Below are 144179 nucleotides of genomic sequence, written 5' to 3'. Positions count from 1 at the left end.
GTAAATATTATTACAAGTATGAAAGTAGAATCACAGAACTCATTAAAAATCATATACAAAAGGTAAGCATCCAGATTTCACAACAGGGGAGAGAAATTGAGTTTATCTTTCAATATTGAAAGAACATCTTAAGAATGAGAGCTAATAGGAACAGAAAGAGCATAATGTCAGAACATAGAAAAATGACTGGCAGGCATCATATGCTTAGAAGTTCATTGATAAGATGACATAGGATTCTAGCTGAGAAGAGAATAAATTGATTAGATATCAAAAATGGAGAGATTCTAGCTCAACTGACATACCATAATTCTAATCAAAATTAGATTAGAGAAGCCAAAGACAAGGTCTAAGACGAGGACTATTTGAATGAGAACTCACAGAAAGGTGGCTAAAGTTGGATCAAGTAGGGAATTTTGTCACCACTAAGATCACACCTTGGAGAACTGAGGTAGGGTGTTAAACTTACGTTGAACTTTAAGGATACAGATAAGATTTAGGATGGTTACCAAGTTATGAACCCTCATCATCTTCCAGCTCTCTTCTATCTGCTATTTGGAAGGAAACAATTGAGAATATTAATAGGAGCCCTAGGAAACTATGAACAATATGTGAGCATGAAAGAAGCATGAAGAAAAGAAATGAATTTTATAATTACAAATACAATAGCTATATGTTAGCATAACTGAAAGGGAATAAGAATAAAGAAACAGATCAAAGAAACAAAATCACTGCAAAAAGAATTGTATAATTCAAGCTCCAGTTAAAAGTGGATATTGGCTGGGAATGTGTCTTAGTGGTAGAGAGCTTGCCTAGCATGCATGAAGCTCTGGGTTCGATTCCTCAGTACCATATAAACAAAAAAGCCAAAAGTTTCCCTGTGGCTCCAGTGGCAGAGGCTAGTCTTGGGCAAAAAGAAGCTCAGGGACAGACCTCAGACCCAGAGTTCAAGCACCAGGAGTGGCAAAAAAAAAAAAAAAGGGAAAAACAATGGATGACCCCAGACATAATGTAAGGGTGTAAATATGCACAATAGACATAAAGAGCACTCTAAGTATTTTAACTGAAATAATTTTAATATCTAATCTACAAAATAAAACATCATGGAAAGCATGCATTCGTTAACAATGTCTGTCTAAAACACTGGGATATTAGTTTTTCCTACTTAATGTCACATAGAGTTTATTTTGTCAAGTTGTAATACAAAACTTTTATCATATCAACACAACTTCTATAGGTCTTTCATCAAACGAATATTATCTTTAAGTAGTTGCACAATCGAGGTGCCACTTAACATAGCAGTTTATGAATATGATGTATTTTGATCAGTGTCACCACTTCAGCATTCTCACACTGCTTCATCTTACACCTTCCCCTACTGCAACACATTTTTGTCATCCTTTTAATTTTGCTATTACAGTTTCAGAGAGTCTAGTGATATGATAATACTACAGACACAAGGTTCAATTTCTAGTATTGCAAGAGGAAGGGAAAGAAGAAAGGAGAGAGGAAAGGAAGAGACAGAGGCCTAAGAAGGAAGACGAAAGAGGGAGAAGAGGAAAAGGAAAGAGAAGAAATGGAGACTAGTGAACAGATGTTGTTATCATCATGCTGTGGTTCTTACATGATAAACCTAGTGGCAATGGAACTAGAGACAAAACTCTATCCTCTGTGTCTCAATATGATTTCACAGTGTGATGTTAAAACTTACAGGAAGTAAATCAAATGTGGTGTTTGTTACATGCCTAACATCCCAAGTACTTGGGAGGAAGGAGTAGGAGGACTGAAAATTTGAAGCTAGTCATCACAAAGTTAGTGAGACTCTATCTTCAAATCAAAATATAGACAGAAGTGCTGGCAGTATGTCTCAAGCTGTAGAGTAATTGCCCAGGAAGCTCGGTGCTCTGCATTCAATCCCCAATTGTTAAAAGAAAAGAAAAGAAAATTGGAGGAAAGCTGATAGTGGGTTTTTTTTTTATATTGTTTGATGCCAAAAGAATGCTGCCCTGGAAGGTTCACCCTCACCATAGGCTGCTTTATGATGCTAAGTGAAATGAACCCCAAGTTATAGCAATAAGTGGTTTATTGTTGTTGTTATGTTCAACGTACCATGTGAAACTATGCCATTTTCTTTTGTCTTTTTTCCCAATGTTTTTACCCCTGATGTCACTGTAACTGATAATACTTCAGGTATCAAAAACAGATACAGTAGAATTGCATCCAAGATGCTGAACTCCTGGGAGACAGCACAAATCCTTTCCCAGAGGTTCCAACGATGACATGACCAGCTCTCACTCGACCCTACCTCTTTTTTTTCATACTTTTTAAAATTTATTTATTGTCAAAGTGATGTACAGAGGGGTTAAAGTTTCATACATAAGGCAGTAAGTATATTTCTTATCAAGCTTGTTACCTCCCCCCTCATTTTTCTTCCCCTTTCCCTCTCCTGAACTCCCACCCCCACCCCAACGAGTTGTATAGTTGGTTTACAGCATATAGTTTGGTAAGGATTGCTTTTTCATTGGTTCATCTTTTACCCTTTTTCTCTCCATTTTGATGTTTCCCTTCTCTTCCCTACTTCCGATAAACATATATACAATACCCAGGAGTTCAGCTCACCAGGAAACACTCTTGAGGGCATACACTAGTAAGACAGCCTAACACCAGCTCCCAGTCCCCCTTACCAATGTGCTGCTGGTGGGTCCCACACAGGTTTCCACCCTTTGGTTTTCTCCATCACTTTGTGAGTCAGTGTGGTGTCCTTGCAACATGTGGCCACCCAATCTTTGCCTTTCGGGCCCCACTAACTGAGATACAAAGCAAGCCTCTATTCCTTCGAAAGCACCTTTCTGAAGCTGTCCTTTTAACTGTATAAAACAAAATTTGGACATGGATTGTAAGAGTTGATAGAAAAGCTGGCGTTGGGTGCAATTCTCATGCGGTGGCTAAAAGAGCCAAAACTATGTTTGAAGAAAAGACAAGAGGTCCTTTTTATTTTAATTAAAATAAAGAGTAGCATAGAAGCTTCCAGATGAAGAATGGCATTTAAAATAAATAATAAATGTGAAAGGAAGTATCCACTGAATTCTATTTAAGCATGAAAATAAACCATACAAGCAATGCACTCCAGGGTAGAATAGCACGTACTAAGTACTAGCAAAATGCACATATGTTTAGATCATTCTGAGAATAAAACTAGCTTTTACTATAACAACAAAACAAAAACAACAATCAAAAAAAAAAAACAACCTTAGGCATGTCCCATTTTACTGGTGCCAAGGAGTATAAAAGGACTTGACATCTCAGGGGGTGAAAGCAAGAAGGAATGGAATCTAAAAACAAACAAAAATAATATACATATTAATAAAAATCAAAAAGTCATATTCATGAATGATTTGTGTAGCATGTCAGTTAGCAAATAGTATGGATTGGAAAATAGAAGGTAACCTTTTGGGATAGAATTAAGGCAAAAAAAATGGGACTCTGAATGACATCACACACTTGCCTAACTATTTGAAATCTTTGTGATCCACTTCAAAGCTGCTTAAGTATAAAAAATATTCCTCAAGTACCTGTAATGTCATTGGGGTAGTTTGACTGAATCATTGTTTTAAATAGATATTCCTGTGCCTAACCAAATTATTACGTTAAAAATGATTTTTTTTCTGTGTTATCTAATTGTTTTTCCTTGCTCTGGAGACTTGCAACTAGACTATCATGCTCTCCCAGGATCCATATCATGGGACTTTATTATAAATGAAGCCTTGGCACAAGGAGATCTTTCTGGTATTTCTAATAATAAATCACATTGGAGAGGGTCAAACACACATACACTTCATCCTGAATTCTGCATTCTCTACAGCTGTCTTTGAGGCCCCAGCCTTGCATCCTAAATAGGAAAGCAAACCCTTGAAATTTTTTTGTATTTAAATGGAAACCCGAAGCACTATTTTTAATATCACCATATAATGTTATGGATTTCGAGGAGCTATTATATAACTGCACACTACAGTCTCATGAGATCTGTGTACCAAATAGAATAGCTGCCAGCCAAGTTGAATTCAAAGCCAATTTCAAATTCATTACTTCACAGAGAGCTTTGAAACATGCTCATTTAAAAATGTGCTACATCACAGCAAACCCTGTACCACTCTTCAGTAATGTCAGTATAATGTTGCCAAGAGAGTGAAGCATGAATGTTGACACTTAATTATGGATATTAAATTCAGTCTCGCATTTCAGATATATGTCAGATGTCACCACCTTTAAGAATTCATAAATGAGCAATTCGTTTCCTCGAGTCTGTGTTATATGAATTAGAGGATGAGAAATATTATGTTAAACCACTCTTCATTGGTTACACACCTATGGATTTTTCTGTTTGCATCTTAGAAGCTCTAGATCACCAAAGTCTCCAAGTACTTTATCTAATGGTGTCATTGGGCTACCTCGGGGGTATGATTTCCAGAGTCAAAATGAAATGGAGCAGAACAGTTGCTTAGTTCTTACTAACTGAGGATTTCACTTGTTACACCTTATAATTTGGAGCACTTTTTAATATGAAAATTGTATAGCCTATTTTTATTAAACAGTCAAATCTAGATCATAGTGATATGTCTGCATATGTGAGGATTTACAAAATAGAAAAAGATAATAATAAAAAGTAATAAAAGATATGCTTTGAATTACTTTTAGGTTTTATCCATGTATTTATATACAGGGAAAAAACATTCTTAGTGAAAGTTATTGTTAGCATTCTATGGCCACTTAAGTGATGTGCTAAATGGGTTAAAGTCACATTAGAAGTTAAAGTTTTAACAGTAATTGTGCCTTAAACAGGTTCAGTTGCTATAAACATTTCATACCTCTCCAGAAGCTAAATCTTCATGACCATGCATGCTGGGAAATCATACATTTGAAGCATTTGTACAGCAGTTCATAAGATATACCTTCACACAGTGGTCCCAGATCCATAGCAATTTTCCTTATAGAACATAATCTTGAGAAACAAGATAATGGAACAGATTTGGTCCATTTTCAAGTGAGAGATAACATTATAGAGACTCTAAATCAAAGTTCATCTGCTTTTACCAGAGATGATCAAAGTTAATAGCCAGCAAGCTAGAAAACATTTTTTGAAAAAATAAGTATGCATCACACATTTATGACTTATATTGCCAATTCATAATTCCTAAGTCTTCACTGCTATTTTATCATTCCAGACTAATTGCATGTTCTGACAGTTTCTATAAAGTATGCGATATCAAGTAATAATTATTGACTATTCATCCAGCAACGTCAGCCAGCATAGCCAGTGGAAAGCATGTCCCACAAGATACATCACCAAATGCTATTTAGGCTTTTGTAATTTTGTGTTAATTTGGATTTTGGCAGTAATTAGGGAATCCGTGCCTTAAATTTTTCACTTTCATTGACATGTTCAAATGCATTTAATGGTCCATTAAGAAGTGTTTCTATTGATTCTTTTAACTGAATTAACACAAAGCAAACTTTCTAGCAACAAAGAGTTGGTTGGATTTTGTCTTATCATATGCTGATATTAGCAGTTCACTTAATTTCTAAAAAAATTAATTTCATACTCTACCTTGATATTGAGTGTGATGTATATACGTAGTAAGGTTTTCATAGAGACAAAGATGATGAACACTGAGCTTAAATCAGTTGTCATGCTGGCTTACCTGTTCATCTTCACTGATGGAACTCAACAGAGTTACAAGTCTGTCAGAAGCAGTTACTCCAGTGGTTGGTCTCAAAACCTGACACTGTCAGCTATTACCTATGACTGCTCAGTGAAATTGCAAATACAACTCAGTAAGTTTTTATATACATTCTAGCTTTTTCACTCAGTCATGCAAAGAACTCAAAGGCATTCAACCTGGTAAGTTGCCTTAAAATATGGAACTGTCTCTCTTTATAGTTTTTCTCTTGAAATACCTCAAATGTGACTTTGGTTTTATTGTAGAGTTTATTTGGGGGAAGTGAAGAAAAAATAACATGCTTCACAACTGTTCCAACTAATCTAGGAATACCTCCTCTGGCTCTAAGAATATAGTGGATACTTGGTAAATACTTCTTACAGGAGACTGCCTTTGCATAGTAAGTTCCAGTGGCAAAGAAATAGCCTCGCACCATCAAATTCTGTATCTGTATAAATACATATTTTCTTTCCTTTAGCACACTACAAAACTAAACAAAATGGAAAATTGATGGCTTCAAAAATCAGTTTGCCTAAAACTGGTTGATTAACTTAGCAAATATTTAATGAGAAGCTGTAATCTGGTTGTACTAGAAATACTGATTAAACTAACCTCTAATTTCAATGACCATCCAGGTTTATGAGAGAAATAACATAATAATATTTAAATATCTCCTGTAGGATAATTTCATTAATGTTAATTAATTTCATTAATGTGCTATAACATTTCAGCTGCTGCTGTTAGAAATTTAGAGATTATGAATTTAAGAAGGGTCTATTAAGCCCCTAATGCACCAGAATTTTATAGCTCATAAGTGGTCAATTCTAAATGAGATAAAAGGTAAGAAATGAGGCCCAAATATCCTGTATTTTATTACAGATATGGTGCAATACTCATGTAAATGTGCACTAGATGAAGGAGAAAAAAACACACACTACCTCATGCTTTAGCATAAATGGAAATGTAATGCATCCTTAGATGCACAGTGAAGGTGACATGTCTATTTGATTTCTTGGGCATGTGTCTGTATATTTATGAACTGCCAATGAAATGGTTATTTCATATCCAAAAAGATCTAAAGAAATAATTGTAAGGTAAAGAGTTAAAAAAAACCCAAGATCAAACAATAAAATCAGTCTCTAAGATTTATTGCTGTATCCATTATGAGCAAGTTCTAAGACTTATACATTGTCTACATAAAACACCTTATCAAAGGAACCCTAAGAATTTTATACTTTGTCTTATGGTTCTGCTTGTCTGCATATGTGGTAGAAAATCATGTCACTCATCATGAACCCATTGTCTTTTTAAACTTTAAGTAATGGAGAAATATTACTCTCTAAGCACATATTGTTCACAACATCACCTATAGAGAAGTCTCTTAAAGCCTTGTAACATGGAAGACTTCTTTAGTGCAGTAGTTCTGGATGCTGAAAAAACTGTACTTTGTTTTGAAAGGATCTTCCTATTACAGAATGATTTGTAATCAGGTTAGGGTAGTGGGTAGGGATTTATAATTTGGAAACCAGAAAATGCATCATAATAGTCAGACTTTCTCTCTTCTAATTACAAAGTAGTCAAAAATAATTGAGGCATTTTATAAAATGCATGTTAAATGCATATGAATTGCAACATATAATCTACATTCTATCTTCTACTCATCCTACCCTAATTAAGGTATTTCATTTAAAGTTATACCAATACAATTTATAACAGCAACGTAATTTTCTAGTCATGCACAAATTCCATCATGTTCAGAAAAATAAAAGGATGAATGTAAATAAATACTAGTCTTGGATGTTTGTTAACTTCAAGGATAATGAGCTGGAGATTGTGAAGTAAAATCCTTTAGTATATTAGATGACATAAAATATTTCTCTCTCTGTTTTCCTTCTCTCTCTTCCCCTCTTCCTTCTCTCTCTTTTATTCATCCTCTCCTCCTTGGTCCTTCCCTCCTTCCTACTCTTATTAAAGAATCTAATTTGTAATTGAAGAAAATATATACATCATTGGAAATAACAAAACTTTTATAGGAAAATGAAAATAGTGGTCCCAAACATAATTAATATAAAAATATTAACATTGAATCACTGTGGCATTATCAGGCATCCTTGTGTTTTTATTTATGAATAAAGAGTAAAGACTGAAGGAGAAATTGATACAAGTATGCCATCTATTACAATGTTGTAAATAGGCTTATAATAACAATGGTCATATTTGTTCCTTAAAATGGTTAATAATTGAGCCATTTACCTCCTCTAAAAATCTGAAATAGTTAGCAATGTATAAGTAACATTTTTGCTCTTACAACTTAATTTATGTTGACATTTTCAGAAATGAAAATTAAAATGGGTAGTATTTTAAGGAATAAATTTACATGACTTCAAACAAAAAATATCTTTGTTCTTTTAAGTACTGTTTCTCGGTTATGGTACAAAATTTTCTTTCTATAAAACTAAGAACTGTAAATTCTGCAAGACTGTATTTTTATCTAAGAGGACATAATTGGATTGACGAGAAGTTTATTAATGTGAATTTCTCAGTCAGACCTTTTATCACTTTACACTGGGCTCTAGACCTTGAAGCACATCCCAAATTTTCTTCCCTTAAACTCACTGGGTTCCTTTCAAGTGCAGTGGAAAGAAGCTAATGAGGGCAACACTTCTCTGAGAAGGTTCAGTAACAATTGATATTAGGTTAATTACCATTTTCAAACATTTTAAGATCACAAACCATTATTGGTAAGTATTAAGAGGTTACAAATTCATTACTCATTTGGGGATGAGATCAATAGAGGATGAAAATAGGGTGGGTTCTGTGGCATGGGTACCTTTCCCATATTCTAACTGTCCCCATCCTAATAGTTTTCATGACAAATAAGAGTGAAATAAAAGGTATTTTTAATCTCAAAGATTGTAACCACATAATCTCATTTTCTCTCACCTTTCCACACAGCTAAACCAGCATCTTCAGAAAGATATAAAGGTACATTTTTTATTTTACCAATATTTTAATCTCATTTTTCTTTCATTCAGATGAAAAATTGGTGCCTTGTAGACAGAATATGTTAATATACACAGATGCTCCAAATAAAATATCTTATGACTGTTCAACAGAAACATAAGGCCACTGAAATATAATGATTTGTCAGTACACATGTGAACTGGGTAAAAATTGGCAGAAGGGCAAATGCATGCTTACAAAGAAAATATCACACAATAAAACATAAACACAATTGAATAAGCCAAATTATAAGCCATCAATGGATGGTAGAGGGTTGCTTTTGATGATGCATGCAGTCAATATTCTGGATTAGTAGATAAAATACGCACAACATTTTTGGAAGGTTAACTGTGTATATTAGAAGCCCATTAATTCAACCAACATTTATTGAATACCTACCAATGTTCATGCACTATGATTAACACTGGTGTTACAAAGATGAAAAGACATGATCCATACATCCAAGCGCCTGATATATCTAGTCATCTCTTATGTACTTAGGTAGCCTTTGTTGTTTTACAAGTGGCCTCATGTTTCCTGAAAATCAACAAAATCCCAATGTGACCTGATTTGTCTCTACTCCTACCTTAGAAAAGCATGTAAAACTCATATTTACTCTGTGATATTTTAGCAATATGTCAATAGTTACAAACATATTTCTTTAAAGTCTCTCATTCATTTTTTGTCAATAGCTATTTATTTTTATTTTAAAGGTGGTATTTATTGAAGGACACAATAAATATTGAGGTCATATTTTTTGCCAGGTACTGAAACCAAACAAAGCAATATCAGTGTATTTCTTGGTTTCAGAATATTAATTTAATGGTTATTCCACTCCCAACATCAAGGCTCCTAGAACCTCCCAACTTTCCAAGTTATCCAAATTTGCTTTCTTGCCAACAAGGTTTACCCTTCTTCTCCTAAGACTATGTAAATTTTTCTCATATCCAATGAACTTACCTCCAAAGAAGTATGTGTCTACTTCTGTATGATAGATACACATTTGTGCAATGTCCAGATCGTGTTCAAACTAAAGCAATTCTACACAAAGGTAAGAAATTCCAAACTCTACAAGAGTTTGAAGAAATTTTTGATTTAGTTAACAATACCCAGGAACTCAAAAACTGAACTCTTCATGAAATTTTCACCCAATTTATAAAAAGGCAAATCAGATAAACAGATATTTCACAGAATACAAAATGCCTGTGATCCATATATACATGAAGAAAGGCTGAACCCCTCACAAAGGAACATAAAATCAAGACAACATTGAGATTCTATCTCACTCCAACAGAAAAGCTGCCATAAAAAAAAGTGACAAATGCTGGTAAAAATGTAGGAAAGAATAGGTCCCAATAACAATTGATAGGAGTGTACATTAGCACAACTAGTGTGGAAATCTGTGTGGGTGGCTCATAAAGCTTAACATAGAAGTACAGTATGATACAGTGATACCTGCCTTGAGTATTTATCCAAAAGACTGCATCTAAAGATAGAACAAAGGCATCTGTATACCCTCATTTGTTGCAGCACCATTCAGAGTAACCAATTATGCAAAGAGCCCAGATGCCATACAAAGGATAAGTGGATCAAAAATGTGATGTAGAATTCAATGTAATTTTATTCAGCCATCAAGAAAAATGAAACTATGTGACTTCCAGTCTCACTACAGAATATTGCAAGTAAAATGAAAAAAATAAAACCTTTCTTGTCAGCACAAGTATCATTTGAGAATATACTCGATCCCTTAATAGACAAGCCATTCCATGTATAACTTTTATAAATTCTGCTCAAAAGAGTCAACAAGGTAATTTCTGCATTAAAGCACAGATTATAGTTCCAAAATAAAGAGGAGTTTATGTCATTCCACATAAAAATGAAGTTACATGATTTTTAAGAGTAATGGCTACATATGGAGGGAAAATTTTATACTGAGTGAAGTAAACCAGACCTAGGTTTTCTCTCCTGTGTGGATCTTAGTTTCAAAACATAATTGTTCCAGTAACATACACAGTCATCTATGCATATCCACTATAAAGTTGACTAAAATATAGCTTGTGTAGAAATGAAGCTCTATGGTAGAAAATAAAAATCCTTTGAGCAAATGGCAAACAGTATAATAAAATGAGTACCACAGAAGCTGAAACATATTTTGAATAGGGTGGCTAGTGGATGACTGGAAAAGCAACTGGGAAAAATACCATCATAATACTCCATCACATACGTGAAAATGTGAGAACCTTGTTATTACTAGTGAAGGAAGAGAAAGGTGGAAACAGAAAGAATGGCGGAAGGGATGACTTTGACCAAGATGCATTGCCCATAAAAATAGACATGTTCAGTGGTCACTGGTAGCTCATGCCTATAATCCTAACTACTCACGGGGCTGAGATCTGAGGTTTGTGGTTCAAAGACAGCCCATGTAGGAAAGATAATGAGACCCTTATCTCAAATTTACCACCAGAAAATGAAAAGTGGAGATGTGGTTCGAAATGGTAGACTGCTAGCCTTGAGCAAAAAACTCAAGGACAGTGCTTTGACCTTGAATTCAAGTCCCAATAAAAAGTATGGTTAAATTGAAATGTTATTGCAAAAACAGTTAAAGAATAAAACCATTTTAAAGAAATTCATAAGAAATTGGGTACTTAACCTGTTTATTAGTTTAGGGATTTTATTCCTGTAGCCCCATGGTGAAAAATGTTATGAAAAAATACTTTGGTTTTTAACTTCGGTTCCCATCTCACAGTGTGGTGCACCTAACATCATGTTCATAACTTCTGTTTTAGACACCTTGGCATGGACTCTTGATTGATGAATTCAATCATTTCATAACAGCAATTTTGCTTCCCACTCATCATTTTGTTGTGTCCTGTTAATCATGCCTTAAACTAAGCAGAGGACATTCAACCTTCAGACTGCTTTAACACTGTGAAGTTCAAACACATTTTACAAATCTCATTTGCAGTCAGGCTAGGCTAGTAATTAAAAAAATCTCTATTATTTCTGACAAGTTTCAGTTTTCAGAATACAGTTTCTTCCAAGGCTACCTTCTTAGATTATTTTTTCATTTATGTGTTGTGCACTGTGATACTTCTTTATTTTTGCTATTTCAACCTGTTTCTGATTAGTCACACCATATATCTGTTTTACAGGTTAGAAAATTGTGCTTCAAGAAGTTAAATCATTCATTATAGTCACCGAGCCAATGAGTCCACAAACTATGATGGAAGCAAATAGAGTGATTTCAATGGTACCAAAAATTGACCTGACAAAAAATTATATTTATATCTGCCACCAACCATCACAATGACTGAGAGTTACCTTTAATAAATCACTCTGTTTGGTTGTAAAGATATTTCTTTTCATTTTAGAAATTTTATGTGTGCTTATTCCTAAGAGAAGTAATACTTGAAGTTTACACTTGTATTATTGAATACTTGCAGGATATCTCCAGGGTGACTTTTTCTTTGGCAATGCTTTACCTGCACTTAGATTCACAAAATCCAAGATCTCATTAGGTTCCAGGTTCACAAATATTTTATGTTTCATTGACAAAATGCCAATAACTATAAAAACAATAATCACCTTTTAGCAGTATATCTCACACAAATATTAATATTTGAAAACTGCTACATATAATTTGCTAAGTTACAAAATTCTTTGGAACAGAAATAAAATAACATGAAATGGAACTTAAAGTATCTTGAAAGAACAAGTTCAACTGCCTTATAATGAAGGTTGTTGAAATGGTTGGATATTTTTCCTTGTATTGGTTTGTGAGATTGATTTTTAAATAACATGTGCTATTGAAAATTTGGGATAAGCTCCATCATATTTAAGGGAATATAGTCACCCTGGTTGCTATAGTTCTTAGTATAATTAGGAAAATACTAATTTAATATCTACTATTTTTGCAATAACTCACCTTTCACAATGTAAAGACAAAGCAAGGGAGATACTCTTCTATACTCCGTAAAGTTTTAACTTAGGCCAAATATGAAAACTACCTCTGACACTAAGAGAACAAATGAGCCATAGTTGCATAATTGTATCGTTTCTCCCTTATAAAGTGTTCTAAGAATATTGTGTGTTCAGCTTAGGCACAACCATCATTGTTCCCAGTATAGTGCCTCATTTCTAAGTAACATGGAACCTCATCTAAGAGCTCTCTTTTATAATTGTGCCTGAATCATGTTCACATTCTAAACAAGACTTCAGCATTACAGTGTGTGTGTGTGTGTGTGTGTGTGTGTGTGTGTGTGTGTGTGTGTGTGTGGTGTGCCTGTCCTGGGGCTTGATCTCAGGTCCTAGGCCCAGTCCCTAAGCCTTTTTGCTCAAGGATATAACTCTACTACTTGGCCTCGAGCTCCAATTCTGGCTTTTTTTTTTGGGGGGGGGGGGTTAATGGAGGTTTTATCTTCTGCTTTTAAGTACTATCTACTATATTTCAAAGCTAGCTAAACATCAAACAGATGGTAGCAGAAATAGCATAAGCTTTGAAGTTGGAAGTTGGAGTTAAATTTGGATCAGTTCTGTGGAATTTGACTTTTTCAGATGTAAATTACAAAATCTAAATGAAATAATATAAGCATACAGTATTTAGTAGGGGAATTAACTTAATAAATGATAGTTTCTAGCATAAATACATTTTGCCAAATGGATATGATTTTGTCAGTGGAAAAGATGTAGGTTTATTTAAGGGGTCTATACATTATGATTGTTTCAAGTACTTCAATGAATTAGAAAGGAAAGAATTATGGCAGATGAGGTTGGAAAGGAAATAAATGCATTTAAGTTCTGTCCAATTAAATTTTTATTTCTCAAACAGTGTGCAAGATATTTGTATGTATATAGTCTCTCTCCAAATGTTCCTGAGTATCTGAGAATACAGATTTATACATTGTAACAAGTAATAATGCTCACTTTTTTCCTTCTATTCTCCTTCCTCTGCCACTTTTCTTTACATTTTCTTCCTAGATATGCTGCAAAGATTGTTTTGCTGAATAGTTGTGTCCTTTATGATTATTTTGTTTTCTTACTTCAAGTTTTGCATAAAAGTCAGATACACAATAAATAATGCCCAATGCAATGTTTAATTTTTATTCCTACGGTTAGGGAAAAAATATAAGAATGTCTTTCTTCTTAAATTATGATCCATGGAAGTTTGCCTCTTTATAGTTTACTATCTTTGATTCAATGATTTGAAAAATAGCAAGTTGGATAAGAAATGTACTCACTGCCTTACGTGTGACACTGTAACACCTCTGTACATCACTTTGACAATAAATTAATTAATTAATTAATTAATTAATTAATTAATTAAAAGGTATCTACCTTTAAAAAATTGTAGGCAAATTTTATTGTCAGAAATTGGTTCTGATGAGCAGCATTTAAAAAAAAAAATATTTACCAGTGCTTGAATTCAGTTTTTGAAAGTCTACCATTTTAGTCCTCAGCAACTCAGCAGTCAGACATTTTGGTCACGGTGGCCATAGAAGTAGAAAATGGAATATAGATCACATTTGTTCCTTTGTGTGCCATATTGGAAAAAAATATGTAAATGTATTTATTTATCAATGTAATTTGAACTTTTCTATGACTTCTTGCTTTATTTTCAGACTATTTATGTGTATTCACAAAGAAATCGCCAACTCTTCTTTCAGCTTACTTTAATGACTATTTTATGCAGATCATGTCTTTGTATTAAGAATATAGAAGGGGTGGCATTGATCAATATGTATTGCATTCATAACCTAGCTTACAAGACTGAAACTTCTGTATGCAACTGTCTAATAAAAAATTAAAAGAACAGAGGCTAGGTACCAGTGGCTTGTTTCTGTAATCCTACCTACTCAGGAGGCTGAGATGTGAGGATTGTGGTTCAAAGCCTGTCTGGGCAGAAAAGTCCATGAGATTCTTATCTCTGATAAATTACAAAAAAAAAAAAAAAAAAACAATCTAGAAGCAGAGCTGTAACTCAAGCGGGAGAGTGCTAGCCTTGAGCAAAATAGGCTCAGGTTCAGAGCCCAGGCTCTGAGTTCAAGCCCCAAACTGGGGGCAAAAATAAAGAACATAGAAATTAACATGATCCTTATTTATTTAAAAGTCAATTGTGGGAACTTTTATAAAAAAAAAAACTGTTTTGTCTCATTGCCAGTCTGTTAAAACATACAGCAGTTGATCTAATAGTTGGCTCCCAAAAGATTCAGCACCAAGATAAAAAAAATGTAATACCCCAAATATGTTTTTCTGATGTATAATATGATTCCTACATTTTGCACATTGATTTTTTATGAATAATTTTCACAGCACACCATATCTAGTTTTAGAAAATGTATTGAAAGTATTGCAGGTGTTAGTTTCTTTCAAGATACTAAAATTTTCTCATAATGGAGCTTTATTTACCTAACCTATAGTGTCTGCTCTGCTTTCTCCATATGTATATATACTCAATAGGAAGGTGCTAATAATATATGATAAACTATTGTCAGCTGGCAGATGAGCTAGTTGTGTATACCTAGAGTTATATTTAAGTACTTTGCAATTAATATCAAATTACTCTGATATGCTTTATTAAATATATTATTCAGTATAAACTCTCTGGGTCAATTCATTGTTATATAACAGACGTTTTTCAGAAATTTTTATTTTAAATAACCCTACAGAGAGAAGTCAATAATACTTTGCTTTAAATGCATATAGTTAGTAGCTTTTCATTTTTATTTTTTCTTTATGAATTGTAAGATTTACATTGTTAATATGTTTATAATTCCCAAATCAATGTATCAAAATCCAGTGATATTTTTACATAGGAAAAGCAATCCTGAAATTCATATCCAGCCTCAAAATATCCCAGAATAATCAGCACAAGCCTGAGAAAGATGAACAAGCTTGAAACATCACCCCACCTCTTTAAAACCTACTACAAACCTGTACTAATCAAACAGCATTGTAGTGGCCTATATAGATACACATGAAGACAGTACTGGAGTATAAAAAAGAATCTAAAAATAAGTCCATAAATTTATGATTAATTTGTTTGAACCAAAAGCCAATGACAAATTCTATGGAAAAGACAATCTCTCGGATAAGGGTGATGGAAAAACTGTTTTCCCACATAGATTACTTTTTAAATAAGTAATGAAGCATCTCATGTGGCGGGCTTTACAGTTGAAAAACTGAAATAAGTCCTTAACTTACCTTATCTAAATTACTACCTGAACTTACTCATTATACTAATTGACGGGGTGAGCTGGTTGGAAACAACTCCATTTCTATCTCTTTGTTCCTAAACACTGTATATAAAATACAGCAAAAGGGAAAGATGATCTCATAGTAAGCAATGGTGTACTCTGTACGTATGCTATGTAACAGCAAATAAAAAACTTTAGAAGTACTGAACATAGCTCAATCATCTATTTCATAAACGAAGAAGCTCATTTCTTCTTTGTGGCCATGGAATTGGCTTCTATACTGTCGAAGTATACTTCTATACTTTTATTTACTCAAGTAAATAAAAGCATTATTTAAAACTGATCTTTGGGCTGGGGATATGGCCTAGTGGCAAGAGAGCTTGCCTCGTATAAATGAGGCCCTGGGTTCGATTCCCCAGCACCACATATACAGAAAACGGCCAGAAGTGGTGCTGTGGCTCAAGTGGCAGAGTGCTAGCCTTGAGCAAAAGGAAGCCAGGGACCAGTGCTCAGGCCCTGAGTCCAAGCCCCAGGACTGGCCAAAAAAAAAAAAAAAAAACTGATCTTTTCACATTTGTAACTTAGTTATTTTTGCAAAAAAGTAACGTTTTCAACCTTATGCTCATTGGAACATTCATATCTTGAAAATTTTTGAGGATTTTTGACCCAATGTAAAATTAAAGTTAATGTTGTTTGTAAATTATGAAATGTGGCATTTTCACCAAAAAGTAAATGTATCTTGACATGAGAAGCATTTTACTAGGCATTGACAATCTGAACATGAATAAACATAGTTATTTAATTTGAGAGGTCTGCATTCTAGCCGTTGAGGGAAATAAGAGCTGAAATATATTAAACTGCTTGCTGTGTGAATCAGGTATTTGTATATAATGTCACTGAAAGCCCAAAAATATAAACTTTTTGCTGACCAAACTTAAAAGAACTTCAAGTCTTATTTCTGGCCCTTCTCTCATTATCCTGACCCTGCTTGCCTTTTAAATAAATATCATTGGAATCCTGGTATTTTCAAGTTGATGTTTCTGTACCGTCATTGTATGACATTTTATCAAACAACTTATTGAATCCATAATATATAGCAAATTGATCCCTAGTATTCTCTTATCTAATAAATCCATCATCACATTAGAGAAGAAAAAAACAGTTCTTATAACCTTTCTTTCATCACTTTTTTATTGATCAACTTTAAGACATTTTGCTGTCTACTTCTCACATACCAATAGTTTCTTGAGTCACAAACTTAAATCTACTTTAAATCATATGATTCAAATTTATGAACTACAGTTGTCCACTGTGAGAAAGTTTCAGTTTAAATTAAGCAAGACGTTGAAGCCCAAATAAATGTTGAAAAAGGATTTCAAAGTATTTTTATTAAAAGTGCAATAAAGTAACTCATAAACTCATAAACTATCGTGCTTAGACTTTTGTCTTAGTAGATCTCAATACATGCACGCATTGGCATACACAATGACAAAATAATTACAATAAAAGACAATGATATAAGCTAATGAAAAGCCAGTTAACACACTGAGTTACTGTAAAATTTTATTTGTATATAAATCATCCTGGAAATTAGACTTGCAAAGTAACACTAAATAACTAAATTAGCTTTCAAAAGCCTTATTTGAAATTTCATAGTAGTATATTTTCTAATCCAAAGCATAATGCTTTTATATTTTCAAGCACTACATATACTTAAACGTTTAACACACAATTACGGTTGTAAGAGTCATTCTATTGTAATATGTCAAATAAATTATAAATGACTAAAAGAAACATAGCAACAATCAACTTTCAGCTTTGTGATCAAGCAGTTCTTGCTTTCTTTGACTGTCCTACCTGAGGACAGCTTTTGTGGATTAACCAGTCTCTGATTGTGCAAAGTAATCTAATGATTCTCCTCTTGTAACTGTATTCTTAAGTTTAGTTCTTCTGGAAAACTCGGACCAGTTCCCATGAAAAATGATGACTTCCTTAGGACTAACAATCTTTTACTCTAGTCAGGCTTTGAACTGACTGAACATGAGCCATTTGCATGGGTAAGGAAATTTTGTTTTATTCATTCAGCTAATTTAAATGATTGTTTCATGCAGAAGTACCATTAGAAACACACCCAAAGTAATGTTTCACAAAATAATTGGATACTGTCTGATCAAGTCAGATTGATTTATAAATTTGACAATCACAACGATGGAAAGAAAAATTCAATTTCAAGATAAAAACTGGTAAATTTGTATAGGCCTAATGTTATAGCATCAAAATTGAGGAAGAAATATCTTACAGTATTAAAATAGTAACTGGACAATCCTAAATATACCAGAGTCTTAATACTAGTCTCTTAGTAACTAATAAAAAGAATATATATACAATAGAGAAAATGTTAAATTTTTAAAAATAATTCTCAAAAGACATGCTAAGCAGATAGAGAACATGAGCAATAGAAAAATCAGTATATGTTCTTTTGGACAACTCAGAAACAGCTTCTATAATAGGTCATAAACCATGTCTCTCTCTCTCTCTCTCTCTCTCTCTCTCTCTCTCTCTCTATATATATATATATATATATATATATATATATATATATATATATATATATTTCAAATGATGGAGTTTTTGGAGTATTTTTCCTACATTAGTAGCATTTGGTAGAAATCATTAGAATATATGCCAAAGTATATTAACTATAAACTAATTCTGTATTTTAGAAGCTCTCCTCTAAAGGCTCATGAATTCAGAGAATAATTCAGAATAGAAAGTAGTAATAATTTTGACCACAAAATTAGCACAAAAAAAAACACAACAGTTTTGAGTAAGCACCTAAAATAATGACTAACAAAAATTATAGCCAGTCACCGGGCTTCCACCTCTCATTCTTCCTACTCAGGAGTCTGAGACTGGAAAGATGGTGATTTGAAGCCAGCCTTGACAAAATAGCCTATGAAACTCCATCTCCAATTAATAGCAAAATGCTAAATGGATATGTGGTTCAAATAATGGAGTGTCAGCTGTGAGCAAAAATGAGTTCAAGTCATGGTAATGGTACACACATAAAAGGCATTACATACACTCATATATGACTATTGGAGAGGTGACTGAATATTTGCTATAAGTTTATACTAAGAATGGATTATCTATATGTGTGTATATATACATCTGTGCATGTGTGTTTTTTCTAATGAAATACTATTCACCTTTTAGAAAGAAATTCTGTCATTTGTGACAAAGATGAATCTAGAGAACATGCTGTCAGAAGTAAGCCAGTCACAAAAAAAGACAAACCTCATATATTCTCTTTTATTAAGAATCTAAACAGGGGGGCTGGGGATATAGCCTAGTGGCAAGAGTGCCTGCCTCGGATACACGAGGCCCTAGGTTCGGTTCCCCAGCACCACATATACAGAAAACGGCCAGAAGCGGCGCTGTGGCTCAAGTGGCAGAGTGCTAGCCTTGAGCGGGAAGAAGCCAGGGACAGTGCTCAGGCCCTGAGTCCAAGGCCCAGGACTGGCCAAAAAAAAAAAAAAAAAAAAAAGAATCTAAACAGGGGCTGGGGATATGGCCTAGTGGCAAGAGTGCTTGCCTCGTATACCTGAGGCCCTGGGTTCGATTCCCCAGCACCACATACACAGAAAATGGCCAGAAGTGGCGCTGTGGCTCAAGTGGCAGAGTGCTAGCCTTGAGCAAGAAAAAGCCAGGGACAGTGCTCAGGCCCTGAGTCCAAGCCCCAGGACTGGCCAAAAAATAAATAAAAAGAATCTAAACAAGTCAAATCTTAGAGCTGCAGGGTGGTTACCACAGGCCACTAAGGGTAGTATCTGAAATACTGGCTAAAGAATATACTGCTCCAGACCAATGAATAAGTTCTGGTGTTATATGTAATAGTGATTTAGGAATGTATTATGCATGACAAAATCAGTAAAACAATTGGATTTTTAATATTCTTATCCTAAACAACTGATAAATCAATGAATAAATTGGCATGTTAAATTGTCTGATCTGATTGTTCAACAATGATGCCTGCATACATGGGAACATCAACTATAGCATATTTTATGAATATATACAATTACTGTGTGTCAATTAAAACAAAATAAAATTTATAAGGAAAGCATTTAGTAAAGTGATAGAAAAAGCCTAATAAAAATGAAGGCAATATCAATAGACTAGGACTTGCCCTCTTTGCTGTTTTTTTAATTCAATAATAATGGGGGTTTTGTAGGAGTCAATTTTTTAAGAAACAATTTATTTGTCACATTACTCTTTTATTCTAAGAGCTGTCTGTAGCCACACAATTACTTACAATTCATTATAATGTGTAAATCTCTTGTCTCTGCAGGTGCTGTCGCTGGTCATGAAAAGATCAGACACTCACATTTGGAAACAGGATAAATGTGAAAAACACTGTGGATTAGCTGTTCTGTTTTCCTTCTAACAGGTTTTCCCTTGCCAAGCCAATTAAGTAAACAAGCTGTAGCACCAATTTGAAAAAAAAAAATCAAAAAACAGCAAAAACATACATTTACAGCTCTACAAATAGATTTTCCTTCTTTAATACATAAAAGGAAATGCTCCAAGGATTTAATTAAAACAAGACTTCAACATTTGATATGCTAGTTAATGTTTGGTACCTTTTTTACACTCAGAGACCAACAGCAGAACTGCGAGCAGCTGACAAGCTGGAAGTGTGTCCTGCGGATTCCATCTTAGTCGTTCTTAGCTGGCAGCTTCTGGACCCATCAGAAACATACACACACACGCACACACACACACACACACACACACACACACACACACACACACACACACACATACACACACACGGCCAGTGGGGGGGAGAGAATGCTGTCATTCCTTATAGAATTCTAAAGTGCCCTAGGAGAACTGAGAACATTAATATGAGTCTATGATAGTGATATCTTTTAAAGAAAAATAAGAATTCTCAGAAGTTATACTGTCAATGCCTAACAAAAACCCATGAAAAAGACGAACTATTTCTTCCAAGGGAACAATACTAAAGATTCTTCACACTGACTTTACTCCAGTATGCAAAAATTTAAGCTTCAAAATGTACCCGGAGTAGGTGCCAGCCCCCAAACCAACAGAGATTAAAAATCCTTTTGGAAAAGGGTGTATAATAGGAGTGGGATAGTCACAAGTCAAAGGCATTAGCCAACTTGGATGTTTCAAAGGGAAATGACTTCCAAATCCTGGAGTATGAGCCAAAGATGATATTTCACACGTTTACTCCATCTGTGGCTTCATAAGATGGAAACTGAACAAAACTCACACACCTGCAAGTGTCTAGCTTTTGCTTCTCCCTACCTCACCTCCAGCTATCCGCATAAACAGATACTTCAACTTAGAGCTCACTCTGATTTCAAGCTCAGCTCAGAAATTCCTTCCTCAAGGAGTATTTTCTTGAATGTTCCAAATAGTAGATGCATATAGAAAATTCTACACAAAATATCAGATTTGTGCAAGAATATATTACGGAATCATAGTGCTTAATGTGTTTAATATGTGTTTCCATAGTGTCCAATATTTCTCCTCTCATAGTACTTAGCATACACTATATTGAAATCATTTGTTTAATTTTTCTCCTTTACTAATCTTATAACTATGAAAGTAGAGTCTCTGGCTTTATTGTTCATTATTATATCCCCAGGGATGTAGAGAAAATCCTGGTACGTAGTGTGAACTCCAGCAATATGTGCAAGGAAATGATTGATATACTTAAATAGATCATATAGCAATAGAATTGCATAATAAAGTTCCAACGTGGGAAATATTAGTATTGGGTCAGTATTACACAAATAAGAATAAGCCAATGAAGATGCTAGAAATCTGGAAAGGCTGGTATATATATATATATATATATATATATATATATATATATATATATATATACACACACACACATATATATGTGTGTGTGTGTGTGTGTGTGTGTGTGTGTGTGTAACATAGCAGACACTATAGAATGAGGGTAATCACAACCAATATTACCATCAGACAAATAATATTTCCTAAAAAGCAAACCCACAAGCAAGATGAAAATTGTACCCGTTATTTTGGTATGAATTTTTAAAGCTGCTTGATGAACTCATCTATTTTGTGAAGAAAGTCCACAGAACACAAAACTTAAGAACAAACGTAGTAAGACAATAGAAAAGGTGTTCAAAATTAGAAAAGAAACAAGGGGAAACAATCAATTGCACAAATGACGACAGGATCTGAAGCACAAAAAGGGAAATAGAAACTGCACAAATACGGTAAGTGGCAAAGAGAATATAAAGGTATTGAACATAAAGAAATGGAAGTAGAGGCACTATTAGCATGAACTTCAGAACTGGAATAACTATGAAAGCAAGCCAATACATATATTATTGGACTCTTTAAAAGGAAAATAATGAATAACACAACAAATAAGCAAACAAAAACGTTGGAATCCTTAACATACAATTTTGGAAATATGACATAGTGTTCACCTACTGGAAGTCCACACCCTAAGTTATCCCCTCCTCCCAAATAAAGTGACTCAGAATAAGTAACTCTAAGGAAAACCCTTAGAGATACTAAAATAATCAAAAGTAAAATGAGTAAGCCTTCAAACTTTTTACCAGCTGATCATCACAGAGAAACATTGAGAAGTTTCTAAAAGAATGGAGAAAGGATAATCCCAGATTTTATGGTCTAGATAACCTGCCCTACAAGTGTAATATACAAAAAAAATGTGGAAGTATTACTTCTTTAGACTTTCCTAAGAATCAACTTATGGAAATGTTGGAGAAATGACAGCTCCCGGGCCCAGATATTAAGCTCCAGGCCTCTGAATCAGGCCTCTGAAAGCCAAGGGTTATATAACCACCTCACGGAGGACCCTCCAGCCCAGCCTTGAGCTGAAGAGCTCAGAGATAGTGCCCAGGCCCAGAGTTCAAGCCTCATAACCGACCAAAAACAAAAAATCATTTAATATCTCCTTTGATGCCTGTTGTTGATGACAAGGTTCAATCTCAGTTCACCCAAAGATCTATTACCTGACTGTCATTCTCAATCAAAGTTTGCACTCAATAAAGGATTGCTGCTTCACATTTTTTCTGTTGCCATTCTATTACCTTGAAGACTTATTTTATAGCAAAATGTCACCTGCCAGTGATCATCATAGTTTTCAAGTTTATCTAAGGTTTTCTTTCTTTTCATCAGGTGCTATAATTGTCCTACATTCTTCTAAATATTATGTTATGCCTCTATTCTCCCTTGGTATGCCTACTAAAATGTCTTAGATCTTACGTTTTTTATTCCATCGAGACTCATAATGAGTAATTTCCTCTAATATTTTATTTGTCCTTAGGTTAGCAGATCATTCCTTTTCCTAACTGTACCTAATATGCTGCAAAACCTTTGTTACTTAATTCTAAGTTTGGTTATTATATTGAAGTCCTGAAATTTCACTATTTAGCCTCTAGTTCTCTGCATGCTTCTAAGGTTGTGGTTTGTCTTTTAATACAATTAAGCTGTTTCAGAACTTTGTATCACTTTACTATCTAGAGCTCTTTCCTACTGGTTTTTCTTCTGGGCTTTGTTCAATCTTTTCTTTTTCTATACTTGGATCACTGGGGAAAAGTTTTACTATACCTTAGACATCGTGTTTGCGATATTGATTGTATAAACTATTTTATTAGAGGCCTCAGATAATGTCAACCCCCTCCAAAGGTAATTATTCATTTGATTCTGCCAGGAATCTACAAACACAAAATTTACCCTCACAACTTGAAATGCCCCAGAGCTGGCTGAAGTCCAAATGAGGGCCTTTCAACACCCAGCTCACCTTAGTTCTGATTATAAACTTTAGTGTTCTCTCTATATAAAGTCACAGGTTCCTACCATAGCCACTCTTCTTCCATGGGCCTTTGGACTCCAATGTATGCTCTCCTGCATTTGGAATAAAATTAGAGTTAAATTCTTTCCTCACACATGTCACAAGTAAGAATTATAAGTAACAACTAATTGTAAAAATAGAGAAACTAATAAAATTACGGGTGAAAATAATAAATAATTCATATAAGACATTAAGAGTAGAAAATGATACAACAGAGTCCTCACTGAAAAGTTAAAATTCTTTTATATTAAAAAAGAGACTTTATATGTCAGGACATAACATAAATAATCTCAAAAGTGAACCCTAGAGCAAGAATTATAATTCTATCACACTATTTTATAAACTCTGGAGGTTCATTCTTAGTAGAGTATGCAAACTGCTATAAATAAAAATGAAAAACAGGGGGCTGGGATATGGCCTAGTGGCAAGAGAGCTTGCCTCGTATACATGAGGCCCTGGGTTCAATTCCCCAGCACCACATATACAGAAAATGGCCAGAAGTGGCGCTGTGGCTCAAGTGGCAGAGTGCTAGCCTTGAGCAAAAGGAAGCCAGGGACAGTGCTCAGGCCCTGAGTCCAAGGCCCAGGACTGGCAAAACAAAACAAAACAAAAATGAAAAACAATGAGAAAAAGGTAAAGGTTAAAAGAAATTTCATGAAGCTTTTAAACATATTTTAAAATGTTCAAACTTAGCAACATAAGAAGAAAAATTAAACTTCTCTGAAATGCAATTTTATCTAATCATTTCTTTCAAACTAAAATTTCAGAAGGAATATTTCACTAGAGAATTAGAAAACATTTTCTCATGCACTGTTGATGGAGATACTTATTACTAAAATACTTTTGGCAAAACTGTGAATTGAACTTAGGTTCCCAAGCTTGATAAGCAAGAGCTGTCCTGGCTTGAGCCATGCCCCTACTTGAGCTGTGCTAGTTACTGCTGCAAAGTGACTCAACACAATGGGACCATTAATTATCTATGGCTTTGCTAAATTTTCTTTCAAGGAAAATACAAGTGAACAAGGATAAAATTTAGAACATAACTTATATACAAATGATATGCTATTCCTAGTCGCACAAGACTTCACCTGTTTTTTGTTTTTTGTTTTTTTGGCCAGTACTGGGCCTTGGACTCAGGGCCTGAGCACTGTCCCTGGCTTCTTCCCGCTCAAGGCTAGCACTCTGCCACTTGAGCCACAGCGCCACTTCTGGCCGTTTTCTGTATATGTGGTGCTGGGGAATCGAACCTAGGGCCTCGTGTATCCGAGGCAGGCACTCTTGCCACTAGGCTATATCCCCAGCCCGACTTCACCCTGTTTTTAACTCCAGTCCTGTTTGATATTTCCACTTCCCTTTCTGCTCAGAAAATACCTGTCTTCTACTCTACCCTACCAAATACTTTCCTTACCCTGCATTTTGTCAGCTCCCAGTGGATGGTGTTTTAAATGGTGTCTATTTTTTAAAAGATTCCTTGAGTAGCCTGTCATGCTACCAGCACTAGGAGCCATAGATATCACCTTCAATGTTACAATTGAGTAATCTCTTAGTAGTGCTTCAAATTAGATTTTGATGGTTTAGAAACTACAGAAAGCAGAATGTATACATTGTTTTCTAAAGTAAAAGAATTATTCTCTTGGTTTCTCTTCAATACTTTTACTAGAAAAAGAAAATTTTCTGTCACTAAATATAGCAATCCTACTGTGGCACCTGAAGCCTGTAAGTTACATGTTTGCTAGAGATGTGGCTGGCAGATGCCCCTTGTATGTGATGAGCCTTCAAGACCAGGACATAATTCAACCCTAGAACAAATAGAAAATAAATCCGTAATCAATTACTCTTGAAGAAATGAATAATGATACTGGTTTCAGCAAGGTTTGCAATAGTTTCTTTGCTTCCTACTAATCACTTATGTGTTTTTAATCTATTAAATCCTCATGAAATTAAAAAGTTGATAGCATGCCTATACTATAGACATTTCAGAATTCAAAAATGTAAAGTAACTTGTTAAAGTCATAGTTAATAAATGATAGAATTGTGATTTGACCCGGAGTAGGTATCCCCAATTCCATGAAGATCAACCATGGTATCAGTAACCATAGCATAAGAGGACTGAGGGTACATCCAAGATGGAGGAGGTGATAAAATCTGCAAACTTGCTCATAAACATACACTTATCAATAACTACAAATTTAATCTTGGGATTCTCCCAAAGCTAAAATGTGGTAGATAATACAGGTAAAGAGGTAGGCATGATGGCCTGGGCCTGTATTTCCAGTAAGTGGGTGTCAGAGCATGAAGGATCACAAGACCTAGGCCAAATGAAGTTACATAGTGAGACCCCAATCTCCAGTCTCAAAAAAAGTGACTAAATAAAAGTGAAAGAAACAGGGGCTGGGGATATAGCCTAGTGGCAAGAGTGCCTGCCTCGGATACACGAGGCCCTAGGTTCGATTCCCCAGCACCACATATACAGAAAACGGCCAGAAGCGGTGCTGTGGCTCAAGTGGCAGAGTGCTAGCCTTGAGCAGGAAGAAGCCAGGGACAGTGCTCAGGCCCTGAGTCCAAGGCCCAGGACTGGCCAAAAAAAAAAAAAAAAAAAAAAAAGTGAAAGAAACATCAATTCTCTATGCTCATCTCCTAGTTCTTATAGGAAGCACTGTTAAATAAAAGTAAATACTTCCTTTTTTAGTTTATTAAGGGGAATTATCATTGGCTTTGTCATTATATCCTTTTCACATTGTTTATGAGATAAAAATTTCCTCACTGTTTCATTGATTAAAAAAAAACTGATAGCACATTTGTTGAGGGGGAAGCTGGTTATTTGAGGATTTGCTTTAGAGGAATTTAATTTTTTGAGTTCTACATATATTTTAGATCTGAGGCCTTTGTCTGTTGTATGGTTGGTAATGATCTTCTCCCAATCTGTGGGCTTTCTGCTTATCTTGCCTTAACTTGCTTATCTATGTCCTTTGACCTGCAGAAGCTCTGTGGTTTGATGCAGTCCCATTTGTCCAATCTTTCTCTGATTTGTTGCATTTCTGGTCCTTCATTAAGGAAGTTTTGTCCTGTGCCAAGGAGCCCAAGTGTTTCTCTTATTCCTTCTTGTAGTGTTTTCAGGGTATCTGATTTACTTCAAGGTATTTGATCCATTTGGAATTGATTTTGGTGCAGGGTGGTAGATTAGCATTTAGATTTAGTTTGTTACAGGTGTTGATCCAGTTTTGCCAGCACCATTTGTTGAAGAGGCTGTCTTTCTTTGGCCAAGAGACACATGAAGAAGTGCTCTACATCACTGGCCATAAAATAAATGCAAATCAAAACAATGCTGAGATTCCACCTCACCCCAGTAAGAATGTCCATTATTAGGAAAACTAACAATAACAAATGCTGGAGGAGATGTGGCCAAAAGCAACCCTACTACATTGTTGGTGGGAATGTAAACTTGTTCAACCACTCTGTAAAGCGGTATGGAAGTCCCTCAGATGGCTAAACATAGAGCTCCTCTATGACCCAGCATCCCCAATTTTAGGCATATTCCCAAAAGATTACAAGCAAATCCATAATAAAGCCAACAGCAAACTATGTTCATCGTAGAACAATTTATCATTTCTAAAATATGGAACCAACCCAGATGCCCCTCAGTAGACAAGTGGATTGGGAAAATGTGGTACATATACACAATGGATTCTATGCCTCTATCAGAAAGAATTGACACTGTCCCATTCATAAGAAAATGGAAGGACTTGGAAAAAATCATAATAAGTCCAAGGAGGCCAGACCCAAAGAAACGTGGACTCTATGGTTTCCTTCATAGGGGAATAATTAGTTCATCTCTAGGACAGACATAGCAGAAGATCACAATAACCCAATAGCTATGCCCATATGAACACAAGATAATGCTAAATGAAATTATCTCCATGTTATAGAAATCAGTGATATATCATTGTTGTAGTTAATCTCAACATGCCATGTGAAACCGTACCTTTTTTTCTCTCTCTTATTCCCTTCCTGTGATTTTACTCCTGTTAGTACTCCTGATCTTAGTACCCTGGATAATGTATATACATTTATTGGAACTAGGGAAGGGAAAGAGAATACTAAAATCAAGAGACAAAGGATAAAAAAGACAAACCATTCCAAAAGCAATACTTACAAAATCATTTGCTGTAAACCAACTGTACAACTCAGGGGAGGGGGGGGAAGGGGGAGGGGGAAGGCAGGGAAAAGTGAGTGGGGCCGTAACAAGTTCGATAAGAAATGTACTCACTGCCTTACATATGAAACTGCAACCCCTCTGTACTTCACTTTGACAATAAAGAAAAAAATGCCAACAACAACAAAACTGATAGCATTAAAAGGTTGTCAACTCAGAAGAAACGTGCATGTTAATTGGTAAGTTAATTTTACTGGGTCCTAATTCAAGACTTGAAGAGGAATTAATTCAAGTGTTCTGCTCTTCACTATTGCCCCAATCTCCCTGCAAGAAAAGGAAAATCTTACCAATTTACCAGTTCTCTCAGGTTTTTATACAACTAGTAAAGCAAAAGTTAGCTATACAAAGGTTTGCTATAAGTGCATTGTTCCCAAATAGGAGCATTTTTAATTAAAATTGATGTTGTGGTTCAACTAGTAGTATACAGTATAGATCATCTGAATATGTTACATGCTGTGACTATCTGTTGAAGTGTTTTAAAACTAGTCATATGTATGTGTTTCTGTGTGTGCCTGTTGGGTATACTTTTCCTTTGTTTTCTTACATATTTTTCAATTTTCACTATTTAGAGCAAATGTTTTAAGTAGTTTGGCTGGGTGATTTCAGCAAGGAAAATTGTAAAGTATATATTCTAGATATTTCTTTCCTCCTGAATATTTTAAATAGTTTCTTTGCCAAGATTATGCAAGGTTGTAGGGCAATTGTGTTATTAGGAACTGCCTAAATTAATTTTAGGTAAAGTGTAACAAATCAGACTTAATCATTTGTAGAAACCAGAAAATTTCCCTATGATACAGTTTTGCCTTCTGGGTCAACTTATTTAAATCTATCTATGTGAAAGTCAAAGAAATAAAAATATATTTGTTCTCGCATCGTACTCTTCTAATAGCTCTAAACTCCTCCTCTAGTCTTTAAGACCAAAGAGGAGGTAGGAAGGGAGGTGGAGGGCCATTTAGTTCAGCTATCTTAAGTTCAGAAACCTGTTCCTATATTTTAGTCAAATAAAGCAGGGTGAAGTTTCATCTTAAATTCAGGCTGACTTGAAATCCATCAGCACCAGCTCCACCTGAAAGGGAGAAAAACAGAGTAGTGACAGGGATAAAGACTCCCGTGACTGTGACTGGAACTTAGATTTTTTTCTTTTATTTCAGTTACTAAAAATGACTATCAGGAAAAAAATATATCTTTTTTTCTTCAAATAATTTGATAAAATCCAATTTGTACTCCTAATTAAGAGTTTCAGGTGTGCCAGGAATCTCAGTTAAAAGAAGTTTATAAGAAGCCGACCTACAATCAGTCCATCTGGACACAAAGGCCTAAAAATTCACTTTGTAGAGCTGAAATGTACAAGATAAGCTGTCTAAATTAATCAGATAATACAGGAAATGGCCAAATATCTACTCAGTGCTGTGTAGAGACAGACATTGACAATCAAAGCAAGGGAGTTCTAATGAGAAGACTTAATCAAGACACACATCATCTCCAGAAATATGAGTACTTTATTCCTAGAAAATCACTGCCAAACTTAGCTCAGCTGTTCTAATTAGCAAAGACTGGGAATTCAGAAAAACAAGCTGTTGCAAAGCAAAAAAAAAAAAAAAAAAAAAGATGGTAAAAATGACTTTATGAGAGTACCCACCCAAGAGGGATTATGATTGTGACTATGATCCTAGAGAGATATTTTGGCAGGAACAAGATTTTAGATGATATCTGGTTAGATCTTCTGTGAAATGTAGTCTTTGTGGAAACATCCTGATACCTGGAAACAACACAAACATAAGAAACAAGCAATCTTAATATGCTCTGTGGCCATTCTACTAATTTTGAATAGTTTCGTTTAAATGGGAAGCATTATCTTGGCTTGAACCAACTCTGTCTCTTTGAAGTTTTCATTTATCTTGGAAATCTTGCTTTACTAGATTAGAATCCACTTGTTTGTACTTCTATTGGTTTTCTATTCCAATAATAAGATTCTCTGTTTCGCCTGTTGTCCTTAAATAATACTAATTCTAACCCTAGTTACTGCCCTGGTGTACCTCTGAATAGAAATCAGTTTCTATGCTTTAACATGGCCTATTCTGTGTTGAGGAGTAGATGCATTGCTCTCCTTTTGACTCTAAAACTTCATAATTTCTACCCACAATTTCATCAACATTTTGGCAGTTACAATATGCTCCTGGGGCTACTTTTGAAGTTCTAATAAATTAAAACACTTACTATGTTTTTACTAAGAGCTACTGAGGCAGGTCCTTTTTTACCATTCACCAGTTCAATTCGTTTTAAATCTGAATTAGTTTCACCCTAACTGAACAAATGATTAACGTTCAGTTAAAAAAATAAATAAGAAAAGAAAGCAAGATAAAGTAAGGAAGAATAAAAATTAAGTATAAGTGACTGCTGTACTTCAAAGGTAACCACTTTCTACTTATTGATAAGTACTTTATCTAGCCTCTGATCCATACATTTTGTATTCAACACACACACACACACACACACACACACACACACACACACACACACACACAGAAAGTTTGTAGATTCATGTCTACTCTTTTTAGGTTGATTTTGAAATTGTAGTTAAATGTTATAAAATATATTCATGCAACCATAAGTACCTTTACATCTGAAACAATTTCAAAATACTACATTTTTAGATATGCCATTGATCCTCTTACTATGGCTTATAACAAACCACTTCAAAAGTTAGTAGTTAATTATAGCATTTTTTAAATTAAAAAACTAAATTTGGGGAGAGTTTAGACAACTTAACTTCAGCCCTACTTCCTAGTAACTTTGTAAGGCCTGAAAGTCTGGAGCCTGGAACCAAGATCTGGCTTTACATTAACTAACAAGCCAAGTAAAATTTAGTGGGACTTCCTGACAGAACACATACATCTGACCCTGAATGTGGATTGAGCTTTCTCTAAATATGGCAGGTGATAGTTATATTACCTCCCATGATCTGAGTTTGAAAGACACTGGAAGTAGCATTCATTACATTCAATGCATTGAAGAAGTTGCAAAAAAACAGCTGAAGTCACAGGGAGAAAGGTTAAGTCCATAAAATAATCAAGACTTTTGAAATTCATTTGCAAACTGTCATTCAGAAATGCAATGAAAATTTCAACACAATCACCAGCATATGAGTGGAGAACTCACTTTCTACCTCATCAAATTGTTAGCTAATATCAAGATTGCTGTATTTAAAATTTCTTTGATTACTAGAATATTTGAATTTTTTTTTGTCAGTCCCAGGGTTTGAACTCAGGGCTTGGGTGCTGTCCCTGAGCTTTTTTGCTCAAGGCTAATGCTCCACCACTTGATTCACAGCACCACTTCTGGCTTTTTCTCAGGTTATTGGAGATGAGTCTCACAGACTTTTCTGCCTGGGAAAGCTTCAAACTACGAACCTCAGATCTCAGCCTTCAGAGCAGCTAGGATTACAGGCATGAGCCACCAGCACCCACAATTTGAATATTTTATGTCTATGTGTAACCTGCATTTCTCCTTAGAAAAAACTCTGATTGCTATATTTTAGCTGTAAATTAAGAATTTAACTCCTTTGCATTTTGTATAAGAATTTAACTCCTTTGCATTTTGTAATTTAGTCTATTTCTATGGATAATACTGTCTGTTATATTTGTTTGCTGATGGTACATAGGCAATGTACAGAATCATTGAAACAATTTTCCTAGCCTTACTTAATCCTTTCAAATCTTTTAAATAATTTGCAACTCTGTACAGGTAACCAAATCATCTATGGTTGATAAAATATTGACTTATTTTCCCAGTATTTAAGTAAAGTACATGTCATATTACAATGATTACAGTACTTTTCCTACTTAGAATAATTCAAACAATGGGAAATAATAATAGTGATGTGATTTTTATGCATCATTTGAAAGCATCAGTTGATGACAGTGTATTTAGAATACTACTTGACTGCATGTACAAGTTAAAAATACTTTGATAGGTTCAATTTCTCTTTCTACTTCTTAATTTTCTCTGTTCTCAACTTAATAACTATAAAGGCTTTTAAAATGTAATTTACGGATCATAAAATTTACCCTTTAAATTCATAAAACTGTGTAACTATGAATGATAAAATGTTATAGACTTTATAGATTGACCAAAACATCTTATCAGTCTAAAAAAGAAACCCTATTTATAATTGCTCCCTAAGCTCTGCCTCTCCAAGCCCTGGCAACTACTAACCTCCTTCATCTCAAATAATTTACTGTTCTTGACCTTTCATATAAATATTTTATTATTTAGAAGTTACTTATTTCTAATTTTAGAGTTTTTCTGAATTCTGACTCTCTTCTAGATCATATTAGCTAATTCATTTGCTCCTCTAGAGGAATGCTAGTCATTTTTACAGGTATATTTTTCAGTCTTCAGTTACTAATAAAAAAGACGCCAATTATTTGTTCAATTGCTATGTAGAAAATATTTGTCACACTTCCCTAGATAGCTAAAAGCATACTCATCCTCACAGTCATCTTGTTTGTATGTGTCTATGCGTCCTTCAAGTATGTCCTAAAAGAATAACTGATGAGCTACACGTATGATACACTTTCTCTGATTATATCAGTCAAAACTTGACCAATGCTAAAGTTGGGGTTTTGGGGAGATATACATTTTGAATTGTTATGTGCACATCTGAAATAATTAATGTGTACTTTTCTATACGTGAATGAAGTATCCCTTTCATAATGCAAACCTTCTTGCTGGTACTAGTCACAAAACCACTCACCCACAAATTTCAGTGCCCATGAAGTAGTCACAATCTTCTTTACTCAAAATTCTGCAAACTCTTGCTCCTCAAAATACCTAAAATCCGTAGACAATGCAGCAGTTTCTAAATCTCGTTTCATGAACACTGCAGACTGGATGGAGAAAAGGTATAAGGACTGACAGGGTAATTCATATCAATCTGTTCAGCTGTTTGTATATTTTCTGTTTACTTTAGATATTTTCTTTAAGAAGTGATACAAAGGGGTTTTGATTCAATAAACCACAGTGTATGGAGACTTCCATAATGAATTCTATTATATAAAAAAAACAATTAAATGTAACATTCATTCCTCAAATATTTTATCATCATAAATTGTCATGAAAAGTTATCATGGACAAATAATACTTCATGAGGTAAGGATTTTCACAAGTCTATTTAGGGATTCATAATTAAGATGGTCATAGAATCATTAACATTCCTGAAATCTTGTTCAGGACATGCATATGCAAATCTGAAAATATGTAAACAAGGACACCTTCACCTAAGATGAGACTAATGAATGTTTCATGGATTCTTGAGTGACATGAGTTTGCAGTGACAGTATCTACTTTGATTTTAATGGTTATATAGAAGACATCTTGGGAATTGCTCATTTAAAGTTGTGTCTTTATATCATTTAACCAGTAAGAAGCAAAGCCAAGCTTAATATGTTTATTTACTGAAGATGTCAAGATAGAGCCACTAAAAGGGTTTGTAATATCTCACTAAAAATTGATGATATATTGTTTTAGAAATTATGCATATTTACAGAAATATCTAAAGACAAATATAAATTTCATGATAACCCAAACATTTAAGTTGATATTTATGACTATCATGGGTAGGAAGTGCTACAAACAAAATTATATAGGTACTATTCATGACTTTTGTGCCATGTATTCTATAATGAAACAAACTATGTGGTGTGTGGCCTTATAAACAGTAGAGAAAACAGTAAACTGGGAAATGAAAAAGTACAATTCTCATTTTGACTCTGTAACTATATGTCCTTGTTGAGCTCACTCTTCCATTCACTTACTAACTTGCTAAAATTCTAAGATACACTTACCAGGCACTCTTTACTCCACCCACTAATTGAATATAATAGTTAACAAAGCAAAGTGTTTCTGTGAGTGCTATAAAATACTTGCACATTCTAGTCAAGTCATCGGTCTTCCAGCCAACACATAATTTCACTGTTGCAGGATCTTGAGTCCTAAAATTAAAATTTAATACATTGGTATTAATATAATACCTTATCAATTCTTCCCAGGCTGGTCTAAAATGAACATCCAATACCGGCCTTCTACATCATAGAGCAACATAGACTCACACCATCGCACCCAGCTGTAGGTTGAGTGGTGAGTCCTGTGACCTTTTCTGTTTGAAATAGTCTCAACTCACAATCTTGCCAGTTTCAGCTAGGATTACAGGCTGGAACCGCCAGTGCCTGGCTTAAATGGGATTTGATCTAATTTATTTACTTATATACTTAAGTGGGAAGAAACTAATATCTTATCAAAGTCTCTTTGAGTTTGCATCTATAAAACACATCAACTTATCAGTTGTTTATGTAAACCATGTCATGAACTTCTATGAGCCCACTGGTAGCCAATTGTTTAAATTAATTGGTTATCTGTATATATGGTATATCAAAGATCATCATAGTATTTACTGAGCCATGCAAGTTTCCATACCATAAATATGACCTCTTTAAATTCCATTCTATAATTCAGAGCAATCTCACCAGATTGCAAATCTGAGTGTAAACAGACACCAATTTTCTCAAACTTCCATGATCTGATCAAGGGTTTGAGGCTGGAACACCTAGATTATGGTCTACAAATGCAAGCTGACTTATCTATTGCCGTCCTTTCATTATAGTACATGCATACATCATTTTCTACACATGTCAGGATTTATAAATGAGATTAGGAAATATTGCTCTACATAAACAGCAGATATTACATTGTAGATGATGAAATAAGTAAAATAAACTACAGAGAGAAAGCAGGAAAAAAGTTAAGCTCAATTTCTAAAAAGTCTTTTAGATCATCAAAAATGTAGTATTATCCATTTAAAATTAGAACCAACAGATCTTAGACTCTGTTGGAGAATACAAAACAATATGAACATAGCATCAAGTCTAAAGTGTAATAGAGAACATTATTTATAGAAAGCTGGAGAGAAATATATAAATTCACCATTGCCACTATGAGAAAATATCTTTTTCCCCTTTGTTTAGCTTTATAAATTTAATTATCCAATGATGCCATACACAGCTTCTCTATATTTATAGCTTTAAATGATGTATTTTATATTATGTAGTACACACATATGTGTGTAAGCAATCTGAATTGTACTGATATATCTATGAAACCCTTAAAAACAATATTCTTAATTTCTTCCCACTTAAGTATATAAGTAAATAAATTAGATCAAACCCCATTTAAGCCAGGCACTGGCGGTTCCAGCCTGTAATCCTAGCTGAAACTGGCAAGATTGTGAGTTGAGACTATTTCAAACAGAAAAGGTCACAGGACTCACCACTCAACCTACAGCTGTGTGCGATGGTGTGAGTCTATGTTACTCCATGATGTAGAAGGCCAATATTGGATGTTCATTTTAGACCAGCCTGGGAAGAAAAGTCCACAAGATTTCATTTTAGTGGAGGAAGCTGGGTGTGGTGACATGTACTAGTGTTTCCAGAAATCATTGGAAACCTAAAATTAAAGGCTTGAACTCACTTCCTTGTGATACCTTATCTCAAAACTAACTAGTAAAAGGCAAGCATAGGCAAATGACTTAAATCGTAAGAGTTCCAGCCAGAAAGCATAAGGCCCTGAGATCAAATCTAGTACCAGTTCAAAAGAGGAAACAACCACAACAGAAACAACAACCAGCAAATGATTGTGAGAGTTCCTGTGGAAGACACAGTCCCTCAGCTAGCTCCAATGAGTTGCCTTCCCCATCCACAGTCACTGCCTTAAGTCTCCCTCTCATGTCCAGCATACAGTGCAGTTTCTCATATTTCCATAATGCTTCTCTATGCTCTGCAATGTATTTGAATGTAAAAGCTAGTATAATCTCAAATTGTTTTAGTAAAGGATTATGATTTTTGAATGGGATTTTTTTAAACTAAGAAACAAGGATCAGATTTTAAAAAAAGCCAAAATACCTTGACATGGTTTTAAAAAAGGTTCTTAATCTAGTTTTAACATACCTGCCATTTCCTACCATCCACATTTCAAACAAACAGTTCCCATCTGTTCACAGACCTCCCAAGTGTTGGGGGTGCATCAATACTAATGCATTTGAATGGGGTTTTTTTTGTATTGGGTTTTGTTTGTTCTTTGTTTTACTTAATAATATCCTGCTGATATCTTCAATTACATTTCTCTAATATTCAAGATAAACATAACCACTTCCTCCATGTTCTCTATCTTTTGCTGTTATAACAGAGTTAAAACTGTGTTTATAGCCATGTAACTCCCTACAACAGTAGAGGGTCTATGTATATTATCAGGTAGCTTCAGGTTTCTTATTAGAATATCTTTTGAAGTTCTCAAAAATCAAATTAGAGTTGAGGTTCCTTGTTATATTATAAAATGTCAACCTTGGAAAAAACACTTTTAACTCCTTATATTAGTGCCAAGTAAGGAAGGAAACATTTATAGTTATAGCATCTATATTCAAAAACCCTTGTTTCATCTGATCAATGATTTGATGAGCAGTGTACTAGGTAATAAGAATTGAAAGTTAGGAATAAAAAGCAATCATTAGAACTTTCCTATCAAAATTGTGGTCTGCCCCTGCTAGTGTAAATCTTTAATTGCAACAATTGGGAGACAAAAGAATGGCAAGTTCATAAAAATAAAACAAATGAAACTATGTAGTCATGATACCTACCCCAAATTCATCTAGATTCTCAAAAAAAGGACAAAATAATAATTTGCATTAATCAGTTATCAACAATAATAAAATCAACACGAGAATACAGTCATAAAAGTCAATGCACATACTACAAAACTAAGAAAATTGAGAGAAGAGATGAGATTGGGAAGAATGGGGAAGAAAAATAAAAGGAATGACATTGATCAAAATGTGTTGTATTCATTAACTTCTTTGTTGAATGGCGAATCCTTTCTACAACTACTTAAACATCATAATAATAGTAATAATAATAAATTAGTATCAGTATTAAGAGGAAAATGAATTTGCACTGATTATTTTTGAAGGTATAGCCATACGTTACCTCTGCTTTGCTAAATAGATTCAACCTATGACATGTGCTTCATGATTCTGAGAAAAATTATTTTATGCCTGAATCCTATATCTTCCTATACCGGGTGACCCATTCCCAAGGATTCCCTCAAAACACTAGCTAAATTCTTGTTTTTTAAAAGTGAAACTAATGTAAAGACAGTGTCTCATTCTCAGTATTCCCAGAGAAAAGTATCATTCGTATTTTCTCCCTTCTTAATGTTCATACTGGGCCATATGTCAATTACTGAATCAATCACTGTGGCCAAGACAATTAAATGAGTTAATTAGGCAGACAGGTTATGTCTTCATTTCTCAGAAGAGAGAAGAGCAAGAGGTCCTTCATACTTGTCACTCACATGGATTGAGAACAGACCCTTCCACATAGACATAAATTATTATGCCCAGATTTGGGGGCTCCAAAAACCACCAAGTAGCCAATTCCAATGCAAATGGATGAGAATCTTTATTGCAAGCTCAAGCTTGGACTCACAACTGTCACCGACGCAGAGGATCTGGATTGAGAGCCCTGACCCTTTAGTTAGCAGGGTTTATAAAGGTAAAGCGTAGCACATATGTAGGGGCTTGATGCAGGGGTAGAGTAAGCAACAAACGAGCAAGCCATTTACAGAAGCAGAATTTTGGAGTCAGGTTGTCCTAATAATCAAGATGGAGTCAACTCTAGTCTCCCCAACATTTCCTACCATGTTTCCCTAATCAAGATGGAGTCAGCTCTTCAACAAAATCACTGTGATAGGAGAGAGGTAAAGAGAGTAAAAATAAAAAGCAACACAACTTCACCATAGTACAGAAAAGGAAGAAAACCCCAAAAGTAGTATTCAATTATACTTCTTTCAGCATTATCTCTCCAAAAGAAAATATAAAGACTGCTATATTACCAGGCACCCCTTCTTGTCTCACAGAGACACCCAAGAATGGTCAGGTAGGGGCTGGGGATATGGCCTAGTGGCAAGAGTGCCTGCCTCATATACATGAGGCCCTGGGTTCGATTCCCCAGCACCACATACACAGAAAATGGCCAGAAGTGGCGCTGTGGCTCAAGTGGCAGAGTGCTAGCCATGAGCAAAAAGAAGCCAGGGACAGTGCTCAGGCCCTGAGTCCAAGCCCCAGGACTGGCCAAAAAAAAAAAAAAAAAAGAATGGTCAGGTAAGCCTCAAGGATCTATAGCTACAGTTAGAATTGTGGTGACAGTAATACTTTTGAATATAGATGTCAATAAAACTTATCCAGAGACTGTGAGAAAAATGGTTTTTTTCCAGCCTGAGAAGAAGCCTGAAATTCTTCAGTTCTAACAAACTCTCAGAAAGTACTTGGATGCAAGGTCAAAAACCACGCTGAGGAGCAAATCTTGAACAGGAAGCACAGAAATGACTAACTTCTATAAAAGTACTCAGTAGGGAAGAATTGTGGATTTAAAAAAATTCTCTTGGGCTGGGGATATAGCCTAGTGGCAAGAGTGCCTGCCTCGGATACACGAGGCCCTAGGTTCAATTCCCCAGCACCACATATACAGAAAACGGCCAGAAGCGGTCTCTCTCTCTCTCTCTCTCCCTCCCTCCTTTTCTCTCTCTCTCTCTCTCTCTCTCTCTCTCTCTCTTTCTCTCTCTCTCTCTCTCTCTCTCTCTCTCTCTCTCTCTCTCTCTCTCTCGCCAGTCCTGGGCCTTGGACTCAAGGCAGAGCACTGTCCCTGGCTTCTCTGTGCTCAACGACTCTTCAACAGCACGACTTCTGGCCGTTTTATATATATGTAGTGCTGGGGAATCGAACCCAGGGTTTCATGTATACAAAGCACTCTTCCCACTAGGCCATATTCCCAGCCCTCACTCTCTCTTTTAATCTCGCTCCACACACCACCTTCACTCTCCACTACTCATGGGTTTACTACCATTTGCCATATCTAAGAATGATTTTACACTTGATCACTAAATGTCTGCAAGAGGCATTTGTATTTTTTATTATTATTACTCACATCAACCTGGGATGACTTTTTACCTTCAGGAAAACAAAAATCTTCAGCTAGAAGTCTCTGCACTTATTTTGAACCCCTCACTGCAGTCATTTTTTTCAATGCTCAGGACTTTACCAATTCACTAAGGCAGGAAGAACTTTCTTTGATTAATCCGAATGCATGAAATAGAGAGGTCTAACATGGCCCAACAAATTCTGCCTCACTTGAGCTTAAAAATAAATGGAATACATGAAATAAATTTTAATTGGATCACAGATAGTTTATATAAAGGAAAGGAAATATCAATCTTATAATTTTAATAAGTGAATAAATTTTTTAAAGAGTTCTCAGCATAGAAGCAGTATGCCACACAAAAGCACTAACTCCATGCTGTTCTGAAAGTTAAACATGTTTATACATGTTTAAAGTATCCTACCAGTAGACTTTTTGTTAATAAACAAGAGAATCTAGCTCGAGGCAGTTTAAAGAGAAAGGCCTCACAGAAGGATTTGGTAGCTCCATATCGTCAAATGGTGTGTAGCTTAGCAAGCTTGGAAAATTAAAAGACTATGAGAGTTGAAGGAGCCATGTATTGGAGCAGTTGGTCTTCTCCTTTACTCCCTGTCGTAACTAAGTGAACACCCTCTTTGTTTTATATCCCCAAAGCTAAATGATTTAAGCTATACAATTCATTCAGAATCCAGAACAAGACTATATCCTCTACTTTAGATTCCGAAAATAAGTAAATCCCTACTCTCTACCTTCATTGGAATTCTCCCAAATCCCAAACTTACTAGAGTGTTAAATAATCAAACATGCAGCTTGTTCACTGAAACTCACTATTTGGGTTCCCTAATATACAAAACACACAGCATCTCACCAGTTCCTGTATCTAGTATCTGCATTTTTCTTGCCTCATAAATTGTTTATGTTTTTACTTTAAAGGGTCACAATTGTCTTTCCTTAGGTATTAGAGTCATTGGTTATACCAAGAGGCTCCCCAACCTATCAATTGACTATCATGCATAGTTCTTTGTGTCTTCACTATGAATCACTATCCTGTTTTAATAGTAGTCTATACTTAACCACACATGTTCACACTACCCCACTACTGAACAAACCATGCTATAAGTAAAATGATTTAACCCACACTAAACATTCGTTGGAAAAAATAGAGTTTATGCAGTACAGCTGCATAAAATATATAGCTGGTTGAACTACTAAAAAATGGTACTTGTTGAGTTCACATAGTATCCTGACTTTCCACACACAATGTGAACGTCATATAACTAGAACAAAAAGACTAGCATGATGAGTGCTTATACAATGACCTTCTAGGTCCCTTTAAAAAGTTAATTATCCCTTTAAATAATTCAATATACAGTATGATAAACACCCTCTTGATCATTCTCCTCTAACATCTACCTAATTGCCGAAATAACCAATACTCTCACAGACCACATACAGTCTTGTTCTCACTAGCTGAGTCGTCATATACTTGACACATTTTCACTGTTCTTCCTCTATGCTTACTTGTGCCTGTTGTGTTTCCAATTGTAAAAATGTAAAGTTACCTAAATATTGTAAAAGCTCATGAAAAATGAATGTGAAGATAATTATGTAAAAACTAAATTGAATGAAAAACAAATTTAATATACATTGCTTAAAGGTTGTGATCATTAGGTATATGATAATAAATGGGTGAATCAATATTTCTTAAAGACCTATGAACATGTACTTCCTTCACTTTCACTCAGATTCTACAAAGGCACCTTAATTATGACAAATACAATAAAGATTAAATGAAATATTAGCCAACACAATCCCATAAATAAAGTCTTTATCCAGCCTCAAAAGACTGAAGAATAGGACCTGGGAATATGGCCTAGTGGTAAAGCGCTTGCCTTGTACACATGAAGCCCTGGGTTCAATTCCCCAGCACCACATATATAGAAAACGGCCAGAAGTGGTGCTGTGGCTCAAGTGGCAGAGTGCTAGCCTTGAGCAAAAAGAAGCCAGGGACAGTGCTCAGGCCCTGAGCCCAAGGCCCAGGACTGGCAAAAAAAAAAAAAAAAAAAGACAAGAATAAATGGTTTTATGTTTCTTTACTCCATTTTTGCCTCACTTCATTATATAAAGCCATGTGCTATCATCAAATATCATGTGTTTCAACAAGTCTTGTACTCCTTTCTTAAAGTAGGGAATGCACGCAGGAGCACCTGCCCCTTGAAGACAGTATTTCAGTACATGCCTACTCCAGGCCCTCCCAGAAGTTCCACTGAACTTATAAGAATTTTTCTTCATGGCTATTTAAAAAAAAAATTTTTTGCCAGTCCTGGGCCTTGAACTCAGGGCCTGAGCACTGTCCTTGGCTTCTTCTTGCTCAAGGCTAGCACTCGACCACTTGAGCCACAGCGCTACTTCTGGCCGTTTTCTATATATGTGGTGCTAAGGACTCGAACCCAGGGCCTCATGTATACGAGGCAAGCACTCTTGCCCCTAGGCCATATTCCCAGCCCCCTTTATGGCTATTTTATCCTTTCAAAATACTTGTCCTACCTAGATGTCTACATTACAAACAATTTATTATCACCTTAATATCACCCATGTGCCAGTGTGATTGATGTCTTTGGGGATGCTGTGGTAATCAGTTACTATGGATTATATTTAATGATAAAAATAAAACCTTCTTGAATCATGGCAATGAATTTGTATTATTTTAATATGTATTATTTTCCATGATCCATTTAATCACATTTCTCCTGATTTTTCATCTTTGTGAGACCAGATTAAACACCATTTGCAAGGCTAAAATCTATTTACAATTACCATTGGTGGTAATAATTTCTTCAGTTTATAATAAGACAGGAACTTGACATCACACATTTTCCAAAATGCATCCATCTGCTCCTGCCAAACTGGGTCTTGCAGAAAGATATAAGAATCATAGAAGCCTCAAGAGCTGCTCCCCATTTAGGTAGATTGTTTTTTGCAAAGAATGGCTCTAAAATCATCCCTTTATCTAGCCTGTTCATTTCTCCTTACTACAGAAAACCACCGTGAAGTGATGCGACCTACCAAGTGGCATCATTCATGCCAAGAATTGCCCTTCCAGATTCACTTTCCACCTCTTCTTCCTAACTCTGTCCTTTGTGGCTGGCCTATATGAATTAATACAGAATTCTATGCCAATAACATCTGGTTTTAGCTAGTAATGTTATTTGCTAGGGAATTAAATTAGAATATGTCTTTTTCTGGTTCCCTTTCTGTGAGTCTAAGTCATTCAAGCTATGTCCTTTTATTTCTAGAACTTCACACATCCTTTCCTATTTTTGCTTTTGGTTTTTATTTTTTGAAGGGTCATACTTGGATCAAACTTCTGTATCTCTAAACTTTGTCGATAGCCTTTTGACTTCTAGCCTTTTAATTTGTGTACTTTTATTTCCAAGATACAGTTTCTGATAACTTTGCCATGGCTGATGTCAAACTCATAATCCTTCTGTCTCTGTTTCCCAAGTCTTTGGAACTGCAGGTCTCAGACATAAGATCTGGCATAAACTCATGTTGATTTTGTACCTTCTTTTTTTTCTTTTTGCCAGTCCTGAGGCTTGAACTCAGGGACTGAGCACTGTACCTGGCTTCATTTTTGCTCAAGGCTAGCACTCTACCACTTGAGCCACAGTGCCACTTCCAGCTTTTTCTGTTTATGTGGTGCCTAGGAATCAAACCCAGGGCTTCATGCATATGAGGCAAGCACTTTACCACTAGTACATATTCCCAGTCCCTGTACCTTGTTTCTTATTTTTCCATTGCTATACCCATGTTCCCTCTTTATCGCTTGTAGACTCCTACATTTGAGAAGTATCCTGTCTCTCTCCCTTTATGCCTTTTGCCTCTCTACCTCTCCCTCATTTCTTTATTATTTATACACATTATAACATCATTGAGAATTTAGTATACAATGTGCTATTTACTACTGGGACTCAAATATTCAGTATTTGTAAACTACTTCTCCCCAAGGGTAAAAACATAGAAATTGGCTTTCCCACACTGGAAGGCTTTCTGGTTTTTTAAAATGATCTCCATAATGTACCAGGTACAATCCTGCACTGTATTAACATTTTATTTAGTTCATTTTAAGTCTGTACAGTCAACAAAACAGAATGTAATGTTTTTGATTCTTATCATTTGCCCATTTTTGTGGTGTGTGTGTTCCTACTGGAGTCATTTTCTAGCTACCAACTGATGTAGAAATGTATTAATGATATTTCTATGACATATACAAAACAGGCATGAGAAGAAAACATGATATGCTTTAATACTTTCAAATAGTGAGTGTGATAAGTTTTAAGTACTACCTTTGTTCTTAACAGAATGTGTTTGTAGCTTTATTTAATTATTTTAAAGGAAATTATGTGTTTAATAATCCATAATGCTGAAACTTCAGTTCTTGAAAATGCATATTTCTAGCTCTATCACATTTTTGTGGTGTTTATATTGTTTATAGGCTATATTAAGAAAATACTCACATGGCTGCATATACTTGGTCAAACTGATTCAAGTATCCTGATGTATGCCGGGAAGGGATTTCATTGTGTAAACTCTTTGAACAATTAACAAAGTGTTAATTGAGGTGGGTGGGGGCAAACTGAAATTGAGAGAGGAAGTAGGTGGTCATAATAGGGCACATAGGTGAAAATGGGAATAGAAAACTTGAGATGGGGGTGGCATATGGCATAGATGGCAGGAGCAAGGAGAACAATGGAAGGATCCACACTGGTCAAGATGCATTGTACACATAAATGAACCCATTAAATTGAAACACCTTTGTATAACATTTCAATGATAATAAAATAATGTTTAATATTAAACCCAGTGTAAAGGAAGCCATATGTATTAGATAAATGAACTAGGAGAAGGAGGAATTACAAAAAATATAATTACTTAATAAGTGTTTGTTATCCCTTTAGTACTTCAACAAAACAGAAGAATTTATAGTCATGATTTGAAGACCATTTTCAAAAATTACATTGGAGCACTGGGAATGTGGCTTAGTGGTAGAGTGCTTGCCTCGCATGCACAAAGCCCTGGGTTCAATTCCTCAGCATCACATATATAGAAAAACCCAAAGTGGTGCTGTGGCTCAAGTGGTAGGTAGAGTGCAGTCTTGAGCAAAAAGAAGCCAGGGACAGTACTCAGACCCTGAGTCCAAGCCCCAGGACTGGAAAAAAAAAAATTACATTGGAGCAAGCCATAAGTGTTTGGAACCAAATGAGTTTTTAAAATCTCTTCTAGAATAGTGATTCTGATTTTTCATGACTTCACCAACTGTTGAAAATATGACAATACACAACCTTCACAGCTGATGCCCCACTAGAGAGATTTCTTGGAGACATGATGATTCCAATTTAGTACCTGTCAGTATGAAGTTTGTTAATCTCAACTCTGATGGGCTGTTTTACATAGACCATAATTTTCTGATAATTTGGTACAAGTAAAGAACCAGTAACTTGGAAAATGTAGTGGGACTCCTGGGTTTCATTGCTTGGCTAAAAATAAAAGAATGATGCATGGGATATAAGGAAATAAGAAAATCTGCTGTTACTGCTATACAGCTAGTAGAAAAGTTATTAATGTAAATATAGAAAATCATCATAATACTTAAGGTTTATGCAAAGCTCAAGAAAAAGGTTAGAGAGTAAGTCACTCCTCAACAAAAAGGTAAGCTAACCTAACATTGAATTTTGCTAAAGCTTTAAGAAAAGTAAAATTACAGAATTAAAAGATGTAATTTTGACTCTTGTGACACTAGCAAACTGGTTGTTTTCAGCATTGTTCTCAAAGTGGTTTGATGCGTGAGAGCCAAAGTGTCTTTTGGCTTGGGAGCATAAGTGATAAATTGCTCTGCCTGCAGGTTCTCACTCTTCAAACCCACACACAAAAAACATCCCATTACACTTTCAGTGACAGCTGGTTAACAAGTCCAGGTAATCAAACTTAAAACCACTCTTATTAAGAGTTTAGAGCTCTGTGGAAAGTGGTGAAAATAACTTGAGAGTCGTTCTTGCCATAGAATAAGATTGCAAATAAGTACAAACTGTAATTTTGGGTTTGAAAGATGTTCTTCTTTATTTTTCTTCTTCTTCTTTTCCCTAATTAAAGAAAAAGTCTCAAGAGAATTCATTGGAAATTTCTTTAAATATCTTTTAAATTGTGTAAGAAATGTGATTTTTTTACATTGGTAAGTAAATAGTAATTTTGAGTCTGTATAGTTAAATTGATCTATATAGCTTTCACAGTTAAGATTTTTCATAGTTAAGACCCTTGTTTATTGCATCAGATTTCATATTCTTAACTGATCCATTTATAGGACTCCATAATAAATTTTTTCTTTTAAAAATGCTATTATCGGGGCTGGGGATATAGCCTAGTGGCAAGAGCACTTGCCTCGTATACATGAAGCCCTGGGTTCGATTCCCCAGCACCACATATACAGAAAATGGCCAGAAGTGGTACTGTGACTCAAGTGGCAGAGTGCTAGCCTTGAGCAAAAAGAAGCCAGGGACAGTACTCAGGCCCTGAGTCCAAGCCCCAGGACTGGCAAAAAAATAAAAAATAAATAAATAAAATTAAAAAATGCTCTTATTGCTAAAGAAGCCAAACAATAAATATTCATTGTTAAACATTGACAAGCACAGTCAGCCAATGCATCATAATAACACCAAGGAACACAAGCCCTAACCAGAAACACAAAACTAAATGTAGAATTTGTAATAGATTTAATACCTATAAAATATTCCCAGAACATTTCTACTATTACAAAGAAAGAACTTATCAGTCCCTGTGACATATAGTGCAAAATATTATTTTGTTACATGGTTTTTACCGTATAATGCATCAAATTATATCACCTAAATATAGTTAACATATGATAAGTATATATGTATGCATATATATGTGTGTATGTACATATTTGTATATGTATGTATTCATACATGTAAACCATTTTTGACATAATGTGGATAATTCTTAAGTAGTATCTCTTTGGTAAAGTAGAATGAATTCCATTAAATGTCTTCAGAAGTAAGTTCTGTTCAAGAGGCTGACGTACATAGAGAATGATGGTGTTTGTGGGGTTTCAGTGAGCAAATGCAACTTAAATTAACAAATGGATTTTATGTAATAGTGGAACAGAAAGTAAATTATGGAGCAACTGGTTTTAGGTAGCAGTAATCACAATTTTATATGAAAGAAGCCCCATGTTTTAAGTATATGGATGAACCTTAAAAGAGGTTTCTCCTCAGAAGGCTAAACATAGACCTCCTCACCATTTGTCATAGCTAAAATATGGAACCAACCCAGATGCCTCAGTGGATCAAGAAAATGTGGTACATATACACAATGGAATTTTATGCCTCTATCAGAAACAATGACATTGCCCCATTCATAAGGAAATGGAAGGACTTGGAAAAAATTATACTAAGTGAAGTGAGCCAGACCCAAAGAAACATGGACTCTATGGTCTCCCTCATAGGGAATAATTAGCACAGGTTTAGGCTAGTCACAGCAGAGGATCACAAGAGCCTAATAGCTATGCCCTTATGAATGCATAAGATGATGCTAAGTGAAATGAACTCCATGTTATGGAAACGACTGTTATATCACTGTTGTAATTACTTTCAACATGCTATGTGAAACCGTAGCTTCTATTGTTGATGATCCTCTTGTATCCCCCTTCCTGTGGTTGTACCCGCACTATCACTGTATCTTATCTGAGTACATTGGAAACTGTATATACTGGTATTAGAACTAGGGAAGTGAAAAGGAATATCAAAATCGAGAGACAAAGGATAAAAAGACAAACAACTCCAAAAGCAATACTTGCAAAACCATTTGGTATAAACCAACTGAACAACTCATGGGGGAAGAGGGAAAGGGGGAGGGAAGGGGGGAATGAGGGAGGAGGTAACAAACAGTACAAGAAATACACCCAAGACCTAACATATGAAACTGTAACCTCTTTGCACATCACTTTGACAATAAATAAGAAAAAAAAAGATGTAGTAAAGCACATTGAAATTGATGACATTATCTTCTAAATCACTAAATGAGGCATAACAAATGGAAAACATCAAGGATTTTAATAGGCCAAAAGAGAAGAAAGTGTAAGAAACTGTATTCAGTTTGTAGTAAATATCCAAGAGGGGTCACTGATGAAAAAGAAAATGAGATCAATCTATCTTACCATACAGGAATAATTTTCATTCCCTTTGGCCCGATCATTTTCACTTTTCAAAAAGCTTTCTACTGAAGAGGCATTTAGATATGTCTTAAAGTTTATCTTATGGTTTCATAAAAAATTAATACAAATTAATATGTCAGTAATCTACAAGGGAATGGTAAAATTCATCTTATTTCATCCATGAGCTGAAACATGGGGCAGATTTTATAAATGATTCTGTAAATAATACTGGATTACAAGGAACCTTTTTCAAAAGATTTTATTAATTTGTAAAATTGGTATTTTAGAAGATTTGGCCATGTTTTACACACATACAAATTATGTAATCACAAAAATGTATACACACTTTTTATACAAGTATACATGCAAATGTACACATATATTTATACACATATGTATGATATGGATAGCTAGATGGTAGATAGATGATAGATAGATAGATAGATATAAAATAAAAAGAGGACATATGGACTTAAATAAACAATATATTATAAATTCTTATGATTTTCTTCTTATAGTTCCATTTTTCATCTTTTCAATATATTAAATACTATGTGACTATGCATTTTATGCTGCTAATTATAATTTCATGAGCTACAAAGTATCTGTAATTCTCAGAACTAGAAAACCACTTAATGGGGTCCATTGCTCCTTGGTTGAGTTTTGAAGGATTCTGGAAATCATAACTCAAGAGTTATAACAAAATCTCAAGTGAATCCTACATTCTGACTCTGGAAATCCCTAGGGTCAACATTACATATGTTTCAAGGCCACAAATTACCTGTGAATCACCCACACATGATTCCAGTTCTCTAAATAAGGCAGATGGGTTTTTTTAACTTGTCAAATTTTACGAGGTGACCTCATTGGACACTACTTCCTTATCATCCACAGTTGGAGAATGTGGAGCCCTCTCCATCTCCCAAACCAGTGAAAAAGCTCACACACAGGGTAAATGAAAGAAGTGTATGTTTGAATCCAAACAGCAGATGGTCCTGGCCATCGTTCCCAGGTGCTCATTTACATATTTGGGGTAGAACTTCCCCTCTTCCCACTGCATGCCAATTCCTTCTGGCTTAAATGCACAGACAGAGCAGATGCCTTTTGATCTACTGAAAAATCTAATACGTATCTACTCTTAGCTGGGGTTTAACATTCTGGATCTATATTAAGTAATACACAGCACTAAATGTAGCCCCTAAGCATCCTGATGCTCCTTCTCCTTGACTAGATCAGCTAGTTGTACTATTCACACACATACACACACACACACACACACACACACACACACTTATACTTAGTATGACTTGGATTTTACTCTAACTCATTACCAATTTAATGACCTAAATTTTGGTAAGGAATGGGATGATGTACCGGGCAAAGCTCCAAAAAAATGGAGAAAAGGAGACCCTGGTATTCTTCCTACCACCAGTCCCAAGATGACCTTCAGTATATGTAATTTAATCTACCTTCAATATACCCATATTCAAAATATGAGTGGGAGAAACTTGAAAGAGAAAGGAAGAAGTGCATTATAGAATCTTTAGTTTTATTTAATGATAAAATTTCAGATCATGTTTTGATGATGCTTGATCATGTGAAAAATCTGAAAAGTCTTGCCACACTCAAGTCTATAAAACTAATTATAGGAATAATTTTCATTCCCTTTGGCCCAACCTAATTTCCCTTTTTGAAAAGCTTTTACTGAAGAAAGATTTGGGTGTATTTGTGTCAAGATTTATATGCAATGATTTTCCTAAAGACTAATTCGAAAAAAATATGTCAGTAACCTAAAGGGCACTGTCAAATTAGTCATAGCTTGGAGGCCAGGAGTGTATCATGGCCCCCAGCTTTGTATTGGTTGAGATTGGGTATTATGAACTCTCTCTCCAGGCTTACTGCAAACTGTAATCCTTCTAAGTAGCTAGAGTGTAGGAGTGATCCACCATCCCTGGCCTGTTCTTGGTTTTTAAATTAATCCTGACAGGTAATCAGTTTGTACAAGTTCTTTCTCTAATGGAAAATCTTGCAAGAGTTTTAACTAATGCGATAGTATACTAAATGAATAAACTGTATATGGCACTGTGTAAATGAATGAAAGTTCATATTGATCAGTTTATTTTTATGTGTAAAGTCTATAGGAATGCATCACAAACTATTTTGATTCTCAAGGAAAAGTTGATATTCCTGACAAAATTAAATTAAATTATCATCTGACAGTAAGAATTGAGTTTTAAACTTACTGATGAATCTGCTACTTTTCATGAATTCCTTCTGAGATTTGAAGCTGGGGCATTACATCAATTTTCTTGGTCAAGGCTAGTACTCTATCTCTTGTGTCAATCTGGTTTTTCCTAGTTAATAGAGATTGTCCAACTTTACTGCCTAGGCTGTCTTGAAATGGTAATCCTCCTTTTTTCAGTGTCCTGAGGAGTTGATATTGCAAGCATGACTATTTGAACTTGGCAGCATTTCTTTTGGGTGAGACAAAGCCTCACTAAGTAATCCTAGCCTGCTTTATACTATGTATTGCAAAATAGTGTCAAACTCAGAATCTTCTTGTGTTTTCTCCTTATGTGTTCAGAAAGGTGATAGCCACAGCACATAGCTTCTTCATGCATTTTCTATGAGTCAAATTAATTTCCTAAATAAATTTACAAACAAGAAAATTAAGATTAGAAAAGTGAAAAACAAATATGATTCACAAATTGGATAAGAGTATTTCATAAAAGTAAATACTTATTTAAATAATTTTCAAAAGCAAGACAGAGACTGAGACAGGAAGAGAGATCATTAAAACAAATCCTTCCCTTAGAAATAGCTAAAATTTACATTTTTGTTGCACAAAAGTATAACATGAAAGATTTCACTTTGACATTGACATCTTATAAACAAAGGTAAAAAGGTGAAGAGCAGTTTATCAATAGTGAAGGGGAACTATTTCATTGGTCTCTGACAAAGAATCATGAAGCAGTAAGATACTAGAGAAGAGAACGCATAGGACGTTTCTAGCTTATGCCTTAACAAAATAATGCTTTCCTATATAGACTCCATCTTGAACATCATCTCTAGATTGCTAGAGGGCAAAATCTACCAGGAAAATTTAGTAACTGAACAAGAGAACACAGGTAAAAGGGAAGCAAAAATCTTCTCGAGTTATATAAACAATTCTGGGATAGGTACAAAGCAATAGATGCCTAAATTCTACATTCTCTTTTTGCTGCTCAATCCACTAAACCATGTTTCCTCTCATATGTGGAGTTCAGCAATCTTGTTCACACCATTATAGGCAACTAGGGAAACACTGATTCTATTTCAAGCCTGAATGACTATGAACTGATAGGTAGTTTGATGAAGGTAGTCATATGATGACTCTGTAAGAAAATGTTTGACAAGCTGTCACAACTCTTGGAAAAAGAAATGGTGGAAGCAGAGGCTCTAAGGAATACCTGTCAATTCAGTTATCTTATTGCTACATCACATTTTTTAAGCTTGTTGAATGATCTTGATAGATCTCATTCCAGAAATTAGGTTAAATCAGAATGATTCTAAAGCATTTAGTTAAAGCCTTTGGAATAGTGGTTTTCTTGATGCAGCTAGACTTATCACAAATTGTTGATCCCATACAAATACAAGATTATGGCTCAGTCAAATAATTTAGTGAAAGAAATGAACTTCATAATCCCTGTTTCAAATGTCAAAAGTTTAAACCTGTGAAGTTTTCAGGAAATAGAAAAAGAATAATCCTCTGAAAACAAACTAAAACTATGGTTAAAATATTGAGACTTGGGAATTTTTAGGAATATTTTGACAGAAAATGAGCATGTTTTTTTTAATATCTATTGTCTACTAAGGTTTCTGTTTGTTTTGATTTTCTACTATTTGGTATTTCTCACAGTTGTCATCCAACTACTCTATCTGATCCTCCCAGACATGGTCTTGAACTCATATGCCTTTCTTAGTCTTATCTCTAGATTCTTAATTGTTTTGAGGGTTCTCATCTAAACTGAGTTGCAATGTATGAATAGTTAGTAACCCTACCCTCAAGAAATAAAGAGGAACTGGATGTTTACAGTGTATCTTTCACAAGATACATCTTTACTTGCTAGACAGCTGATGTATCTCCCATAGAAGGTACTTCATATAGAATCCTCTTTTTATGGGTAGATGTTCTTTGGCTTTTTGTAACCATCTTGTTTCTGTCCCCATGTCCTTCATTCTGACACTGGAATAAAATCTAGATTCTCTCAGCATCCTAGAGGACAACCTGGCTAGGTATGAGAAAGTAAAAATTGCATTCAAAGTAGATGTGGAGGCAATATAAAATCCTAAGAACTCAGTTAACCTGTATTTTGCTCACCTACACCACTTACCTAATAACCAGATTTACCTGTGCAGGAGCCCTGGTCTTTGCTTAACTCCCTCCATGTCACTGACTACTGAAACCTTACTTAATACTACCACCACCATCCCACTCAAAAATGTGCAACTAAAATTTGTCTAATCTTATTGTTTTCAAGAAAATCTTATTACCTATGAGAATTATGCTCTGTTGTGGAGATAGAGAAGGGTTTTCATCCCTGATTTATCAAAAACTGTCAAGAATTATATGAATTAATTGCAGACATATATTTTTCATTCAATCTATCCTAGAGTAGAGATAATATATTATCTCTTGATGTCTCATTTATATTTAAAATTGTTATGGGATTAAATTAAGGGATTAGGAAGTCATAGATAATAGGATATGTAAATATATTTAAAAATAATTCAAAAGCTCTAAATTTACCATTGTCTATGAGTTGGAAAATTACCCCCTGATTGTTTTCCACCTACCTGTCTGCTTTGCCATTTCATCAGCATCCAAGAATTATTTGAAAGCAGCAAAAAAAATCTATGCAAAGTTCTACTTAGAGTCCTATTGTATATTTTATCTCCTGGTGCTTGACTAAGGCATTATGTATTCATTTCTAATAGCACTACACATTTTTTTCTCATTTGGGATTATAACAGTCTCTGGGCAAAACATCACAGTGAATGCACTCTGAAAGCTGCAAATTAAAGTTGGAGGCATGTCGATAATAACTATTATATATGTATGTTGTGTGTGAAGTTTCAGGTGTTATACCAAAATGAGAAATAGTTTTTCCAGTGCAATAACTGCAGGGTGTTCCACAATAACTTTGTGGATTTTCCTATGTAGTTAAAAGCAAAAGTATCTTTGTTTGTACTGTTTTAAAAGAAAAACATTATGTTGGAATTATGGTCTAACATTAGCAGATCTCACCAGAGGCTCTCAGCAGTTAACATCTTCTAACTAAGCCGTGTAATGTTAATATTTTATGAAGAGACTAGCTTTAGTGATCAATAGAAGAACTACTCCTGGCAGAAAATTGCATCTGCATCCTGCTGTAGCAATCTCATAGAAACAAGCTATTGGTTTTGAGTTTTTAGTACCTATAAGTGTCCAGGCAAGAGTTACTGAGGAGTGGGAGTCATCTATAAGAGGCTGAGATGTGCGGGAGCAAACAGCCTCAGCGCTAGGATTCCTTGTTCCTTTTATCCATCACCCTGACTTTGTGTTTTGTTCTCAGGTTACTTTGACTTTGGTCCTTCATTTCCCAAAGATCATTTGCTTTGATGTCTTCAGGTCACTAAGTTGCTATTTACAAAAAAAACCTTACACCTCCTGCTCTGCTTTGTTTCATTCAGCCATTTACCTAGCATTGGTAATCCTCTTGCCTGGACATACTGTTTTTCTATCTTCTACTCTTCTTACTAAGTTCTTCAGGGGGCTTTTCTGCCTAGAACCTGAAGATGAACTTGAAAATAATAGTTTGCCCGATCAACTTCCCTCAAGGACTATCCATCACTCTATTTTTTTTTTTTACGGAAAAATGACCTTAAATATTTTATGTAAGAAACAGAAAAGGGAAAAGAATGAATGAACTGTTCATATTAAAGCATGGTATAACAAATTATCACCAAATGGGTTATGAAAGACCAATTTTATCTCTCACAGTCCTAAAGGATAAAGGCCCCAAGACCTGTACTTGTATATTTATATTCAAGGAAGCCGAACTTTGTTTCATTTCTGTTAATGGGAAAATATCTAGGAGACTTTCCTTCCTTTGCTAACCTCCTAGCTCCTCCCCTACCTGCCCCACTACCCCTCCTCTTCTCCCCCTCCTTTCCCTTCCATTTTTTCCTCATGGGTCTATCTCCTTCTGCATCTCTTTTAAATTTTATTTATCTCTTCCTGCTCTTACGTAATGTTTTCCTAGAAACTATAGAAGCTTGACTTCCAGATGGATACTTGTCTCCCTTACCCTTTAACACTGCCCTATACCTCTAATTATTTCAGAGGAAAAATAGGAATCACAGTCAAAAAGACAAAAAAAATGTTACAGGCACATCGATGTAACATACTTGATTTGTAATTCTTAGTCTATTTTAACTACTTCTTTAATTAAAAACATAGATATTCAAATATAAGCCATTGCAAGGTTGTCAAACACTTCTGAAATATTCTGTCTAAAAGTGGTGATTGGCTCTACAATGCATTCATTTTTCCTCAATTTATCAGGTGCTTTGGTGTCTGGAACTATTTGTGAATTTTTCTAAATAATTAATTTAAAAATTCTAGACATATCAAAGACTTTCTCAACAAGTGATATAAACAAAGAAAAAGTCATTTCCACTCCTCTGAAAGTTTTCCCTTAGCAAGAAACAGTACACTTAATTAAGTATTATTGATGCAATTAAGTTACTGGAAAGTAACCTATTTTTTAACAATAGAAATACAGGAGTCTGGTTATAGAAAATTACTGCTTTCTCCATTATAGTTATTAATATTTACTTTCACCTGTGCATTTTCTTAGATTCAAGTTGATATGCTTTCCAGATTGTTCAAGAAAAATAATATTGACTATCTCATTGCCTTGATTTGTGTATCAGTGGGGGTTCCTGGGATTTCTGAACTTCAATTCTAGAAACAGGCAAACTAGAAAGTTGTTTATATGAGGCTGCCATGCCACTTCTTTTTTAACTTGAATCATATATTGTTGAAAAAGTTTCTAGGATTTTATAAGAATGCATCCCTAAGGTACAGTTAGAAAGGAAGGTAACTCATTTTTGTTTGAAAGGTTGACATATGTGTGTTTTATTTTCATTTCAACATGATGATGATTATTTATTTATAATAGTTGTAAGGTATATGGCATTTACAAAACATAAAAGACAAACTCCTGCGAGGGTTTCCTTCTAACTCAATATACAATATCCCATATAGCAGCAAAGGGGGAGCCAGATGAGAGTAGGAAAATCAATACTAGAAGGCTTAGTGGGAAAAAAAATGTGCTCTAAACTTTCAAGGAGAGGTGTCAAGGCACATAAAGAGCTTTGTTCAAGTGAGTCTAATCTGGTTTTAAACCTTTTGAGATTTATACATGCATAAGTAATAGGAAAATTAATTTCTTATACTTAGCATGCGTTCCTGGCAGTTTTATTTAAAGTGTCATTATACAATGACCCTATTTAACCTCAATAATGCTCACTGCCTAAAATGGTATTTTTGTTAATAAATTTATTTATTTATTTATTTACTGTCGAAGTAATGTACAGAGGGGTTACAGTTTCATACATAAGGCAGTGAGTACATTTCTTATCCAAGTTGTTATCTCTTCGTTCATTTTTCTCCCACCTTCCTCCCTTCCGTTTCCTCCCCACCCTCCCCTGAGATGTACAATTAGTTTAGAGCATATTGTCTTCGAAGTATTGCTGTTGCATTGGTTCACCTTTTACCCTTTGTCTCTCCATTTTGGTGTTCCCCTTCCCTAGTTCCAATAAACATACATACTAAATACCCAGTGTACCATAGTCAGTTACAGTGACATCAGGGGTAAAACCATGGGAAAGAAAGAAAAGAAAAAGGCATGATTTTATATGGCACATTGAAAATAACAACAAAGATAAACCATTTATTTCCAAATCTTGTAGTTCATTTCGCCTAGCATCACCTTATGTGATTACATGTACATTGCTACTGAGCTATTGTGATAGGACTCTCTCTGATAGGACTAACCTAGACAAGAAATGAGAATGGTCAAGAGGCACATAAAGAACATTACTGGCCATAAAAGAAATGAAAATCGAAACAACGTTGAGATAACATCTCACCCCAGTAAGAATGGGCATTACCAAGAAATCTAACAGTAAGAGATGCTGGCAGAGATGTGGCCAAAAGGGAACACTACTACACTGTTGGTGGGAGTAGAAACTTGTTCAACTACTCTGGCAGCACGGAGCTTCCTCAACAGACTAAACATAGAGCTGTCTATGACCCAGCAACTCTGCTTCTGGGCATTTACCCAAAGGATTACAAGCAATATCACACTAAAGCTATCAGCACACCTATGTTCATTGCAGCACAATTTACAATCACTAAAATATGGAACCAACCCAGATGTCCCTCAGTAGATGAATAGATCAAGAAACTGTGGTATATATACACAATGGAATTCTATGCTTCTGTTAGGAAAAAAACAAAACAGTGTGGGCCCATTCGTGAGGAAATGCAAAGACTTGGGGAAAAAAAATCACACTAAGTGAAGTGAGCCAGACCCAAAGAAACAAAGTATGATTTCACTCATCGGAAATAATGCATATTTGTTTTATTCCTAAAATGGTATTTCTGAGAGTTATAAATTAATTCCAACTTTTTTTAGGTTGTATTTATCACTCTTCTTGTTTCTACTTCCCAATTTACTGTTTTACCATGCTTTACTTGTGTGTGTTAAAGTATCATATTGCTACAAACTTGTCATCCAGTCAGAGTTTCTCTGTAATTGTTAATGGCCAATACTTGGTTTGTGCCTGTCAAACAATATTTCTCTTTGTACCCAGAGATCTTAGCATGTAAATGATAACTTGATTGACATTAGATCACTGGATTCATTATGTAATCCCTTTATCAAGAAAAGATTTGTATGGCTTCTCTGGTTCAAATTCTGTGTCCTAATTGTTCCTGAATCTCACCTTCTGTCTCAACATAGGACCTTCAGCCTTATAGCCTATTTTTGAATTTGTTCATGACAACTTAGGGAACCACTACCAACTTGTGTTCTTGTTGTTCTTGGTGGTGGTGGTGGTAGTGGTGATTGTGGGGCTTGAACTCCAGGCCTGGGTGCTATCCTTGAGCTCTTTCTTTGTTCAAGGCTAAAACTGTACCATCACATCCCCCTTCTGGTTTTTGAGTGGTTAACTGTAGATAAGAGTCTCATGGGGACTTTACAGCTCCAGCTGGCTTCAAACCGCTATCCTCAGCTGTCAGCCTTACGAGTAGTTATGATTACAGGTGTGAACCGCTGGCACTCTAAGTTGTGTTCTTACATGCTCTTTCTCTTCTGTGTCACTAAGACTTCAATGATCTACACCGAAAAGTCAAAAACAATTGAAAATTGCAAGTGCCAAATATATTTCTCTCGTAGAAATAAAGATGTAAAACCTCTAAATTGTAATCCTAAGAATAATTTGAATTCTTTATAGATAAGATATATAATACTACCATAACAGTTAAATGAGATACTTTAAGCAAAGATGTTAGTAATTGGAATAAGTGACTAGATTTTGTTTAATTTTGTTGCTACTCAGTTAGATAGAGGATTGCATATGTGTGTGATTAGTTTTGAAAATTACTCAATACTCATAATACTTCTCTGTATGTGTGAAAACATATATTATAAATTCTAAGTAAATTAGAAATGCATTTTCGGACAAAAATAAATAAGTGTTTGCCATTCTATACTGTATTCAAGGCTCTAATTATGTTGTGGTTGGGTATAAAAAGGCCCAAAGGATCATCTTGAAAGCTTTATGCCTTGCTGATGGTTCTATTAAGAGTTGATTGGAGGGCATGAGGGACAAGGCAACAAACAGTACAAGAAATGTATCCAATGCCCAACGTATGATACTGTAACCTCTCTGTACATCAGTTTGATAATAAAAATTTGAGAAAAAAAAAGAGTTGATTGGATGGTGAGGATGCCACCCACCTTCAGTGAGTTTATAGGAAAACGGATTATTAGGAAAGAGGGCTTGCTTGGAGAAAGTGTCTTTGAAGGACCTGTCTTGCTGTGGTCCTTTCATGTTTCATTTGGCATTCCAGCCACCATGAGGTGAGCATCTCTGTTCTGCTAGTCCTGGGGTTTGAACTGAGGGCCTGTTCCTGTGTTAAGTGTTCTACCACCTTAGTTATTTTTTAGAAATTTTCTTGTATTTGAACCAAATTGGCCTTGGACGCTATCATCCTGCCTCTTCATGTCACATACCTGAGATTACAGGTATGAGCCACTACATCTAGCTTGTTATTTCTTACTAACATTTTGCTAAATATGGCCTTGAACTGCAATCCTACAAAGTAGGTATGATTATATGCATGAGCCACTGTGCCTAGCTGAAACAGGAAATTTCTCCATGCTGTTTCTCCCTCATTTCAATGAAATATTCCTAGAGAAACATGATCTTAAGGCCTCAGAGAAAAAATTCAGGAAAAATATTCATTATTGTACTACCAAAAGCAATTACTATATAGGAGACTTGCTAATTTCAGTTAATTCCTAGAACTAAAACAACACACCAGAATAATCTTTCGAACATTTGTCTTTAATCCTTGAGATGAACCATCTAGTTTCTATTACTAACGATGAGGCAAAACAGTAAGTATATTCTTCTAGTATTTCTACTTTAAAACTATAATTCTATTCAAAGTATTATCATTATTATTTTAAAGGATCATCTGTGAAACATATTTCAGCAAAAAATTAACGTTGAAACTATTCTTGACGCAATGTGATTTTTTTTTTTTTTTGCCAGTCCTGGGTCTTGAACTCAGGGCCTGAGCACTGTCCCTGGTTTCCTTTTGCTCAAGGCTAGCACTCTGCCACTTGAGCCACAGCACCACTTCTGGCCATTTTCTATTTATGTGGTGTTGGGGAATCAAACACAGGGTTTCATTGATATGAGGCAGGCACTCTTGCCACAGGCCATATTCCCAGACCCACAATGTCATTTTTGAGCCACTTATTTTGTTAAGTACATTATAAAACACTACTAATCAGCTTAATAGTATCAAATATTTCCAAATAGGTATTTCAACAAAATATTTAATACAAACCAGAACATCTTTACAAAACAAAAGTGACCTCACATGGCTCCAAAATATCTTCTTGCTATAAAATCTTGATTGCCTTTATTTTATCTGGAGTTAGCAGGTGGCTGTTAATAATGACAGGCTCGGTGCTTTATTCAGGAAACAAGACATGTTAAAACCAAATTCTACATTTTTAACAGGCATGGATTTTATAGCCACAACTTACTCCATCATTTAGGTGATTGCTCAACGTATATACACACCATAACTATGGAGCCCAACATTGCATAGCTATAATTTTTGCATAGCTCAGGTTTTTGTTGGTATCCAGTGAAAACTAAGAAAAAAGTATGGAGTTCTCTAGGAGTGTATGCATGTGGCTGCACAATTTAAAGCTTTACTTTTACAAAATACGTTAAAATTATTTCATCTATTTTTGCACTGGTATATTGGTAAAAATTTGTGCAATTTAAAGATACTCCCAATTCTTTGAAGTAGATAATTGAGTTTGTGTAATGTTATAGGCTTGATAGCAATCACAGAATAAAGCCTTATGCTGGTTATTTCTCAACAAGATCAATGGCTGAATAGTTTACCTCAGCAGAGTCTTTTTTTTCTGTTAAAGAGTAAAGAAGCGACTGTTTACATTTTTCATATTAGAGAAGTCAAATTTAAAGCTAAAAGTTAAATTGCTTGCTAAGCCAATAATTTTTTGAAAGTGATTTTTTTTCAAATTTCCTGTGTCAAGAATTCAAGAGGCCAGAGGGGGCGCTGTGGCTTAAGTGGTAGAGTGCTAGCCTTGAGCAAAAAGAAGCCAGGGACAGTGCTCAGGCCCTGAGTCCAAGCCCCAGGACTGGCCAAAAAAAAAGAATTCAAGAGTCACATCAAAATAAATCTTTTTTTTTTCTTTTTTGGCAGTCCTGGGGCTTGAAATCAGGGCCTGGATACTGTATCTGAGCTTCTTTTGCTCAACTCTCGCACTCAACCACTTGAGCCACAGCACCACTTCTTGTTTTTTCTGCATATGTGGTACTGAGGAATTGAACCCAAGACTTCATGCATGATAGGCAAGAACTCTACCACAAAGCCACATTCCCAGTCCTCAAAATAACTCCTAAATTCTTTTAAATAAACAAGATCATTGAAAGAATGAAGTCATGTATAAGTTAAATTTATTGTTTGATACTTGCTTTGTTTTTCTGTAGAGATTCTGGTGTGTGTAATAGTTGGCCTCCAGATTTTCTGATATATATGTGTTTGCAAAGTGACTTTAAAGATCATTCTGAGATGATGCTTGAACAGGGAAAATGAGGATACATGTGACTCCATCTCTATTTAAACACATCTTTAGGTTTTTCAGATGATTTAATTTAGATTTTACCAAACTTATATTATTCTCACTGTAGATTGAACTGTGTGTTCCACAATCTGGGACTCCAGTTAATAAATAATAAAGTAGCCAGCCTCTTTGGGTGCAGAGATAACTTCCATGATACACATCAGTACATTAGCTTTTTATAAGCTGCTCTGAGGACAGCTAGGCTGGAACAATTTAATACTAAGAGAGGTGTGCATGTCCTCCATTTATCTTAATAAAGTTCGGGCTGCAAAACATTAAAGTGCTTACAGCTTTATTCCAAAATAAAACTGTTCAAATCTACTTATGGTGATTTAATCAAATCTCTTTGATTTCTCAACATATTTTATATGCTCTGCTACTCAACTTTTGCTATAAAAACAATAGATCATAGAGCTCTAAAGGAAATAATTGGATAGCTAAATTTCTGAAGGTAAGCATCAAAACCATTTAGCTACAGTGTTAAAGATTTGGTCAGTGTCAACAAAAACTTTGTACTTGTCTATCGGTATCAACAATAATATTGAGTTTATAATCAAAATATATTGTTGTGCTTTGTTATTTATTGGCATAGAATAGTGATCAAGGTTGATTGCAAGGCACTGTCTGGAGATTTTCTAGGATTTTATTTGACTCTAGAATTTAGCATGTCACTTGAATTTGCAGAACATTACACAATCATTTTTGTGCCTCGGTTTGATCACCTATGAATGAAAAGAGTGATGGCATTGCTGTGAGTACCACTACTAGGGCTGTGCTGAAGGTTAGCTAGGTTGATATCTCTACTTAGAAAGGTGTCTGACATATATGAAGAGTGCACAGGAATTTAAGGAGTTCTTGATTTCATAATCTGCTGTTACATATAGATCAGTCAACATGATGCACTTTGTTGTATCTGCTGTCTCCTTGGATCTTGATATTTTTGAAGGATAACTTTCGCAAGTCTATACCTCACCAGGAAGACAAATAAAAGGCAAATATGTTAGTTACCCAGAACTGAGAGCAAAATTAATACTTGGGTAACTTACTGGCATTTAAGTAGGTCTTCTAGAAACAATTAGCTGATGCTGGTCAGGTAAGTTGAATAAAGAAAAATAAAATTTTATATTAATATGCCTTAAATTACCATTCTAGAATACAAAAATGCAGTTTAACAGTTTCTATACTCAAGTAAATGGCAAGTTCAAAATGTAACTAACTATAATAATCCGAAATAACTTGTAGTTGTTCAACTGAACCAATAAACACGCAACATCAGTTTTAAAAACTTGCCTTGCAATCTGGAAATGCTATAGATGGTCTAAAGTATTAGAAAAGACATTTATGTGTAGAAGGTGTTGGGAAATTAGACAGTAAAAACCTCAGAAAATTTTGAATTGACATAAATGATGCTGTTTTCAAATCTTCAAGTCTTTAAAATTCTTTTTAAAAATGGTACCTCATTCCTATTACATTTGTGAACAACAATAGTTTCAAAATACTTAAATGCTCACTATTTTAACAAAAAATCCCCTATTACAGTTCTTCTAGTTGACAAGTGAACATATCCAGTAACACTTTTGTATTGTTCCTCTTTAGAAAGAAAACCAAAACTAAAAACTGTTTTAGTTTAAATCCTTGTCCTGCCTTTTCTCTATTCTGTACTTTCACTTTTCTTTCTTCTTTTACTGTCTCCTTATCAGGCTTTCATTCCTTCCTTCATTTCCTAGATGAATTCAAAAAGGTTTTATTTGTCTAATTTGTTTTATGTGTTCATGTATGTATGCACATATGTATAGGTTCACATATATATTTATACACACAAATATATGAATATATATACATATACATGCATACACTCTTTCAAATATAGCACTGCTTTTTCCATATCTGTAGCACACAATTAGACCTACACTTAAACCTTCTCTTATTTTCCACTCATCATCTGTCCATTCTTTGTGATTTATTATTGTTCACTTCTTTCAGCCTTGACTTTATGTATGCTAAACTAAACCCTGGTAAAATGCTACTTTAAAAATGTCATTGACAGACACCAATATCTCACAAAAGTATCATAGAGAAATATAACTGAAATAAAAAGTTCTTCCAACATAGTAATGTTTTTGATGAGTCACATGGTAGTTCTACGTTTGATTTTTGAAGACCATCTATCTTCTTTTCCATAATAGCTGTACCAATTAGCACTTCACCAACAATGCGAAAGAGTTCTCTGCTACATTTGTTTGAAATTTTGCTGTAACTGATCCTAAGATAAACATTCTATTTGTATTTCTCATTGTCTTTTACAAAGAGGGGAGTGTTTTTGTCTCTTCTCTAAATGTATGTTTCTATGTAGTATATATGTCTTATTTTGCCACTGCCAGGGCTTGAACTCAGGGCCTCATACTTGACTTTCTTGCTCAAGGCTAGTGCCTGATTTTTTTGTTTTCTTATTTTTTATTGATTATTTTGTAAATGGAGTCTCATGGGCGTTTCAGTCCTATCTGGCTTTGAACCACAATCCTTCAGTTCTCATCTTGTTGAAGAGCAAGAATGGCAGGTTTGGGGCTGGGGATATGGCCTAGTGGCAAGAGTGCTTGCCTCGTATACATGAGGCCCTGGGTTCAATTCCCCACCACCACATATACAGAAAATGGCCAGAAGTGGCGCTGTGGCTCAAGTGGCAGAGTGCTAGCCTTGAGCACAAAGAAGCCAGGGACAGTGCTCAGGCCCTGAGTCCAAGCCCCAGGACTGGCCAAAAAAAAAAAAAAAAAAGAATGGCAGGTGTGAACCACTCACTCTCAGTCCATGTTGTATTTTTAAGAGTAGATCTTTCACTCACTGCACCTCATTTTATGTATAATTTCTCATACCTCCTAATGGATTCATATTTTTATCACATTGGAACCAATGAGTAATGCATATATCCAGAAAAACTACCCATTTTATTTCCATATATATATTTTTTTTATTTTTTTTATTTTTTATTTTTTGGCCAGTCCTGGGCCTTGGACTCAGGGCCTGAGCACTGTCCCTGGCTTCTTTTTGCTCAAGGCTAGCACTCTGCCACTTGACCCACAGCACCACTTCTGGCCATTTTCTGTATATGTGGTGCTGGGGAATTGAACCCAGGGCCTCATGTATACGAGGCAAGCACTCTTGCCACTAGGCCATATCCCCAGCCCTCCCATTATATTTTGTGGTTATAAATTAAATAGAATATTACTTAATAGTTTTATATATTCTACATCTGAAATAGGCTCATTAATTTCTTTTGCAAGCTGTCCCTTATTGTTCGCCTTGAAGACTTCTATTGTGCTCTAAAACCTTGAAATTAGCTTCTTGTCAAATTGATGGCTTAGGTTAATAAAAATAATATTTTTCAATGTTTTGCTCATTTCTCATCATTTTGTTTCATGATTTCTGTTTGCCCTGGTGGTGATGTATGTTGTGACAGCAGAGTGGCCTATGGAGGAGGAGGAGGACATGGGAATAAAACACTTTAGTAAATTGTAAATGGGAATAAAACACTTAGTAAATTGTGCCAGAATTTTTTTTGGTATAATTATGTCTGGCTTCAGCCATCCAAACACTCACCATCACCACTTTGCTCTCAGGGCAAATGCAGCTGATGTCCAGGCAGAGAAAAGACTCTACCCTACTATTTCACGTGCATTCATCCAAATAATCCTGTCTCTGGGGGGCCTCCCCACCTGATTGTGTGTATTGTCTCTCACCTCAAAGCATTCTTTGGTATCATTCCACACCCACCCACCCCCCCCCCCCCCACCATCCACCTATGAATGTCTTTAGGGCTGTGATTTATGTGAATTTGTTTCTGGTTTTCTGTAATGCTTTTCCTCCAAAATTATATGTTTAGCTAATTTTAAAAGTCCATTTTTGCAGTTCCACTTTAGATTTAATATTTTGTAAAATATATAAGAGGATTGGAATGGTTATTTGATATAACGAGTGTTCATATGTTTCAGTCAGGAATCTTTATCCAATTTTCTTGCTCAAAATGTTCTATGACTTCTGGTTTAAGACCTATTTTTTTGTCTGACCTACATTAAATATTTCTAGGAAGGCAACATATGGTTTCTGTATATTTGATTCTACTAGGTGACCAAGACTATTTTCAGTGACTTTTTATTTTTTTATTGTAGTTATAAAGGTGATGTACAGAGGACTTACAGTTTAAAAAGTCAGGTCATGAGGACACTTCTTTTTGGAACAGTGTAACTTCCTTCTTTTTTTTCTCAGTTTTTTTTTCCTCAGGCCCCTCTCCCCCACAAGTTCTCCAGTTAATTCTCAGCATAGTGTCTAGTGAGTATCTGTTGCTGTATTTGTTCATCCTTTGTCCCACAATATCTGTGCTCCCTTTACCCTCCCCTAAACAGATAAACTTACATACAAGATAAAAGGTACAGAAGTCAAAAACAATGACCAAGTAGAAAAAAAAGCAAAATAACAAAAACTCTTTCCATTTCTTGGAGCTCACGTCAATAAACATTTTATATTATCATATGAACAAAGCTATAGGGCATTTGTGACACTCTCCTAAGAATATCCTAATTTGGTATCATTGTGTGAACATCCAGAGTCCTGTATAAGTTATCACTCTCAACTGTATTCTTTGTCTTTTACCATCCAGTGTGTTTACTTGTAGATTTATAATCACATTCTAGTTACAACAAATGACTGAAACTATGCAGCCTATGTTTCTTTGAGTCTATATTACTTCACTTAATACTATATTTTCCAAGTCTTTCTATTTAATTACTAATGGTATAATATTATTCTTTCTGGTGGAACATAGAATTCCATTGTGTATATGTACCACAATTTCTTGATCCATTCATCTGCCGAGGGACATCTGAGTTGATTCTCTATCTTGGCTATAGTAAACCATACTGCACTGAGCATGGTTGCATTAGGGCTCCCACCATGGGTGGAAACTTCCCAAGTAAAGAGCCAGAATCACAAGAAATCAAAGAAATACAGGATAAATGGGATTATATCAAATTGACAAGCTTTTGCATGGCAAAAGACATAGTTAGCAAGATAAATGGAAAGGACATTTTTACTATATGCATTAGACAAGGGCCTTATGTCTAAAGTATACTTAGAGCTCAGAAGATTAACTCCTCTCCCCAAATAAATCCCCAAAACAATAACCCAATTAATAAAAAGGCTAAAGACTTAAAGAGAGACTTCTCAGAAGAAGTAACAATGGTCAACGGACACATGAAGAAATGTTCAACATTTCTGGCCAAAAAAGAAATGCAAATAAAAGAAATATTGAGATTCTACCTCACCCCAGTTAGAATAGCCATAATCAAGGAAACTAACAATAACAGATGCTGGTGGGGACATGGCCAAAGGGAATGCTACTACACTGTGAGTGGGAATGTAAACTTGTTCAACCACTCTGGAAAGCAATATGGAGGATTCTCAAAAGATTAACACATAGCTTCGCTATGACACAACAATCCCATTCTTGCACATTTATCCAATAGACCACAAAGCCACACTAAACATGACATTTTATTTTTTTTCTTTCTTTCTTTCTTGTCAAAGAGAAGTACAGAGAGGTTACAGTTTCATGTGTAAGGCAGTGAGTACATTTCTTGTTCAACTTATTACTTCCTCACTCATTTTCCCCTGCCTCACTCCTCCCCCTTTCCCTCCACCCCCCCCCATGAGTTGTACAGTTGGTTTACACCAAATGGTTTTGCAAGTATTGCTTTTGGAATGGTTTGTCTTTTTATAACAATGGTATAACACTTGTTTCCATAAATAACATGGAAATCATTTTGCTTAGCTTCATCTTGTGCTGGAGCCAGCCAGCAACGAAAGGAAATCCTGATTGAGGGGGCAAGGATTAAAGAAAAAGAAAGATACAAGACAAGAGACAAAAGACAAAAGACAAAAGATGGGGTTCAGGAGGTCTGCAGCTCAAGATTGTAGCTCAAGACTGCAGCACCATTTATTCTTAACTTCCAGCTTATATACAGTTTAGTAACCAGGGAATGGCATAGGATTAACTAAGGTTTAAGAAAACAGGAAGACCCTGAAGTTGGTAAATGACAAGAGGCAGTAAAACAAGATAAGGTTGAATGGTTTACATAAAACAGACTCTTGTGGACATAATAAAACATCTCAGGATTAGTACTGTCCTTCAAGTAAACCATGTCCTTGCATGTCCTTGAGATAACAACATAGCCAGAGGTTAGGATGACCTTTGTTGCTGACTCCCTAAGCCATGACCTTGCACTCTCTTGAAATAACATAGCCAGAGGTTAGGATGAACTTGCTGTTGGCTCCCTACAATCTTTTATGTTCATAAGGGTGTATCTACTGGGCTATTGTGATCTTCTGCTATGACTAGCCTAAACCTGTACTAATTATTCCCGATATAGAGTCCACATTTCTTTGGGCCTGGCTCACTTCACTTAGTATGATTTTTTTCAAGTCTTTAGATTTCCTTGCAAATGGGGCAATGTCATTCTTTCTGACAGAGGCATAAAATTCCATTGAGTATATGTACTACATTTTCCTGATCCACTCATCTACTGAGGGGCATCTGGGTTGGTTCCAGATTCTAGCTATGACAAATTGTGCTGCGGTGAACATTGTTGTGCTGGTGGCTTTAGTGTGTTCTTGTTTGTGGTCTTTTGGGTAGATGCCCAAAAGTGGGGCTGCTGGGTCTTAGGAGATTTCTATGTTTAGCCTTCTGAGGGCCCTCCATACCACTTTGAAGAGTGGTTGAACAAGTTTACATTCCCACCAACAATGTAGTAGGGTTCCCTTTTGGCCACATCCCTCCAGCATTTGTTGTTGTTGGTTTTCCTGATAGTGGACATCCCTACTGGGGTGAGGTGGAATCTCAATGTTGTTTTGATTTGCATTTCTTTTATGGCCAGTGATGTAGAGGACTTCTTCATATGTCTCTTGGCCATTTTCATTTCCTCTTCAGAGAAGTCTCTTTTTAGGTCTTTAACCCATTTGATGAGGGGCTGGTTTCTTTGAGGATTTGTTTTGGAGGAATTCAATTACTTGAGTTCTATGTATATTTTAGATATGATGCCTTTGTCCATTGTACGGCTGCTAAAGCTCTTCTCCCAACCTGTGGGCTTTCTGTTTATCTTGCAAGCTATGTCCTTTTCCCTGCAGAAGCTCTGCAGTTTAATGTAGTCCCATTTGACATTTTATTTTTGAGACAATTTTCATTGAGACAAATTTCATATCCCATGTTTACTGAATAAAGCACATTTTCAAATCCATAATGGCAGAAGAGATGATTTTATTATAAATAACACTAAATTGCCACCTTGTAGGCTGAGCTGTGAGACCAGGAAAGGCTTAAGAGTTGGAATATGGCCTTGTAAGTACTGAGAAGGCTGAGAACTGGACTCTGAAAAGGTTAAATTGATAAGGCAAAGCAAATGTGTAAGTTACCATTAACTGGACTCCATGATGTTTGAGTTAGAGTTGTTTGGACCCTATAAAGCTTGAGACATTGGGACTAAGATGAATGTATGTGTTCTGGTTAAATGTTCACCACTTCCCTCTGCTCCCTAACAATAAAGGAGCAAATTATTATTATGTACACAAACTGTGTCTTATGTTACTGACTGTAACTACAAGATAGATTGATACCTTGTTTTCTGCATGTACCTGTATTAACCTCCCCTGTACTAAAACAAATTGGTACAGGAGCTTGGAGTCCAACAGCCTGTAATCCTTGACCCCCTGGTCCCCACTTGCCTTACTTTCTTTCTTTGCTGTTCTCATTTCTTCAGCTCCTGTATCTCATCATGCTGTTCCAGGTTGAAGGTAGCAACAAAATCTCCTTGGTAAGAAGACCTGGACTATGCTGTTATAGGTTCTGTTATCTAATAAACCTAAATGAAATGGTTTCTAACTTGAGGATTACTTGAGGATTATACCATTTAAAGAGTTTTAAAGATGTGTGTATACATATATATGTATATATATATCACAAATACTGATATACAGGTAGACAAGTAGATATATAAAATGTCATTATCACTACTCTAAGTTAAATACTTCTAAACCTCTAAGTTTTGTGCTTGTTTTTAATTAAAGAATCAGAGGGTAATATGTCAGTTAATGTAATATGTCACATAGTGCTTTTGGTAGGCGTTGACAGTGAGGAATCTTGGCAGATATGTGAAGGAGCACCACTCTGAGGAATGGCCTGATAGCTGCATCACTTCTGGCTTTGTTTTGAATTTGGTCCTCTTTTGGTCGGGGTATGCCTGCCAGGAGTAAAGTATACATTTTCTCATTTGCTACTGGGAACAGGGAAGTGTGACTTCCCCTGATATCACTATAGATATGTACAGAAAGGAAAATGTACCCCATCCTAGGATGGCCAGCAGACATTGTATCACCTCTGTATATGTGCTGGGTCATATGCTCATTCCTAAATCTGTAAGTGTGCAAACAACACTGGAATATTCTACTAGAAGATGGATGGCTTGATACAAATGATATCTGTCAGAATAAAAACATTTCTTTTTTGAATGTTTTTATTATCTTTAAGGACTTGTACAATGGAATGGCCACTCTCTGAGGCAGTTTATGCATCGAGTACGTCTTTTTATGCATTTTTGTTACTGTAAAGAGTACATTTATTTCTTTTTGAATTATACCCTGCTGAGCTCTTTCCCAGTTTTCCCCTTATGACCCCACCCATGAGTTTTGTTTTAATTTATTTATTTATTCTCAAAGTGATGCATAGAGGGGTTACAGTTTCATGTGTAAGGCAGCGAGTACATTTCGTAACAAACTTGTTACCTCTTCCCATATTTTTCTCCCTCCTTTCCCCCTCCTCAATCTCCATCCCCACCCATGAGTTTTACAGTTCATTGTCAACATAGTGTCAGGGATTATCACTGTTGTACATCCTTTCTCCCACCATCTCTCTGTCCCCTCTTACCCTCCAAAAGACAGATAAATGAACAAACAGGACAAAAGGAAAAGAAAACAAAACCAGCAAGCAAGCAAAAAACCTCTTGTTTCCATTTCCTGGAGTTCATTTCAATAAGTATTATTTTCTATGATCAGATGCACATAGGTATTGAGCCTTTGTGTTCCTCTCCTAATACCCTCCTTTGGCCTGACTGTGTGTGATGGTATAGAGAACCCGTATACTTTTTAATGTCCTAGTGTGTTGGGTTTTTTCAACCATCCAGTGTTTTACTTCTGCAAGTAAACATGCTAGCTACCACAAGTTAGGGAATCCATGTAACCTGTGTTTCTCTGGGTTTGGCTGAGGGCATTTATCCCACGAAGCACAAACAAGGCTACACTAAAGCTACCAGCACAGCCATGTTTTATGATAGCATTATAGCCAAGATATAGAATCAGCCCAGATGCCCCTCAATGGATGGATGGATCAAGAAATGTGGTATATATACACAAAGCAATTCTACTCCTTCAGAAAGAATGACATTGTACCATTCATAAGGAAATGAAAAGACATGGTAAAGGATACTGTTTGAAATTCAGTGCATCTTGATTAATGTAACCACTCTCAACACTCTCACCCATCCCTTCCAACCCATTCCTCCTCTTGTTTTAATTTCAGGTTATGTATTGAAGGTTTTTGCAATTTAACAAAACAGTTTATATCTTGACAAAAGCATTTCTAATGTAAGTAAAATTAAGGAGGACAACAATCAAGATTACTTTTATTATTTTCACATCAAATATGAATAACATTAGCATATTTGTTTGCATAATGAGATAGTTCTTGATGGATACATACAAACAATAACACAGAATCAATCTTTTTTTCCCTTTTTACCATTTTCTTTCATGCCATAGACTTAGTCTTTGTTAAGCAGGCATGCCTCTAAACTTTGGATCTGTTTACCCCTTCTTAATATTGAAATAAGTAGCAATAAAAAAGTGTTCTTATTCATCTGTTGTGTTTATTTTACTATGCCAGATGCTGATGCCAAACTATAAGTTGAATATATCCTTCCTAGTAATCCTGAGATTACTAAAGTGACTGTATGCCAATCATTCTATTCTTCTCTAACAATGAGAACGATTAAATAATTGAGGGAGAATATCAATGCCATTTAATTCCCTAATTATAATAGTATTCATAGCTATCATTCTATCAGTACACAGTCATTGATGAGAGAGTTTTAAGGAGGAACAATTTACATTTACCCTCATAAAGTCTCATTGTTATTGTACACATATATAAAATGAGTAAACCACCCTCAATTTTCATTAAAAGGACTACATATTTTCTTTTCCATTTTCTATCAAAATGTATGAACATAATGAATAAAGGTAGAAGCAATTTACACCAATAGGTAAAAGTTCTGACAAAGTTACAAGATGCAATTTTGTGCTAAAAATGCATTTGGAACCTAACACAAATAATTCCCAGTTACAAGTAATTGTAATCTTTAAAAACATGAAAACTCCTAATAGTATTTCCATTATCCAAAAGAATTCATTATAAAGATTCTAAATCGATCACTTACAGAAACAGGAGAAAGAAAGAGAAAATTTTAAGGGTAACTTTCAGAACTGGACCTTTTTTTTTTAATTAACAAACCATGCTTTTCAATTTTAAAGTTACAAAAAATAAAGGCTGTATAGGTTCATGATTTTCCAGGACATCTTTCAATGATGTAAAATACATGCTGTGTGGACGCTAAATTCAAGATATATCCTCTACTTCCCATAGCTTGAAGAAGTTGACTCTCTCTAAATAATATGCCTTAGATGTCTGTTAATTTGTGGCAGATCTTTTCCTTCTAATTTTTTCCCACTTTTCTTCTTTGTATATGTATTGTTTCAATTATGCATTCATTAAGTTGGACTTTAACCAAGCTTCTCATTGATTTTTTTTCTCAAGTACTCCATTTATTCTCAAGTGCTCCATAACCTCAATAGCTTTGCTAACAATCTCTTTTTTTTAGTGTGTGATTAGGGTATAGGATAGGGGGCAAAGTGTGGACTTATTGTGGCAATCATAAAAACTATTCTACTTTTTCTGGTTACATTTCAATTTTTCTTCTTTCCTTTTATCTCACATCTCTACAAAGAAATCTACATAACCAGTCATTCTTTTACGCGACATGTTTTTTCACAAACATGTATAGGTCCTTTGGCAATTTGTTTTCTGAGTGAACATACAGAAGAATTTTCATGAATGCAATTATTTTGACTCAATATGCATTTTGGCATAATTTAATTCATTATTATCTCTGTTGAGTCAGACTTAAAATTCTGTGCCTATTATTCAATGAGTTGTATATTTTGGTATTCGGAATATTTCTAAGACAGTAAAATGGCACACTCCTCCTATCCTTGAAACTTTTGGTGCTTCTTTCTTCACCAATGCTTTACTACACAAATTTATACCCACTGTTGTGATTACTTGATTTTCAGACTTTTATTTACTATTTTCAGTTATTTGTTTTTGCTTCAATACATAGTTTACTCATTAGCATCCCATTTATGCAAAGTTTTTCAACGAATTTTCCTATATCCACCCTAACTTTCTACCCCACTGGACGTAGTGATAAGAGAATCTAAAAGAAACTAAGAGAAGGATCCCACCTGATAAAAATGAATTCTCTGTAACTAGGATAGAAGAGGAAATCATCAACTCTAAAAAGTGTTGGATATAGAAATTTGTACGCATATATATGTACATATGTATATGTTATACTTATGTGTTCATATTTTAAGTAGAAATATCATTTTTTTTAGTTAGGTGAGCTTCCCTAAATTCATAGGTCCAGCTACTAAGGGTAGATTAGGAGAATGTTAAACTCAGAAATTTGAGTCCACACTGAGTTACATAGAATCTGGGAGAGGAGAGACAGCAAGTAAGACAGGCAAAAAGATACAGTGATAGAGACCTGTCAGTGGTCCATAATGTACATTTCCTTATATATGAGGATATATATTCCCTTCTTTCTTGGAAAAGGTAGACAATTTGTCTGTTTTCCATTGTTATACATAACTTTATACTGGTGCTCATTCAACAATCAGTATCTTTCTTTTTATGTAATCTCCTGATGCATTTCATGTGTCTGTGTATATATGTATGTGTGTATATATATGTGTGTATATATATACATATATATTAGATATAATGAAAGGTGTTGCCAACAGGATCTGTGGATCATGAGAAAGAAAATTATTATATTATTAGGCATGATATCTTACTGCTCATTTCTCATGTATTTATTGGCAATCAAGTGAGCAAAACAGCCTTAGTCACCTGCTCTGGTGAAAGAGTCAATTTCACAGGATGTTAACAGTTCATTAGTGCTCTGGGGAAAGGGGGGAATGTAGCAAAAATCTAGATTTGTGCATAAGTATAAACCAAATTGTAAAATTTGGCTTATTGGAGAAGGTTATCTTTGAAGGTGTGGAGGATATGATTAGCATTCTAGTACAGGAGTCTAAGCTTCACATGACCAGCAAGGAAGACAATTTATCTGGAGTGAGTGAACATGAAGTAGTTAAATAAGCATAGCAAAAAAGTTTGAGCCTATCTAGACTGTTAGACAAATCAAAGGACTTTGATTTTTTTTTTTTACTCATGTCATATTGCAGAGCCCCTGGTGTTTTGAGTAGCAGAATGGGTGATAATACCTGCTGTTTGGTTGGAAATGGAGCACTGGTTATCGATAAGAAGAAGGATGGAAAATGAAGTCTCAAGGGATTTTCTGTGATTGTATTTCAGAAATCCAGTCCAGAAAGTATGGTGCCTTGGATCACAGTCATGGTGATAGAGGTCATAATCACGGTGCTAATTCTGTGTATAGTTTAGTGGGTGGCCCATAGAAATTCCTCACTGTTGTTCAGCATGGTCTTATTGGTGGTAGCAAATGACACAAATTAGACAAATTAAAACTAATACATGCTAGTAGAATTCACAACACTTAGCAATGAACCCCAAATTAGGATGGTTGATTCCTTATTAAAAACTCAGCAATTACTCTGAAAATTTCTCTAGGTTTTAATGGCATTTGTTTTTTGTTTTTTGTATAGAATAATTCATGCTTCATCTATCCTTAGCCATTTTCTGTGGGATTTTTTGCTTCTGTGGATAATAATTACCTTCACTTACTTCACCTTCTATTTGAACTTGTAAATTAATTGTCAAAGCACATTTATGTATACATAAATGCCTATCCCAACTTCTTTTTTATTTGTTTTGGTCGGTCATGGGGCTTGAGTTCAGGGCCTGGGTCCAGTCCCTGAACTCTTCTGCTCAAAGCTAGTGCTCTAACACTTTAAGCCTTAGCTACACTTAAGTTTTTTGGTGGTTAAATTGGAGATAAGAGTCTCATGGACTTTTCTGCCCAAGTTGGATATGAACTGTGATTCTCAGATATCAGCCTCCTAAGTAGCTAGGATTACAGGAGTGAGCCACTAGCATCCCGCTCTCTATCCCAACTTTTTTAGGAAAGAATCTGACTTACTCAGTTCAAGTAATAGATTCATTGACTGACTATGCAGTGATGGTTAGAGTACTTTCGCTCTACTTAAATTGAGGAATACTTATAGTATTTGCAGTCCTGGATCCTTGAATGCCAAAGGTAATGGGACAACCTGACAGATTTGGAGGCTTATAGCTCCAGGTCCTAAGGACCATAGGGAAATAGCTCTAGAATCAAAGAGACAGACTTACAGATGCACTTGTTCAAGTTGGAGGCTTACTGCTCTAGTCTTTGACTGTCAATGGCCCAGCAGAGACCAGCTTGTGTAATCCTCAACCCTCAGCAGCAGCTAGTGTTACAGCTGCCAAGTGTAGGATTCCATGGCCCTTTACATTGGATTTTGCCAATGGTCTTAGGCGTACAATGTCAGACCCTTGCCTACGGCATGTTTCCCTTTCCAGAACTCTTCTAGTGACCAGTGTCCAAAATTTCTTGTCATTACTCTCCATAGGCTTCTAGGTTTTTTTTTTTTTTTTAATGTTTCTACTTACCTGTTTCCCCTGCTGTCTCTGTTCTGAGCTTTTCTGCTCCTGGTTACTTTGCACTTCTTGCCACTACTACTAGTTCCACTGCTGCCATTTGCTTCTGCTGCTGCTTTGGTTGTTATAGGTGCTGCCATCTTCCCTTTCTGTTAGACTTTAGCCTACTCTATCCACAATAAAGACCATAAACAGGAAAAAAAAAAAAAGAAAGAAAAACACCCAGCAGCCTTTTCTTGTGACTAATGCTGCAACATCAGAGAGACCAGGAGGTGGGTGTCACTTGTCTGGAAAAGTGAGCTGAAGAGCCTGATTATGTAAGAAAGGGTTAGAACATAGGTATGGCATGCATACTTAGCATTGGAATTTTACCAAAGCACAGCACATCTTACAGTTCCACTAATTTCAGGCCTTGCACAAGAAACAATCATAGGCCTCCAGTTGCATTCATCATAAGCTTTCTGCACTGGGTACCAATGCAAGCAGGCCTCTGGCCTGCAGGGAAATAGCTACAAGATAAAGAGAGGTTATAAGAGTTCATTGATGCTTGCCTTGGAATGATGTCTTCCAAGGCAATGGCAGGTTGCTTGGAGCAACTGGAACTTCTGCAAGGCCTCCTGAAGCAGGAGTCATATCTTCAGCAACAGCGCTGATTGTAGAAGTCCTCTTCAGTGACTGGCATGTTTTCAGTGTAACAATAAGTTATCCCAAACAGCCAGGCTGCTATGAGGGCAGTCTGGTCATTTGCCAATGGGTTGTTTGACTGCCAGCTCCCCACTTGGGAAAGGCAGGAAAGAAAAAGGATCTGAGAACAGCCATTCAAGTGGTTCAGAAGCTTATTCTCAACAGTTCAAATTATTCAAAGGAAAAAAAATCAAGAAATTAACATTATTCACACAGTTAACATAGTTTATTTGTTCCAGTGATGTATTTGAGCCATGATCCTCAGATTTCTGAGTAGCTAGGATTAGTAGAGTAGCTAGGCATGAACCAACAACATGTGGCTTACCTTCATGTATTTCTCTATAAATACAGTTCAAATAAAGTTATCTGGCTTCATAGATAAATTTAACTTTAAAATGAAGGAAACATAATGTTTTGGAAGGAATTTGATATTTTTTATTAAAACAATGACCTAAATTTTATTTTAATTAACCAGAAAGAAATTGAAGTAGAAATCAAGGGACACAATGTTAAGAAAAACAGTGTTTCCCCAAAAGACAAGGCATAAATTCTAATAAGAATGCTCTGAGCTGAGAATAGAGTATCTAGAAGAGGAAAAACAGCCTCCATTCTTGTTCCAGTACTGAGATAAGCCTTGGCCTTTCACTTGTTTTCTAGGAAGGAGCCAGCCAGCTGTAAGTCCTGAGGACACACACTGGTTTTGAAGTGGCAGGCCATTAAATTCACTGACAGACCTTGAAAGCTTTCTCTGTGATTTGAAAGAGGTAGATACATACCTAGAACAAAAATAGATAGGTTTACATGAAAAGATGTTTTTCAAAAGAGATATTCATTAAATATTTTGGTATTCCTTGAATATATTTTAATGAACATATAGTCTTGAATATTACAAACCTAGAAAATGAGGAAAATGACATAACAGAACACAGATCAAAATACGTTTTGAGAGGAAATTGTAACTGCAGAGCTCTTACTTGTCTCTACCAGCTTAGGCTCCATGTATGAACCAGAGGGACATGAACAAGGGAGACTGACTAAAAAGAAAGCTTTCTGATGAACACATAGGCACTTCACATATTACTTATTTACATATTTCTTCCTGATAATTATATACATAAAGGAGACTTTAGTACAAAGCAGACTTAAAAATATTTGTGTAGTTTCTTTTCACATGCATTTGCACCGAGGTGGCTTTAGCTACAGAAAATGATGGAAAATATATTAGAAATTAGCAGAGCATACACTGTCAACAAAGTCGTAAACTACAAAAATTATAATCTTATAAACAGATTGCAATGCTCCTTTATCTTGTTGGACAATAACATAACTCTGGTGGAATTCTGTCAATGCCATTAAAAGAATTTTAAATAACACTTATCTTTGTATAAACACTTCCTTAAAGTAACTGCACTCGGGTGCTTAATTCAGTGAAACCGGAATTCCCTTCCAATAATATGGAATGGAATATTAAACCCAGTCATGTTTTCTCTACTTGTACCGCAGCAGTCCGCGGCCCCAGCGGAGAAGGCGGGAAGAGGTAAGGGGCGGGGCCAAGAGGAACTGAGAGCCTGATAGGCCAGCCCTGGGCTACGCTCCCTTCACTGGCGCGTCTGAGGCGGATTCGAACCCCCAGTGACCCTTGCACGCATGCGCGAAAGCTAAACGCTGGGTGGGCGGGCGTTTGTGTGCGTGTGACGTCACGCTCGCGGAACCAAACGCGTTCCTAGCTGCGTGCGGGTGAGTGAAAATTGAAGTAGGTTTTGGAGTCCTTGGCCTGGGTAGAGGTTGGGGAGGGCCCTGGGTGGACATGGTGGGGAGGCGGATTCCGTTCCGGTACGCGTGTGGTGTCGTTCTCGCAGAGGAAACTTCCCTGTGGCTATGGCCGCTTTCTCTCTCTGTTGTCTCCCCGGGCTTTGGAGATCCTTGCTAAATCCAAGGCCCTGCCCTCCGGGCACCTTAGTGGTCTGGGTGTGTTTGGTTACTTTACTTTAAAATCAGATAGTTCTGGAAGCTTAAAAATTAAGATTATACTCGCAATGCACAAGTGAACTCCAGTTCAGTTGTCGGGTTTTTGTTTTTGTTTTTGTTTTCCTTTTCTTTAGAAATTGGAGGGCGGAGGCTACTCATAGGCCCTGGAAACACCTGCTTTGGGGACAGTGCTGCAATGCAATATTACAACTGCCAGAGGGATTGACAAGGCCCCCAAAGAGAACATTTCATCCCTCCTCCCCAGTTTCAGTTTTAATTCATAGTGGTAACATGTGTTTGTGAAGCTTTTACAGATCTTAAAACTAGCCAACCAAGGTACGTACACAAACAGCTTAGAAAAGAATTAAGTTTCAATTCCTTAGACGTGTGCTTCCTGTTGGTAAATAGTCCATTGGCCTTGGCACCTACCCCACCCCAACAGTAGAAGTAGTAGTAGGAGGAGAAGAAATGCAAAACTAAGTCAAAGAGGCTTAAAGCAGCATGATTGTTTACTTCATTTTTGGAACAAAAAGCTGTTTTTTATATCTTGTTTGAATTTACTTTGACCATCACTGAGAAGCAGAACTGATATGCCACTTGAATTATTAAAAGAAGTTAATGGAGTTACTGAAGTTCAGCCAGTAAGTAATTTACACAAAGTAGATTTCAGATGCCTACAGCCAGATTGTGATTATAACAAGAAATATATTCAGATAAGAAGTTTCTTAAGTCAGAATGCACATTTGTCCTCAAGGGAATAGTATTGTTTATAGTTGTTTCTTTATGAGAGCTGTTTTAAGAATAGTTTTATGTTTTTAAATTACAGTTGAGGTTTCAACTGTAATTCAATAAATCCCTCTTACTGTGATCATTTATTGGATTCTGTGATTTACTGGAATAAGTTTTCACAGGCACAAAGGAGAATGATTATGGTTACTATACTAAAAGGAGCACATTTTTGTGAAGTTTGACATGTTGCTACCCAATCTCTACATCTAATTGTGATAGCATTGTAATACCTGGACATGACTTTTTGTTTCTGATGTGTTGAGTCATGAAAGTTGAACTAGAACTTCCAGAATTGTACTTTATTTTTATCCTAGGTAGAAGCAGCTATGTGTATGTTGGATTTTGATGCTACCTTAAAGATATGGAGGCCTCTTAGCAGGTACCAATAAGAGAAATACACGATTCGCATTGAGTTCAAACTACTCTGCCTCCAATAAAAGAATATATTGTATATGGCAAGTTTAGAGGAGACATTCTTACTTTGGAAATAGTGAAATAATCTAGTTGAGCAATGATATTGAATCAGTGGCTAAAGAATGTTGGAAAGGATGTAGATAGAAAAAAATATTCTAATTTTAACTACTTTTCTCTCCATTTCAGGGAAAACTCTTACTTATCTTTTCTCTAAGTTTTTGTAAAACTGGAACAGCTATTTTGAAGATTGGACTTAGAGGTTGGTGTGTGGGTAAACTCTTGTTTCTGCTTAGCTTTTTACCTGTAATCTAAACACATAAATATACATTCGCATACATACACATATATCAAACAGTTTTTAATAGCTAATACATTCCAGTAATACAACAACCAATATGCAGTAAAAAATTAGATTTTTTTCTTACTAATATTGTTCTTTGGTAGCACTGGAGTTTGAACTGAAGGCCTTGTACTTGGTGGGCATGTGTTCTACCAGCTGACTCATTCCCTTATCCCTTTTTCCTTTAGTTATTTTTATCTGATACGAACCATGATCCTCTTACATATAACTCATACGTAGCTGTATTATAGGTACCTGCTTCTTTCTACACAAGCTTACTTGTTGAGAGGGGTCTTGCTAACTGCATAAGCTGGCCTTGAACTGTGGTCCTGTAACCTCAACTTCCCAAGTAGCGGTGATTACAGTCATGAGCCACTGGGCCAGGCAATAATTATCTTTTCAATCTCTTTCCCACCTTCTTTTCTTCAGTATTACCTTAAATTCATGTATTTTCACACCTAGTCTTATTTTATTACCTAACTGCTCTTCCTATTTCTAGTTTTACGGTATATCTTAAGTAAGTGTCCTTATATAGGGGAAATTCCTTTTTTTAGCCATCCTCCTGGTAAGATGGGAGTATTTGAAGATTATAAACTAGACCTCATTTAAAGTCTGTAATTAAGGCCAGGTGTAGCAGCCCATGCTGTGTGGGAGGTGGAGATCAGTAAGATTTTGCTTTGAGCACAACCTGGAAAAACACATTAGGGAGACCTCATTCTCAAACTAGGCATGATCATGCATGCCTGAGTTCCTTGATGTGTAAGAGCCGTTGGTAGGAGAATCATATTCTGAGTCTGTTCCTCCTAGTCTCCACAAGACTTTATCACCAAAATTACTAAAGCATAAAGATGTTGGAGCATGGCTCAAATAGTAGAGAACTTGCTGAACAAGTATGGTGCCCTGAATTCAAACTCCAGTATTATTAAAAATAAAAACAAATAATGTCTGTAATTGATTTGAAGACTAGTCTGTGGTGGAAAACGGATGGCTGCAACATTCGGCAACTGCTAAGAACCACCTGTGAAGCACACAGCTTTTGGGACTGAGGACACAGCAGTAACTCATCTTCCATCTGCCCATGGCTATGCTGAATGCTTCCTTGCTCTTCACACCTCTATAATACCAACATCCTAAATGGACATTTTCTTATGTGTTAGTTCTACAGATTGGTTCATTAGTGAAAAATAGAACTTTCACTAGATCCTGGGTTTATGTTTATGGACTGGGTTAGAGACAAAAGAAGTAATGAAGTGTTTTTTTGGGCACTTACAATTTTGAGATCTTCAACTGAAAGATAATGTACATTGCCATGAAGAATATTGTTGTATAATTTTAGCATTATTTGTGAACATACTTTTGGGGGTGCATTAAAGAATTGATTGTAACCTTGAAATTTCTTTGAAATCTCATTATTTCATTAAGGTTTTATCTCCACAGTAGGTGTCTTCTCTCCCAGCATGGAGGTATCACAGTTTATAAAGGAGCAGAGTGTGTGTATTGTTGAAGAGCCAGCTATTTGTAATTTTAATAGGATAATTAAAGAAATAATGAATGAACAGTATAGGAGACTCTGAACTGATGTCTAAATTAATTTGGCCATCACTAGAAATGAAACATTTTGAGAGGATCTGTTAGGTACTTTTAAATTTAATAACAGGAACTTATTCACTTTTTATTGGATATAAACATGAAATAACATAATAGATGATGATTATTTTATGATATTGCTGATTATAATAAAATTTCTATTTTCTGTTTATTTATTTTTGACTTGAAACTGGTTATAGTTTTTATTTTAATATATCTAATAGCAGTTAGCACTTTATTTTTACAGTATTTAAAGTATAAGTGCAAGCTGAAAGCTAATTGTAGTTAATTTCTCCAGATTACATTTTGAATTAACTTTTAAAATAAGTTATTTTGTTGTGTGTATAAAAGTGATGTGTGTTTTTCTATTTTCTTCACAGAGAAAATTCAAATTCAGAAGTCAATACTATATGCATTAGTTTTGGAAAAATTAGCAGAGGACTACAGCAAAGTTTTCTTTAATTTGGTAAGAATTTTATCCTTATTTCTTTGAAAGAATTTAGGGTTCTTAATCATGATGAATTTACCCTTTTTTTGAGATTTGTCTTATACTTTTAATTATGTTTTTTAAAAAAGATACCTAAGAAGTGACACTATTAAACTTAAAAAAGTCCTCTGATGGGTAAAACTGATTTTTAGCAAAGAGGAGCATTATCTTCTTTTGCTTTGTCCTAACTTATAATATGCATTTGAATGACAAATTAAATATATGTTGTATACATATACATAATATTCCTTATTTAATAAAAACAATTCTAATTGAAATTCATATAAACTATTGCTTTCGTTCATAATACTTCCTTACATTAAAAAAAAAGTTTATTCCTCTGAAATCCTAAACAAAGTAATGTGAAGGCCCAGGAAAGTAAAGATAGTTCAGTTTAAGAAAGATGATCATTGAAATACACATTAATGCAAGAAAGGGGAGAAAGTCATGTGATCATATCATTTGACACAAAAAATATTTCACCTGGGACTGGGGATATGGCCTAGTGGCGAGAGAGCTTGCCTCGTATACATGAGACCCTGGGTTCGATTCCCCAGCACCACATATACAGAAAACGGCCAGAAGTGGTGCTGTGGCTCAAGTGGCAGAGTGCTAGCCTTGAGCAAAAAGGAAGCCAGGGACAGTGCTCAGGCCCTGAGTCCAAGGCCCAGGACTGGCCAAAAAAAAAAAAAAAAAAAAAAAAAATTCACTTTACACCTTCCATGGGTAAAACACTCAAAGTAGGAATATGTAGAACTTCCTCACCATGATGAAGCGTATTTATAAACATCTTAAAGCTCTCAGTGATGAAATACTGAAAACTTTGTCTTTAGTACCAGGGACAAGATAAGGATGCTTTCTCTATCATTGATATTCAACATTCACATTCTTGATGTTGTACCTTTAGGAATGGAAACAGGCTATTGAATTGGCATGGCAGTAGCATGCCTCTGTGGCAAGCCTGCCCTGGAGGCCCTGAGTTGAAACCCCAGTGCTAATCCCCCCCGTCAAAAAAAAAAAAGCAAACAAATGTAAATAGCAAAATTTGGTTAGATTTTCTTAGCCTAAATAAAAGGAATGCATACACATGTAATACTTTGGAAATACATGATCAAAAATGAGAATGTGTGTCATAGTCCTTTATAGCAGCATCATCTGTTTGCACAGAATAAAGCACCTATCTCCACACTGCCACCAGAGTAAACACTACTGATGTGTGGCTTGAGATGTATGTAGTTGGTGTGGCTGAGGAAATAAGGTTTTAAATTTTATGCGACCCAGGGGTTGGGAATATGGCCTAGTGGCAAGAGCACTTGCCTCGTATACATGAAGCCCAGCACCACATACATAGAAAAGGTCAGACGAGGCACTGTGGCTCAAGTGGCAGACTGCTATCCTTGACTAGCTAGCTAATAGACATTTGGTTCGACAGATTAACCACTCTTTGGTGGATAATCTTAGAGATTATTTTTTCTACAAGTGTATTAAAATTAATTTTAAAAATTATATAAAATTTTAATCAATCAGCAGTTAGTGTTCAAATGAGTTGTTTAGCATTAGAACTTTTATGTAATATTGTATGAATATTGAAAATATGATTTCAAGCCATTTTGAATAAGGTTATTACAAGCATGTAAATGACATGAAGGAAAAATCTCTACTTTGCAAAAAAACTACCGTTTCAAATGATACTGTCTATTGTGTCTCTATTTTCACTTGCATGCATTTAGACTCAGTAAACATTTATTAAGGGTTGACATTTTGAAAGACACTGTGCTAGACTCTAGAGAAACTAAATTAATAAGATACAGTGTTTGACCTTATGGAAACCACTATCTCCAGTCTAATGGGAAATCATTGAATGATGCTGATTATAATAAGAGAGCTAGGGTAGCATCCTCACTAAACTGTGAATCTGCCTAGAGGGTTTCTGAAAGGATTCAGAATCCGTAAACTTCCTGTATTTTTATCAGTACATTTTATTTTTTAATGAAACATTTTATTAGTTAAACATTTTATTATGGAAAATTTCAAAACAAGTAGAAACAGAATTATATAGAGAATGTCCATATGTCTTTCATATAACTTCATCAGTTCATAGTTCATTTGTTGTATCTTCAACTCATTTTACTGTTTTCCACAATTTGAGGCAAAATGGAGAAACTATATAATTTCAACCACAAAATTTCATTATATAAAGTAGACTTCCAAACTATGCATAGATATACATTGTACATAAATTATATAAAGAATGATACTGCATGTCATAGTACCATTTGTCAAATTTTGTAATACTATAAAGTATTGATGAGCTTATATCTGTATATACATGCCTATGCATCTTTCTTTTTACTTAGGCATACAAACAGTTTTATTATATCTGAAAAAATTAAAATTATTTCTGTTAAATAATCAAATATGAAGTCAGTTCCCTTTTCTCTGATTATTTCACAATTATTGTTCATTTTCTTTTCTTCTCTTATAGTAGAATCTGAGGTGAGAGAAATCACTATGGAGGCTTTACAGTAATGGAAGATGAATCCACAGTGATTGAAATGAAAGCATGATAGAAATGGAATAGATATGATTGCTCTGCATGTGTTTGTAAGCTTTTGCTGGTCAGCTTGTTTTTCAGTTTTTCAAAACAACACAAATGTCTATAGGAATATCTGCTCCCTCCATTCTGAATTTGATTTTTTAATGCCGAATCATAATTCTTTTTTCTTGCATTAAGTAAATATTTGAGCTAAAACAGTTGTTCTTTACATGAGTACCTTATTAATTGTGGTAACTTACTGTGGCATATGTGTGCCTCATGTTCACTTAATATAATGAAATCTCTTACTAGAAAATTAAACTTTGGCAGCCTTTGAAGGAAATACTATTTAAATATTCTGAAATATTCTTTCATCCACTAAGATTTTTTTAAATTCTGTATCTTTATTTTTTTAGGAAAACATTGTGCAAATTGCTGACATATACACATAAATGGAAATAGAAAAATTGAGCGGATGGGTAGGGTTGGGAAAGATAGGGAGAATTTTGACAGGGGTGACATTGATCAAGATATGAAAATGCATTGTATTCACAAACTGACATGTTGAACGGAACTTCTAAGTGCAACTATATAAAAGATAATTTTAAAATGAAAAATGATTAAAAATTAAAACTAGATGTTTACATTTCATGAGGAAAAGGATTAAATTATACATTATAGCAAAAAGTAGAAACACTAAAATGATTAAAATTTTTTTAATCACAACATTTTTTGTTGCCCTTTAAATAAACACATGAATGTATGAATTGTGCATATATTCTTGTCAAACTTTGGGATCTTGTTTTCCCAAGCCAGAATATTTAATCCTCCTTTTAAGGCAAATTTAAATATTATCTTGTAGTTCCTTGAAATGTTTTCTTTATATATCAAGTGATCAGATTGTAGCGGTCAGTCTGTATTTACTTATTTTTAATGGGTGTGGCATTTGTCCAGGTGCATTACCTGAGTTCTTGTAACTAAGTTAAAAATGAGAATGTCAGCGATTAATATTTAGCCAATAGGCATATACATATGGCTGTAATTATTGAAATAACTGAAAGCTTTTATTACATGATAACTATTGTTTGGAGATTGCCAAGAGCTTCCCTTCATTCCATTCAGGAGCCTTGATGTGATTTTCCTTTTCCCTTCCCTGAACACGCCTGCCAGGTGGAAGAAACTGAAAGCCGAACTTGTGGTTTATGTCTAGTCAGCTGTGATGTGACTCTGCTAGCTTTATAGGAACTAGAGTAGACCTCAACAGTTCTTTACTTTCTATTTGAGATAGACAGATCATAAATAGCTTAGTAAACATACTTTTTAAAGTAAAAGGTTCTTGGAGAAAATAAGGCAGTTAAAGAGAGATAAGGTAGATAAGAAGTAGAAGGAAAGTAGGTATACTTTCATCTGGTATCAAAGATTAATAAAGTGACATTTGAGCAGAGTCTTAAAGGAGGTAAAGAAGTGACCCTTCAGATATTTGAAATAAATGTCTTAGAAAGTAACAAATAAAAGATTCTTGAGTACATGTTTTCAGATATAGCAGGGATAATTGTTCCTAAATCACTGAGACAAGACCTTAACATTCAGCACTTTGTTATTTGGTATTTTGATTGGGGATAATAAGCTTTTCTCCCCAGTTGTCAGGATGTTAGAACATAGTTGGCATATGTTCCAAGACAGCTTTTATTTTTGCCTTCTAATTAGACACAGCCCAAAGATAATGAGGGTGGGACAGAGTGCAACATCTGGAACTTGAGCCCAGCAGTCTGGCTCTTGGTCCTGCTTTGTCTCCAGTTAATTATTTTACACTCTGAGTACCTCCAGATTGAAATCTAATCAAAGTTCAAGTGGGTGTTAGATTAGCTCACAATTCTTGATAGTGCAGACATACTATATTCAGAGAAATTGTGATTTATAAATCATTCAGTTGGGTAATGTTGCTGTTTATGCACATCTTGTATTTACATTCAGAGATCTCTTTTGTTTCGAAAATGAAACTGTTAAGAGTATTTCATGCACAAGAATTTTTAATTTAATTTTATTGTAAAGATGACGTATATAGCAGTTACAGTTACATAAGTACGGTAATTGTTACCCCCCTCTCTCATTTTTCTCCCACTTTCCCTCCCCGGTGACTCCTCCCACCCAAGTTGTAAAGTTCATTTTCAACATAGTGTCTTGTGAATATCAGTGTTGCATTGGTTTAGGCTTTGTCCTTTGTCTCTTTTTTGTTATTCCCCTTCATTTCCCAAATCAGATAAATGTATATTCAAGACAGAGGCTACCAAAATAAAAAACAGTAATAACAGGAGATAAACCAAAGGGAATAAAATGAAAGAAAAAAGAAATAACTTCATACAGTACATTAAAACAACAACAACAAAAACCCCTCTTGTATCCATATCTTGGAATTTATTTTGATTATCATCATTTTATATATTCATATGTACATTGGCTATTGAGCTAATGTGATCCTCTATTGGGACTACCCTAGACATACACTAATTATTACAAATGAGGGAAACCATGGAGCCTGTGTTTCTTTGGGTTTGGCTCACTTAAAAGATTTTTTTTTCCAAGTCTTTTCATTTTTTTACGAATGGAGCAATGTTATTTCTGATGGAAGCATAGAATTCCATTTTGTATATGTGCTCCATTTTCTTGATACACTCATCTACTGAGGGGCATCTGGATTCTTTCCATATCTTAGCTATGGTACATATGCTGCAGTGAACATAGTTGTGCTGATAGCTTTACTGTGGCCTTGTGTGATCATTTGGGTAAATGTCCAGGAGTGGATTGGTGGATTGTCAGGGAGCTATATGTTTAATTTTTTTAAGGAACCTCCATACTGCTCTTTAGAGTGGTTGAACCAGTTTACATTCCCACCAACAGTGTAGTAGCATTCTCTTTTATCACATCCCTGCCAGCATCTGTTACTGTTAGTTTTCTTGATAATGACCATTCTACTGGGGGAAAGGTGGAATCTCAATGTAGTTGTTTGTTTGTTTTTTAATTTAATTTATTGTCAAGGTGATGTACAGAGGTGTTATAAGCTATATAAGGTAGTGAGTGCATACTTGTTATCCCATCCCTTCAACCTTCCCTCTCCTCCAATCACCCCTCCCCCAGTTGTACAGTTATTTCCAATATATTGTCTTGTAATATCGCTGTTCCACTGGTTCACCCTTTATCCTTTGTCTCGCCATTTTGATGTTCCCCTTCCTTTCCCTAATTCAGATAAACATATACACAGTACCCAGGGTACCAAAATCAAATACAGTGACAACAGGGGACAAACCGTAGGGGGGGGAAAATAATTTCACATAGTACATTAGAAGTAAAAACAACAATGAAAAACCTCTTGTTGCATAACTTGGAGTTCATTTTGCTTAGTATCATCTTTATGATCACATATACATAGCTATTGAGCTGCTATGATCCTCTGCTAGGACTATCCTAGACATATACTAATTATTACAAATGAGGGAAACCATGGAGCCTATGTTTCTTTGGGTCTGGCTCACTTCACTTGATATGATTTTTTCCAAGTTTTTCCATTTCCTTACGAATGGGGCAATGTCTGAACATAGAGCTCCCTTATGGCCCAGAAACCCCACTTCTGGGCATTTACCCAAAAGATCACAAACAAGGCCATACTAAAGCTACCAGCACAATCATGTTTATTGCGGTATTATTTACCATAGCTAAAATATGTAACTAAGCCATATGCCCTTCAGTAGATGAATGGGTCAAGAAAATGTGATATATATACATATATAGTCAATGTAGTTTGAATTTGCATTTCTTTTATGGCCTGAGATATTGAACATTTCTTCATGTGTCAGTCGGCTATTCTTATTTCTTCTCCAGAGAAGTCTCTTTTTAATTCTTTAGTCCACTTATTAATTTCTTTGAGGATTTGCTGTTGGGAGTTTTACTTTTTTGAGCTCTAGGTATGTTTTCGATATGAGGCCCTTGTCTGTTGTATTGCTAGTGAAGATCTCCCAATCTGTAAGCTTTCTATTCGCATTGCTAGCTATATCCTTTGCCTTGCAGAATCTCTGCATTTTAATGCACTTCCATTTATCCAGCCTTTCTTTGATTTGTTGTGTTTCTGGATCTTTATTTAGGAAGTTTTTACCTATGCACAAGAATTTTATAGATACAGTGCCAAAGTTAAATTTCACTTTGTTTTAGTCTTTACTTTGATGAAGAAATGGTATTATCAGTTATTTTTCCTAATGTTCATAAATAACAAAGGAAACAATAATCAGTATAGTACTATTTTTCTTTGTGCAAGTTCATTATTAAATCAATAGTACATTTCATAATGTCTTTAGTATGTGAGGAAGGTAAATGTTATAAACTTGCTATACAATTCATGTCCTAAATTTATATCCCTTCAGATAGGCAACTGTAATCCTAGCTACTTAGGAGTCTGAGATCTAAAGTAATTTAGTCAAAGCCAGCAAGGGCAGCCAAGTCCTTGTGTCCAGCTTTGAAGTCACTAGTAAAAAGCCACTAGAGTGATGGTATGAGTCAAGTATAGAGTGCTAGCCTAGCAAGTCTGAAGCCTCATATTTAACCCTGGTACTTCTAGAAAACAAACCAAAACCAAAACAAACACCCTCTTATCAGACCATTTATTTTAGAATGACAGTTATAATGATTTTAGATATAGTATTTAAAAATTTTATTGAGCTGTTGTTTTACTCTCCTTGCTGTTGGAAAGAGAAGTTTGAAAGACAGCTATATCAAAAAGATATGACAGTACTTCTAAAGGAAAGATTCCAGAAAATAAAATAGAAAATCTGAGCCTCCGGCTCCCTTGATGATATCTCTTTGACTTAGTTTTGCTCACTATCCCAACTCTTGCCTCCTGGCATGGAGGGCTAGGTTGGAGAAGCAGCGTGTGAATTACATGCCAAGATGGGGGCTGCTAAGCTGGAATCCCTGTGAGGGGGTCATGTGTGATGGGGTAGTGTGTGGTGGCAATAAGGGGCTATGGCTCCCAGGGTTGCCAGCTGCCCTGGAAGGTGGATGGCTATGTGTGTGCATTGGTATAGTCAGGGCACCTTCTGAGAAGGTCATGGTCATTGCCACAGGTGATGGCAGCAGGTATTTCTGGTATGAGATCACCATGGAGGTGGAGGGCAGAGGCCTTTGGGACCATCTGGGGGGGTTCTTGTTGGCCCTGCCATTGCTTTCTGGGCAGGAGCCTCACCACATCAGACAGTGCGGCCTCGATGTGGGTGCAGCCTCCCGGGCTACAGAGGAGTGGCCAGTGACCTGATGGCATTTTTCGAACTTAAATGTTCTGCTTTTCCTCCCGTATCATTAAGGGACAGTGGCTTATTTTTAACTTATAGTTTTCTGTTTCCCAATTTTCTGTTATGGATAGATTTTTATACAATGATAAAAAGTAAATTTAAGAAAAATATGGCATAGTACCTGTGGCTCATGCTTGTAATCCTAGCTGCTCCAGAAGCTGAGATCTGAGGATCACGGTTTGAAGCCAACCCAAGCATGACAGTCCCTGACACTCTTATCTCCAATTTACCACCAAAAGCCAGACATGGAGCAGTGGCTAAGTAGTAAAGCACCAATCTTGAGCAAATAAACTAAGGGATAGTACCCAGGCCTGAGTCAAATACTTGGGCATGAGGGAGAGGACTGGATGGGGGGGAGGGGGGGAAGGAGGGAGAGAGAAGGAAGAAAACAGATTTAAAAAAACCAAAATACTAAAATAGAAAATCTATTCGGTGGCCCAGACTAAGTCTGTACAGTAGCCCAGACTGTATGTACACTGGAACAAAAGCATATTTGTTAATAAATGTGATATAAAATATGAAATATAAGTTAGAATATGAATATGAAATAAAATATGAAACATATTTGAGAAATCAATAAAGAAAACCTATGAGCCATTAAAATAGTAGCTTTTATTCCAGTGACATTGCTTTCTCCATGTCTGAATTTTGAGTTTTTCTTTCATTAAAATTTCATTTGATTACTGAGAGATTATCTATGATCTAATTATGCTTTTTCTTGCAGCTTACTTATATGAACTCAGAAGTCCTGATAAACCGATATTAAGCAATTTAGTATTTTCATGGTCCATGTAGTGAGAATTCCATTCATCTGTGTCTATATCTTGGCTTATAGAGGAGTGGTCCTCTAAATTGTATATTCAGTAAACATTGAAGCAGTTTAGATTTTATACTGTGCTTGCGTTTTGTACAATATCTCCAATATATAAGTAATATTTATAAATAAGGCTTTATATGATACTTAAGATTATAGACACTCAAAGATTCAATAAAAATAATTTTTTGTATGTAGGATGCCATTGCAGTGACTGGATTTACTGTATTGTCAGCTTCATCATCAACAAATAAAAATGCTAAACATTTCATGTATTTAAAAGTATTTGAAGACCTCAGTTCAACTCTTTATGTAAGTGTATTTTTTTTCTCTTCTCATATTGTGGTTCTAATGAACTTTATAAAGGCATATGATAGAAGTAGCACTTCTGTAAATCGACAATTGATCATCTTTAGTTAACCAGCAAAATGCTAGACTGGAGATGTGGCTGTAGTCGTAGGTGCCATCTCTGAGTGAGAAGTACTCAAGGCCAATTGTTAAGCACCAGTACTATACTGGAAAAAGAAAAAAAAAAGACAATACCTTTCCTTTTGCTGCACACTAGATAATCTCAGTTCAAAATCTGAACTGGTATATTTTGCAGCATCATTTCTGAGTCTTAACAGTTAAATATTTTAAGTTTGAAAGTTTGGCCACCTCCCCTCCAACATCTTATTATTAATTTACTTGATAATGGACATTCTTACTGGGGTGAGGTGGAATCTCAATGTTCTTTTTATTTGCATTTCTTTTATGGCCATTGATGTAGAGTACTTCTTCATGTGTCTCTTGGCCATTCTCATTTTCTCTTCAGAGAAGTTGCTTTTTAGGTCTTTAGCCCATTTATGGAGTGGGCAGTTGTTTCTTTGAGGATTTGTTTTTGGGGGATTTTTTTTTTCTAAATATATTGTAGATACAAGGCCTTTGTCTGTTGTATAGCTTGTGAAGATCTCCCCATCTGTGGGCTTTCTATTTATCTTGGAAGCTATGTCTTTTGTTGTGCAGAAGCTCTGCAGTTTGATGCAGTTCCATTTTTTCAAGCTTTCTTTGATTTTTTTTTTATTTCTGGGCTTTTATTAAGAAAGTTTTGTCCTGTACCAAGGGGCCCAAATGTTTCTCCTATTCCTTCCTGCAATGTTTTCAGGGTACCTGCTTTTGCCTTGAGATCTTTGATCCATTGGGAATTTATTCTAGTACAGGGTGATATATAAGGGAAGGGAATATCAAAATAGAGAGACAAAGGATAAAAGACAAACCAATGCAACAGCAATACTTACAAAACTATATGCTGTAAACCAACTGTACAACTCACAGGGGGAACAGGGAGTGAGAGCAGGTTGGGGGGAAAAATGAGGGAGGAGGTAACAAGTTGGATAGGAAATGTACTCACTGCCTTACCTATGAAACTTGTAACCCCTCTGTACATTATTTCGACCATAAATATATTAGTAAGTTAACATAAAATTGAAAAATTGAGGAGCTTTACAAGGCATATGTTTTATTCTTCACAGTGGAGGTGGATTTCATCCAAATATGCTCCCTTACTTTGTTTTTCTTTTCTGTTTTTTTAGGTTTATGTTGTCTGTAAGAGATCGTCCCACAGAATTGATGTCTTTGGTAAGATATTTCACTTAATTTAGAATATATACACCTACCTAGGAACACGTACACATATATCCACTCTATATTTTGACCTGCATTATGGTTAGATTTTAAATTTTTCTGCTTCATACTTTGTATTTGAAATTCATTGGGAAAATAAGTCTCACTTGTTTTGTATGTCTGATAGTATTACATTTGAGTTATTTACTTACCTAATTATTCTCATCTGATTATTTCACTGTTTAGAGAACTCACTGATGATTTTCTTAAGCTATGAATACATAAAAATTAAAATAAAAATGTTTATACTATATAAAGCATTGAGATTTGTATTACTTTTAAACTCCAGTCAAATCATTCCCTGTGTTTTCATTAGCTTGTCATTAAACCAGTTATTATGAGAAGTGTTACTTTGACAAAATGTGTGGTTTTAAGTAAAGAAATTTTTCTCCATTTCTTTATTAGCATGTCTTAGTTGATCACAGAGTTTTGATGCGATGTTTCCAGGTATACATACTGCATACCCTATTCCCTTAATGTATCAGAAGAGTTTTATCAGGTTTGACTGTTCTAATTTCATACAGGTATATGGACTGCTTTCACCATATTCATACCCCATACACTCTCCTTTTTTTTCCCCCCTTCCTGCTTGTCTTCAACCCCAAATAGAATCTGTTATACATTTTTTCCTTTATTTTTTAAGAACTGTGTTCCATATATGAGAGAGAGAGAAAGCATGTGTTTTTCTGCGTCTGGCTTATTTTGCTTCACATGATGATTTCTGTCCATTTTCCTACAAGTGATGTAATTTTATCCTTTCTGGATGAATACTGCTCCATTCTTTTATCTAATTGATATTTCCACACTTAAAAAAATATTACATTCTTTTTACCCATTCATCACTTGGATGTGCTCCTAGGCTGATTTCTTATCTTGCATACTGAAAATAGTGCTGCTCTAAACCTGGGTGCACCTGAATCTTGACTGTATGCTAATGTAACATTTCTTCAGATACGTGCCCAGGAGTGGTATAGCAGGATCAGATGGTAGTTGAATCTTTAGTTTTTTTAGGAAATGTCCATATTAATTTCCTGTTCATTATACTTGTGATACATATTGCTTTCTAGCATGTTATTTTTTAACTACTTTTTCCACTGTTCTATAAAATTTTGTTGTATCATAAAAATAGGAACATTACCATTTTTATAGTTGGGCTACTTGTAGCTAGATGAAACTAGAAAGGGAGTACTGTATTGATAAACTTTAATATGTTTATATTTGACTCTGTGTTTTAATCTTTAGTTTCTAATAGGCAAACAGATGTCTACTTGACATTGACTATGAGAGACATTGTAAAATTTGAATAATATAAGTAAAATTTGCTTTTTAGAAATTAGCCAATACAAGGGTTGAAGTACTTTATAAAATGTGAATTAGCTCTGTATATTATTATTTCTTAAAATTTCTACAGACCAATCAACTTCAAATACTGATATGCCTGTGAACCAATAAATAAGGTAAAAAAAACTCTCTTGAATTTGACAAAAGTAGCCCAGATACTATAAATTATATAAGTGATATACAAATTTATTGAACATTATTTTCCTGACTTTAAGGTACTTATTTTGTTCTTTCATATTTTTAAACTGAGTATTGTTCATCCCTGCTCAGTTGATACCTTAACCTGTAATCCCTTATAATCAATGTTTGAATCTAGGCCAGGTAGACAATCCATTAGACTCTCATCTTCACTTAACCATCAAAAAGCTAGAAGTGGAGTTGTGGCTCAAGTGGTAGAGCACCAGTCTTGAGTGAGCAACCCAAGTCAAAGCCCAAAGCCATGAATTGAAGCCCAGTATCATTACGCACACGCGCACACACACACACACACACACACACACACACACACTTTTCTTAAATTTATTTTTTCTTAAGAATGAACTAAATGAAGTCTATCTTCAAAACAGTGGAACAGTTTAAAAATTTAGGAAATAAGAGTATTTTGCTTTCTAGTAATGGCAAACCTCTTGTTTTCATGTGATAAAGGACAATCATTTGTTCTTATTCAGTCTTGAAGATTTAAATACATTTGATTGGTTTATTTGTGTCAACTGAATGTCTTATGTATAAACCAGCCCATATATTCCTGTCTAGCCTACTCTTGTTAATTAGATATAATCACTGTACTCTAGCCTTGTACATCTGGAGTTTTCAAACTTACGGAAATTACTTTCTCTGCTTAGAGCACTCTTTATCTCATCATTTTTTAGGACTTTCTGAGAGTATGCTGTACCACTCTTAGTTCCTTTAAGAGATTTTCTAATACCACTGTATTTAAGTCATCTCTCTGCTTTTATGATCTGTCCTTCTATTTGTATGAGCACCGGAAAAGGAGGTGTGGGGGGGGGGGTGTGGAGGAAAGAGGGAACAAAGATTTGGAGAGTGAGAGAGAATATATTCAGCTACATGTCTTTTCTCAGGTTTTTTGTTTGTTGTGCTTGATTGTTTTCTACAATTTAACTTTTCACTTTAAAACTTTCTAGATTTTATTGTTACTCCTCCTCCTCTTTCTCCTACTACTGCTACTACTACTACCTTCTTGCAGTCCTGGGGATAGAACCCAGGACCTTATGCATGCTAGGCAAGTACTCTGTCGTTGAACTTCCTTACCATTTCCCAGTGGTTAGATTTTCTTGACTGATTCCATGATGGTGTGACTTCTAAACTATCAGAACATGCCCCTAATCTCCTCATGAACCTTTTAGCATTTTATTGAAGGTGAATATTTTCATCTATACTAAGTCTATAGCAACTTTTTTTTTTTTTGGCCAGCCCTGGGGCTTGGACTCAGGGCCTGAGCACTGTCCCTGGCTTCCTTTGCTCAAGGCTAGCACTCTGCCAGTTAAGCCATAGCGCCACTTCTGGCCGTTTTCTGTATACATGGTGCTGGGGAATCGAACCCAGGGCTTCATGTATACGAGGCAAGCACTCTTGCCAGTAGGCCGTATTCTCAGCCTCAGTGTAGCAACTATTCATGTGTAGTTTTTGCTGTTTAAAATTCAGGGCTAAGAATGGTGGCTCATTCTAACTACTTCAGAAGCTGAGATCTGGATCTTAAACTGACACCAGTTTCAGATCAGTCTTAGCAAAGTGCTAACAAGATCCCATATCGACCTATAAAATGCTAAGTATGGTGGTACATGCCTGTCATCCTAGCTATGTAGGAAGCATAAATAGGAGAATCACATTTGGGGACACCTTGAACAAAAAGGAAGACCCTATTCAAAGTGTGATGAAAACCTAAAGGTCTAATAGTATGGCTCAGTGGTAGAGCACCTGCTCACAAGCACAAGACCCTAACTTCTTACAAACCCCAGGACCATCAAAATGATAAAACTTTTTAAAAACCCACTAAAACAATGTATGCCAGTCATATTTATATTCTTTATTGTAGTGTTGCTATAGAACATTTCCTTGTCATAGAAGCTTCTATACGTGACACTGATATTCTAGATCTTTGGGGATTATTTATAGAATAAAGAAATATGTCAACAGGCATTGCCATCTTAAGTACTAGATCCTTTACCTAGGACTTGGTAGGATCTTGTCAATATATGCCTGATACCATAGATTTTAGGCATAGAATTTTTGTATCAGCTTTGTCAAAATATTTGCAGATCTGAATCCTGATATGTAATATCATTTACAGTCTCTTGCAAGTGCTGTTCTCATTGTATTTCTTGTCCATACATATTTGAATTTATCTCTTTCAGAAAGATTTAGCTCATCCTTCTCCTTACCTAACACCACTGATTTGGATGTCTACTCTAGTCATTCTTACAGAAGCATGTAACTTAACCTGCTATGTACAGAATAGTGTATGATTTCCATGGAAAGACACATTAATATTTAACAGGTTTATTGGTCCTATGTTAGCAACACCAGTTACTTGAATGATCATAATGATGAGCCTCCATGAGCTATACTGTCCTTCCCCATTTATTTCTGTACTATAGAGATATTAATGTTCACATAGAAGCCTGGGTTCTGTCATCTTGTCAGCTAAGGCACACATACTCTGTCTTAAGCATAACATTTTCCCTTCATCACTGATGAGATACAGCTTTCTTTTAAAGCTTAATTAGACTTGTGTGTATGATTTGTGAAGTTACCCTCCCTTGAAAAGGGAATTCGTGGCTGGGAATGTGGCTTAGTGGTAGAGTGCTTGCCTTGCATGCATGAAGCCCTGGGTTCGATTCTTCAGTACCAAATAAACAGAAAAAGTTGGAATTGGCGCTGTGGCTCAAGAGGTAGAGTGCTAGCCTTGAGCAAAAAAGGAGCTAGAGACAGTGCTCAGGCCCTGAGTCCCAAGCCCCTGGACTGGCAAAAAAAGAGGGGGGAGGTGACTTTATTTTTATTTGAATTTAAAAATTTTAACTTTCAGAACAATGAATAACCATATTTCAAATTGGTTGATGTTGCTGTCACACATCTTATGTCTTTTAATAATGATTTAATAATATTCTTAGTACTATGAGGATGCATTCTTGTAAACTGCTTTTTTTCTACATTTATGCACAGTCATTTATAACTTCTTTGGGAGTTATGGAAGTACTAATTTGAAGACAACTATATTAGTTTAATTACTGCACATCTCTAGTAGTATACAGAAAACTATTTTTTAGAAATATTATGGGAATATTGGAGCATCAATATTCTATTTGCCTTTTTGCACATCCTGAAATATATTATTATACCTCACTCATTTTCTTTTTGTAAAACTTTACATTTCTAACATTAAGGATGTACATTATAAGTATTTTTTATTTTGAGATATTCAATTTATATATTACTTACTAATATGTTAATATAGTGCTCTCTATTTTTATTGCAGAATTATGATTCAATTAAATTATAAGTTAATTATGTATTTATAGGCCAGTGTGCCAGTTAGACTATTTTTAAATGGAAGTGTTTCCAAAGTAAAGTAGTTTATATTCTAACATTATAAGTTGTTTATTACTCTTTTCAGCTGGCATTTTTAAACATTAAAAGGATAAAATAAAGTTTTATAGAATTTAATTAGCAAATATGATCAAAATATGACTCTAAAATTATGGATACTTAATGATGTAATTACTGTCTTGCCTTTCTTTAGGTTCCAGCAACAAACTATATTTATACACCACTGAATCAACTTAAGGGTGGTACAATTGTCAATGTCTATGGCATAGTGAAATTCTTTAAGCCCCCATATCTAAGCAAAGGAACTGGTAAGTAGTGAAATATGTGATGTCTTTATAGTCTGTAATTTAGGGTTGGTTTCAGGAACAGAGCTCTTTCAGTATCTTAAGTTTTAGAACTAACACCCAGCTCTGATTTCTAGTTGCCAAATGACTTTGATCCATGTTCTGTGGTTATTTCAATGTAAACAATCACTGCTCTTTAGATTTTGGAGTCCGTTTTTAAGACAAGGATACATTTTAAAGAAGGATGTTAAAGAGCAACATGAAAGCATAGGGACTTATATAAAATTTGTTGGTAAAACTATATACATATATATGTCTTTAAAGAAATGCAGAATATTAAACTGCTATAATATTGATGTGTGAAGATTGTAAATGAATAACTTAACATACATCTCAAGGAACTAAAAGTGTATGCTAACAAAATAAGGAGAAGAGAGGAAATACTAATAATAAAGAGCAGAAATAAGGATAGAGAATAGTAAAATCTTGGGAGAAAAAAAATCAATGAAACTACAACTGACACGTTTTTATCTAGATTAAGAACAACAAAAAGACAAAATCAGAAGTGGAAGTGACAAATTAACAACTTTTGCTACTGAAATATAACAAATCCTTAAAAAATGGTTTTCTTGAAAACTACATATCCTGATTCATGAAATAAACCAAAAATGTGAATAGAGAAGATTAAATCAGTAATCAAAAACACCCCAAAAGAGAGAAAAGCCCTAGACCAGATGGCTTCACTGAAGAATTCTGCCAAATATTTAAGGAAGAATTAATGCCAGTCCTTCTCAAACTCTTCCAAAAATTGAAAAGTAGGGAACTCTTCCAAACTCATTTTATGATTCCAGAATTAAACTAATACCAGAGTAAAAGACTACAAAATCGAAAGCTATACACCAATATCCTGTCTAAATGTAAAAATAGATAGCTTCAAAATATATCAGCAAACTAAATTCAACTACATGTTATAACCATTCTGTAACTTGATTTTTTTCACTACTGATTCATTTTTTTTAATTGACCAAAGCTTTTCAGTGTGAACTAGTTCTACTCATTTCCACTATTATCAAGTGTTACTTTTGTAGCCTAATATTTTGGTGTCATAATACAATAATAATAACCAAGGTCAGTGTTGGTGAGAGTGTAGAAAAATTGGAGCTCTTATGCACTGTTGTTGAACTACTAGATGGTGCAGCTACTGTAGAAAGCAAATTTAGGTTTCCTAAAAATAAAATTACTTCTGATCCCTCAGTCCCACTTTTACATATTTATCGAACAGAATGGAAATCAGGATCACAAAGAAATATTTGCACTCCCATGTTTACTGCAACATTATTCACCATAGATAGCTTATGGAAGAAGTTTAAATGCCCATCAAGGAAGGGATACATTTTTAAAAAAGGGGGGAGAGGGGCAGATACATGCAGTTCAGTACTATTCAGGTTGTGAAAAAAGTAAATGTTTTCATATGACAGCCTGAATAAATCTTCATTGCAGTATTGCTAACTGCAATAAACTAGTCATAGGTTTTAGACATTTATAGGTATCTAAAGTAAATAGTATGAAATAGAGTGAATAGTATAAATAGTAAATAGTATGAAAAAGTATGAAGTAGATTTCAGACCAAATATGAAGATCTTCCTTTCTCTTGTTTTAGACGAAAAGGAAACACTAAAATTGAAGCAGATGTGTTTGTTTAAATACATCATTTCTCAGATACTTTCATTCCTTGTTACTTTTTCCTTATTGACACATTCCCGCTCCTCATACCATCTAACATGCATTCACTCACTTTTACCATCAAAGTTTCCCAGAAGCTTAAATGTTCTCTCTGGGGATTAATATAACAGTGTGATCACCAGTACTGTGATCCTCTTCCCAGTTGTCAGCTTTGCATGACTATGTCTGGCCTGCCACACAGGACAAAGCTACTTTACTGCTAGTGATGTATAGCTGGGTAGGAGACAATATAAAACTATTTTGCACTTAAAAGTTAGTTCTTGTTATTGATATACAAAGATATTAAATTGCAAATTATCAAGTGCAATTTAAAATGATAATACAGAATAAAATAACATCTGTTCTTTAACACACACACACACACACACACACACACACTGATGAATTTATTTTGCTTTTTAGTTACTAGTACCAGTCCTGTGCTGTCTTCTGATAATATTGTTAAATCTTAGGTAAAAGTGAGAGTCCTGGGGAACTATAATATATATATATATATATATATATATATATGCATATGTATCTTACATTTCTATCAGATAAGTTTAGTTGAATCCAGTCCCCTGTTAAAAAGAAAATTGATAGCTAGTAATGAACCATCTGTTTTGCAGTGATAATATTTGTTTCTTCTGAGATGGTAAATTAAAATGAATGCTATCAATTTTATCTGAACATAGTCATTGAAAGGTTAAAATTCATCTTTCAGGCATAGCAAGACATCTCTACTACTAGCCCAGTGGCACAGTTTTCAAACTATCCACCTCATTGCTTTAGTTACACTTACGTTTTTGTTTCCATTGACAGAACTTGTCCTTCAGCAGGAGAGTCAAACAAGTAGCGAGAGAGTCAGACAAATAGCAACAATTCTTATGTTCAGGAAAGGACCACTTTGATTAATATTACCACAGAAAAGTACTAGAATAAAAGTATAGGAGTAGTACACAACTGTGCATTTTGTTTTCACATTGCGTAAATCAGTATGTCATGAATAAAGCAGCAGAGCCTTAACTATATATAGAGTTTCCTTACTGGGTCAGTAGAGAAAAATTCCCACTATGCAGTGCACGTTTTGACTTTATGTTCTGTTATATTTCATTACCTAGAATCTTAAAAAAAAAAAAAACTACTTTATAAATGTTAAATTCATTGTGGTAGAGGCAGGTACAATTTGACATCCTTGATTAAAATTTTTCTGGAAGACATTCTTCTCATTCTAAGTTGTGATGATGATTTTTGACCTGTACATAGCATGTTTTCTAATTCATGGATAGATTCTTCAACTGGTAGCAAATGCATTATTTTCCAAGTTTTATGGTAAGTCATGGAAAAGATGTAATTTTGTTCTTTCTCAAGTCTCTTAGTTCTGTGTTAATAGGACATACTGTACTAAAGAATATAACATCCTTTCTTTAAATTTAATTTTATTGTCAAGGTTATGTACAGAGGGGTTACAGTCACATATGTAAGATAGTGAGTATATTCTTAATTTCGGTAAGACTTAATATGAAAAGTGAGAAAGAGTCCCTCAGATTCTGTGATATCATTGTTTCATCAGTTTCAGTCATCAGGGGTACATAAAGAGACCTTTTTTAGACAAAAAGCGAGGCCATTGCCTAATGATTTGGAAATTGTATAGCAATGATGTTGCTTGAAAATTTTATGTCTTAGTTCATGCTTTTTGAATGCACATTTTAAAGCTCAATTATGACTAACAACAGTATAAGTGATAGAGGTTGTAGTTCAGACAGGCACTGTTTCCCGTTTCTCAACAGCTAAGAGAAATTATTTCAGTGCTGCTGGGTGAGTGAGGTGAGACTCTTCTCAGGTGTTTGTCTTTTTTTCAAAAATAGCTCTATCCAGGCCTTTGCTCAATATCCTTATAAGGGTTCAAGGATTTGCAAAGAGCCTAACTTCTACTTTTCAATGAGCTCACACTCTGTTCCATACATTTTGCCCTTTCTGCCTGGAAAATGGAGGCGCAGAAAGGAGATTTTGTATTTATTGCTGCACATTGTGTTTTACTCTCTTAGGCAGGAGTAACTTCTTTACCAAAACTTGAAGCTTCTGTCCAACTTTCTCTCTTCACTCTTGACTTTTCAGATCTTTTCCTCTAGCAAATTACTAGCTTAAGGATTTAGATATTAGCTCCCAGTTTTATCAGTGTATAATTGAATGGTTTTAATAATTTCTAAGTAACATTTTCTCATTCTTTCCTAACATTGTAGTGCATTCTTTTATTCACTTGCAGATGTTTTAGTAATCATATATGACATTGTTCTGTACCTATTGTCCATAGGGATTAAAGAGTAGACTGAGTTTTGAAAGGAGACATATCTCCCTTAGTTGTGATCACATATGGAGTACAAGGCACAGTAATGTGCTGTATTTAAAGGGTCAAGTCACAGGTTCCTGGAGTAAAATGGAGATGTAAATGCCCAAGGAAAAGGCCTCTAAGAAACCTGCAATTAGAACAGAATTTTCAAGAACAAATTTTATTTTGATAGGTGAGGAAGACGAGGCCAACAGTCCAGAGCTTGGGAAAAGCAGCAAAATTTGTCAGGCTTTCAAAATAAAAAAGTGAAATTTTCAATTTCAGAAGTCAACTCCTACATATGTTGGACTGAATATAATTTGAAACTCTGGAATTTCTGCCCTTATAGCAGATGTTTAAGTCTTTGTTATTAAGGACCAGAGATACTTTGGAGAACTATGCTTTGCTTATATTCCAGGCAAAAGTAAAATTAATAAATGTATTTAATTAATTGGTATATATTTAATTTAAGATAAATAATATAGTATTTTCCTTGAAAAAGACATAAGATTGTAGCATATAACATGCCATTGGTTTAGTGATTTGCCTTTATAGCTTTTACTTGAATATTTCTGTAATACTCTCACATACCTGTATAACAGTGAGACAGTGTTGGTCAAATATTGATTGGTCTAAAAAAGCAGTGTTGCAGATAAAAAGGATGAAGAAACAGTTTTTGTGGAGGAATTTTTGTGGATTATGTACTTCATTGTGCCTGCTTCTTTGATTAAAGACCTTGTTCAGATGAACTACCAGGTTTTGCTTATAATGGATCTCTAAGGCAATTTACACTTAATCATACTGAAAAAATTATGTGAATTGCTCAAGATTGCAGAGTAGAGACCTTAATTTGTTATTTGTTATCTTTTCTAGATTCCTGTCAAGCTATGAAAAGTGTTGCCAAAGAGTTAATCTAGTTAAATACCTTTTCAGCAGTCTTAGTATGAAGTATTGCAAAATCATTAAGGTCAATATTTTATCAGCAGCTTAAAAAAAATATATATATATATACACACACATAGTATGAAGACTACACAAGAGGCAGGTAATGGAGGAATGGTGATCTATCAATGTTCTTCCTATACTTTCCATATTCTCTGTTGATATTAACTATTGAAAAAATAGATTATTACCTCTGTTGTTTTGTTTCCATTTGAGAAAGAGTATAAAGTAATGCATGATCAAAGAAACATTTTTCTTACGAAATCTTAACTGAAATTGTATGTTTGTTTGTTTGGAGGGAGCAGTGTTGAGCACTTAACTTCCTTAGAAAGATTGAAAATAATAAAACCTGTTTGGGCAGCTTGCCTTTGCAGTATCGAATGGGAAGCTTCTTCGTCCTAAGTTTTGAGTGAGATACCAGATCTTTTGGCCCTTTGCTCCACTAGAGTTTTCTTATTTTGTGTCCTTGACATTTTTTTTCATGAATAAGGTAAGACAGGTTAATCATTTTCCAGCTTCCATCTTCTCAGAAACCTTTTTTGTACCCAAGTAAATTTTCACTTCAGGACCAGATCTTGTTAACCATAAGATTCTTTTCTAGAATGTTGATGACACTGTATTTAAAGGAGATTAATGGAGATTTCACTGGAAATTCACATTGAAATTCCTTTGTAATCTTTTGAATCTGTATGTCCCATTTTATACACCAAGTTGGCAAATGAATCAAATCGGCACTGTATCTTAAAAAAGTTGTTTGCAACACCAGATATTGTTTTTAGACAGATTGTAAAATCCTTTGTAGTTTTATTTGAAGAGGGGGCTGTGAGGAACAGTCCCGGAATACTGTCAAGGCTGCTCTTGCTGATTCTACCTGCCACCACTTAGTGTAGGACTGAGCCATGCAAAGCACTATTTGGTGCATTGCACATGTCATCACTTATGGAATTATGAGAACCATCCTATGAGATGAGTATGAGATGGCTATGCCTTTAAGACCTGGGTCGGCTGGCTGCTGGCCCGTCTCACCTCCTTCCGGGTTCTGCCAGAAGAGATAGCAAACCAGCCCCCGCCTCTCGGCTGGGAGAACATGTCTCATAATGGTGCCAGAGACCTCAGAGACCCAGTACTTGGGGGCGGGGGGGGGGGAGGCCTGTGGTTTCTGCCCATAGAGGAAATGTGTGACATCACCATGATGGACATGCTCATTAGCCTATCGCTAGCACCTGGCCACTCCCTCCCCTTCGCTCATCATGATTGCTATAAGTCTGTTAGCCCCTCCCTTGAATACACAGAACACTCTCTGAAGCTTCTTCCAGAGTCCACGCATGCCTTGCTTCCTTGGCAGGTATAGGGAGGGGGAGGGCTTCTCGCAACCACACGCTGACCAAGGCTGCACGTGGACCTCGCCTCCACAGTTAATTCCTACTGGCCAGAGGATATACATTGAGGGTGATAGGGAACCACACGGAGGGGCAGATAGGCCCAGGATCTCTACACGGACGGAGGAATAGAGCTTAGCCCGGCAGTTGTCCTCATTGGGGAAACTAAGGCACAAAGAGCCCAAATGATTTTCACTGTCTACCACAGGCTTCAGAGAATTTTTACAATTACCATGGTTGTAGATAACAACATGCATTGAGTTTGTAATGATGATTCATCAGCTAGAATGTTCTTTAAATAATGAGAAAACTTAATTCTAAACCAGAAGCCTTTTCTTGCTTCAGCTTTAACATTCTTCAAAAATCTGTTATGTTTACTTGTCTGAAAAAATATCTGTAGTGTCTCATACACCATTTGTCATACATCTGATGTATATAATTTATTTTAGTAACACATCAGTAATCTGCCTAGCGGTAAATTATTTAAACTAGAAACTCCGTTAACCATCCTCCTCCAATCCCTAAAGCCTTGTAGTCCGATGCTTTGTCATCCTGAACTCTCACAATTAGGAACTGTTCACTGCCCTAGTAACTGCTTACTTCTCCCAGAAGTGGAACTGTATTAGAAAAAATGCATTTGGACAGTTTTGTTTGTTTCTAAAATTATTTGCTGCTTCTTCTGATTGTTAATCTAACTGAGTAACTTAAACACGAATATGAATGTTTATGAAAACTTTAGTTGAAGGCTTTGGAATGATAGTAAGCCAGTAGCAGTCTAGATCTTGCCCTGGGTTTCAGTTTTCCAAGCGCTGATTTCCTGTTTCTTCTTCCACTAATAGTTTGACTCTTTTCTAAGTAATTTCACAATTACATGTGGATCTTTATCATTCCACTAGGGTTTAACTCTTCTTCAAATACCTCAGGCCAAACTCCTTTTTGAGTCTCTTGTAAAAAAAAAAATATGTATTGTTATTATAAAAGTGATATACAGAGGACAGAGGGGTAAAATTACATAAGACAAAGTATACATTTCTGTTTGAACAGTGTTACCCCCCCTCCCTCAGTTTCTCCCATTCCACCCCCACACATTTTCAACGTAGTGTTTAGTATCACTGCTGCATTTGTTCAGCCTTTTGCCCATTATTTCTGTGTTCCCCCTTACCCTCCCAAAAACAGACAAAGAACAAACAACACAAAAGGAAAAGACAACAAAAACAGCAACAAAGAGATAAAAAAACCTCTCGTTTCCATTTCCTGAAGTTCATTTTGATAAATGTTACTTTATATGATCAGATGTACATATCTATTGAGCCTTTGTGATATCTCCTAAGAATATCTTCCTTTGGTCTCTGTGAATGCCTAGAGACGTGTATAATTTTATCATGTACCAATATATTCTTTTTTCTTTTACCATCTAATGTGTTTACTTGTAGATTTATAGGCATATTCTAGTTACCACAAATGAGGGAAACAATGCAACCTATGTTTCTTTGGATCTAGCTTACTTTGCTTAATATAAATATTTTCCAAGACTTTCCATTTCCTTATGAATGGCACAATATCATTCTTTCTGATGGATGAGTAGAATTCCATTGTGTTTATGTACCACATTTTTTTCATCCATTTGCTCACTAAGGGGATCCTGGTTGATTCCATACCCATTGTGGTAAACAGTGCTGCAAAATACACACAAAACATACCCAGCTCCTCTGGGAGAGAACAAAGGCAGTACTCAGAGGAAAATTTATAGTTATCAGTGACTACAGCCACAAACTGGAGAAATCTCAAATCAACACTTTCATGATGCACCTCAAACTCCTTGAAAAACAGGAACAAACCAAACTCCTTTTTGATCCTTATTGTTGAAGAAAGAAATCAGAGCATAGAAAGAAGTACATTTCATAGCAATGAATTATAATAGAATTTTTTCTGATGGTGTCTTTGGTCTCTTTATATAAAATAAATTAGCAGATGAAATTTCCTTGTACGAATAGTTTGATTCTTCATTAGTGGACACAATTTCAAGACAAATACATGAAAGAGTATATAAATATGTTATACTTGAGGTAAAGTATAATTTTACTTATTTAGCTAACCCTCAGGCCTCAATCACAATGAAAAGAGTATAATTTTATTTTCTTTGAAATTATCATTTATGTTTGTAAAAATATGCAACCTGGTGACATTTGAGTTGATCGTGCTAGAGTTTATGTCTTTTTAAGAAGTTAAATTACCTTATTTCAAAGTTAAACCCAATAATTTATGATGTATACTACTCTCTAAGAATCCAAGGTGTATAAATTGTTTAACATACTACTTTCTATATATAAGGCCTTGATATTTGTTAACCACTCAGTAATAAAATTTTCCTCCAATTGATGTTCTTATAACAAAGTACTTTGCTTAACTTAAGTACTTATTTATATTAATAAGATGTGTTTTGCATCTTACTAATTTTTATTTGATAATTCTAAACTGACATTTATTAATACCTAACTTTCTATGATAGCTTGACTTAATTGCAGACCCTTTGGTTAAACGTGAATCATTGTTAGAAGTCTCTGTGGCTTGGCAATTTGAATTATAAGCTGGGTGTGAAATTTATGAAAACCTTTTGTTTTTGTCACTTTCCTAAAATGTGAGTACTTAGCAAAATGTTCACCAGGCATCCAGAACCACATTACTGCTGAGTGCTCTTCTGTGCCACATTTAAATGTCAGTTTCCTCTTATTCTGGAATGTGGCATAGGCATCATTAATTCTGTGTTGATCATGATCATTAGCTATACAGGGAGTATAAATGCTGAACACTAGCAAATATTGGCACATGATAGCATGTAGGCTAAAATTATGGCATCAGGTTTGTGAGACTATAAATAAACAAGGAAAATGAGCCTTGTGGAAGAAGGAATTATGCCTTATTCACTTAATATACTCAGTGTGCGGTTCTTATAGGTGGTACTAAGTAGAGAATAAGTCTTAGATTCACTTATATACTAAATATTTTTCATTATACCAGTAAACAAAGTGTGAAGGGAGAAAAATGAAGGGATTATCTCTACTAAAACATAAAGTACTAACCACTAGAAATAATTTGCTAGCGTAGGGTAGAAGAAGGGAAGGAGTTCCTGAAGAAATTGAAATTCCAAGTGAAAGCCTTCCCTGCAATACTTTGTTTTTTTCTTAATCTCTATGCCCTTATTACTAGGGTCCTTGGAAAGAACAGGAGTGAATTTCCTGAACGTAAAGTTTTTTAAAGCACACATGAAAAAGTATCTACAATTAAACTTTTACTATCAATTTAAAATGCTCTGTGTGTGTGTGTGTGTGTGTGTGTGTGTGTGTGTGTGTGTGTGTGTGTATTTCCCAGCCTTGGGACTTGAACTCAGGGTCTGGGATTGAGCCTGAACTTTTTGCTCAAAGCTAATGCTCTACCATTTGGGTTATGGCTCCCATTTTGGCTTTTCGGTAGTTAAGTGGAGGTAAGAGTCTCACAAACTTTGCTGCCCAGGTTAGCTTCAAACTGCAACTTAAGATTTTAGTCTCCCCAATAGCTAGGATTACAAGCATGAGCCACCCGCATCCAGCAAAATTTATTTTCTCGAAACACATTATAATAAAAGGTTTTGCCTATTTAAATACTCTTATTCTAATGTATAAATAGGAATCAACCCCAGAACCACAGCCATGCTGGACAGGCATTCTGTCACTGAGACATACTGCTACTCAATGTATTTATTTTAGAGGTATATTTTCTTTGAATATGTTCATCTGCTTCATGAAGTATACATTTTGAAGTAATATAAAAAACTTTTAGTTTATAAACTTTCTAAAATTAATTTGGATCAAGATTAATTTGGAAACATTGAGAACCAAAACAAAAATAAACAAGTCTATTTTTCTTTTTCTCCCCATAGGCAGACTTAATGAATAACACTGGTTTAAGATTGTGAAATAAGCAAATTTGTATTTTACCAAATGTGTTGAAATACTAAGGCTAAATAAATACCTTTATATTTCCTAGATTACTGTTCAGTTGTAACAATTGTGGACCAGACGAGTGTAAAACTCACTTGCCTGTTGTTTAGTGGAAACTATGAAGCCCTTCCCATAATTTATAAAATCGGAGACATTGTTCGTTTCCACAGGCTGAAGGTATAGTTCATATTTGCTAAACTTTTGTATTTGTTTGGAGAGGCTTCTATGTTGTTCACTAAAGCTATCTAACACTAATTATGGTTGCATTTTGTTGTATTATATCAGGAAGTAAGAAATGTAAGTAGTATCTAACCTCAAATAATTTATAGTGGGATATTTCTTAATTTAGATTAATGGCCTGTTCTCTTTTCCTAGAAATGTATGGGTGCTTTAGTTCTATTCTTTCTTTTTACTTCCACATCTAAATTGATGCTGTAAAAGTTTTCCACATAAAATTTGATAAAAGACAGGAGCAATAGCTCATGACTTCTTTGTTGTTGAATTTTGGAGACAGAGATCTTATGATGTTGCCCAAACTGGCCTCAACATCTTGAGCTCAAGCAGCCCTCCTACTTTAACCTGCCAAGTACCTGCAACTGTAATCCTATCACTACTAACATCATATATGAGTTTCACCTGTGTTTGTACTCCTATTTTCCTTAAAAACAAAGCTAATATCATATGTCATAATATAACTATTTTGCTTGCATGGCTTTATTTTCATTGCTAAATGTTATGCTATTGTGACAATTCATCATAATGTATATTTTTTATTGTTGTTTTTGAACATTTAGGTAGTTTTCAAATTGTAGAAGTTAGAGTGTAATGAACAGTCTAATTGCATGTATTTTAGTGAATGTAAATGTAGGTATACACACATTTCAGTTGTTATGCTTTGTGAGCTGCAGTGCTAGAACCTAGGTATGCTTACACTCACCTGAGTTTTCAGAATGCCTATTACTAGTCTATACTCCCACCAACCACAGAAGAGAAGTTCACTTGTTGCACATTTCACTAACTCCTGGTATTTTCATTATTGGTGTTTTGTTGTGTAGGGTAATATCATTGTGATTTTAGGTTGAATTTTCCTGAAAATTCATAAACTTGAGAACCTTTTCAAGCTCTGAACCACAAAATATGTTCTAAAACATAAAAATTTGTATTTTGTTCATGTACAGAATTAATTACTCTGTTAATTTCTAGGTTTTGGTACCAGCAAATTATTTTGTCTGTACCTGTTTTCTCCTGTATCCCCCTTTCTTAGATCCAGCAATATAAAATGGAGCCTCAGGGCATCAACACCTCTGGGTTTGCATCTCTGACGTTTGAGGGAACTTTGGGAGCTCCTGTCACACCTCGCACTTCCAGCAAGTGCTATTCCTTCTCAGCTGGGGACCAAAAAATGGTAGAAGCCTTAAGAGTTTGGGCATCTACACATATTTCCCCTTCTTTAACCTTAGTGCAATTGTGTAATGTTCAGCCGATGCAGTATTTTGACCTGACTTGTCAGCTATTGGGCACAGCAGAAGTGGATGAAGCATCATTTCTTCTAAAGGTACATTTTTTAAAACAGACTCTTCCTATTGTTTTTATCCATGTACTTTTTTTTTTGCCAGTCCTGGGGCTTGAACTTAGGGTCAGAACACTGTCCCTGGCTTCTTTTTGCTCAAGGCTAGCACTCTACCACTTGAGCCACAGCGCCACTTCTGGCTTTTTGTGTGTATGTGGTGCTGAGGAATCAAACCCAGGGCTTTGTGCATGCTAGTCAAGCACTCTACCACTAAGCCACATTCCCAGCCCTCCATGTACTTTTGTATGTGAAAATATCTGCCTTCCTGTCAAGATCATTCGCTTTGTCACTTTATTCACTTTCTTGATTCATTAATGTGAATTTTCCTCCTCCTTACTGCCTGTCTCATAAGTAGGCAATGGATAGTTTCCAAATGCTTGTTATTCTGATCATCTTTGAATCAGCCAAGAAGTCATAGAGAGTGGACAGTGCTCTGTGTCCTTGTTCCCAGATGTGTTTGACATACTAGCCCAGAATTAATTTCCTTTTCTAGCACCCACTATTTTCATTCTTTCATATTCTTTTTTTTTTGCCAGTCCTGGGCCTTGGACTCAGGGCCTGAGCACTGTCCCTGGCTTCTTCCCGCTCAAGGCTAGCACTCTGCCACTTGAGCCACAGCACCGCTTCTGGCCGTTTTCTGTATATGTGGTGCTGGGGAATCGAACCTAGGGCCTCTTGTATCCGAGGCAGGCACTCTTGCCACTAGGCCATATCCCCAGCCCCTTTCATATTCTTAAACACTGATGTAAAGAAAACATTTCTATCTGTACCTTTTATAAGACTTTCCTAGTGAAAACCAAGGGGGGATGGGAATGACATACAGGATACATTTCCAACATAAGAATAAGTATTCTAAGAATGTTACCAAAGTGGGCTCGGTATGTGGCCTAGTAGTAGAGTACTTGCCTAGCATGCATGAAGCCCTGGGTTTGATTCCTCAGCACCTGCACAAAAAGAGCTGGAAGTGGTACTGTGGCTCAAAAGGTAGAATGCTAGCCTTGAGCAAAAAGAAGCCAGGGACAGTGCTCAGGCCCTGATTTCAAGCCCCAGGACTGGCAAAAAAAAAAAAGAATGTTAACAAAGATTCTTGGAAGGCTTTATTTGCAACATAGTAGTTACTGATTTATTTCTTTGCTTGTTTTTTGTAGTTCTAGGACTTGAACCAAGAGCCTTGCCTATGATATAGGCCAGGCAAGCGTTTCTTACCTATATGCTACATCTCTAATCTCTGAATCATTTAATGTAGAAAAAAATGAATCAATCCAATAAAGATTGTGCATATAAATTTAGCTTATCCTTATCATAAAATAATATGAATACATTAAAAATTATACTTGAGAATAATATTAAATTTTCTGATATAGTACTAAAAAAGAGAAAACCAAAAAACAAAACTGTAAAAGCAGTTTATATGAAAACACTTAAAAATGTATGTTTTATATATGAACAGATGAAAAAAGATAAGGTCAGTTGGTTCATGCTTGAGGTCCAGCTGTGTGACTTTCCCACATTCTTCATTTTTCATGTTACCTATCAGTCATATTTAGTCTTTTTACAATCAGAAATTAATATATATCACATTTAAAATATTACAGATATGTAAAAGCATTTATTTTAAGTAGTATTACCGAAAAGGAAAATGGTTTTGTGGTGATTTTTTTTTTCATGAAGATGCTTAAGTTTGCTCTGTCCTCTTTGTGTCAGGTGTGGGATGGCAAGATGCCACCGTTTCCATCGTGGAGAGTCTTGACACGAGAGTATATTCTTGAGGGTGACTTAAATCAAATAGACCGTCTCCAGAATCTGATAATAGACGTCGTAGTCTATGATAACCATGTTAAAGTGGCAAAATCCCTTAAGGTGAATAGCAAAGTGTTCACTATTACCGCTTTAAATTCATGGGGGGGGAAGGGGTTGTGGTTGTATGTTAATTTTATAAAATATTTTGATCATTTGGTATATTTTGGTTCAATGTATTTTTGTGACAAAAAGTTTAGAGACTAAATTAACTTGAAGTTTATTTCCTTGAATTTTAAGTTATAAAATTTGTTTTAGCTAATAAAACATGTTATAACAGTTATAAAATGGAATGGACATTTCTTAATTGGAAACATCTCTTCTAAGTATGTATATAACATATAACATATATATTTATAAAACATACATCATCATAATTATGTTTGTATTAGTTATCCAATGAGTAATTTGACTATTTTGAGGGAAAGACAAAATTTAAAATATTATATCTAAAGACAAATTCAGTGACTGGTGGAGAACAATTCAATTATTTTTCTAAAGGAATAGTGAAGTGGAACTATGACTCAAGTGATAGAGCACTAATCGTGACCAAAAAAGACTTAGGACAGCACCCAGTCCCTGAGTTTAAGCCCAAGGACCAGCAAAAAAAAAAAAAAGCAAAAAACAGGACAATAAGGAAATAGTGACTTCTTAATATGCATAGTTGTATTTCTATATTGAAGTAAGCTTTTAGATCTTTAAGCTATACTTTTATAACTATTATAATCTCTTTAATTCTGTTTTGAAATAATCCATTATTGACAAAACTAAACAGCATTGAATTTTTATAATAGATCATTGGGTACATTTCATAATACATTCAGCCAAGTTTTAAAAAATACAACACTGCCTCCAGAAGGAATTTCTGATAATCGCAGTTTTTTCATATTTACAGTTTATAGAAATAAGTAGCATTCTGTCACTTAAATTTTATTTAAAAATGAAGCATAGTAAGGAAGACGTAGTAAAATAAACCCTCATGTGCTCATCATTCAAACCTATTTGTAAATAATAAACGCTTGGTTTTTAGGTTGGAAGCTTTCTCAGAATCTATAGCCTCCATACCAAGCTCCAGTCAGTGACTTCAGAGGCCCAGCCTTCACCATTAAGACTGGAATTTCATCTCCATGGAGGTACCAGTTATGGCCGGGGAATCAGGATCTTGCCAGAAAGTAACTCTGATGTGGAACAATTGAAAAAGTAAGCATTTTGTGCACCTGTTTAGAAACTGCAAACAAAGTTTTCATAGAACTAATTCCCAAGGTAATACCGTCCTTTGGGGATTCGGGTAGGTTCCTTGTGTCATCCTCAGAGCCTCCTTTGCCTTTCTCTACTGACCACTTACCCTATTCCCTTTGTAGCTGGGTATCAAAACAGACCATCCCTTGACACTTGTCCATGCTTTTTTTTATTAGATAAGTTACATGAAACAAACAAAATGATTTTAACTTAGTCCTGCCGAGCCAGCCAGCAGTGAACGGGAATCCTGACTGAGGGCGGCGAGGATTAAGGAAAAGGAAAAATACAAGACAAGAGAAAAAAGACAAGAGGCAAAGATGGGGTACGGGAGGTCTGCATCTCGAGATTGAGACTCAAGACTGCAGCCAAGTTTATTCTTAACTTCCAGTTTATATGCAGTTTTGGAACCAGGGAATAGCATAGGGTTGTTAAAATTTAAGAACACACAGGGGCTTTGAAGTTCACAAACATTTGATTACAGTAAACACAGGAAAAGGTAGATTAACATAGGAATCTACTCCAGCGGACATAGCAAGGTGCAGACAATGGCAAAGCAATTCCAGATAGTGCCCGTGAACAAAGGTCCTTGCATCTGGTACATCCTAGCGATAACAGCACAGCCAGTGGTAAGAATGAATCTAGCTGCAAGTTTGGCTCCCGACATTCTGGCGACATCAGCACAGCCAGAGGTCAGTATGAGCTTACTTGCTAGCTCAGCTCCGGACACTTAGTAACAGAGCAAAAGTAGCAAGGTAAGATTTTTTTTTGCTTCTGTTTTTTTCCCAGTCCTAGGGCTTGAACTCATGGCCTGAGCACTGTCCTTGGCTTTTTTGCTCAAGTCTAGCACTCTACCACTTGAGCCACAGCACTACTTCTGGCTTTTTCTATATATGTGGTGCTGAGGAATTGAACCCAGGGCTTCGTGTATACGAGGCAAGCACTCTACCACTAGGCCATATTCCCAGCCCAGCAAGGTAAGATTTTTAACAACTAAAGTTCACTTATTTACACTCAGGCCCTTCTTCCCTTTGCCTTACTCTAAAAGTAAATAAAGTAGGATAATCTATTTCAGCCAGAGGTTAGAAAACTTGATTACCTCTCTAGAATTCCAAACCTACTTAATCATGTTTCCAAAATTTGTTAAAATATGTCACAATTTGTGAACAATTTTAAAACATTTTTTTCAAATGTTTAGATGAGCTGAAAAGTAAATTATATCTTAAACTCTGTTGTGTATTCAAGTCCCATTTTCTTGAAGTGTAACTATTAATTGCTGTCCATTTTCACCAGCATGGTAGAGAAACTTACAAAATAAAGTGTGTATGTATTTTCACGGATAGAAAACATTTTTCTATAAATTGAAATGAAATAACTACACATCTGAGTTTTCATTTGTTTTAGTGTGTCTTTAAACTTCTATTTTACTAACTTTGATAATTTTGTTCACATTTCCAGTAGTTCATGGAATCTAGAAAGATTTTTCTAACTCAGAACATCATCCATAAAATACTCAATCTTTTTTGGTTTGCAGTATTTCATTGCCTCACTGTTCTACTTGTATCTTAAACTCTGGTTTTTCTTTTCAATGTCTTTGGAGTCTTCAGATAATCTAATGAAAGTTCTAGGCCATTTACTGAAAACACAAAAAAAAATTATAAAAAGTTTCACTGATCTCCTGAACTTTTGTAGTAGCACCAAATGTATTCATATCAAGTGTGTGTTTTGAAATTTAAATTTATATTCTTTAAATTTTAGAGCTTTAGAATCTGCAGATTTGACAACCTGTCAGCACCATTCAACATCACCTCATCCAGAGCATGATGCAACCCTTTCAAGTAAGAACAGTTTTTACTTTAACAGTGTTGTTCCTATGAAGTATCGTAGCCTTCTTAACATAATTCACTTTTCTTCTTATCTCTGTCTCTCTTATTTTTAATTCACATTCATATTTTAAGGAACACGCTAAACTTTTTATCTGTATCTCATACAAAGGTAAACATAATTCTTACTGAAATGTTATATAACATTTTATAGTGTATAGTGATTATTTGATTTAGAGTGGATATATGTGTGTATATAGATAGATATGTACATATTTTTTCTGTATTCTTAAAAACTTAATTTTTGAGATAACTATTATTGTCTATGTGAATACACAATAATTCATATCTAAAGATTTAAGCATCCAAGACACAAGATTTCTTTTCTTTTTCACTTTTGTCTTAATATCTGATTGTACACTCTGAGTCTAGGTTATGGTTTTAACCCCATGTTTGTTTGTTTGTTTTTTAACAATCAAACTCCTTCCTTACTCTGATATAAGAACCATTTTGTGGTTATTTACTCTATTTCCATAGAAAGTAATGATACACAATGAAATTAATAGGTATTCTTGGGTAGCCACTTAGTAAATGCCTGCATTCATTATTATTTAATCATAACAACAGTTTTGTACAATGTATTATTTTCTCTCTGTTTAGAAAGGGCACAGAGCTTTGAGTGACAGGCACTGTATAATTTTTCCTATAATTATTTAGCTGTTAATTGAAGCCAAAACAAATTTCAATGTTCATGCTTCCTTAAATCTCTCTATTTAGAAGCATCTGGGAAGTAGCATTTTGCTCTCTTGTTAAGGTCCCTGTGTATGCACTACCTGTAGGGGTTCAATTTAGTTTAATTGACAATCATTTAGTGACAATATAATTTGTAATTAGTTTATAAAATTGCTTTTCTCTTTTGAAAATATTTTTGTATTCTTAAATTAAAAAATGATACACAACTTAATACCAAATTGAGTAATTTTCTTTCTTTTTGCCCTTTAGTCCTTGTCCTCTGAGGAAATATTAACAGTTTAATGTGACTTCTTGAATATTGTTACCGACTAATGGAGTATACCCAGGAGGCAATCATAATGTTAGTTTCTTTAAGACTATTTTATAGAGCTTTGTCTGGCATGATCTAAATGGCTCAACCTTATTGTTTTCATTGTTGTACATTGTTTCATAATAGAGCCATTCACCCTTTGATAAACATTTAGGTTATTACCTGTGTTTTGCTCTTATAACAAATGCCTCTATAAGCACTAAACATAGATATGTATTTCTGTGCACTTATTTAAAAATAAACAACCCACTCCTAAAAGTAGAATTAGTGTGTCAAAGAGTAAACACACGTTTTATTGTGTTTTAATTTATGCTACCAGATTATTTATACAAAATGTTATAGGAATCTGTACCTACATTGTTGTGTAGGACAATATTCTTCTTTCCTACCCTGGGAGGATTGGATGTTAATTATGTAATATTTTGAAAATGTAGCTGGTAAAAGGTAATATCTTAAATAGTTTCTTGACTACATTAAAGCTGAAAAATCGTATATATTTAAAACAACTACTCTTATCTGTTTTTCTTGATATTTGTCTGCTTTTACCCTTTACCTGATTTTCTGTTCGATTCTTTGTCAGTCTATGGGAGACCATGTATGTTTTTACATGTGTTTTGTAGTCATATTTACTGCTTTTATTGCTTCTGAATAATTAGTATATCATTCACTTCATTTAGCATTATCTACTAATTAAGTCGAGTTGAAAAAATTGCACCATAACAGCTTGCATTGTCCCTTCAAATTCTCTTACCTGGGGTTCTTATGTTACCCACTGGTGATGCTCAGGAGGAAGGACTAGTCATACAGGTGCTGGGTGTGATACCTCATAAAAAATAACATACAAGGCATGTTACTGTAAATAATAGAACACAAGCAAAATGACTGCAAAATACTTTTGTGTGTGTGTATGTGCCAGTCTTGAGGCTTGAACACAGGGTATGGGCATTGTCCATGAGCTTCTTTGGCTCCAGCTAGGATTACAGGTATGAGCCACCAAATGCCCTTCTTCCAAAATATACTTCTGTGAGTCTTAAATTCCTCATTTGTGAATTACAAAGATTTTTGATGTCCTAAATATGCTATTTATCAGGCCATTGTATTTGTTTTTATATGTTCTCTATTTAACCAATTTCTGTACTTCAGTCACAATATATTATATGTAATAATGAGTTTTTAACATACAGAAATGTTAAAAATTGGACAGCAAATAGTCTTGTTCCCACCACCTGTAGTTGGTTTCATTGTAATCCTTTCCTCTGCCACCTATGGGTATCTCCATTCTTCCTCTTTTTCATCAGTTCTTACTACTTTCAAAGTAAATTGCAGATATTGGTAAATCTCCTAAAGACACTATGAATGTAATTAACTAGCCTTCAGTAATTGCTTAAAGTTCTTTTTTTAATTTTGAAATAAATTACGTGTAATGAAGTGATACATTACCATGTACCAGACTATGTGTTTTGACTAATGCCTAAATGTACATAAAACAAAATCCCTATGGGCCTTTCCTGTTTTTAGAATATTAAATGTTACTCTTTTGTATGTGCTATATGTTTCTGAGATTATCTGTACTGTTGTATGTATCAGTACATTCTTTAATGCCTTGTAATATACTATGAACTTCACATTTTTTAAATCGAAATTTATAGTTGTACCATTTTTATTTCCTTTTTCAGTTTACATTACTGTAATGTTTTAGTCAGAAGTCAAGTGGGAGTAAATATGCCTTTATTTCTAGACTTCTCATTTATCACTTATTAGTACATAATAGTATATTAGTGACATATACATCCCCTTCCTACTAATTTCCAGTTATTGCACATTGTTGAAAAGAATTTTTCTTTTCCTTTGAACAGTTTTGTCATTGTAATCAGTATTGTACTGTCTTGACCACTGTGTTTTTAAATTATGTATGTAATCCTCCAGTTGTCTTCCTGTTTAGTTTTCTAGATTTTGTGCATTTCCACTGAAGTGACAGAATCTGCATCTCAATTTTTGTATTAGGGCCTAACCTATTTTAATTAGAATTGCATTAAATTTATAGATCAATAACAGTGTTAAACTTTCCAAAACACAAAGCTCTCCTGTCTCAACATTTATATTTTCTTCAGTTTCTCTCTTGGTGTTTTATAGTTCTCAATGTCACATTAAAATTTTGTAGAGGACATAATAACTACATTTCCTTTTTTGTTCTGTTACAGGTTCTGGATCTCTGTCTTTACATGATGTTGAAAGATGTCAACAAAGATCTGCTACAAGTAAGCCATGTATCATTTTGGGATAAGTCATAATGCAGTCATGTGAATATTGAAGTTTGTTCTTCCACTTGTGACAATAGACATACATGGGGGTAAAACTATGACTTTATTTAACTTTTATTTCTTTTTTATTGGCCAGTCCTCACACTTGAACTCAGGGCCTGAGCACTGTCCCTGGCTTCTTTTTGTTCAAGGCTAGCACTCTACCACTTGAGCCACAGTGCCACTTGTGGCTTTTTCTATTTATGTGGGGCTCAGGAATTGAACATAGGCCTTAATGCATGCTAAGCAAGCACTCTTCCTGTTAGCCACATCCCTAGCCCCTGACTTTTCTTTCTTTCTCCTTCCTTCCTTCCTTCCTTCCTTCCTTCCTTCCTTCCTCCTTCCTTCCTTCCTTCCTTCCTTCCTTCCTTCCTTCCTCCCTCCCTCCCTCCCTCCCTCTCTCCCTCCCTCCCTCCCTCCCTCCCTTCCTTCCTTTCTTTTTTTTTTTTTTGCCAGTCCTAGGGCTTGACTCAGCGCCTGAGCACTGTCCCTGGCTTCTTTTTGCTCAAAGCTAGCACTCTACCTCTTGAGCCACAGCGCCACTTCTGGCTTTTTCTATATATGTGATGCTAAGTAATCAAACCCAGGGCTTCATGTATGCAAGGCAAGCACTCTGCCACTAGGTGATATTCCCAGCCCCCACTTTTATTTCTTTACCTGATCCTTCACTGGTATAAAATTCAGATGTATGTCTCTAACTGAGTGCATATTTTAAGTCATGTATCTGTAAAGTTTATAAAAAGTATAATTAGGCATAATATTAGCTTAAGTATGTGGTTATGGTTTTAATGAATGTGGTAAATGTTTTTGTTTTGATTTTGCCGGTCCTGGGGCTTGAGCTCAGGGCCTGAGTACTGTGCCTGGCTTTTTTGCTCAAGGCTGGCACTCTGCCACTTGAGCCACAGTGCCACTTCTAGCCTTTTTCTACATATATGGTGCTGAGGAATTGAACCAAGGGCTTTATGTATTCAAGGCAAGCACACTTGCCAACAGGCCATATTCCCAGCCTCGGTAAATGGTTTTAATGATAGTGGTTTTAATGAATTCCTTGAATACCATTGTACTCATAAAGAATTTCCTCAAGATATGCCCCAAAACTTTGTTAGCAATAATAGTATGCCATATACACTCTTCTATTACTTCAGTAAGATGACTAAAAGTTTATTCATTTCAATGAAGGTTTTGTTGGATTTAATCTAGGTACAAGAAGTAATTGTCCTGACCATTTGAAATCCCATCATGCAGTGGCAGAGTGCTAAGTTAGAACATGTAAGAGGCAAAATGAAAGTAACTGAGTTAAGCTGAAGTTCCTAGCAGTTTTGTACCTATCCTAGTTTATAAACCGATTCATTATTAGTTTATAAACTGATTTATCTCCTATGCTACCTTTTTATAATTAGCTTTTTATGTTTTCTCTATTTCCCAAGATATTGCCCCTAGAGCTTTTCTTAACCATTTTTTTCAGTGTGAACTAACCCCTCCCCCCTCCACCTTTGCTGTCACTTTCCAAAAGTCATCCTCCTCTACTTTCTGTAGGACCCTCTTGACAATTAGTGTGAATATATATATATATGTACATATGTATATATAAAATAGATCAATAATGTCTGCTATTTGAAATATCGGGGAGAAGAGCTTATTTAGAAAATATGTTTTGTTACATTCTTTTGAGCAAATGCTAATTACAATTTAACCTGTTGCCTAAGAAAGATATCTCAGAGGTCAATATTTTAGTGAATATTTGAAAATATTTCACAGTTAACATTTTAATTTTCATAATGAAAATTAATTAATGGTTTTTGTTGGCTAGCATATCTCTGTTAGTCTCATATAAAAATTCTTTCTACACACTTACAAGACAAATTCTTTCTTATACCACGTACCTAGTATTTATTGGGTAGATTCATTGGGTATCTTCTGTATTCTTTGGATGTAAATTAACAGTTCACAAGGCTTAAATTATTTAGATTTCATAGCATATATTCAGTATGGGAGGAGTTATGATATACTAAAGACTCATAGATTATCTTTGGATTTAACATTAGAATATTTTATAGTACTTACAGATCATCAGCATTTGGAGAAAACACCTTTATGTGCCATTTTAAAACAAAAAGCTCCTCAAGAATATCGAATTCGAGCAAAATTGAGATCATATAAACCAAAAACACTTTCTCAGTCTGTTAAACTTCATTGTCCTAACTGTTCTACACTGTAAGTATTTTCTAAACTGAAAAAATTTTCATGCCACATTATTTGAATTCATACATGTCACTTCATGAAAATAGTTTTAAGTTTAGTGCATGAGTAAATTATTAACCTATGTATAGTATTTTATTTAAAGAATGATAAAGTGAAAGTAAGAAAATCTAAGAGGGTAAATGCTTCTAATTCACTCTCAGAACTATATAAATATATATGTGTGTGTGTGTGTGTATATATATATATATGAGTCTTCTTGAAATGTAACCAAATGTTAGTTTATTAAGTTCTCTGAAGCCAGATAGCTTTTCTAAAACAAGCAAAACAACTACTTTTTCCTTTCAACAATTGGAGAGCAGCTCAGAGATTTTAAGGGATTACCTAGTTGCACAAGAGAAACCTAGATTTTTTTTTAATTCTAAATCCTGCTATATGACTGTTTAAAAGTTAAAATTTTAGGAAATTATGGTTTAAAGAATAGGCCATCCTAGATAAGTGAGAGTAACTGGAGTAAGGAAAAATCAGGGTTAAGCAGCCAGGCTTTGAAATTGTTAGTGGTTATTGTAATTAAAGGTAGAGATTTACATAGGCAAAATTATCAAATATATCGAATAAAATTTCTCTCAGATAGTCTTTTTTAATTTGGGTAATTTCGATTTTTTACAGTTTACAGCTTTAATTAATGAAAATATTATTATGGATAATAATGGTAATATGTTTCCATAGGTTGGATGGGGGAAGAATTTCCAAAGTGTTTCAGAACATACCTATAGTACCAATGGACTTCTCTCCTCTGTGACTGTATTTTGAGTATGAAATTATAATTTGTTGGTACCTACAACACAGGAAAAGAAAGTCCTACATCTGTCTATTTTAATACATACTAAGATGGCCTTGTAAGAAGCTTGATGGAGGAGGAATGGGAAGTTATTGGCTAAAACGATGCTTTGGGATTATCTGCAGATTTTATTACTCATGTTATTTCAGTTCTACTATTACTATAGGTAAATGACAAGAGTCTAAGTGGGAGTACAGACTAACATACAGTTGCAGCTCATCTGGGTTTCATCAAAATGATATTTCTTTGGGGCCACAACTGGCCTTTAAAACAATTTATGACTACAGTGCTACCCAGAGCCACCAGGGATTTGCCTGAGGATTGAGACAGTTCCTATGGAAATTGTCGACTCTATTCTGTTCTCGTGAAAACCTAATAGAATTTAGCCAAAGGTGAGGATAACAATGGAAAAATAAGCATATATAAGCAGTGTATTAATGGTATCTGGACTCGCAGATTATTGTACATATATTAATTAGGTAATTTGTTAAATTGAGGTCTTCAAGATTATAGTAAAGTTGTTTTCTCAAACCACTGTCAATGATGTTAGGCAAGAAGTTCCACATGAAGACAACTTAAGTATAATTCTGCAAGATGCTTCAACTAAAGCCCCAGATACTAAACTACATAATACATTATTATATGATTCAAAAACCTGGAGCACTGAAGATCAAGGAGGGCGAAAAGTAGCTGTGCACTTTGTGAAAAATAATGGTCTTCTTCCTCTTTCAAATGACTGTCTCATTTTAGTCGAAGGTAGGATCCATGGTAATTTTGGTTTGTTTTACAACACTACTTGTACACCTTTATTAAAAATTAATTACTAATAAAAGTATTCTACAGACCAATTAGTCCAGAGGAAGCAAAAATACTTCCAATATAGACATCCCAAGATAGACTATATTCTGTCATCTGGATTTCAATGTGTGTGTGCATGCATGCAGACACATAGATTTATCTGAATATCATTTTAAAATTACACACTATATCATCTTATACTCATCTTTACATTTATTCTTTTTGTTGGATTCCTTCTGCAATCTTCTCAATTCCAAGATGATATAGTTGAGTGGCAGCTGCGAAGCTGATTTCTACTTACATTAGTTGTTTTGGCCTCTGGATGTCACTGTTGTTTCATAAAAATATCATGAAACTTATCTTACTGATAACTAAAGACCAGAGCATTCAAACAAGGAATGGACGTATCACAAGTATTAAAAGAAATAAATTTTACTATGTTTTTCAATTTTATGTCCACTCTGACATTTTCTGTATAACAGTTTATGCATAGAGCGTATATTTTTCTCATGCTTGATTTAATGATTTGTTACTTTCCTTGAGGCTTTTTCTTTAGTTCTCTAATTTAATTTTCATTAGAGAAATAGTTTGTTTCATTTTATTAATATACTTTTCGTTATTATAAAGTATTACCATTTTGCTGCTGACATGTCTTATTCATAGAAATAACACATAATAATAATGTGTGAAAACACATTTGAACAGTTTGATTTTTATGAACATAGTTTTTTCTGTTAGTGCAGGATACAGTTTGTCAGAAGCCACTCTTATCAATATTTGTGTTTGTTTTTAGCCATTGCAACAAATACTGCCTACCTCTTATGTAATGAAGTTATCATTGTGTACATATCAGCTCATTGATTTGTCTATTAGATTGTAAGCTCCTTAATGACAGGATATGTTGTTGTTTTTTTAAAAAAATTTTTACCTAAGTATACCTAGCATGTAATTGGCTCCCAGTAAATGTTTACTGAATAAATAAATATGTCTAGAGAAATAACTTCACAGGGTTTTCAATGAAAATTAAATGTGAGTTTATATAAATCTTCTAAGCATAAGAGAAAATCTTCGTGGCCTTTTAGCTATTACAATGACTTTGTAGATTGATTGTTAGTCATGATCCATGAAAGAATTAATGAGCTGAATTTTGTTAAAATAGTACCAACAGCTCAGAAAAATATAACTTTCAAGAGATCACAGACACGCCACAGTTTGGAAGAAAATACTTACAAAAGGTATAGCGTAAGGCCAGGAGGGCCTCTGTTTTAGGACTGCCTAGGCAGATGGGGAAAATTATAGTTGGGGAGTAGCCCATAGCCCAGACAAAAAGTTAACAATATCTGGAATATGCCTGTAATCCCAGGTTCAGGAGGGGTTTAACTAGATGGATTCACAGTTCAGGGCCAGCCCCAGGGAAAAAACACAAGATACTATCCAAAAATAAAAATAAAAATAAATAAAAAATGAAAGCAAAAAGAACTGCTACATCATTCATGTGGTAGAGCACCTGTCTTGAAACCATGCAGTTTCTTGTCAGTCTCGTCAGTGTTCACTGTTTCATGTCTTAATAGGTACTGAATTTCATTGGCATTATATTTGTACTACTAGGGTTTACTTCTTTTTTAATAGGTGGAACACTCGGTGAAATCTTTAAACTGTCCAGAAAGTTTCACAGTGTAATTCCTGTGAGATCTGGCCAGGAAGACCTGGAGATCCTTGACCTGTCAGTACCGTTCCTCATACAAGGAAATGTGTATTACTATGGGTATGTTTCCAACTTGGAGAACTTCTGAAATTAAAGCCTAAAATTTTAGTGTTTTATCTTCCTAGTCACTGTGTGTTCAACAAATGCTTCCTGAAGTGCCTACAAGTATGTACAGACAGTTCCTTATTTAGAATGGTTTGACTTCTGACTCTGACTTAATATAGTAAGAAAGTGATAGACATTCAATAGGAAACATACTGTAAATTTTGATATTTTCCCTATCTAGTGATAAATAATATTCTTACATGGCTCAGCTGGACTCTATTCTTAGACACGGGGCCTTGCTCTATCTTTCTTTCTCACAGCTGATAATCCACCTGTTGAGCCTCACCACTAAGCTGACATTTTCCTGGTGAATCAGAGGTGGAGTCTTGCAGACGGTTTTGCCTGGGCTGGCTTTGAGCCTCTATCGTTTAGATATCAGTTTCTGGAGTGGCTAGGGGAACAGATATGAGCCACCAGCACCCAAGTATAGTAATACTAATTTGCTTCATAAAACTATATGTGCTTAAATAGCAAAAAGTACTATAACAATGAAATTACATCATCTAAAATAGTTATTATTTTTTCTTTCATTAATTTCAGATGTAAAAACTGTTCCAGTTTGCGGACAATACAAAATTTAAATTCCCTTGCCAATAAAGCATCATGTATTTCTTATTCTGTGGCAGAAGGTTAGCCAAATTTCAATGTACTGCAATTTTATGTAATATCTTCAATGTGTGTGTGTGTGTGTGTGTGTGTGTGTGTGTGTGTGTGTGTCTGTATTTGTGGAAACATAAGACTTAGCTACTCAAACTTTTTGTAAGTGAAACTATTTACAGTGATTATAATAAACTACGATATATTTAAAATACTTGCAAGATCACTTACCTACTGGTATTGGTAGTAATAATGTATATTTTAATATTCAGTAACTTGTTTTCACCGATCATACAGATTCTCTTATCAAGCAATATGTTCTCTTAATTTTGAGACAAATACTATATTTTAGCATAGTGTCCCTCTGTGTTACTTTAACATGCTCCATGTTCTGTTTTCTACAATACTTACAGAACATCTATTTCCTGTCTATAGGCTAAATAGGCTTTGTACACTGACATATCTGTTGTCTTTCATTGAATCTTTGGTTCTTTAAGCAGGTACTCCTACATTCTTTGAAATTTTGCCTCTCAGTAACATTCCACTCTGTTGATGTTCTTTTACTTTTTTAACCGTTGTATTCAAAGTTTGAGATCTACTAAATACACTTGATGATTTAGAAAAATAAAAATCACTAGTTCCTTAAAATTGGAAACCCAGTTTCATTCCACTAGACTGAAATTTTATTGCATAAGTATTTACTTGTATACTTAGTTATGTTTTCTTCCTTTTAAGTATGACTGTATGGTCTTGCTGTTTCATATTTTGTTTGTGGTCCAGTGAAATCTCATGTTATTTTCATATGATCTCTTTAAAGTAAAGGTGTTCTTCCTGTTACATCTATAATAGAATTTTATTGGCTGTGTGGTCCCTCAACAAGGAATTTAAATTCATCCTTCTTGGTTTTGGTTTCATTTTTAACCATTTTAAGAAAGTTTGAAACCTAAAAATTAATATCTATTAACAATATCTATAAAATAGTGACATTCATGCTTCATATTTACATACTTTCTTAGTATTGATTGGATATAGGTTCTGTACATAGAAGTTGTTAGATCATTGTAAATATGCTGTCTTCTACTTCTAAACACAGAGGTCTCCATCTGAGCCTTTGTATTCTCATGGGATTTGGCATCTCTGATTCTTTATTCTTACTAAATTAGGAAATTCTAGATTCTGATACTTTTGTCTATTCAAACAAATTACATCTTAAAAAATAATAAATACATTTAAACTACAAAGGAGAGGCACCAAATATTTAACTATCTTCTGGTTTCATTTTTTAATATTCTCATATTTTAACTTTATTTTTCATAAGATTACTATCCAATGAATTATGTTTTATGTGTCAATTTATGGTTGATATAAAGATATCAACTCATATTAAATATATGTTAGTATCCAATCAAAGAAAACCTGTTTTTTTATAATGCCTTCCAAAGTGAACTTGCTAAGTGCATTTATTAAGTTGATATTGAAAAGAGTCATCTGTAACTTTTCTTGATATATTACATTCTGTTTTAAAATTTTTCAGATAATAAAATAAGGCAATTTTAACATTACTGTGATAATTCAGAATGCAGACTCAACATTGCTTCTTCATTTTCTTCACTAGCCCTGGGTGTTGTACCCCTCCGTTATGTGTTTGTTATGACGTTTACTCTTGATGATGGAACAGGTGTGTTAGAATCTTATCTCGTCGATTCAGTAAGTAACAGCCAGTAAAGATATTCCTAAATTTTTAAAAAAAGGCATATTTTAAACTTTTTTGTTATGTGGTAATTCATTGTTCTTTTAGGACGAGTTTGTTCTAGTGGCTCTTCTTTTGTGAAATTAGTTAGAAGATACTAGCTCTATTTCAGATAAACTTAGCTTGGTCCTTACTCCACACCTGCTGTGAGTTCTGTGCCTTAATAACTGTGCAAAGAAAATAAGATCTGGCTTGATACATAAAATAGTGGCAGTACCAAGAAATAGTCTCCTGAGGCTTTGGCTCCTTTTTTATGTTATTACCATGCAGGCATTCTTAAATCATGTACATAAAAATACAACCTATGCCACAGCTCAACACTACCCCACAAAGGCTCAGTAATAATAATACATCTTTGATACATTCTTTCTTCTTTATTCCTAAAAAGATTTAAGGCAAATTAAGAGTAAAAGCAAATAAATCTGAAATTGTTGGTATTTATCTTTTTAATACAACATTATAAATCATAACATTTGAAAAATAAGAAACTGAACAATCAAAATTTGAGGAGTGATTTTCCTTACCTTGCAGAAATTCTACTCCAAAGCCAAAGAAAAGATACATGGTCACACTGTGTGGGAATTATTTTACTCATCCCTCTATTGTGCTTCTTTCACCTTCATATTTCATAGTAGAGAGAATGAAATTACTTTATTGGGGAAATGGGTATTACCCTGTGAAGCTAGGGGGAATTCTACAAGACAGTTGTCAATTCTGACACATCCTAAGTCCATAAGCCCCCTAGACCCCTCTTAGTCTTGATAATTGTTTTCATGGTAATGAAGTAATCTCTGGATTATAGATTGTATTAATTTCTCTGTAACAATGTATAGTAATATACATAGAACATTCCCAGATAAGTAAACCTAACCCAAATCCGGGTAGGCCAAGAGTTGTTATTTGGACTCCATCACATGTATATATATATAGTTGACCGCTTTCATCCTCCTCTGTGATCACTAGTCCCAAACTCCCTCACCCTAAACCACATGGTCAGAGCAACCAAAATCACCAGTATCCCCCCAGGGAAATAAAGCTACTTTCTGCCAGAATGACTTTAAGATTGTTCCCAAATGCAGAGGGCATAAGGTTTGGGTTTTGTATATATGGGAAAAGAATACAATGTGACAGAGTAAATTTTTCAACCGTCTTCATAACTCATCTAGCTCCAGTCATGTGCCATCTTCATGATAGGGGTTACAGTTAACTAAACAAAGAAAATAACTTCTTCTTTGACACTTAAAGCAGAGAAGGAAAAAAAACTAAATAAATACATACTGTATGGTGTATGTCCTTAAGTCAAAGAATTAAACAGGACTTTATGTGTATATGTACATCAAAGTTGGTTTAGGGTTCAAAGTAGTAAAATCATATTTTATAGTTCAGAATTATACTTTGGTGTATGAATGCTTCAATCTTAACAGAATGCAATCTTTTAGGTTACTTTAACAAATTACATAATATTGCACATGCAATATTTCATAATTTATTGTGATTTTAGAAAGATTAGATTCACTAATTCCATTTCCTTCACAACTTTTTCAAGGATAAATTTTTCCAGATTCCAGCCTCAGAGATCATAAATGATGACGACCTTCAGAGAAGTCTGAGCGTGATCATGGATAGGCTTTGTCCTCCAGGATTAAAACTCGGTGGTAATAGTTCAACTATTCTCAACTATCTAATCTCTTCACTTTAGAATGAAATTTCAACATCCAGCTTGTCAAGTACTCAGCAGTACCTCTGATACCTACTGACATATCAGACAGAAATGAATAAAAGAAGTCTGTAGTCTTTTGAAATGAATGAAGGAGAAGTAGTTTTGGTCACAAGCACATTTGACATTGACTTTATGCATGCAGACATTTGTTGATATTATACTTAGAAGAGATGACATTTTGACCAGAATCATTATCTAAATTAAACTACATCCAGCCTAGCTTATTTATTGATGAATTATCTACATCTTCACATTTTGCATGGTTTTATTTTACAAACTTCAATGACCCTTCTCTGTTTATACATGTCTTCCTGTGAATTTGTATAGATTGCCACATAGCAGTCCCAAAATGATAGTTGTTGTACGTCTGTAACAAAATTTAACAAGGTTTAACAAAAGTTACCTTATTTTTAAGTTTTAATTTAAACTTTTTTGAAGTTTTTAGGTAGGTTTCTAGGAGTAAGAACATTGACTGGGCCTGATAGCTTTTGCCATATACTGCCAGATTGGTTTTCAAAATTATTTCGTATATCTATACTTCTGCCAGCAGGGTAGACGAGTATCTTTACTTTTGCCAGAATTTAGGACTGTATCAAAGGCTTTTTAGACTTGAACTTAAAGAAAAGCAAAAAAAAAAAAAAAAAGTCTTCCGGAAATACATAAATAGTTATACTATGAAGAAAACCAATGTTTGGGTGTGGTAGCTGTGGCTGCCAGCATTGCTCTGTACTCGCTACCTGCTGGTAAGTCCAGCTGGCCAGGCATCGGGTCTCAAGCTGTTTGGACGTTCTGGTTCAGTTGCTTTTCAATCATTTTGGGGAAAAAGAAATAAACAAAAAAAAAGAGGTCAATAAGTAGTCATCAGGGGTTGCAATAAAAATTATTGATGAGATCGTTTGCTACCTTAGCTGTCAAATATTTACATCACTTTTATATATTTGAGGAAAAATTCAAATTCGTGGAATTATTTGTAGAACTAGATGCATTACTGGCTAAATACCATTTTCTTTTCTATTTGTAGATTCATATCCATGGTTAGAATGCTTTATCAAGTCATATAACATCACAAATGGAAAGGAGCAGCACGTTTGCTATCAAATTTTTGATACGACAGTTGCAGATGTTGACTAATACTGCCAGTGAATTCATTATCTGTAAAACATTGTAATTTTTGAAGGTGGCACTGCTATGGATGAAATTCCTATAAAACAAAGGAAAATGTCATCGGCTTTTAAAATACCATTCAAATTTTCATTACTCTCTCAGATTTTTTGTGTAAATAGTTTGTTACCTGAATAGTGCTTTCTTATACATATGTAAAAAATATTTTGGCTGTTCAAAATGTACAGCATATTACCTTTCAGAGGTGTAAAAGAAAAAGGCGTTAGATTAATAAAGACTGTGTATTCATTTGAATTATTCAGTCATTTCAGGAAAGTTGTCAAAAATTCCCTCTTTGGACTTTTCCATATCTCAGACTATTGTTCTGAATTGTATTGTTTGCTTCTCTCTCTCTCTCTCTCTCTCTCTCTCTCTCTCTCTCTCTCTCTCTCTCTTTCCCTCCCTCCCTCCCTCCCTCCCTCCTTGACAAGGAGGGGGATTGGGAGGAAAAAGAACTGGGAGAAAAATGAAGGAGGGGGTGACATTACTCAGAAAGAAATGTATTCATTACCTGACTTAGCAACTGTAACCCCTCTGTATGTCCCCTTTACAACTTAAAAAAAAAATTGACTAAGATAACTATTGAGTAATCTGAAAATAGCTGCACAAATACAGAAAATGATTTTTTCTGATTAAAAAGCTCCCTGGAAAATAATGGCAGCAAGTTATTTGCACCTTTCGTGGGCAAGTATTTTTTGTATTGTAACTGCTCTAAAAGTCTCTTCAGTTCTTCATTTCAATTACATCGACCTAAAATAACAATCTATGGATATCCTATTGCTTCTATCCCTCAAAAAAGCTTATATGCCATGCCACTGACTACCTACCATTTATTTTTCAGTCACCAGGAACTATTTTTCTTAATTTTTGGTATGATGTAATTTGAGGAGGGCCTTAGATGATGCTATGAAGAATCTCTTTTTAGAAAACATTATAATGATCTAATATACAATATGTGTGGTGTTGCAAATTCCTGTGGTGTTAGTTAGATCAATATGTAAATCAAAATGCAATCTTGATGCTAGAATATTTGCTGAGATACTTTGCTGTGTATTTTATGGTTCCACATACCATATCTGACATCGTTTGAAAATAATGAATTTGCAATATTGGACTTGCAAAATTGCTTTCTACCTTAAATTGCAAAAGGGACACGTGGCATACATCATAATTTATCTGCCTCAGGAAAATAAAATTCCGTTCTGAAAGAATTCAACTGTATTAGGTATTAGTGCCTAATAATATTAGGCACTGAGAATTAACCAGAACCTGGCTTTGAGATTTTCCTCTATATTTTTGATGCTACCCTTAGTTATCCTCAGGGACAAAGAGTCTTTCAGAACCACACCCCACTGGCAGAATCATGGCACAGTGTGGTTAACACCTTAGAAAGGTAACCAGCTGCACTCACAACATGGTTTCTCCAAGTGGATCAATGTTTTGAAATGTTAAGAAAATCTGCCTAGTGGCTCTCTCCCAGAATTTCCCCTGCCGAAATAGATCACCTCATGAGAGGGTGAGTTTCTTGGAAGAGCTTCAATTTTTGTGTTCAAGCTTTAAGGCTTTACAAATAGAAATCAGTATGGGGGAGCACAATGGTGTATATTGAGATCAATATTTAAATCACTAGGAAATCCTGAGGCATTTTGTCAGGAATCCAGAATGATATAGTTACTAAGAATGGATGTGAGGCCTCTACATTATTCGACTCCACAGATAATCCTTCTCAGACTAAATTGTCATTAGCACCTGCCTGCTAAGAATTGGTAGTGATGGCAGAACTAGAAAGCGAGATTGCTTTCCCGGGCCCTCACTGCGGTAGCCAGCACTCACACCAATACTTCATCCTCAGGAAGTTGTTTCTCCGCACGCTCATCTGGAACAGTGACTGCTCTCCACTGACTTGGTTGGAAGGGCGTCACTCAGAACTTCACCAGGTAAGTCAAATTAGTGTCTCGTTTTTCCTTTTAAAAATCACCTGAAAAGAAACAGTTAAGTAGTAGTGGATTTCATTTCATCTGATCCTAAACAAAAGAAAAGAATTGGTGCAGGTTTCGCAAAAATATCTACTCAATTTTTTAAGCTTTTTACCATATTGAGAAACTATTTTCTGCCCATTGTTTCTTCAAAGTCTTCAGTAGTTCTGAAATTTAGATTGTAAACCAGTGAACCAGTTGGTTCCTTAAGATCCTTCTCAGTTTGACATTTCTTTGATTTAATGATTCATTTTTGTTCAGTTCATCCCAGAAACATTTCTGTTGTGTCTACTGCTGAATGCCCTAAAATAGGATTTCACTCTGTCCACTCATAAATATAACCCCATGTAACTAAAAGTCTTAGTTTAATGAGAATCTTCAGTGGAAGGAATAAAGGAAGCCATAGAGAACTGCATTACAGGCTGTCTTTGGGCCTCACTAAAGAGCTAACAACCCATAAACAGTCTAAGGGGGAAAAGTAAAAGAAAACCAAAAAATACTAGCTCTAATCCGGAATCATTGCTGACCTTCATTTAACAAACTTGCTTTCTGTTGCATTTCTTTCTCCTGTTGAAATAATTCCTCCTTGGCCTCTTAGAGAATCCCTTTCATCTCATCTTAGAGATCTTTAGCTTATCCATTCTCCGTTCAGTGTTTTAAGAAAGAGGAAAATAAAGTGCTTAGCTCCTTTATCTGAACAGAATGTTGTGGGTATTTTCTCTTTTTTTTTTTCTGTTTCATTCTGTAGCAAGTAAAACACTATCCTGGCAAGTTGAAATAGGTCCATTAATATTTTTTTAAGTTCCTTACACTTTGTTTAGGAAGTAGATGACATTTTAATGGAAATTACACTTAAAGAAATAATGACAAATTTGAATAACTTCACAAATTGTAATGCACTTCTAGAGGGTCCAGGTTGGCTGTATCCATCTACTCCAGTTTCTTATATTGTTCCTTCCACATCTGAGGTAGAATTAAAAGATTTCTGCATTTTTTTTTTTACGTTCTTCCAGTTTCCCTTGGGAACCCTAGTCCAAAATATGCAGCCAAATCTTTACTGTGGTTAATATGAATTACATTATACCATTATATACCATCCCCCAATTATATAATGCCAAAATATATAATTGCCTAGTCTGATTATGTGGAGATAAGTGGTTTAACTCCCATTTAGTAAAAGACATCCATTTCTTTTACTGATAGTGAGTTAGGAAGGAGAAAGACACATTAGGATGTGTACTGATGAAGACAGGAATGTTAAAAGGTTTAATAAAGACAGTCTGTATCAGTCAGTGCATTATTAATCTTTTGCCAATACTCAGTTACACCTCTGGTATGAGAAAAAAACCTGTAAAGAATCTGTACTTTAGTAACCACAATTTTCATGATTTAATAACTCCAAAAAGTACTTAATTAGTACATCAAAATGAAACACCTAAATCCCTCAAAGTTCATAAAAACAAGAATTTCATGTCTTGGCCAGCAATAGTTACCTTGTTTTCTTCCTATTATTAGAGTATTTCCAAATAAAATTTCATGTACATCTCCCTTAATACTCTTGAGGGACTGGTTCCAAGACCACTGTGAATATTAATATTTGTGGATGCTCAAGTACTTTAACATAAAAAGTATAGATAGCATTTTCATATAATCTACACAGGTAATCTTATGTACTTTAAATCATCTCTTCTGTAATTCCTAAACAAAAGCATTGCTTTTCTATTATTTGGTGAATAATGAGAAGGAAATAGTCTGTATATGTTCAGTATAAATGCAATATTTTCTTTTGGCTTGGTGGTTGGTTGCATCTGTAGGGTACGATACAGCCAATAAGAAAATGGATTAATTTGATGGAGGATATATATCAACATAATATCAAACTTTATTCAAAACTACCTCCCTCCCGGTGAGAAGAACCAGGAGAAGACCTAACAGAGAGGCACTTCTAATACAATGCATGAAATCTATTGGGAATAGTTTTTCACATCCTTAATTTTACTAAGAGAAACATCTGACAGTCAGGAGGAAGTTATTTTAATGTGAGTTAATGAAATGCTAATAATCTGGCTAAACACACATTGTTAATGAAAACTGTGTCAAAGGAGTTATCTATTTTCCTATTTGTACTATTTTTCTGGTACACTGAGAAAACTACTTGCAGAGTTGTCTGCCCTTGGAGACTTGTACTCCATTTTGACTGCTGTGACAAAAAGAAAAGAAACATGCATTCAGTTGCTTAAAAGCAGCAGAAATGTATTTCTCACAGTGTGGAGGTAGTCTATGAGCAGTGTTTGGAAGATTTACTCTGTGATGAGGGCTGACTTCTTGCTCTTTGTTTTACAATTACCTCCATGGTCTTCATGACATAATCACAATGGTCCTTCCTTCTGGTATAATTTCTGGGTTAGGATATTGTCATGTGTATTGAGTGTTGCAGAGATTGCTACACAAATAATCTGACATTGCCTCTCCCCACTTTTAACAGATTAAAAAATGAAATGTTGGCTTCACTAGAAATTTACCTAGAGCTGTAGCCATATTAATTTACAATTGTTAGTGAAAAAGGGCTCTTATTATAACCTAGTGATTCTTTCATGAAGTGACCAAGGGCCTGGTACCCACAAAACATTCTTTCAAATTATTCAAACAACGAAAAAATATTCAATATAGTTGGAGTACAGATTCCCTTGGGAAATGAGCAGCTACAGAAATGAAGCATGAATTTTAAATTTAAATTGGCCAGGATGAAAGAAAGTGGTTTTCTTAAGCAAACTTATGACTGTCCCTTTCATAACATCACAGTGTTTATGATATTTAATCTTCAAAACATGCTTCTATAAGAAAAAATAATTATACTATTTTTATTTTTATTTCTGTTTTATACTTAAGAGACTTATCTAAAACCTAAATCAAGCATCTTTAAGAATTCAAAACAAAATGGAAAAATTTTACCTAATATGTATGTATTCATTTATACATATTTCTACCATTCAGAAGTTTTATAAAATCACTCAATTTAACACTTATTATGCATGATCTATTACTTTTAATCACATTAAAGTTTCTGTTACAAAGTTTTCCTAAATAATTTAAATAAAACTTCCTTGAATTACTGTTGAAGAAATGTTTGATTCCACTGAATTTCTAGATTTAAAGCATAATTGAAAAAATGATATTCACCATTAGCTTAATGTTAGCTAACGTTATAGAAAGCAAGTCTTTCATAAGCTTCACATGAGGCAGAATTCATTACCCCTCATATTCCTAGTGTTGAGGTTAATATCTCATGTGCTTTTGTAGATTAATAATTATTCAGGTTTGTACTAAGAAGTTTGGCAAAAGTTTTATGATTTTTATTTGGTTTGGCAGTATAGGTCCTCACAATTAATTGAAGCTGGCCTGGCAATTGATAGATAGTCTAGATTAGCCTGGAACAAAACTTCCTCTTTTTGCCCTGCCTCGTACCAGAATTACAAGCAAGTACTGCCATGCCTTCTTTGCTAATTAGGCCATAATTTTCCTGATCAAATTTAGGTAGACCTTTAGTGGACACCAAAATCATACTAGACAGGAAATAACACACTTGGAATACAAAGGGAATACAAGTTTCTGATGGCAATAGGCCATTTAAGACTCAAAAGCTTAATTGATGTCATTGACTTCACTGAATTTGGATTGTTTATTCCTTCATCAGGAATTCTTTAATTTTCAAAAAGAAAGGAAAGCAAATTACAAAGAGAAATAGAGATTACCTTGTGAAGGATAAAACAATCTTATTTCATTTATTCCAAAGATATGCTTTAGACTTAAACAGCTTGAGATTTGGATTCTGGGCCATATGGATAACATTAACATTCAAGTCTTGTCTAGAAGGGAGAGATTGGATACTAACTTTTGTATGTAGCCACTGTTCTTGTCTGTATAAAGGGCGACTACTTTTGATCTCAAATAAATGCGTGAAGATATTAAAAGTAAAGATCTGTGAGAGTAATCTTGCATGAAATCTAAACCAAATTGTTCTTGTTTTGACCTATCTTATTCTGATTAGAAAAGCAGACTAAAAAAATTTTGTCAAAAGTTGAAAACCATAAATAAATTCAAATAAGTTGAGGAAGCATCCTCCCAAAGTTTGTCTTTTCATGGAAGTTTAGTTAAGCAATGACTTTGATTCAGTCATTTCCATGGTTTGTTTTGAAAGGTCTTCTGTTCAGTGAACATACATACATACATATATATATATATAACAAAGACATGACAAAGAAAGCAGGACCCAAGGTACCAATTCACAGGGAGACAAAAAAAAAAAAAAAAAAAGGGTGGGAGGCAGCCTCGGAACAAAGGGACTCAAAAGTGAAACGCAAACTCTAAATTATATATACATAAATCCAAATGTACATAATTTAATATACAGGCTGTAAAGAACACCAAAGATAAAGAAGCAAAAGACTTCTTTGTAATCAATCTTAGAGAAACTAAAGGACCCAATACATTTTTCCTCACACAAGATGTACACAGGTACTCATCTGAAAAAAAGCTGGGAGGAGGACACAGAATGAATGGGAAAAAGGGAAAAAATATAGAAGAAACAACAGCTGCAACAGCAACAGCTGCAAGGGGCACTGAGGAGAACAAACCAAGCAACTCAAGGGCAGCAGGGAGGGGGTGGAAATTAGAGAAAAAGAAGGAACAGATTACATGTAACAAAAGAAATGTATATATCACCTGATCTGGAATTGTTTTACAGTTACTAAACATAGAAGACATAAGCATTGCTGACTAGAGTACATTTGGGATAAGGTTTCTGATTATGATATTTTATATTTTGGTTTTTGAAAAAATAAGAAAGCAAGGGGCTGGGAGGGAGGAAAGGAGGGAGAAAAATGAGGAAGGGGATAACAGGTATGACAAGAAATGTATATGAATTCACTACCTTAAGCAGGTAACTAACCCCTTTGTACATCATCCACAAAAAAATATATATTCGTATATACATACACATATATTCACATATATATCTGCAATAATTCATTGTTATTTTTGAGAAGGTATTGAATAACTCTAATGGGATATTCTGAGTAAAAAATGGAGATATTCATTAGATCAGAATGTTCTTAAAACTTGAGAAATATGAGACACACAGTAGTGGTTTATGGATTGGGCCTTAACCTAATCTAGGCTACTACAAATGACCCCGCCTCATCATAGACATTTTTCCCATCCATAAATATAAAATTACTTACCATCTTTTAAACCATTACTGACCACCTGTCTTTGTAGTGAACTTTCATAAGTATTAGAGAAGCTTTGGGAAATTTTACTAGTTCTAGTGAATAATTTGTTGATTTTCCTCTTATAAAACATTTTCAGAAAGACCAATAGAACACTATTATCAAGATTCCAGACATCTTTATTTTCTGATTTGAAATGCAAATGTGTTTTGGCCTTTAATCTGCACAGTTTAAATCAAAGTAACAGTGATTATCTGAAATTTTGTCTTAAGTAGCAAACTTTGTTTTTCTCTCATAGTGGCACAGACAAGAAAACGACTATTTTATTGATGTGTTCCATTAGAAAAGGGAGGAAAAAGCTTTCACTGAGAGAATTGGCTTAATACAAGTGTTATACAGGCAGATGTATTCTAATTAGTTGGTAGGTGTTTATTATCTTTTCAGTCATCTTAATTTCTTTCCTGCCACACATGACAATTGATGAGGCAGCTTTCTCTCTGTTCCTGCACTTATTTGCAAGGTCTGCTTATCTCCAATTTGTCATTCTTTACTTACCATGACCTTTACATAGACAAGAATTCGTCTGCTCAGAATTCATTGTGAGAAACTGCATCATGTATTCCTTTCCAATTAGTAATCCCTGTTCATTCATATTTAGTGAAATTCTTAGAGCCTTTGTCATTGAAGTGGCCATTGAAATAGAAACATTCAATGTATATAACCCTTAAGCTTTTATCTGTGATAGATATGTTCATGTAGTTGAAGGAAGTAGTCTTATTTCAAAATGCAAACAAATATCACTAAGACTCTAGGGCAGAAGTGGGATTGGCTTAAGAAGTGAGGACAGAGCTGGAAAATGATGGAAGGGATGACACTGATCAAGAGGCATTGTACTTACAGGTTGACATGTTGAATTGCAACAACTACTTAAGACAATTTTTTAAAGAGGAATGGAAATTCATCAAGTTCTTCAAGTGCAAAATAGTTTTTTGAACTGTTGCCAAGTTATTGATATGTTTTCATCTAACTCTCTTGGATATATGTGAAAGTACAGGTAGGAGATGGTTAAGTAGACAGAGAAGTATATTAAACCTTCATTTTTTTAAGAGATTATTTTTTCCTGTCAAAAAAGCAGTGGAGAACTTAAGTGACTAAAAAGTTTAAGCCACTGCTAAATTCCATAGGCTTTATGGAGGAGGGGGGTAAGTATTAATGTTAATCGTTTTCAGGATCTGACCCAAGACCCATCCATAAACCTCTTCTCTCTAGGCACATTTAAACTAGTGGTGACGTGTAACACCATCTGGGTGTGAAATAGAAGAAGTTAGAGGGGGTTTGTTTTCTCATAGAAATAGAGACTGAGCAGGCCTTCAGCTCTAACACCATGCCTTTGCTTCCTTTCTCCTTCCTTCCTGGAATGTAGACCCTGATAATTTGAGATACAGTATTCATTCCAGGTAGAGGGCAGTGAGGATGAAGAGTCAAACCTTATCCTTGAAGAGAGTAGAAAATAATGTTGAAAATGAGTCTGTGTCCATTCATGATACATTGTTAAAAAAAAACAAACTCACTTCCCTTCCCACCAGACTTTCTGTTTCCATCTGAAACATGAAAATTCGATATGGGTAAGTCTTTAATTTTTTTTTATTTTGTTATTTGGGGGTCGGTGCATCCCCTCATCAATTTAAAGTTTTAAACTTGTTAGGTATCTATTAAAAAGTGAGTACTTGTGGTGGGCTGGGAATGTGGCCTAGTGGTTGCATGCTCACCTCATATACTTGAAGCCCTGGGTTCGATTCCTCAGCACCACATGTATAGAAAAAGCCAGAAGTGGCACTGTGGCTCAAGTGGCAGAGTGCTAGCCTTGAGCAAAAAGAAGCAAGGGACAGTGCTCAGGCCCTGAGTTCAAGCTCCAGGACTGGCAAAAAAAAGAGTGAGTACTTGTGAATTATTAAGTACTGTACTAAATATTTACATATTTTAATTAGTTTACCCCACATGGAGGCCATGGGGTAGACAATGAACAAGCACAGTGGATGGAGCATCGTGTGACCAGATGCATCTATAATTGAAGAAAACAGTACTGACAAATATTAAACCATTTTATATAACTAGTATGTAGCAATGTGAAGACTCAGATATTTTCAATCATGCTTAAAAATTTTAATGACAATTTTCCTGAGTTACAAGATGCTCACTTGACCTTCATTTAATTTGTTGTGAGGTATAAATATTTTCCAGATGACTTTGCAATTCGTGTTATGCCTACTCTGCTAATTCGGATATTTCTATTGTTGTGGGGTCCACAGATAACAGGCAATGAGACACTCAGATTAGAAAATTTTTTTTAAAAAAATTTTGAGGGCTGGGGATATAGCCTAGTGGCAAGAGTGCCTGCCTCGGATACACGAGGCCCTAGGTTCGATTCCCCAGCACCACATATACAGAAAACGGCCAGAAGCGGCGCTGTGGCTCAAGTGGCAGAGTGCTAGCCTTGAGCGGGAAGAAGCCAGGGACAGTGCTCAGGCCCTGAGTCCAAGGCCCAGGACTGGCCAAAAAAAAAAAAAAAAAAAAAATTTGAGCAAGAAAATACTGGTGTGCCAGGATTGCAGGTCCGGATCTCAAGATGGAGTCCAGGGCAGTCTCAGAAGGCTGCTTATATACCCCAAAAGGACAGGATTTTCCCCTTTGCTTAACTACAGGGGCTCCTTACTTCCCAGAGGTGTCAGTCACAACAACCAAGTCAGGGCCTCTTGATCTTCACTGGAGATCATCTAACAATCAGGTGGCAAAACAGTAGGGAACTGAGGGGGAGGGGGTGTTACAGGTGTGATCTGTACAGAGCAAAAAAAGTTCAAAGCAAGTTGGGTAAATACAATTACATGACTTGGGGGGGCAGCTTCAGAAAAGTTTTACATTGAACAATACAGAACAGTAAAAGAAACGTTTTACATTGAACACTGCAGAACAGTATTAACAACACTTGGTTGTTGAAAGCTAGTATAGCAACAGATTAATTATCTTCATCACTTCACTGTGATGAATTGTGTTGAACTTCACCTTCCCTTCATTTTGTCATTTCTTGATTTCACTTTGTTTAGATGATTTACTTTTCCATACTAAATTATTTATATATAAAGTTAATTTATCTGTAATTTATAATTTCTTGTTATATCTTATTTAATATCATTCCTGATTTTCCAAAAGTTTTACCAATCTAGGATTTTTTTTGGGGGGGGGATATGTAATAAGGCAACTTTCCCAGCTTTTTTTTTTATAATGGTATGACTGTCTTTTGTTAAACAGAAATCCTGAATATTCTGTCTGTAACTGAACTTCTTGTTCTTCTTGTTCTTCCATTGATAGTCTTTCTTATAACCAGCAACATAGCTAATGAGATATATAAAATATTTCTAGCATACATAGGATAAAAACAAAAATTCATGACTATGTAAGATTCTGGAGGATCTGACCAGTACATTAAAATATAAATCAGATCTGAGAGTAGACACGCAGTTAAAGAAAACACAACATTTAACTATCTGTAAAGTTTTTTGGGTTTTTTTGCTCTTAGAAAATTCAAGTCCCAACTGGGAAACTATTAATTCTAATCAAAACAGTAAATTAGCAGAACAAAAATTTAATTAACCCGAGGTGTAATGAACTGTCTTAACTATCCATGAAGCTGGGTAAGATCTTGAGATTAAAATTTATAGTGTTTTTTTTCCTCCTTTTTCCCCCCTCCATTCACAATTTAAATAGGTCCCAGTTCTGCATTTCATTTCCACAGGAGATGGCTGAGCTAGAGGCAAAAATGACCCCCAATACCCCTTTGAATAATGTGTAAGAATAATATGTATGTTGAAAGAACTATGAGTAAAGAATTGTGAGAAAGGTAAGGAGTGTGAAGCATGCTGAAGATTCCTAAAATTAAGATGCTGGAGATCAATAGAAAATTTAGTCTGGCTTCTTTTCTTTCTTATGTGTTCTACATTAGAGGTGAGGATGGGGTCTGATAGTTTGCATTGTTATCCCAGCTCCAGGAGGGTGAGATGGAGCCGGCTGGCAGTTTACAGTGGTACCCCTAGGCTATGATGCACCAGGAGGGCTTTGAGTTACTTCTTTATAGATTCAGTTCTGCCAAGTGTTCACTACTAAAAAGGCCCATAAAATAAGGATTTAAGGCTGTGTAAATTTTCTTGGTAATGAATTCTGTTTAAAACAGTTCTCAAAGTGACTACTTATGTATTCAAGTCCTGTAACTTTGCTGAGAGGAAGAGAGACAAGAGATAGAATGACAAAGTTGGGAGGGGGAAGGGGTAAAAGGGAAGGAGAAAGGAGGGAGGTGGAATGAACTTTTAGACAGAAAACATTCTCTTGGAGTTGGGCTGCTTTTTTGGCCATATTTTGAGTCTTTGTGGTAGGCTGAGTATAAAGGTGACAGAAGAATTAATCTGATGGAGTAAGACAATCTAGCATTTAGACCAGAATTTGCTTATTGCTGATTATGTTTAGCCAGGTTTGCCTTGAGAATCCAGAGCAAAACCCAGAGGAGAAAGATTTGACTAGCCTGAAACTCCTTCAGAGAGGTCAGTTGGAGCTAAGAAAGGCATGGTTGCTGAAGGGATTAGCACCCTTGAAAAGAAACCAAGCATTTCACATTCAAAAAAAAAAAAAGAGAGAAGATGTCTTGAGAACATCTCAAGAATTGATCAGACCCAATGCACCACATGCTTGAGGCTATGAAAGAGCAAAGTCCTTGGAAAGATTTTCCCTTGAGAAAAATACTCTATCTGAAGCACCCAGCTTGCACAGGACCACCTAGGAAATTAAGTTCTCTGGATTTATTTCAGTGTGTTCAGGCACTTGGCCAACTCAGAAGCAAGTGAGGCCATGGTCAGATAGTCTCAGCTTCCCTTTAAGCTAGTGACAGATCAGCTTGATGTCTGAAATTGTGAGGGTGAAGTCTAAACTTTAGTGAAGACCATAGGGCTTCAGAGATACCAGAAATATGCAATATCTACCAAAAAAAAAAAAAAAAAAAAGCAGGCAGCAAGTAGGGCCAGCTAACCAGGAAGTATAGCAAGCCCATAGGAGCAAGGTAGACCATCCTGTCAGAGATACCATCATACAATCACAAGCTTGAGAGGCAGCTCACGTAACTCCAGGAATTAGGGTTTTCCCTGCTTACTTTGATCTTGATTCAGTCTGATCCTTCCCTTTTGGAATGGGTAGGTGTACAATGTTCTTTGAATCATGGGAGTATGTCGTTTATCTATAATTCTACCAAAACAAATAGCTAAGAGGTTGTACTTCATCTTAGGCAGACTTTGAGATTAAACTTTGAGCAATGATGGAACTATGAAGACTTATTACACTATATTATGTGGTGGACATGAGCCTTTTAGGCCCACAGTGAAATTTTATGGTTTAAGTAGTGTTGGGTATCACATTGACTCAGAATGGCCTTGTGATGAGCAATCATAATTACCAACTTAATTGAATTGAGAAGTGCCTAGGATATAAATAAAGCCAACTCTGGATAGAGGGTAGAGGGCATTAACTATGGGAAGAAGACCATCCCACCCTGTGTGGGTGGTACTAAGCTATGCAGGTCTGGATGGAATAAAATGGTAAAGGAGGGTATTCATGAGTGCAGGCGTTCTCTTCCTCTGCTTTGTATCTACCATGATGTGAACTACTCTTCACCACAAAGCAAGATATAATGCTGTAGAAATATTACTAGATAATAATGTGAATCAGAGCATCCACTTAGATGTAAAGACTGCATAAAAGATTTGAGTTTAGCCCCTTTAAGACCATGTACAAGGAACTCCATAAACGGCTCTTAAGTATTTTCTGCATCACCGCTGTTGGCTTGTGTCATATCACGTTTACCTTACCTTGCATGAGAATTCCTGGTTTCTCCAAATACAGCACATAGTGTCATACCGTTCCTGCTTCTTGGCAAACAGTGCTTTTTGCCTGTCATGTCCATTCCACTGATCTCTTGACAAATGCTCATTTGCTTTTCAAGAATTATTTTAGACATCTTCCACTTCTTTCCTGTCATTTTCTGTGGCCAGAGCTCCATGAAAGTAGATTTAATAGCTCTGTATCCTAGGGCACTTGTTTCATTCTACATAGCATACTCCAGTTCCTAAGAATAGCTTTCACTAAATCTTTACCAGCCATACAATGGACAAAGGCCTGATATCTAAAATATACACAGAATTCAAAAAATTAAATTCCTCCAAAACAAATAACCAAAGAACCAACAGCCCTCTCAACAAATGGGCTAAAGACTTAAAAAGAAACTTCTCTGAAGAGGAAATGAGAATGGCCAAGAGTCACATGAAAAAGTGTTCTACGTCACTGGCCATAAAAGAAATGCAAATTAAAACACCATTGAGATTCCACCTCACCCCAGTAAGAACGCAGTGTGGAGGTTCCTAAGAAGGCTAAACATAGAGCTTCCCTATGACCCAGCAGCCCCACTTTTGGGCATCTACCCAAAAGACTACAAGCAAGACCACACTAAAGCCACCAGCACAACTATGTTCATCACAGCACAACTTGTCATTGCCCCTCAGTAGATGAGTGGATCAGGAAAATGTGGTACATATACACAATGGAATTCTATGCCTCCATCAGATGGAATGACACTGCCCCATTCATAAGGAAATGGAAGGACTTGGAAAAATCATATTAAGTGACGTGACCCAGACCCAAAAAACACAAACAATATGGTGTCCCTCATAGGGAATAGCTAGTACATGATTAGGCTAGTCATGGTAGAAGATCAAAACACCCCAATAGCTACACCCATATGATCACATAAGATGATGCCAAATGAAATGAACTCCACGTTATGGAAACAAGAGTTATACCACTGTTGTAATTATTATCAACAGGCATGTGAAACCATACCGTTAGTATTTTTTTTCTTGTCTGTTTGGTTGTTTTGTTTCTCTTGTATTCTCTTCCTGTGGTTGTACCCCCACTACCACTATATCTCATCTGAATACCCTGGCTACTATTTATATGGTTATTAGAACTGGGGAAGAGAAAGGGAATATCAAAATTGAGAGACAAAGGACAAAAAGACAAACCATTCCAAAGCAATACTTACAAAAACTATTTGGTGTAAATCAACTGCACAACTCTTGAGGGGAGAGGGAAAGGGGGAGGGGAAAGGGGGAAATGAGGGAGGAGGTAACAAGTTGAACAAGAAATGTACTCACTGCCTTACTATGAAACCGTAACCCCTCTGTACCACACTTTGACAATAAATAAAAAAGTTTAATAAAAAAATAGCTTTCACTGTATTCTTTTAGGGTAGATCTTCTTTAATGGCCTCTTTCTATGTTCTAATTCCTGGCTCTTTTCACACTGTTCATGCATAATGAGTAGAAGATAAGTATTTAATGGGATAGAGCCATGAAAGGGATAATCGTGGACAGGGTAAGTCACAGAGAAATTGTCAGAGTTAATCCTAGAAAGTAGGGGAAAAAAACTTAATAGTTGGATTGATGGAGTGAGGGGATACACGGGCTCATCAGGAATGATTACTTGACACTATTAGATAATTAAGAAGTAAAGGCAGCTCAAAATCTCTAGGTTGTCTCTTTGCAACTGCAATTGGAAGTTTTATGACTGGCTTTACTAGATTTAGAGTAAAATCAGTGGTTGCCAATTTTCATCTTTAAATATAGTTGTTACATATGAACAACTGTTACTGTTGCATGCCTAGAGATCAGTACTATGGTTGCTACAGGAAAGAGGCTCTGATCTGTGGGTGGAATGGGAAAAGCACACAATATTCAGTCAGGGGCAGATACTTTTGCACTCCTCTGAATCCAGGTACTCACAACTCCTGTGGCTGTCTCCATCTGAAGAGAAACCAAACATTCAATTCAGCATCTTTTGTTTAAATCCTCAGTCCTCGACTCTTTGACTTCCTGTACATGAATGTGCACACACTCATAGTCAACTCCATCCATGTATGAAAGTGGAATGGCAACGTAAGTAGGAGTGAAAAATGGCATTAATAAAACAAAACTATGTCACATCTAGCTAGAGCATTCTGATGGATATCAACATTGCTAAAAGGCCAGGTTTTTTTAGGTAGAAACAGAATTTCCGAGAGAGTATCAGTGATTCTGTGGTGTGGCCTGATACTTCTCAGTGGATTCTGACAGTACCCCCAAAGAAGCTGCCTCATGCAGAAACATACCCCCAAGCCTGAATATTAGAATCCCCATATCCTGCTCCTGTCTAGCCTGCAGACTCAAGTCAGGTAAAGCAGATTACATGTGGGCTCTTAAAATTGCCCATTCTTACACTTAAGATCTACACAGTTTTGTGTGGCCTGGCTGCAATGCCTTCTCATACTTCTCATCCATTTCTCAGATCTGCCCATTTCAAGAATGTGACACCACACAACTCTTAAGGCTTTTGGTTTACTCTTTTTATCATGACATTGTTAAAATACCTGCAAGGCAGTTTCCATTGAAATAAGGAGGTCAGATCTGGCCAGCAGATCATTGGCCACATGGTAAATTGTAGGGTCTGGCTTCTTGTCTCCAAGGGTGTGCCTGAATTCCTAGAGGAAGGGAAGTCCCACCCCCAGGTGATGAGTGCTCTGAATCCCTGGAGACAGGGGTGGGCACATGGCCTATAGGTTTCAGAACCTGTCAGTCAAGTGCCTGGGACTGGGAGCTTACTGTGACCCTGCTCCCTGACCTGACCCTATTTAGTGTCAGACCAGCCCAGGTGCCATTATGTCATGCACACATCTCTGTGTTCTAGTCCTGTATCTCCGTGTTCTAGTCCTGTGTCCTGTGTCCTGTCTTGTCTCCGGTCACCATGGTGTCCCAAGTCAGCTCTCCATCGGAGATGAATTGGTTTGTTGGTATTGTTTTTGTTCTTTCTTTCTGCTCTGGCCTGTTTACTAACACTGTTAAGGGTATTTGTGACTACAGGCCCTTATAACAACTGGCTGCCTGCAGACTGCTAATGCTCTAAGACTTCAAGATTCTATCGTTCAAAATGTGGCTTGTTGGATAATTTACCTTATAACATCATAACACCAAGATCTCCATTGAAATGGAGACATCTGTACACACACACCTCTGTTGGTCCTCCCCACATGCTATACTGTTAATTCCAGTTCTGTTGTAGCTTTCTCACAGAAGTTATATTTGAATGTCTTTGATTCTCTATAGCACTAGAGTTTCAGTTCAGTGGAGCTGAGGAATGTATATTATGTTCACTGTTGTGTTCTCAGAGTCCAAAAGAGTACCCACCACATGTAAGTTGCTCAACACATAAAATAGGTTTAACAAATAAAGCAAATAGGCAACAGAACAGTCATTCTGGTTCTGATAATGGTGGGATGGATTTTTTCTAATCATTTCCTTCCATTCTCCTAGACAGTGCTTACAAATTCAGAAAGAAAACAGTGAAAGCACTGGAACCAGAACTTGACAATTGACACAGAAAAGCTGAATTTCTCCTCACTGTGTCTCTTAGTTTGTGCAGAACAAGGGGCCAAGAACTAGTATTGTCATAGTTTTTTTGTCTCAGTTGGTGGCTGAGAATTTCCCTTGGTAAGTAAAGCATATCAGAACATGGAGAATCGCAGTAAAAGCATACCCTAAATCCTTGGCAAGTATAAAATTAAGAATCCAAGGTATTCAGTGGAAAGTAGTAGTTCGGAAACTTAAAAGGGTTAGTACAGATTTGTACCCGTTGTCCATTTCAAAGGAGATCGACATTTGGAGTATGAATCATAATCATTTAGATGAGTTGGTAATACCTTGGATATCCTGTTGAAATATCATGCATTTAGATTTAGGAGGATCTCACAGGATTTACCTTATGGGATTTGCCAAGATATGAGCAATCTTTAAGTATTCCTGCTTTAACAATATATAAAAGAAGGATTTCACATCTTGAAGGTGACCAGCCAGTAATAGAACAACCCACTAGGGGAAAAAGGAATAGTACTCAGAGAACAAGAACTGAATCCCATATGACCCCAAAGTAAAATCTACCATGCCTAGAATGTAACTACAATATACAGAAAACTATTGCACTGGACCAAGGGGGAAAGCAGCTCAATAGAAATAAGCCAGCACTGAATGATTCAACCCTGGAATTAGAAGATAAATCTTTTAATCCACTATGATCTGTTTAGGAACCAAAATAAAAAGATATTCATTTTAAATAAACATGTAGAGATCTCAGCATAGAAAGGTAGACTATAAAAGAGTACTATGCAAATTCTTGAGCTGGAAATTAAAATATATGAAAAATGTCAAATGATCTTCTTAACAGTCCATTGGCTAAAATAGAAGAAAAGGTGAATCTGTAAAACAGATCAAAAGTTATCTGCCAATTTG

The 144179-nt window shown here is 35.2% G+C and overlaps 1 protein-coding gene across 1 annotated transcript; it reads left to right on the top strand.

The window, feature by feature from the left end:
* The first annotated feature begins 76532 nt into the window (after positions 1-76532).
* Pot1 (protection of telomeres 1) lies at positions 76533-126824 on the top strand. Its single transcript, XM_048340160.1, has 19 exons — positions 76533-76737; positions 77791-77863; positions 79912-79997; positions 88903-89016; positions 90276-90321; positions 95465-95579; positions 105951-106081; positions 107169-107459; positions 109179-109334; positions 110302-110471; positions 112266-112345; positions 115595-115651; positions 117751-117907; positions 119284-119489; positions 121161-121296; positions 121882-121970; positions 123554-123645; positions 125235-125343; positions 126430-126824. Coding segments are annotated over exons 4-19 (1947 nt in total). The 5' UTR covers positions 76533-76737; positions 77791-77863; positions 79912-79997; positions 88903-89014; the 3' UTR covers positions 126540-126824.
* Positions 126825-144179: the final 17355 nt, after the last annotated feature.

This window comes from Perognathus longimembris, chromosome 2, assembly GCF_023159225.1.
Source record: "Perognathus longimembris pacificus isolate PPM17 chromosome 2, ASM2315922v1, whole genome shotgun sequence".
NCBI lineage: Eukaryota > Metazoa > Chordata > Mammalia > Rodentia > Heteromyidae > Perognathus > Perognathus longimembris.
Note: the sequence above shows the minus strand (reverse complement) of the source record. Positions and strands in the feature narration are given on the sequence as shown.

Excerpts from the sequence above, each read along its gene's own strand:
- Pot1 (XM_048340160.1), top strand. Across the intron at positions 112,346-115,594 it reads GCATGATGCAACCCTTTCAA|GTTCTGGATCTCTGTCTTTA; the intron begins GTAAGAACAGTT and ends GTTCTGTTACAG. Across the intron at positions 125,344-126,429 it reads TCCAGGATTAAAACTCGGTG|ATTCATATCCATGGTTAGAA; the intron begins GTAATAGTTCAA and ends TTCTATTTGTAG.